The sequence below is a fragment of the Pleurodeles waltl genome, chromosome 2_2, assembly GCF_031143425.1.
Source record: "Pleurodeles waltl isolate 20211129_DDA chromosome 2_2, aPleWal1.hap1.20221129, whole genome shotgun sequence".
NCBI lineage: Eukaryota > Metazoa > Chordata > Amphibia > Caudata > Salamandridae > Pleurodeles > Pleurodeles waltl.
The window spans coordinates 1,137,019,871-1,137,164,049 of record NC_090439.1 but is presented as its reverse complement, the minus strand read 5'-3'; the positions used below and the strand labels follow the sequence as shown (position 1 = coordinate 1,137,164,049).

The 144,179-nt window shown below is 48.8% G+C and overlaps 1 protein-coding gene across 1 annotated transcript; it reads left to right on the top strand.

Annotated features, from left to right (window-relative positions):
• The first annotated feature begins 103,122 nt into the window (after positions 1-103,122).
• LOC138282956 (zinc finger protein 271-like) lies at positions 103,123-143,532 on the top strand. The gene is made up of 2 exons (XM_069221025.1): positions 103,123-103,165; positions 137,276-143,532. Exon 2 carries the CDS (start codon positions 137,559-137,561, stop codon positions 139,110-139,112), a length of 1,554 nt encoding a protein of 517 aa, XP_069077126.1. The 5' UTR covers positions 103,123-103,165; positions 137,276-137,558; the 3' UTR covers positions 139,113-143,532.
• Positions 143,533-144,179: the final 647 nt, after the last annotated feature.

Sequence of the window (144,179 nt, the reverse complement as noted above, 5' to 3'; positions counted from 1 at the left end):
ACGGCGGTGCCCAGCGGAGCGGTGCTTGAGATGAAGGGCCCAGCGGAGCGGTGCTTGACAGGAAGGGCCCAGCGGAGCGGTGCTTGAGATGAAGGGCCCAGCGGAGCGGTGCTTGACAGGAAGGGCCCAGCGGAGCGGTGCTTGACAGGAAGGGCCCTGTTCAGCGGTGCTTGAGACGGCGGTGCCCTGTTCAGCGGTGCTTGTCTTGAAGGGCCCTGTTCAGCGGTGCTTGAGACGGCGGGGCCCTGTTCAGCGGTGCTTGTGATGTGTTCCCAGGGCACCAGATCCAGCCAATAATTACCGCTCACTCGCCATCCGACCTTTCGCTTGCGGGCCCTCCTGTGCTGGAGTCCTGGGCCCGTGGGTGTCCTCCAACACACCCGGAATGGGGCTGGTGGGGCCCTCCTGGCCAGCTCGCCTGCTGCCTGACTTCTCCGCTGTGCTGCCCTTGCCCTCCTTTGCCGAGTCTCTGGGGCCCTTGCCTCCCTTTGTGGATGTGCCAGGTGACGGTGCCAGGGGAATGCCTTTGGGGGCTGCCGTCTCTGGCCTCTCGCGCCGGCCCTTTCCTTTTTTCGTTTTTTTCCCAGGGGGTGGGCTGGCTGTCCCCTTGCTGCTGGCCGATGTTGCTGCCCTAGAAGGTGGTGGACTCCAATAGCCCTGGACTATGGTCCTTGGAGGTCCAGGGCTTGTGGTGGCTGAGGTGCTGGTTGGACTCTTACGAGTGGGAGGGGGTGGGTCAGGTGGTGCAAAGAGGTTAATTTTGGAGAGGAAAACATTTTTAGGAGCAGTGGGAAGGGTAGGTGCAGTGGGTATGGGAGTGGAAGGAGAGGATGTGGTTGTAGGAGAGTCAAGTGTGCTGTCTTTGGGTGCAGGTGCTTGTGACGGAGGCTGTCGTGAGGTGGATGGCTGTTGGGTGGGTGGCTGCCTGCGTTTGTGTGTTTTGGAAGTGGGGGTGACAGACACACTGGGAGAGGACACAGGGGACGTGTAAATGGCAGTGGGGGTGGTGACTGCACGTGTGCGGAGTGTTCTGGTGGGTGTGGTGGTGATGGACGTACTGGCTGATGGTGGTGTGCATGCAGGTGTGAGTGGAGACGTCACAGGGAGGGAGGAGGAGGAGTGGGACACAGAGGAGGCAGTGGCTGTTGGCATGTCTGCATGTGGATGTTGCTTGTGTGAATGCTTGTGTGATCTGTGGTGCTTATGTCTGGATGAGCTGCCCTTGGGTGTTGAGGTGTGTGCAGGCTGGTCTGTAGGTGTGGATGGGATAGGCAGAGGAACAGGGGAGTGGGACTGGGATGAGGAAATTGGAGGGGGGAGGCAGGAGACGGGGACAATGGCTGCCGTCAGTGCTGAGGCCAGAGCGTTGAACGATCGCTGATGGGCAGCCTGACCCGAATGAATGCCCTCCAGGTATGCATTGCTCCGGTGCACCTCCCTTTCTACACCCTGGATGGCATTCAAAAGGGTAGACTGCCCAACAATGAGCGTCTGGAGGAGGTCAATGATCTCCTCACTGAGGGCAGTAGGGGTAAATGGGGCAGGGCCTGAGGTGCCTGGGGCGAAGGAGATGCCCGGCTTCCTGGCCGAGCGGGCACGGGGCAAACGCTGAGGGGCTGCTGGGAGGGCGGAGCTGGTGCGCTGGGTGGCGACTGTACCTGTTGTAGCGGTGGGCGCGGATGTTGCCGCCACCGCAAGGGAGCTCCCTTCCGCGGACGTGTCGGTGTCGCTGACGTCTGCACAGGTCCCCGTTGTGGAGCTCCCCTCGCCCTCCATCTCACTGGTGAACTCGGAGTCGGTTGCATGGCCCTCCGGGGCCATGTGAGATGCAGCTCCCACGTGCTCCGATGCCACTTCACCTCCGCCTGATGATGCTAATGCACACATGTACAGGAAGAGCAAAAAAAAAGGGGGGGGGGAATAAAGACATGTTGAATGCATGCATTGGTGACACCGTTGGCGGAGAGGACAGACACAGAAGCCCCCTGCACTACGCCGCGCACTCGGTGTACACTAGTCAATTATTGGGACTTGGCCTACAGGCCTATGGAGGACAAATGCACACATAGGTGACCCAGGGCCATGGATAGCTGTACTTAGCACCCTACAGAGGTGGGGGGCGGGGGCACAGGGCCATGCCTTACGGAGGGGCCTAGCCTACAGAAATCACCCTGGCCTAGAGATACCTACAGCCCTCCTCCCCCACCCAGACACCTCCACTCTGCGCTAATATAGTAGATTGTGCTTGTACTCACCCCCTTGTGTCTGCTGTGATGTCCTCACGCGCCCATCCAAATCGGGGTAGGCCACCGCCAGGATCCGGGACATCAGGGGGGTCAATTGCCGTGTGGCACCCCTCCTAGGTTGGGAGGCCATCCCCAGCAGATCCTCCACGGTCTGTCTGCTCCCGCGGCGGATGTCCTCCCACCTCTTGCGGCAGTGGGTGCCCCGTCTGTTGTGGACCCCCAGGGCCCGGACGTCCTTGGCGATGGCACGCCAAATGTCGATCTTCTGATGGGCGCTGACCTATGTGACATGTAGAGGGGGGGAAAAAAATATCATCATTTTCTGCATGCTCGATGTGAGTGGCCCCCCCTCCCCACCCTTGCCATGTGGCACATGCTCTCATCTGTCGTCTGATGCATGCCTCAATCGCTCCCCTCCCCACCATCTTTCATCCACCCCACTCAACACAGGCATTGCCCACAAAGCATGCTCCCAGTGGCCTTCCTGTTGGTCTGGAGGACCGTAGAGTAGCGCATACTGGGGGAGGACCCCATCCACGAGTTTGTCCAATTCTTCTGAAGTGAAGGCAGGGGCCCTTTCCCCAGTCGCTTGAGCCATTGTCTCTTCCAGACCGAGTTCACAGCAGCACTTGCAGTATAGGTCCTCTCCTGTGGATGATCAGGTATCGAGTGATTAAGCAGATAGGAAATGGCGGTCACGCCCGCGGCGGTGCGTACCGCGACCGCCGGCGCACTTCGTCATTGGCTCCTGAAACCCATAGGGTTCAATGTTAACCAATGGGGCTTTGCGCCGCGGTCTTCGACCGCCTACCGCCACGGTGTGCCACGCCAGCGCATTGACCTCACATCCCACTGTCGCACTTCACAGGTCAGGCAGCCGCCATTTCAAGGGCCCACATGGCTTAATTCCTACTGCGTCACACATGCCTAGGCCTTGCATCGACACTCATACAAGCCATTCACTGCATAGAGATTCGTGTACTGTGCATGCTGTGGGAACGTACCTGTGGGTTGATTGACTCTGTGCTCGCTGTTGTCCTTCCTAGGCACCGTCCGCTGGGACTTGCGAGGAGACGGAGGAATGTTCCTGTGTACAGACCGCTGGTGGACCTGTCGACAATGGAAGAAAGACATTGCATACAGACATACAGGCTTCACAGAGCCACTATACGGGAACTGTGTGCCCAGTTGGAGCCAGACCTGATGTCACCCATCCGCCAACCCACAGGGATCCTCCCTCTAGTGCAGGTTCTGTCAGTACTCCATTTTTTGGCAAGTGGGTCATTTCAAACTACGGTGGCCATTTCTTCTGGGATGTCTCAGCCTATGTTTTCCAAGGTGTTGTCCAGAGTGTTGTCTGCCCTGATGAAATACATGCGGAGCTACATCATTTTCCCTGGGGTGGGGGATTTGCCTACAGTGAAGGGTGATTTATATGCCCTTGGACATATTCCCAACATCATTGGTGCCATTGATGGGACCCATGTGGCTTTGGTCCCCCCCAGAGAAAGTGAACAGGTGTACAGGAACAGAAAAAGTTATCATTCGATGAATGTTCAGGTGGTCTGTTTGGCTGACCAGTACATCTCCCATGTAAATGCCAAGTTCCCTTGGTCAGTGCATGACGCGTACGTCATGCAAAATAGCAGCATCCCTTACGTGATGGAACTACTTCAGAGACACCGTGTGTGGCTAATTGGTGACTCTGGTTACCCCAACCTGCCCTGGCTACTGACCCCAGTGAGGAATCCCAGGACAAGGGCAGAGGAACGGTACAATGAGGCCCATGGGCGTACTAGGAGGGTGATCGAGCGGACCTTCGGCCTCCTGAAGGCCAGGTTTAGGTGCCTGCATATGACAGGTGGATCCCTAATGTACTCACCAAAGAAGGTGTGCCATATCATCGTGGCCTGCTGTATGCTTCACAACCTGGCTTTGCGACGCCAGGTGCCTTTCCTGCAGGAGGACGGTCCAGATGTTGGTGTTGTGGCAGCTGTGGAGCCTGCGGAGAGTGAAGAGGAGGAAGACGAAGAGGACGACACAGACAACAGGGACACAGTGATACAGCAGTATTTTCAGTAACACACAGGTAAGAATCAACACTGGCATTTTAAATTTACTTAAAGACTACTGGCTCTCTACTGTCTGACCTTTCCCCCCAGTGTATGGTAACTGAGTTGTGACCTTCCCTTCCAATTTCAGAGATGTGGGCCCCACGGCGTGACCTCTGCTTTGTTTCCCCATGGACTACAGCTGTGTGACAGTGGTATGTTGTCATCACAATGTAACTGGACAATTTTGAACGGTTATGTCAAATACATTTGTTTAAAAAACAGGCAGACTCCAGATTAATTTTGTGCAATAAGTGTGTTTATTAAAGTGCTAAAATTGGGGAATTGGTAGGAAACGGTGATGGGTGATGGTGGAGGACTGTCCATGGCAGAGTCCAGACTCTCAGTTGCACAGGTGCATTGTCCATATGCCTGTGGAAGGTGGAGCAGGGGCAGTTTAAGGTTGGACAGGGTGAACAAGTGGGACAGTGGGATGACATCAGGGGGTATCCTTTCCTGGCGGGGGTCTTGACATCCTACTCTGTCTTCTTACGTGATCTCAGGCCCCTCTTGCGGGGTGGTTCTTCTTCTGCAGGGGGTGGGGTTCGGGTGGCCTGTTGCTGTTGTGTAGCGGCCTCCTGTCCACTAGCGCCGGCGGAGGTGGTCGGCTGTTCTTCCTCCATGCTAGTGACAGGGGCCCTTTGGGGTGCCACATGGTCCCGCAATGTGGTGACAATCAGGTTGAGTGCCACGACGATGGTACCCATTGCGGAACTTATGTTGCAGAGTTCTTCCCGGAACCCCATGTACTGTTCCTCCTGCAGGGCCTGGATCTCCTGGAACCTGGCCAGGACCGTCGCCATCGTCTCCTGGGAGTGGTGGTACGCTCCCATGATGGAGGTGAGGGCCTCGTGGAGAGTGGGTTCCCTGGGCCTGTCCTCCCTCTGTCGCACAGCAGCCCTCCCAGTTCCCCTGTGTTCCTGGGCCTCTGTCCCCTGGACCGTGTGCCCACTACCACTGCCCCCAGGTCCCTGTTGTTGTTGGGGTGGTGGGTTAACCTGGGTGCCCTGTAGTGGTAGACACACCGCTGATTGACCTGTCCTGGAAACAGAGGCATGGGCCCGCTGGGTGGGTGCTGTGCTGGTGTTCCCAAAGGGGGGTAGGTCTACTGTGGCCTGTCTGAGGGGAACCGACTGTCCAGAGGTCCCCGATGGTCCGGGCTGGTCATCTGGTTCCAGGTCGACAGAGCTGCTGTCATCACTGGGGGCCTGTTCTGGGGGTGGGATGGACATTTCTGGACCCTCCTGGGCGGTGTGGTGGCGTTCGGGTCCTGCAGGGGTATAAGAGTATGGTTATTGCTTCTGTGTGTGCCATAGCGTGCAATGTGTGGGTGCCATTGTACCCCAGTGCTGGCATTCCCTTGGGGGAGGTGTTGTGAGGGTGGTTTGTGGGGGGGATGGGTATGTGCAGTGGTCATGCTTAGGTGATGGGTGTCCATGGTTTGTGGTGGCATGCAGGGCTTGGTGTTGGGATGGGTGGGTTGTGCTGGTGAGACATTATCAAGGAGGATGTGTGATGGGGGGTTGGGGGTGAGGGTGGGGGTGTGGGTTGGCATGCTGGTGGGTGGGGGGGATGAAGTAGTTGAGATTAGACTTACCAGAGTCCATTCCTCCGCCTACTCCTGCGAGGCCCTCAGGATGCAGGATGTTCAAAACTTGTTCCTCCCATGCTGTGAATTCTGGGGGTTGTGGTGGGGGTCCGCCGCCAGTCTTCTGTACCGCGATGTTGTGTCGCGACACCATCGACCGCACCTTCCCCCGTAGGTCATTCCACCGCTTTTGGATGTCCTCCCTATTTCGTGGATGCTGTCCCACAGCGTTGACCCTGTTGACTATCATTTGCCATAGCTCCATCTTCCTGGCAATGGTGGTGTGCTGCACCTGTGTCCCGAAGAGCTGGGGCTCTACCCGCAGTATTTCCTCCACCATGACCCTGAGTTCTGCGTCCGAGAACCTGGGGTGTCTTTGGGGTGCCATGGGGTGGTGTGGATGAGGTGTGGGGTGGTGTTTGCGGTGATGAGTGTGGTGTGTGTGGTGGTGTGTGGTGTTTTGTGCGTGGATGTAGTGTGGGTGATGATGTTGTGTTCCTCTTTGTGTTGGGGTTTTCGTAAGCTGTGCTCTCTCTCTCTCTCTCGCCTTCTCTCCGAATTTCTAGTAGTGGGGGTTTGTGGGTGATGTGGGTGTGTGTTTTATAGTTGATTGGATGTGTGGGAGTGGTGTTTGTATGTGTATCAGGTGTGTGTATTTCAAATTGTCCAATGTGGCTGTGTTTTGGAGCTGGGTGTGTATTTTGACCGCGGCGGTGTGTACCGCCAATGGAATACCGCGGTTGAATGACCGCCGCGTGGATTCGTGGGTCGGAATGGCATGGGCGTATTTCTGTTGGCGTGACGGTGGAGGTTTGGTCATCGCCAGTTTTTCGCTGGCCGTTGGTGTGGCGGCCTTCTGTGGATGTCAGGTTTTTGGCGGTTTGGCTGTTGTGGGTCAGAATGACCGTGGCGGTTTACCGCGACCGCGGCGGTGTTATGGCGGTCTTCTGACCGGCGGTAAGCGCCTTTTACCGCCGAGGTCAGAATGACCACCTACGTCAACTACAACACAAGGGTTTGTCCTATGGAGGTGCTGGGATGCCTTTATAGTCAGCATTGAAGCTAAGAGCAATGCATACCCACCTTGAACCCCGCTATATGTTCTGTGACATTACATCTATTACATTATCCCGCCCATCGCTCTTGCTAATGACACAACAGTCACGTTATGCTTCTTGCCTACCTTGTACGGCTTGTTTCGAACACATTTATTGCCCTGCCATTATGTCATATTTGTCGTATTACATGGGTGACCGGTGGTCCTGCTCTGGGCGGCCCCGTTCTTCATGTAACACAGGGCCCAATATGTCAACATATTTGTAAGTATTTATAAGCATGGGTACCCGATGTCTATCTAGTCTTCCCCTCATTTATTATTGAATGCAACTTATTGTTTTTTTTGTGTTTTTTTTTTATCATATCCACAAGCAATTTGATCCATCTTAAAACTCCTATACTATCTATATTTGTTTTATTTTGATGCAGTTTTATAGTTTTTATGTTTTTGAAGTGTTTCACAATACATGGGCAAAGGAAATGCAAGACAATCTACTAAGTAATATATGATGTTGACTGTAATTCTTGTTTGTTTCTATTTACTTAATCATAATGTAAATGTATTGTGATTTTTTTTTTGCTTTTCTCAATAAATAGATTAAAAAACAAAACCAGCATCCAGCCCATGCACCTGCACCCAAACACAGCAGACTGACACCTCCTACAACCACTCTCTCTTCCTCCACTCCCAGACCTTCACCCTCTTCCTGCCCCAGTGTCTCTAAGAAGCTTTTCCTCTCTGCCGTTGACCTATTCCTTCCCCTCCCCCCCCCCGTCCTTCACGTCGGGCCAGGGTGGTCAGAACCCAGGCTAGCACCTTAGCCACCCAGTCCACGGCCACAGTAGTGTCAGCAGCTACTGCAGGTGGGAGAGGCTTCAGGGAACCAGCCATCAGCACTGACAGTGTGTCTGCACCAGCTGCCAAGGTGAAGGGTAAGGAGGCACCACCAGCTGGCAAGGAGGCACCACCAGCTGCCAAGGGCAAGGGGCCTGGCCCTGCAGGCAGGACGGACAGGAGGCCTGGTGCTAGGACTGATTCTGAGCCCCCACCACCAACCATGGCGGTGCAGCCATCCGAGGCTGCAGGGGACGGGCTGGAGCCTCCCCCCACCACTGGCATTCCTGACAACAGCACCACCACAAGCACGGCCACTAGCACTGCCACCGGCAGCAGCAGCCCCAGTGAGCAGCCATCCAAGGCTGCAGGGGACGGGCAAGAGCCTCCTCCTACCACTGCCAGACCCGCCAGCAGCCCCAGTGGGCAGCCATCCAAGGCTGCAGGGGACGGGTAGAAACCTCTCCCCACCACTGCCAGCACCACCAGCAGCCCCAGTGGGGAGCCATCCGAGGCTGCAGGGGACGAGCAGGAGCCTCCCCCACCACTGCCAGCACCGCCAGCAACCCCGCTACTGCCACCACTGAGAAGCCGTCAACGCCGGTGGAAAGTGGGTTGTCCTGCCTCCATGGACTGTAGTGCGGCCTGGACCATGCAAATCCTGTGGGTGTGACTCCCAGGTGAGAGACTGTGACCTTGCACTCCCCAAGATCAGCATCACTGGGCACAAAGCCCCCTCCAGAACCAGTGGAAGAAGCCATCCACTCAATCCCTCCTTGCCAGAATTAAGCACACTGGGCACAAGGCCCCCTCCAGAACCAGTGGAAGAAGCCATCCACTTACCCCCCCCCCCCCCCTTTGCCAGAATGAAGCACACTGGGCACAAGGCCCCCTCCAGAACCAGTGGGAGAAGCCATCCACTCACCCCCTCCTTGCCAGGATGAAGCACACTGGGCACAAGGCCCCTTCCAGAACAAGTGGAAGAAGCCATCCACTCACCCCCTCCTTACCAGGATGAAGCACACTGGCCACAAGGCCCCCTCCAGAACCAGTGGAAGAAGCCATCCACTCATCCCCTCCTTGCCAGGATGAAGCACACTGGGCACAAGGCCCACTCCAGCACCAGTGGGCAAACCGCCACTTGAGAGACTGTGGCTTTGCACTCCCCAGGACCAAGCAGTGGACAGACCACCCACTTGAGAGACTGTGGCTTTGCACTCCCCAAGACAGAGTGATGGGATTGTAGCGCCCTCCAGGACCAGTGGTGTTGTACCATCTTCCGGCTGAGGTGCCCCCCCCATTCCCCGTCCCCCTGAGGTGCCTGTGTATTTTTGACTTGATGCCCCTGCAGTGTTCTCTCCGTGTTGTTACAGGAGTCAAGTGGGGCCTCGGCCTATGTGATGTGGCCCTGTGGCCCAAGGACATTGTGGACTGGGCTGTGTCCCTACATTTGTATATATGTATATACTGTTTTGATTTTGATGCGCAAATGTCTAGATTTCTATCTTATTACACTCACTTTAATCATTTCCTTTTGTCCTTGCATTATTCCTGTGGGGTACGGGGTACATATGTTTTCTTACGGCATCTGCTTGTCTCTGGGGTCGGGGGTGGGGGTGTTGCGTGTGTGTGTCACTCTCTTTTTACTCCCTCCCTCCCTTATGTGCTAGGCAGCTGTACTCACCGTGATCGTCTTCGCTGGTGTTGATGTCCATAGTCAAGAAGAAGACAGACGAGCATGGGGAACACCTGCAACTCGGGCTCCATGGTGGCGTGGTTCTTCCCTGTGTCTCCAGAGGTGAATCCTTTGCCTTCTGTGTTCTGTTTCCGCCGTGCTTTTGATGTCGTTGGTACCGCCCCGGAAAAGGTGGCGGATAGGCCTGTTGCAATAGTGTGGGTGGTACATTGTATTCCGCCTGGCTGTTGGCGGTTACCGCCGCGGTGCTTGGTGCTACCGCCGCAGCGGTCGGTGTGTTAAAGACGCTGTCTGTGTGGGCAGTTTCCACCGTGGTCATATTTCCATTTTTGTTAATGCTGGCCTGTTGGCGGTATTACCGCCGCTTTATCACTGACTGACAGGGTTGTAATGAGGGCCTTTGTGTTCCTTCATCATTATGATTGTTGGTACTGTGAGGTAACCTGGCTAGGCAATCTGCTGCTTTATTCTTCACTCAAGGAATGTATTCAACTGTGAAAGTATATTCTTGCAGATTGATTATCCATTTTTTGATACGGCTGGATACAAAGCCTTTCTTTTCAAAGATCTCTCACGGTAATTTGTTGTCTGTCCTGACTTTAAATTTGCCACCCCAAACAAAGTTCTTAAACTTCTGTACAGCCAACAATACTGCCAGGGCCTCCTTTTCTAATACAGGGCAGTTTGCCTCTGCTCCCTGTAAAGATCTTGATGCAAAGGCAACAGTAACTTCTCCATCTTCTGTTACTTATGAAAGCACAGCTCCTAATCCTTTCATGCTAGCAGCTGTAGTGATGATCACTGTCCTACCAGGTTCAAAGGAGGCATTGTTTCCAAACTTTGCTATACATCCTAGAACTCCTTTTCACACGTGTCATCTCATATGAATTCAGTTTTACATTTAATTAAGGATCTCATGTGAAAAGTCCTGGTTGCAAAGTTCTTTATGAATTGTAAAATTTCACCATACCCAAAGAGGAGAGGTTAGATGTAGGCTGAAGTTCACCGGGTCTTCTTTTGGTTCAATGCTTTTGCTTGTGATCTTGTGTCCCAGGTAGGTTATTTATTCACATGAAAACCTGCATTTATCTGCTTTTACCATTAGACTAAAAGGAAAGTGGCATTATTAGCACATTGGCTAGGGGCAGAGGGGCAGGAAATACTGGAACACCTAACAGATTTACCTGAGGTTGAGGCAAGAGGTTTTGTGAGTCAGGATGTAATCTTATTTGGTAGTATGCTGAGGCTGGGTCAAGGGTTGAAAAAGCTGTGGTTCCTTTTAAAGCTGTGAACATTTCAGAGATGGTAGGTAGGGGAAATCTGTCAACTACTTCTTCCTTGTTGAGGGCACACAGGTCAACACATAACCTCACCTTTTTCTCAGCCTTGCATGCCACCACAATGGGAGCCAACCACTCCGTAGCTTCAACTGGCTTGATGACATTTTGTTTACACAACCTCTCCAATTCTGATTTGACTGCTTCCTGTACATTCACTGGTAGCCTCGAGACCCGAGATACTACCGGGGTTGCATCAGATTTTAATTTTATTTTGTTGATGTATGACTTGAGACATCCTAACTCACTATTGAAGAATTCAGGAAATTTGCTTACAAAAATGTTCTCTTGGATCACCTGCACCTGGATTTGTGGTATGGTATTAGGAATAAGAACTACTCCTAAGATTTTTTGGGACTGGTCATCCTAAGATGTTGTCTCTCCTTTCAGATACACTTCATTTGGATGGGTTGATCCCCATAACCTCCTGGATGTATGTCCATATTATTTGAGTGGATTTTGTGTTCAAAGTTGTCTTTAACTACCTGGTCAGAAATGGTAGCCTAGAGTACGGATCACACATTGTATCTACATTAACTTCATCTATTTTTATGGTATCCTTACGATTACCCTTACTTGAATCATTGATTTGCAAAACAATTTTGTCATATATTTCAGACACTTTTGAAATTCTTTTCATATCTCTTATTCCTACAGCAGACTAGAAAGTGCTAATTTTTCCCACAACCTTTGGACACCGCTTTCCATGCTGGACATTCCTTCCATTTGTCCATGTGGCCCACCAGGCCACATGGGTAACACTGACCTTTGAAACTCTGATCATTAGATTTACTTGGTCCCTTCTTTAAATTGACAACCCTTTAATCTGATTAGGAGTATTTTTTGTTATTTTGTTGTCTACCTTCAGTTCGTTCACACAAGACAGCATGTGTTCTACTTGTTTTGAAACAATTAGTAGCTCGATTAGGGGAGGGTCATCCTTGAGCCACAATTCTTCACGTATCCTATCTACAGTATGTTACACATTAATAGGAAATGTCACTAATGTGTTCATCTACTAATACACCAGACTTACACATTGAGGCCAATCTTCATATATCAGATATAACATTCTCAATACTCTCCCCCTCTTTCTGACTTCTCCTGCCAAAATGGCATATTTCTAAGATGGTACTTATTCTTGGTAACAAAATGTTTATCTAATGTCTTTACACATACTTCATAAGCATTCAAACCTCTTGCCTCAACATCAGGTAAATCTGGTAGGTGTTCCAGTATTTCCTGCCCCTAAACAATGTGCTAATAATGACACTTTCCTTTCTACATTTACATTGGGGCCACACACAAAGAGATCATTTTGGAAAACCTTCTTCAATTTGTTCCATAACATTGGACGCTCACCTGGTGTACTCATAAAAATGGGGATGGTGTGATGTTCTGCATAATGAGGAACTCTGCTGAGTGCAATCACTCACCCCAAAATGTTATGCTAATAATATACAAATGTATACTTTAACAAGAGCTATATGCAGTCGCCTACAACAATGTATACAATGTTATATGCTCAAAAACAGTTATGATATGATATGCACACTATAACCTTATTATTTTGATATCACAGTCATGCCAGGTCATCCACCGAATACACTTCTGGCAGTAGATGTAGGTGGAGTAATTAACAGTGATGGGAAGGTTTTCCGACACTGATGATTTAAAAGTGTGCAGATCACTGATGTCTTTATGTGTTATCAGCTGCGTACAAGCTACTTAGTGTGTGGATCACTGTAACAGAAGCAGTTGAAAGCAGATCAAATGTATTGTACAGATCACTGAAGTTGCATTGTGTGATCCACTATGTCACAAAAATCAAGTGTGTGGATCACTGAATTGGAACAAGCATTGGCAAAGGCAGTGGGTTTCGGCAATCTGAGAGCTACAGGCGTTGTCAATGTTGATGTCTTTAGTCACTGGCAATGTGTTGTCAATATTAATGGCACATCAGCGCCCCTATGCACACTTGGTGCCAGGTGAGGCCTGCCCTCCTCGCAGCATCACCAGCAGAGCGTGTAATGTGCTGTTGTTCTCCCCAGCCCCATTTTCCTCACTTTTATACAGAACACTTGAGTTGATTAACAAAATGTGCTCTACTTAGTGATTATACTTCATGTAGGAGAGAGACTGAGAGAAAGATAGATGGGTGTGGAAGAAATACAGAAATACTGGAAGATGAGCAGAAAGAGACTACAAGACAGAAAATAAATATATCCAGACTGTCGTCGCTGTGTCATGGTACATCACTATGCGCGCAGGCCAGTGTAAATTAGGGACTGCTCCATTTTCTTGTTTGTTTTGGCATACACAAATCCATTCTCGAAAGTGCTGATCGTGATGCCTGTTTTTTATGTCTTATGTGCAGTGCTTAATTTGTGCTTGTTGTTTCCGGTGCAGAGCACCGGCACTTATTTCTGAGGGCCGGCGCTTAGTTTTGTGTCTCAATCATTTACTGTGAGCAAAAGACACGTGGGAAAGACGAAGGAAGAGAAAAAAGAAGAAGCGTCTGAAAGGAGAAAAGCAGTAAGCTGCAAGAGTGAGCTGAAGGGGCGGGGAGTGGCTGTAAATGGATCGAAGAGGCCCAAAATGGCTTCAGGATTACGCTGCCTCTGTATTATGTGCTCGCACTTTTAATTGAAGCAACTGCGTGATTAAGAGGAGAGCTTTTAGCACCGGCACCTTTTTATTTAGAAATTAAGCACTGCTTATGTGTGACTGCATATGTGCAGTGTACCCTTTCAAAATGACACCTGCTTATAAGTGGTTCCAGCCGTGATTCAAAACAGCATTGGCAATGTTTCTCAGTTTGCTTTGTGTAGAGAAATGACTATGTTAACAGTGACTCTCCCTCACATACCTAAACAGAAGGAGAAACCCTTTAAATGCATCGGAATATACACTTGGGCAAGGGTTACCACTCCACGTCACCAAGGAGACGGAGCTCCAGGCCTGGGCTTATTTATTTAGCAATTTGATATAGCAAGAAGTTATAGGAGTGTTTTGCATAAGCATCAGTTACATTACACAAGGTAACCTTTATGTTTTTAAGGCACGGGGAGATCAGGTGATTTGCTTAGTGTTATAGGATGATAAGTAGCCAAGGCTCGAACAAGGTTCACTAGTTCCAAGATCGGAAACTCCGGCAGTAAGACCACATTTTCTCCCCGCTGCTTTCTCGAGCATGAAATCCGTTTTATTAACTGAAATCAGCCAGAACTGCAACTCCCAAGAGGCATTAGATCGCTGAACAAAAACGCAAGGCATGAGCGTTGTGTCCTTATCGATCTGAAATAAAATGGTAACATTTCACAGAAGTGTCCGATCTGTGAAACCGATCTTGTGTAACTTTCCAGAACAACAACATTTTTCTGCTGAGTCCCTCCAGTGACAAATTGTGATGGAAATTGGCACATGATCCACACTTGGAAATGATGCTGCCGCGACCACAATTTAGAACCCGCGCCACAAACATGCCTGAAAATGTTACAAATGTTGCGAGAACAAAGAGACCACGTGACAGTCAGATCAGGCCAGAGCCTCGGTGCACGGGAGATGCTTGTGCGAATGAAGCGTCTGGGCGTGGTACCTTCCCAATCCCTGGTGAGAGGAAGAGCGCTGCCCGAGCTCCAAGACACCGCTCCCACATTACTGCTGCGACGAGTAGGAAGTCTAGAAAATATCAGATGCAAACTACAGGGTAAAACGTTTCAACCATTATAAAAAAGAAAATATGTATTCTGTTTGACTCGTGTGGAGGACGAAGGCAATTTAGGCACTATGGGCCAGATGTAGCAAAGGGTTTGCGCCTCGCAAACAGTGAAAAACGCCGTTTGCGAGGCGCAAAAGCCTCTTTGCTATGCAGAAATGCATTTTGCGAGTCGGATCCGACTCGCAAAATGCATTTCCGACTCGCAACTAGGAAGGGGTGTTCCCTTCCTATTTGCGACTCGCAACGCTATGCAATTCCATTGCGGTCGCAAATGGAATCGCAGTTACCATCCACTTGAAGTGGATGGTAACCCAGTCGCAAACAGGAAGGGGTCCCCATGGGACCCCTTCCCCTTTGTGTCTGGAAAAAAAAATCGTTTTTCAGAGCAGGCAGTGGTCCAATGGACCACTACCTGCCCTGAAAAAATCCGAAACTAAAGGTTTCGGTTTATTTTTCACAGTGCAGCTGCACTTTGAAAAAAAAAAACTGCTTTATTAACAAGCAGTCACGGACATGGTGGTCTGCTGTCTCCAGCAGGCCACCATCCCCGTGAGTGTCCAGACTCGCAATGGGCTCGCAAACTGCGACCCACCTCATGTATATTAATGAGGTGGGTCTTTGCGACCCCATTGCGAGTTGCAGAAGGTGTCTGAGACACCTTTCTGCATACCAAATTGCGACTTGCAATTTGCGAGTTGCAGGGACTCGCCAATTGCAAGTCGCAATTTGTTTTTTTGCTACATCTGGCCCTATATGCGCACTAAACCCTTGAGATTTAAAAATTGAGGCGGAAGGTACTGTGCATTTAGAATTACCACATGCGTTATCCTGGAAAGATCAGGCTTTCAAAAAATGATTAAGCCTTATCCGCCGATTATCCTTCGCAGGTCGATAACATCGGAATAGGTAAGTGGGGTAATAGAAACAACGATCATTTACAACAATTTGAAGGGGCAGAAGAGTTGTCCGCGCTATATAAAAAAGTAAAGGCCAGATGTACGGCCTTTTGTTTTGCAACTCGCAATTTGTGATCCGTTTGGGAATAGCAAATTGCGAGTCTTAAAACAAAATGTGCAACATTGTTAAGTACACTGTTTGCGATTCCCAATGGGGTCGCAAATGACCTATCTCATCAATATTCATGAGGTAGGTAGCATTTTGCAACCCCATTGGGAATGGTCGCACTCATAGGGATGGTGGCCTGCAGAGGACAGCAGACCACCATGTCTGTGATTGCATTTTAAAAAAAGCAGTTTTTTTTAATGCATCCCGTTTTCCTTAAAGAAAACGGGATGCATTTGAAATAAAAAAATGAAAAGTTTTCTTTTCATTTTTTCAGAGTAGGTCCATGGGTCCATTGCCTGCTCTGAAAACATATTTCCGCTTCCATTCACAAAGGGGAAGGTGTCCCATGGGAATCGCAAAATTTGGTATGTACACTGGGAAATGCGAATCGGGTCATTTGCGACAAGTAAAAAGCTTTGTACATCTGGCCCTAACTTACTATATTTAATAATAAAAGCTTTGGAAAACAGTGGGGACGCTTAAATGCAATGGTGTGCTCTTAGAAACGCTTCACAGTCTTGATGCCCAGAAGCTTGCTTTTAGAGTTTATATAAAAATGACGCCCGTGTGTAGGAAAGTAGCCTCTTCCTTGCATGGTTACCCCCACTTTTGGCCTGTTTGTGAGTGTGTGTGTCAGTGTGTTTTACTGTGTAACTGGGATCCTGCTAACCATGACCCCAGTTCTCATAGATAAAAACCTATATGTCAGTGTGTTTTGCCTGTCTCACTGGGATCCTGTGGCCAGGGCCCCAATGCTCATAGGTTGTGGCCTAATGTGTATGCCTGTGTAGTGCCTAACTGTGTCACTGAGGCTCTGCTAATCAGAACCTCAGTGCTTATGTTCTCTCTGTGTTTAACTTTGTCACTGTAGGCCAGTGACTTCATTTACCAATTTCAGTTGGTATACTGGACCCCCCTCATAAGTCTCTAGTATATGGTACCTAGGTACCCAGGGCATTGGGGTTCCAGGAGATCCATATGGGCTGCAACATTTCTTTTGCCACCCATAGGAAGCTCAGACAAACCCTTACACAGGACTGCCATTACAACCTGAGTGAAATAACGCACATGTTAATTCACAGCCATTTTCACTGCACTTAAGTAACTTATAAGTCACCTATATGTCTAACTTTCAGTTGCTGAAGGTTAGTTGCCAAGTTACTAAGTGTGAGGGCACCCTTGCACTGGCAAAGGTGCCTCCACATAGTTCAGGGCCATTTCCCCAGACTTTGTGAGTGCGGGGGCGCCATTACATGCGTGCACTACATATAGGTCAATACCTATATGTAACTTCACAATGATAACTCTGAATATGGCCATGTAACATGTCTAAGATCACGGATTCTTCCCCCAATTCCAAATCTAGTATTGGGGAGCCAATTCCATGCATCCTGGGGGCTCCAGCATGGACCCCCAGTACTGCCAACCCAGTTCTCTGAGGCTTGCACTGCAGCTACAGCTGCTGCCACCTCACAGACAGGGCTCTGTCTTCCTGGGGTCTGGGCAGCCCAGTCCCAGGAAGGCAGAACAAAGCATTTCCTCTGAGAGCAAGGTGTTACACCCTTTCCTTTTGGAAATATGTGTTACAGGCTGGGGAGGGGTAGCCTCCCCCAGCCTCTAGAAATGTTTTGAAGGGCACAGATGGTGCCCTCCTTGCATAAACTAGTCTACACTGGTTCAGGGACCCCTTCTCCCCTACTCTGGCAGGAAACTGGACAAAGGAAAGGGGAGTGATCACTCCCCTGTCCATCACCACCCCAGGGGTGGTGCCCAGAGCTCCTCCAGTGTGTCCCAGACTTCATCCATCTTGCTTTGTAAGGTGTGGGGGCACTCTGGAGGGCTCTGAGTGGCCAGTGCCAGCAGGTGACGTCAGAGACCCCTCCTGATAGGTCCATACCTGATAAGGTAGCCAATCCCCCTCTCAGGGCTATTTAGGGTCTCTCCTGTGGGTTCTCTTCAGATTCTGCTAACAAGTTTCCTTCAGGAATCCTCTGCAACAACTTAAGACTCTACTGACCTCGGTTCAACCGCAGCCTGCTCCAAGAAACGCTGTAACTGCAAGAACGTGTCTACAAGAGACACTTTTCTTCAGACACCTCAGCTCCAAGTCAGCAACTGCAACAGTTTCCAATGTGTGCACGCTCTGTGTCTTCATCCTGCACCAGGACGACTGAAGAAATCTCCAGTGGAGTGACGGAGTCACTCCCCTGCTCCAAGCAGGCACCTTCCATGACAACAACCGGTACCCTGGGACTCCTCTCACAGCGACGAGTGTGCTCCTAAGGACACAGAGGGTGGACATCATCGACATAGACTGGCCTGAGGTCCTGCTGACGCAATTTGGAGGAGGTAAGACCTTGCCTTCCCCGAGAACGACGGTACCCCTATGTACTGTGTCTTCTTCACCTACCTCCTGAGGCCTCTGTGAACTCTTTGCAAAATTCCTTCCTGCACAGCCTGGCCCAGGTGTCCAGCACTCCACCCTGTGATGCTCAACTCACTGAGTTGTTCTCCGGCGGCACAGGACCTTCTTTTGTTGTGCTGCATCAACCGCGTTTTGCACCTCCTTTGAACCCGGATCCTACAGCTTCTGGGGCTGCTGGCAGGCATCCTGAGGGCTCTCTAAAGTGCTGAGAGCCCCCTCTTCCTCCTCACACAGAGTTGAGGCCCCCAGGTCCCTCCTTGGTCCATCCAGCGCCATTTTGATGAAAAACGCACTTTTGTCGTAGCCAAGGCTTGTTGGCGCCTTCCAACATGAAATCTCATCTGCGACAATCTTCACACCGTGGGACATCTTTTGTATCATGCAGGAACCCGCTGGAATCTTCCTAGGGTGCATTTCTGCAGTCTTCGACTAACCAGGGACTCTTCTTTTGCACCCTCGTCTGGGTTGGCAGGGGCTCCTGTCCTTCCTGGAATTTCTTTCGACTTCTGGACTTGGTCTCCTTCCTTTGCAGGTCTTCAGGTCCAATAATCCAGCGGTTGTTCTTTGCAGACTTGGTTGGCTGCTGCAAAATCCCCAAAACGGGGATTTCCTAAGGAAACTTGCAGTACTCCTCTTTTCTGGGCTCTGGGGTGGGGTAATTTACTTACTTTTACTGTAGTGTTACTCTAACAGTGATTCTGCACGCACTACACTTGTCTAGGGGGGAATTCGTGATTCACATTCCACTTTTTTAGTATATGGTTTGTGTTGCCCCTAGACCTATTTTCTCCCATTGCATTCTATAGGATTTCCTACTGTTTTCATTTTTCTATGACTATTTACTTGTCCAGTTTTGGTGTCTAGTGTATATATTGTGTATAATACTTACCTCCAGAAGTAGTATTGTCTCTAAGCTATTATTGGTACTGTGTCACCCAAATAAATATCTTTATTTTTGGTAACACTGAGTATTGTCTTTACTTGTGTATAAGTACCTTGTAAACTATAAGAGGTATTGCATGAGCTTTGCATGTCTCCTAGTTCAGCCTAAGCTGCTCTGCTATAGCTACCTCTATCAGCCTAAGCTGCTAGAACACTACTACTTCACTAATAGGGGATAACTGGACCTGGCACAAGGTGTAAGTACCCAAGGTACCCACTACAAACCAGGCCAGCCTCCTACACAGCGGGTTGAAACACTAGTAGGACGCATGGGATTATGTTGTGCTGGAATGAAGGGAGCTGTTGCGAATAATCAACACTGACTGAAGTCTGGGTTAAAACGCCAGTCCGCAGGCCCCTTTCAAAAGGTTATACATCCTCGCGTGGACAGATGGTGTCCCCCCAACGCAGCACTCAGCAGCTCCAGGAAGGGGCTGATTGAGCTGCCTTGCAGCCCGCATCCTGCTTTTGCTCCAGGGCACACATTTCTACAGAAGTGCGGCTAATTTCCCCTTGGGGTTCACGAGGGCTTGAAAAAATAAGCAACACTTACTCCCATTTTCCAAAGTTGAGGATTTTCAGTGCAACCCATTAAAGTGTCGTTCACTAAGCTAACATTCTACTTATTTTGGACAGTAAAGTATTAAAAAATATATTTTACGTTTGCTTAAACTCTTCTTCCACATGGTCATTTGTGACTGTCACTGCCTCAGTGAATATAGTACAGTAGTCCCGAATCCTAAAAAACAAGAGGCACACAGTGTAAACTTCCTGAGTCAGACGGACAGGGAGTTGCTGGAAGGTGACATTGTTTCTCACGTGGGGTGGTCTGCCTACACATTCGTACCAAGCATCCCGCAGACCGAACAACACTGCAAAACAAGCACATACATGCAGCGGCCACTGCCACATATGTCAAAGGGGGGTGGGACATCTTGGGGAAGATGGGGGAAACATTTAAAAAAAAAGAAAGCACCTTGCGCTGCCTGTCTCCCACGCCGTCTCCTGCGTCCTCGCTCCTCTTGTGGTGTCCCAGCAGACTCTCTAGCAATCCTGGCAATGCTTACATGCTAAACATAGCATGTATGCAGCGTCAGGATTTCTCTGAGTGGCTGTCACTGCCACTCAGACACAAGCCCGGGGTCTGTGCTGTTGCTCCAGCCGTGCTGTGTATACAATCAGGTTGGAGAAACCTAAGTGTGCATGTGTGTTTGGCCAGCATCAGAAGGCTGGCCAAACACATAGGCGCACTTAGTGCACTCTCCCCTTCTACCCCCTCCCAAATCCCCGTGGCCCAGCCCCGTCCCTCCCTGCACCTGCTGCCTCAGCCAGAAGATGAGAAATGAAAAATAAAATGATAGCAAGCTATCATTTTTTTTATTTTTTATTTAATTTATTCATTTTATAAAGATAAACATACAACAAAGAAAGCCCGCTGAACGAAGGAGCAAAAGCAGTACATCACATAGTCCCATGCAGTATTCAAATACCAAGTAGATAGTTCAACACAGCCAATAACAATTGCAAGGGGTGTTCAGTCCCATGCCCAACTAAACACGTCAAGATGAGGCACCATCAACGGGAGTGTTAAAACATTCATCAGCGCAAAACCAGGGACAAATTCAGAAAAAACAGACCTTCGTAGGGCTAGAGAACATATCCACAACAAACAAAGAGAAAAGGAATAGGGACGGGCAAAGATGAGAAGCAAAAAAGCAGTGTAACCATCCATTTCCACACAACAGCCATGATACATGACAGTAGCAACAGGAATCAGAACTACTGTGGGCATGGCAAGGTATAGTTCGCATCAAAAGCCTCACGGGTTAGACTCCAAGAAGGAGCGCAGCGAAGCCCATATATCCCTAGGCCGAGAACCCTCAGGAACCAACTCCCAAAAGATCGTTAATTGTTCTTGACACAATGAGGCATCCCGCAGCCATTCAGATCCGCAAGGAGCCTGGCCGCGACCCCAGCACATCGCAACCCTGCGCTTAGCCAATAGCAGCAGCAGGCCCACCAGTCTCCGGTGAGCCGACGGTATCTCATCAACATATGCAAAAAGCGCTAGTTTAGGGGTAAAGGGCAGAACCAGGCCAGTCATCTCCTCAATCGTATGCATTAGCTCAATCCAAAAAGTACAAACGCCCACACAGCGCCATGCAAGATGCAGAAAATCTGCGTCTGGGGCACGACACCTCTCAGAACTCGCAGACGCGCGCAGACCATAGCATGGAAACCTCGTGGGGTATAGTACAAGCAATGCAGGAATTTTAAATGGATAAGACGCAACCTACAATTAGGTAATAAAACCCTCATATGCGTGCAGCATTTCCTCCACGCTTCCTCAGATATAGCCTCTCCAACATCAACCTCCCATCTAGCCTTAGTAGTCATTACGGTTCCCCTCTGCTGACTTTGTAAACAATTATATAACTTGGTAATGAGCTTTCGCGGAGACTGCGCACGATACATCACCTCCAGAGCCTGACATACCGACGGGGTCTCGGGGAGGCCAGGGAAACACACGCAAAGCATTGCGCAAATGCACAATACATACATCTGATGCAACGCAGTGTCACGTCCCTCCTTCAGCGCCATCTCCAACCGCTCCTCCACAAACCAGTCACCTAATTCGGTTAAATTCGATTCACGAAGGAAGTCGCACAACCTCACATCTCGAAACAGATGCTCATCTGCGACATCAAGTACTGACATCGACGGAGCATAGGGCTCGCACACACCAACTCGGCGCAATAAAGCGGTCCAAGCTCTAGCAGTACATGGCACGGTGTTCGCTCAGCTTGACCTGGGCCGGGAGGGGTTCCCGATTACTCGCAATAGCCGTCCAGCCACACTGCATCGCTTTCAGGTGTGAGATGCGGTAAATATTGCACAGGGTGTATCCAATAATATGCAAAATGGGCCTGCGCACAGTAATAATAAAGCTCCACGTCAGGAGCAGCCAGGCCACCTAATTCGAATGGTAATGTCAACTTCTCCCAGGAAATTCTGGGCCGCCCGCCCGCCCAGCTAACCATATCAGAGCAGAGCGGAGTCGCCGCAAAAAGCTCACGGTAAGTATAAGAGGGAGAGTCACAAACAAGTATAGGAATTTAGGCAGCACCACCATTTTAACAATAACAATACATCCGATAAGCGAAAGTGGCAGCGAGCACCACAACTCCACCCTTTCTTCCAGCCACGAGATAGCCTTACCATAATTTGCTGACCAGAGTGTCTCCACGTCTCCACTCAGCCAAACTCCTAAATAACGTACTGGGCCGTCAGCCCAACCAATCGGATACTGGGAAGGAAAGCGCGTCGTTCCCACAGAACGGGGCATCACCACTGATTTGGACCAGTTAATTGTAATGCCAGAGAAAGCGCCGAATCGCACTATCTCATCCAGCAGTGCATCAAGAGTTTTCCGCGGCTCGCGAACATACAGCGAGATATCATCTGCGTACATGGATATTAGTGTAGGGCATTGTCGGAACGCCAGCCCTCTGTTATTATGATGTTGTCTCAGGCATGCCGCAAGAGGCTCCATTGCAATTGCGAAAAACAGCGGAGATAAAGGGCACCCCTGGCGAGTCCCCCGCGCCCAAAAAATCCATAAACAAATTGGTAAAGACCTGCATGACTCAGTTCGTCCCCACCACACGCTCGCCTACCGCACTATTTATTTCAGTAATGTAATTACTGGCCCATGGCTTGCGCAGCATGCACGCCAATGTGCGCCCAGCCCTGTCTCCCTCCCCATATCTCCTTGGCCTGGCATAGTTTCCCAAAAAACAAATCTCCCACAAAGAGGCCTCCTTGTGTAGAGACACAGCATTTTGCAGAGCTGCAAGCGTGTCTCCAGACCAGTCAGCCACCAGGCGTTGTTCCAAGTCCGCTATCTGTGCCTCCAAGTCAGCCAACTCCTGCGGCAACATCCTTAGTACGCCATGTTGTTTCGAGAGGCACATCCCACGAATTACTACCTTAAAAGCCTCCCATAGTGTACCGGCAGAACTCACTGACCGCTGTTCTCAGCAAGATAATGAGTAGTGGCCTCACGAACCTCCTTTCGAAATGCCCCATCCTGAAGCGCCACATGAGGCATGCGCCACATATATGCGCGCCCAGGCCCACCAGCACTAGCTTGACCGGCGAGTGGTCCCATAAGGTACGCGCCATGTGTTCCACCGACTGCTTCCAGAGCTCCACATCCCTCGTACCCAGCCAATGATCAATGCGGGTCCAGCTGTTGTGAGCATAATTAACACACGTACCCTCTCTACTAGCCCTATGTTTTGCCCTCCATAGATCCCCCAAGGCACCCTCAGCCATCACAGATGACAGAGCTCTAGCAGCAGCAACGTGCTGCACCCTGGCCAGTCTTTCGTGATCCACCCCGGATCCAAAATCACATTGAATTCCCCACCCCAGATCACGGCGCCGCTGCCCAGCGACTCAATCAGACGCCACACTTCGCGAAATAATTCAGGGTCATCAGTATTAGGACTGTAAACCGAGACAAGCCTGCAAGCTCTATCCAGCAGCGTGCCACTCAACACGACATATCGGCCATTAGGATCCACTATTACTTTGAGTGTGCCAAGGCAGTCCCTTTCACAGCAGAATCGCCACTCCTCTTGCATAGCGCGAGAACACCGTCCCGTGGTATTCTCCAATCCAGCCAGCCTTCAGCCGATTCTGCGTAGCCGCCACTAAATGAGTCTCCTGCAACATGCATATATCAATTTCTTGGCGCTTTACATAAGTAGCCATAAGTCGCACCTTATGCCCATCATTCAAGCCGTGCACGTTCCAAGTGAGGCAACGAACCGATGTCACATCCCCATGCACCATCGCATCGTCTTAGCAAGTACACTGTACAGCCACAACATCCCACCCTGCTGGCCAGCCACATCCAAGCGAAAGGAAAAGAGGAAAAGGAAAGGAAAAGGAAGAAGAAACCGTAACCTGAACATCCCCATCCCCCACACACACAGACCCCACCAATTGGGTCAGAGCAAAGACCCCACCCCCCTTAACAACTATAACCCTAACATTAGCGAACAGCATAAGAATAGGACTCATCTAAGGGGCGAGTGCCATGCCATCCATCCCACCACCCCAAGCGGGACAGTGGAAGGAGGGCAAAGGGCCAATGAGTGAACTAGACATCAGAGCGGCCAATAGAACAGATACCACAATAACAGTGCACCCCTACCGCAACGGAGAGTCATCCCCAACCATCACCACCCACTCCGATTTAGTCATTGTCACTTAAAGCAGCTCGCTCAGCTCCGGTGGCATCCAGGTCATCCACCCCAGACCTCTTAGGCACCATTTTGGCAAATTTAGCCGCCAGTTTCGGGTCCGTGAAAAAATGCAGTTTGCCCCTAAGCTGTACCCTCAGTTTCGCAGGGTAAATAGGAGAGAATCTAGCGTCTGTCTGGCTCAGAGTGCGTTTAATCGGCAGAAAGGCTCTACGTGCAGCCTGTACACTGGGGGTGTAATCTGGAAATATGCTCAATTCAGAATTCTTGTAGATCACCGGTCGCCACTCCCTGGCCAGCCTGAGGACAGTGTCCCTATCACGGTAATTCAGCAATCGGACAATGATGGGCTGTGGCGGAGTACCAGGCGGGGCCGAGGCCCCAACGATCTATGAGCTCTCTCCACCACCAACAGCCGGGAGAGCTCACCCGGGAAGAGGTCAGAGAGCATGGCCTCCACAAAGTCCTCCATCCTACCCATGTCTGTGGGCTCCGGAAGGCCAACTATTCGGATGTTATTGCGGCGCAACTGTGCCTCCAAATCTTCATTTTTATTACGAATAACTTCCAGCACGTGCTCCATACGCAGCAATTGTTCCCGTTCACCCTGACGTTGATCCTCCAGCTCAGATGTACGCGTCTCCAGTTGGTCAAACCGGGAGTCATGATCATCCACCCTAGCCTTAATTCGGTCCAGCTGCTCGGTCAGGTGGTCAAGCTTAGCGTCAATGCCCACAAGGCTATTCTTAAGATCCAGGAACATAGCTTTGACCGAAGTATCTGGGGCCCCCTCCTCCACAGGTGCCTCACCCAGCTGAGAGGCAGAAATGCCACCCCTCTTCTTTCCCCCATCGAAGGTGAGCTTCGCTTGTTTCTGCTCCGCCTTGCCCATTCTCTGCGACTGCCAGGGCACAACAGGCAGGGAACCCCCCCACCGCCAGAGCAAAAAGGCAGCAGGACTCGAAAGATCCTCACACTAAAGAACAGCACTGAGTGCTCAGAGAAGTAGCGTGGTACAACCCCACCAAGGTGAAGATGGGCATCCGGGCCCCCACTGCAGCCACTCCGTCCACCAAGGTTGGACCGAGCCGAGCCCCAGACCGCAGACTGCAGCCAGTAGTCTCTCAGATATCACAGCACTCAGGGCACCTACTGGGAACGACCGGGCATCCAGAAGCCAGGGGTCCAACTCCTGTCGCGACCCCTGCACAACCGCACCGCGCAGCCTGCAACGGAGCAGCCAGAGAGGAGGGGAACCAGGGGCTGAAGCCAACCCCCACTGCCTCCTCAGCACCGCAAATAGTCCCACGGTCTGAACCGACCGGCGAAGGGACCCTCCAGCAGATGAGGTCCGGGGAGCACCCACACACAGCAGCGATCACATCAGGTCTCCAATCCAGGTAACAAGATCCGCACTAGGAGCCCCTCAACCCTTCCAGCATTACAAGCAGCAGCCGGCCAACAGCCCACCACAGCACGACCAGGTCAGTATTAGGGGCAAAGAGAGCTCCAAGCTCCGCTCAGAGCTACACTCGCGGGGAGGAACAACTCCAGCATGCCAGCCTGAGACCTCCTCCTATAGCCTGCCCCAGCCAGGTCCACCGGTGCCAAAATACAAGGTAGGCCCCACGTCTCGTGAGGACGCGGTCCGATCTGACCGCCGAACAGGCCTCGAGAGGGAGACCTCACCGCTCCCCTCTATCGTCGGGTGCCACAAAGGAACCAGAGCCGCTACACCAGCGGGACTCGCCGGGGAAAGAGAACGGCCCCCCGGCGAGGCGCGCCCCATAGAGCCGCAGGGCCCACCTCACCTCCAAGCCCCAGAGAGGCTCCCGAGCCGCAGGGCCCGCCTCACCTCCAAGCCCCAGAGAGGCTCCCGAGCCGCAGGGCCCGCCTCACCTCCAAGCCCCAGAGAGGCTCCCGAGCCGCAGGGCCCGCCTCACCTGCAAGCCCCAGAGAGGCTCCCGAGCCGCAGGGCCCGCCTCACCTCCAAGCCCCAGAGAGGCTCCCGAGCCGCAGGGCCCGCCTCACCTGCAAGCCCCAGAGAGGCTCCCGAGCCGCAGGGCCCGCCTCACCTCCAAGCCCCAGAGAGGCTCCCGAGCCGCAGGGCCCGCCTCACCTCCAAGCCCCAGAGAGGCTCCCGAGCCGCAGGGCCCGCCTCACCTGCAAGCCCCAGAGAGGCTCCCGAGCCGCAGGGCCCGCCTCACCTCCAAGCCCCAGAGAGGCTCCCGAGCCGCAGGGCCCGCCTCACCTGCAAGCCCCAGAGAGGCTCCCGAGCCGCAGGGCCCGCCTCACCTCCAAGCCCCAGAGAGGCTCCCGAGCCGCAGGGCCCGCCTCACCTGCAAGCCCCAGAGAGGCTCCCGAGCCGCAGGGCCCGCCTCACCTCCAAGCCCCAGAGAGGCTCCCGAGCCGCAGGGCCCGCCTCACCTCCAAGCCCCAGAGAGGCTCCCGAGCCGCAGGGCCCGCCTCACCTCCAAGCCCCAGAGAGGCTCCCGAGCCGCAGGGCCCGCCTCACCTGCAAGCCCCAGAGAGGCTCCCGAGCCGCAGGGCCCGCCTCACCTCCAAGCCCCAGAGAGGCTCCCGAGCCGCAGGGCCCGCCTCACCTGCAAGCCCCAGAGAGGCTCCCGAGCCGCAGGGCCCACCTCCAAGCCCCAGAGAGGCTCCCGAGCCGCAGGGCCCGCCTCACCTCCAAGCCCCAGAGAGGCTCCCGAGCCGCAGGGCCCGCCTCACCTCCAAGCCCCAGAGAGGCTCCCGAGCCGCAGGGCCCGCCTCACCTGCAAGCCCCAGAGAGGCTCCCGAGCCGCAGGGCCCGCCTCACCTCCAAGCCCCAGAGAGGCTCCCGAGCCGCAGGGCCCGCCTCACCTCCAAGCCCCAGAGAGGCTCCCGAGCCGCAGGGCCCGCCTCACCTGCAAGCCCCAGAGAGGCTCCCGAGCCGCAGGGCCCTCTTCCCACAGACAGGGAATAGCAGGAAAAACACAGCGCGGGGACCTACCAGCAGCAATCGGAGTTCCGAGGGGCCTCCCGGTAAAAATGTGCCGGAGGCGGTCGCTCTGGAAGGATAAATTTGCGGATTAGGCCCTCAGCCCAGCAGAGCCTCACGAAGTGACGGGCATCTTGCTGGCAGGCCTAGCCGCGCCCCCCCAAGCTATCATTTTATTTTTGTTCTGCTGGCTCAGCCTGGGGCGATGCCCCTCTGCCCCTGCGGAAAAGCTGCCCTGGCATACATGACATCAGTCTGCACTGCAGTACAGGGAAGAACCTCTGTGTATTTTTTCTGGTGACTATTTGCAGCCTAAACAGGGGACAAATAGCAGTTAGGAGATGCTCACATCCTATATAGAAGCAGCGTCTATTAGAACAGTTATGTTGTTAAACCAGGCACAGAGCACAGCAGACAAACACAGATGCAAAAGAATGAACTATAGCAACATGGCCGATGGCCGTTCCACAGCATGGCCCGTGATTGGGTCTGAGGATGGACACAAGTGATAGGCTGAACGCCATAGCCTAATTTGCATATTGGGAGTCCCGATGTATTATCGGTTTTGATGGTAAAACTCAGCAATTTTAGAATTGGTAGGGTGTATTTTATATGATCGTTTCTTTGATACATTGCTGCTGAATTGTAAAAATATATATTTTTAAATAATTATATAATTCCCCATCAGTTAGTAAGTACCTGAAATCGAGGCACATATAAAGCAGCAGAGGGTTAGCAGGTCGCAGAGCGAAAGTTCAGCAAAGAGTGCTTCTGTAACTGGGGATGTGAGCTGGTGAAAGCACAAGCACTGTGGTAGAGTGCTGAAAAACTAAGTAAAGACCTAAAACAGGTCTTAAAATGGGAGTGGTGGAGGGATATTAGTAATCTCTGGGAGGGATAAACACTTTGGGCAAATGATGAGAAACAATATGAGTGATGGAGCCAATATCTAAAAAAGCAGAAAACTAGTCAAAATTTCGCTAAAACAGCATGTGGCACTTTTGCGATAGGTATCAGATTGCCAACATTTCATACATTCACTATGAGGTCTCAGAAGTACAGGAAAAGAATTTGAAAAGCAGAAACAATTGAGGCACAATCAGACATTCAAGTCCTCACCTCTCCGAGGCACCACAGTGTAGTAAGACTATGCAGCTGGGATGAGAGAGCAGTTGTATGCACAATGTGATGAAGTATTATCACCTCATGCTCAGGTGAGAGTGGAAATGGTTGTTGATGCCGTGATTTAGCATGCGCTCACAAGCATTCTAATCTGTCAGGTTCTCACAGCGCTGTCCGGGAGAGCGCGGTTTCAGTCAGCACTGACTGGAGTTCAATGCACGCGCACAAATGTTCTATGTGCACCCCCGGCCTCAGAGCTGGCAGCACAAGCAGTGGGGTAACGCTGGGTTGTACACACCTGAACAGGTATACAGAGCTGGCAGCACAAGCAGTGCTGGGTAACGCTGGGTTGTACACACCTGAACAGGTATACAGAGCTGGCAGCACAAGCAGTGCTGGGTAACGCTGGGTTGTACACACCTGAACAGGTATACAGAGCTGGCAGCACAAGCAGTGCGGGTAACGCTGGGTTGTACACACCTGAACAGGTATACAGAGCTGGCAGCACAAGCAGTGCTGGGTAACGCTGGGTTGTACACACCTGAACAGGTATACAGAGCTGGCAGCACAAGCAGTGCGGGTAACGCTGGGTTGTACACACCTGAACAGGTATACAGAGCTGGCAGCACAAGCAGTGCTGGGTAACGCTGGGTTGTACACACCTGAACAGGTATACAGAGCTGGCAGCACAAGCAGTGCTGGGTAACGCTGGGTTGTACACACCTGAACAGGTATACAGAGCTGGCAGCACAAGCAGTGCTGGGTAACGCTGGGTTGTACACACCTGAACAGGTATTACTGTGTTCATAGCTGCCAAGTTTCCCAGCTCCATCTGTGATGCGCTGCTCCACTCCAAGTTTTTTCTTTGCATTTTGGGAGTCGTAGTCCTGTTTTAGTGAGGAAAAACAAGACTACAAATCCCAGAATTCAAAGAAAAAAACCTGGAATGGAATTAGTAAAGGAATAATTTCCTTTGCTAAAGCTAGGAAAATCTTTATTTTATTACACGGCCAGAGACTCCTACTATGCTTGTTTAAAGCATGTTAATAACAGAGGTAGCAACATTCGAAATTGGCTTACAATAAAAGGTTTTGAAAGTGGAAACATTAGACCAGTCTGCTGATCCGAGAGTGTCCTCCAATCGCACACCCGCCCAGAAGGCTCTAGAAGCCATAGCCCCCCTAGCAGAGCGGGCTCCAAAAGAAGTGATGTCAATACCCGCTAGGGACATAATCCATCTAACCCAACGGGCATGGGTAGAGGAAGACACAGGTTTAAATGGTTTCAAGAGGGAAATTAAGTTTTGGAGATAGGAAGACATTCTCAAATCTGCAGTTTTTGCAATATATGTTTTTACACAATTTCCTACACAAAGTATAGGATGGAAAGGAAAATAGGGGTAGTGCACCACAGACAAATTTATTTTTGTTCTTCTATTAATTCTGAAAGACAACCCAGAAGGAGACAATTGTACTGAAGATACATCTAAAGCTCTAACATCAGATACTCGCTTTAATGAAACTAAACACAACAACATTGTTAATTTTGCAGAAAGGTATGTAAGAGTAAGAAACTCATTACCCTGCCAAGAAATTAAAAAATTCAGAATTAAATTAATATCCCACATTTGATTGTACTGTGGAGTAGGAGGATTAGAAAATCTTACTCCCTTCAAGAGACGACAAAGCAAAGGATGTTCACCGACATGTTCCCATCCACTCGAACATGTTCCACAGAAATGGCAGATCTATAAGTATTTACTGTTCTGTATGCCTTCCCTTGAGAAGCTAAGGAGGCAAAAAAATTAATAATTAAAGTCACATCGGCTTTAAAGGGATCTGAATTTCTGTCCGTATACCAGCTGCACAAGACCGGCCAGACGGACTTATAAAATGTTGTCGTTCCTGGGGTCCAAGAGTGACGGATGTATTGAGCAGCTTCTTCCCAAATTCCAGGGGTTCTCCAGGCTAACCTGAATTTTCCATGCCACTAGAGTTGGGGAATGATTGAGAATCATGTCATGAGGAAGACCTTCCATGTTAAGAAGAAGACTGGGAAAGGTTGGAATGAGCATTGGGAAATTCCAGAACAGAGGAGAACGAAGGCTGAGTTTGCCAAAAAGGTCTTATTAGAACCAGCAATGCTTGCTGGCGGTGAACTTCAGCCAAAACCCTGGCTATCATCATGAACAGAGGAAAGGCATAGTTGAGTTGAAGAGACCAGTCTTGTAGAAAAGCGTCCGTTTCTAGAGCTTGAGGATCTGGTCTCCAGCTGTAAAATTTGGGAAGGTGCGAATTCAAACGAAAGGCGAACAAGTCTACTGACATGGTGCAGAATTTCAAAGAAAGGCTTTTGAACACTGAAGAATGAAAACGCCAATTGCTGGAATCTTTGAGGCGTCTGGAGCACCAACCTGCAATGGTGTTCTGTTTCCGCAGAAGATATTGAGCTTGGACCAGCAGTTTCTGTTGTAGACAGAATTCTCAAAACCTTTTGGCTAGATCTGCTAATGGTTTTGATTTCGTTCCTCCAAGATGACAGTATTTTACTGCAGAACGATTGTCCATTCTCAGAAGAATTGAACAACTTACCTCATCTTTCACAAATGTCAGAGGCGCAAAGCAGCCTGCAAGTATCTCTAAACAATTTATGTGCAGTAAGGACTCCTTCTCTGACCATACGCCCCCAGTGGAGATGTTGCCACATCTTGCCCCCCAACCTATCTGACTTGCATCAGATTCTAATACTAGATCTGGGGCCGTAGAGAAAATAACTCTCCCATTCCAAGTGTCCAAGTCACCATTGGAGTTCTGCTTGTGATACCTGGTCTAAATGGATCACGTCTGAATAAGAAGTCCTTTGCAAAGATGTCACATTTTTTCATCTTTGTAGGGCTATGTAACATAAATGACCCAGAAAGATAGCTTAGATAGAAGAGGCTAAAAGGCCCACAATCCTTGTGGGGGACCGGAGGGATAATATTGAAAGAATGAGTACTTGCTGAATTTCATGTTTTATTTGATTGACTTTTTGTTGAGGGATAAACAAAGAGAAATATTTGTCCCAATGAAGAAACCCAGGAATTTGGTCTGAGTTGAGGGAACAAGAGAAGATTTTTCCATGTTGACTAGGAAACCTAGTGAATTCAAAAGATGAAGACATGATTCCAAATGACGCAGAAGGAGATCTTTGTACTCAGCCATAATGAGGAAGTTGTCTAAATAAATTATCAATCTTATTTGAGCTCTTAGATGAACCACTATCAGTTTCATTATCTTCGAGAAGCACTGGTGCCAAAGACAGTCCAAACGGAAGAGCTGTGAATTGGAAGAATGAACCTTCCCATTGAAACTCTAGGAATTTCCTGTAAAATGGATGAACAGGAATAGTGAAATAAGCATCTTGGAAATCTAAGCGGACCAACCAATCGCCTTCTAGTACGGTGTCCCTGAGATGAAGAATGGTCTCTATCTTGAAATGATTGTAGACTACATAATTGTTGAATATTCTTAGGTTTATCACAGGACAAAACTTTTTGTTCTTCTTTTGCACAAGAAAAATTGTACTCAGAAATCCCATTGAGTGAGGACTTGTTTTCTCTATCACATTCTTTGACAAGAATTTACATTTTGGTTAAATGGGTTTGTTCTTGTGAGTATTTTAAAGGGGGAGGAAAAAGAGTTTGACCAGGGGTTTGTTAAAGGTCTATGCAATAACCCTGAACCGTTTGTAGAACCTATGGATCTGTGGTAATCTTGTACCAATTTGGAAAAAAGAATGGCAAACGACCTCCTACAGGAAGAGGGCCAGAACTGAAATTTCTTACCTGAGATTTGGCCTCCTCTTTTACGGAAACCTCTGCTCCTGAATCCTCCTCCTCTTTCAGGGTAGAACTGGGGTTTGTATTCCTAAGTGAATACAGAGGAGCCTCTGTAAAAATTGCCACAGCGGGAGGCACAGCGGACGGTAAAGAGGCTTCACCTTTTACCGGCCCTGCCAAAAAATCAAGGGCTGAAGATCTTTTCAAGAGAAAACTGAGCCTTATCCATATTGGCAAAAGAAGTCACATACTTGCTCATTTCTTTTATAAAAGAGTCTCCGAAAAGCAATCCATTGGCCTGTTGGCCTTCTTCTCTGATGGCCAAGTTGCCCAGCTTTGGATCCATCTTCAATAACAATCTTTTGTGTCTCTCTTAGGAAATGGCAGAATTTGCATTGCACAGAATGCAAGTTGCCCTCTGAACCCAATTTGATAAAACTTCTGGATCAATTTGTGAGCCTTCCAGCCTAGCTTCCTCAGCCAAATCTAAGATTCGGGTTAGAGGAGCCGTTAAATCAAGAAGCCTGTCCATTTCTTAAGTGTAACTTAACCGGTGAAATAGAGAAAATGGTAGATTCCCTAACTGAACACAGAAAATGGCATACGTTGAGGCTGCCTGCACTCCTCTGATTAACCAGCAACTAATCTAAGGACCTATTCTGATTTATTGAAAGAATGGCAAATCAATTCCCAAGAAGAACCTTATTTCTGCAACCTCTTAGGCAAGTCTTGAGCCAATCAGAACTGGGCTCCTGATCAGTGTAGCTGTGGCCTGGATGGACTACATTGCATGCTTTTGCTGGCAATATGCCTCCCCAGAGAAGCATGTATTCCTGAGCTGCAGAGCCAGTGACAGTCACACTGACACTGTCCTAGGAAGTGCAAACAGCCAAAGAGATCCTTCTCTCATGGTGACTTGTGAAACAGCCCCTGCCTAATATGTATGAATGAGATCACGGTTGCGGCCCAGCTTGCCCTGCTCTGCAGCTGCCCGCGGCGCACACAGTATGCCCTTCGAAGAGGGTGGCCCTCTTAATGGCGCATTTGGCACACTCACCCTCTGTACACTCATGGTGCCCCCTGGGGAGGCCCACGTCTGGCGCTCTCCTCCTGCATCATTTCCGGTGCCTACTGGGGGTGGGGGCCAGGTACATATACCTACCCCTTACAGGTGCGGGCCTCTTTGTTCCCCGTTGACCACGCTGCCACCCCATCCCGTACCCAGCATGTCAGCAGTTGGTTTTTGCTTCTGGCTGTTGAGAATTTTTATTGCTTATTTGTGTTGCAGGCGGAGTTACAGAGCGATCCCGAGGCAGTTTGGTAAATAATTGAACCAGCACAGGGAGCATAGCAGGGGTGCTCTATGCCAAACCCCTGGAGTCTTTATGGCAGGACACTGGGATGCAAGCAACAGCGCCTCGTTAGTCCCTTGGGCAGTTGCAAGCCTGAGCAACTTGGGGCTTGCCTTGTGATGCTCCTCCCTCAAAAGGCTTGCGTTCTACTCCTGGACTATTCCTGGGCTGGTGCTCCACAGTCTTTAAGGGAGAAAACTCCCCAACAAAAAATTGTAGCACGAAATAGGTTGGCCAATGGTGCTGTTTCTAGCTCATCAGGTGGGCGGGCAGCTTAGGTTAGTCATCGCTGCCTGCCCTTGGATCGCCCGTAAGTTAACCCACCACGTTGGCATATTTTAATTCTGAAATAAACCTGCAGCAATCTGTTTTCCACCAAACCTTGTGCTGTCTGAATTATTTAATTCCTTGTGGGCCAAATAGTCATTTCACAATGTTTGCTGGGGGGAGGGTTGCCAATATCGGCACTATGGGTGCTGCTCAGGTCAGACAAAATGTATTGCCTCAGATTGCAAAGAGGGGTGTGTTTAGGGGGTGGAGGAGGAAAGTTCAGTGCATCATTTATGAGCAAAACTGTGGAAAGACACATTGGCCTTCATTACAACCCTGGCGGTCGGTGGTAAAGCGGCGGTAAAACCGCCAACAGGCCGGCGGTAAAAAAAATGGAATGATGACCATGGCGGAAACCGCCAACATAGACAGCTACTTTAACACTCCTACCGCGACGGTGGTACAAACAAACAGCGCGGCGGTCACCGCCAACAGACAGGCGGAAGACAATGTACCGCCCACAGTATCAGGAGAGGCCAATCCGCCACCTTTTCCGGGGCGGATTCACCGCAAACAAAAACACAGCGGAAACAGGACTTGGAAGGGAAAACGCTCACCTCTACACACCCCACGAGGAACCAGGACACCATGGAGCCGGAACTCCACATTCTACCTGCCATTGTCTTCCTGCTCCTCTACCAGGAGCACGAACGCCGGCGGCGACAACCACGGTGAGTACTGCATCTACGACACAGGGGAGAGGAGAGGGAAAAGAGAGTGACACACACACGCAACACGCAAAACCCCCACCCTCACCCTCACCCACTACAACACACACACAAATACATGTTGATACATTACATTTACACCCCTCAACCCCCCCTGGAAGAACGCAAGGACAAAAGGAAATGAGTTGAACGATTGTAATCAATAAAAATCCATTACTCAAAAATATATATACACTATTAACAAATATATACACCAAGAATTCAAGTCCATATACTGCACCTACATAGTCCGTGGACCACTGGGCCCAAAATGCATGGGCGAGGCCCACACAAGATACCTGATCAAAACAGAGAGAACACTGCAGGGGCATCAGATCGAAATAAAACAAGCACCTCAAAGGGAAGGGAAGGGGGGGCACCTCAGCCGGATGAGTGCCCAAGGCCAGCTCCACTAGGGGGCACCATGCCCATTGATGTATCCTGGGGAGTGCAAAGCCACAGTCTCACAAGTCTCTCCAGTGGGTGGTTTGCCCACTGCTTTATCCTGGGGAGTGCAAAGCCACAGTCTCACAAGTCTCTCCAGTGGGTGGTTTGCCCACTGCTTTATCCTGGGGAGTGCAAAGCCACAGTCTCACAAGTTTCTCCAGTGGGTGGTTTGCCCACTGCTGCATCATGGGGAGTGCAAAGCCACAGTCCCACAAGTCTCTCCAGTGGGTGGTTTGCCCACTGCTGCGTCCTGGGGAGTGCAAAGCCACAGTCTCACAAGTCTCTCCAGTGGGTGGTTTGCTCACTGCTTTATCCTGGGGAGTGCAAAGCCACAGTCTCTCAAGTCTTTACAGTGGGTGGTTTGCCAACTGCTTTATCCTGGGGAGTGCAAAGCCACAGTCTTTCAAGTGGATAACAGTTCTCCACTGGTTCTGGAGGGGGCTTTGTGCCAGAGTGCTTCATCCTGCCAAGGACAGAGGGAGTGGATGTGATACTCCACTGGTTCTGGAGGGGGCTTTGTGCCCAGAGTGCTTCATCCTGCCAAGGACTGAGGTAGTGGATGTGATACTCCACTGGTTCTGGAGGGGGCTTTGTGCCCAGAGTGCTTCATCCTGCCAAGGACTGAGGTAGTGGATGCCTTTCTCCACTGATTCTGGAGGGGGCTTTGTGCCCAGAGTGCTTCATCCTGCCAAGGACTGAGATAGTGGATGTGACACTCCACTGACGGTGGGCCTACATAGAAGATGTCCAGGCCCCTGGAAAGGACCACCAGCTTCGTACAACTGACCACTGGGGATGGCAGCCATGTCTGCGGTGGTGCCACTGGCACATGATGTGTCGTGGCCACTGGCGGTGCATGCGGCGGCCTCAGTAGCGGCGGTGCTTGCGGCGCTCATTGGCCAGCGGTGCTGGTGAGTGGCTCAGTGAGCGTGCTGGTGGCGGCGGTGTCCTGGGAAGCGGTGCTGGTGGCGGCGGTGTCCTGGGAAGCGGTGCTGGTGGCGACGGTGTCCTGGGTGGCGGTGTCCTGGGCAGTGGTGCTGGTGGCGGCGGTGTCCTGGGCAGTGGTGCTGGTGGTGGCGGTGTCCTGGGCAGCGGTGCTGGTGGCGGCGGTGTCCTGGGAAGCGGTGCTGGTGGCAGCAGTGCATGTGGCGGTGCCGGTGGCGGTCTTGTCCGCCGTGCTGGTTGGCGGTGACTTCCCTTCCTTTCTCTGCCCCTTCCCCACCTTGGATGGTGGCGCAGCTGTCTTGCCACTCCCAACTGTAGTCCTGGGAGAGCCCTTGGTGGCACGTGTTTTGCCCTTCTCCCTCCGGGCTGTGGCCAACTTCTTATGTTTCTGAGGTGGGGGACTGTCCTTGGCCTGGCTCCTTGGCACACTGGCTGCCCCGCTGCTTGGCGCACTCCAGAAGCCGGTTACTGCTGGCACCACTGTTCCCGGTGAAGTGGTGGCTGAGGTGCTGGGTTGGGACCTGGAAAGGCGTGCCCTAGGGGATGGAAGGAGTGGGGGAGGTGTAGGGAAGAGGTCAACATTTAAGAGGAATTTTTTTTTGACACACTGGGACTGGTAGATGGAGGGGGTTTGAGAGTGGAGGAAGAGGTAGTGGTTGTAGGAGCGTTTGTTTGCTGACTTTGGCTGTAGGCTGTTGTGAGGTGGATGGCTGTTGGGTGGGTGTGTGACTGCTTTGTGTAGTTTGGGAGGTGGGCTCACAGACACACTGGTAGAGGACACAGGGGATGTGTGAATGGTAGTGGGGGTGGTGAGTGCATGTGAGCGGTGTGTGGTGATGGGCGTGCTGGTGATGGACGTAGTGGCTGAAGATGTAGTGCATGCAGGTGTGAATGGAGACGTGACAGGGAGGGAGGAGGGAGACGAGGAGGAGGGGGACACAGTGGAGGCAGTGGATGTTGGTATGTGTGCATGGGTATGATGCTTGTGTGAATGCCTGTGGGATGTGTGGTGCTTATGTTTGCCAGAGCTACCCTTGTGTGTTGAGGTATGTGCATGCTGGTCTGAAGGTGTGCTTGGGATAGGCTGGGGTTGAGGGGATTGAGTCTGGGTGGAGGAAGTTGGAGGGTGGAGGCTGGACACAGGGACAATGGTTGCCATCAGTGCTGAGGCCAGAGTCTGAAAAGCTTGCTGTTGGGCTGCCTGACCAGAATGAATGCCCTCCAGGTATGCATTTGTCTGTTTCAACTGCCTCTCGACACCCTGGATGGCATTCAGAATGGTAGACTGCCCAACAGTGAGGATTCTGAGGAGGTCAATGGCCTCCTCACTGAGGGCAGCAGGGCTGGCAGGGGCTGAGGTGCCAGGTGCAAAGGAGATGCCCATCCTCCTGGGTGAGCGGCCACGGGGCACACGCTGAGGGGCTGTTGGGAGGGCGGTGCTGGTAGAGGGGTGGCGGCTGTACCTGTAGATGCAGTGGGCACAGAGGTGCCTGCCCCCGCAAGGGAGCTCCCATCAGAGGAGGAGTCGGTGTCGTTGGTCTCAGCTCCTGTCCCTGCCGTGGTGCTCCCCTCGCCCTCCGTCCCACTGGTGAATTCGGAGTCCTTAGTCTCGCCCTCCAGGGCCATGTGGGATGCAGCTCCCTCCTGCTCCGGTGGCACTGCTCCTCCGTGTGATGATGCTAATGCACACAAGAACAGGGAGACCACAAAAAGGGGGGGAAAGAAAGTAGAAAGATAGGTTCAGTGCATGCAATACCGCTACAGTTGGCGGGCACTACAGACACAGCAGCCCTCTGCACTACGCCATGCACTTCGAGTTCCCTAATTAATCACAGGGCCATGGGGTACAAGGCCTATGCCCGATTGCTTCACACATGGAAGTCACAGGAGCCTGACTAGGGGTAGATGGCTCTGAACACTGGTGGGGTGGGGTGCCACATGGCCTGCCTTACGAAGGGACCTTGCCTACAAAACTCGCCCTGGCCTAGGGGTACCCACAGCCCCCCTCCCCCACCCAGACACCTCTCATGCGCGCTGAATCAGATGAATGTGACTGTACTCACCCCCTTGTGGCTGCTGTGATGCCCTCAAGCGCCCATCCAACTCCGGATACGCCACCGCCAGGATCCGGAACATCAGGGGGGTCATGGTGCAAAGGGCACCCATCCCACGTTGGGAGGCTATCCCCAACTGGGCCTCCGCCATCTTCTTGCTCTAGCAGCGAAGGTCCTCCCATCTTTTACGGCAGTGGGTGTTCCGTCTGTGGTGGACCCCCAGGGTCCGGACTTCCTTGGCGATGGCACGCCAAATATCCTTTTTCTGGTGGGAGCTGACCTACAGGAATAGTACAGGGGAAAAGGAGATGATATAACCGTCCTGATCATCACAGTCATTGGCCCACGTTCCTACCCTTGCCATGATGCACAAACACTCACCGTTGTTTCATGCACGCCTCATTCCCCCCTCCCAATCTCCCATCCACACCACTCCAAACAGGCATTGCCCATACAGCATGCTCACAGTGTACTCACCTGTTTGTCTGGAGGACCGTAGAGTAGCGTGTACTGGGGGAGGACCCCATCCACTAGTTTGTCCAACTCCTCCGATGTGAAGGCAGGGGCCCTTTCCCCAGAGACTTGAGCCATTGTCGCTTCCAGACTGAGGTCACAGCAGCACTTGCAGTGTAGGTCTTCTCCTGTCGAAGATCAGGTATCAAGTGAGTAAACAGAGAGAAAATGGCGGTCACGTCAGTGGTGGTGTGTACCGTCACCGCCGGCATACATCGTCATTGGCTCCTCGGATCCAAAGGCTCCAATGTTGACCAATGCAGGATTGCGCTGCGGTCTTCGACCGCCTACCGCAACGGTGTACAATGCCAGTGCTGTTACCTCATATTCCCTTGTCCCACCTTACAGGTCAGGCAGCTGCCATTTCAGGGGGCCACATGGCATTGATAATAACTGCGTCACACATATCTAGGCCTTGCATACACACTAAGACAGGCACATAACGGATTGACAAATGTGTGGAATAAAGTTGCTTATTCCGTACCTCAGTGTTGGCTGACTCTCTGGTCACTGTTCTCATCCATAGAGCACGTCCGCTGGGGCAGGTGATGAGATGGCAGCATCCTCCGGTGTACAGACCGCTGGTGGACCTGTCGACAATGAAAGAGCGACATGTAATTGTCACCTATAGAATTGACCGTGCCACAATCCATGAACTGTGTACCCAGTTGGAGCCAGACCTGATGTCAGCCATCCTCTATCCCACAGGTATCCCCCCTCTAGTGCAGGTCCTGTCAGTACTCCATTTCCTGGCAAGTGGGTCTTTTCAAACTACAGTGGCCATAGCATCAGGGATGTCCCAGCCTATGTTCTCCAATGTGTTGTCCAGAGTGTTGTCTGCCCTGCTGAAACACATGCGCAGCTACATCGTGTTACCTCAGGTAGAGGATTTGCCTACAGTGAAAGGTGACTTCTATGCTTTGGGACATATCCCCAACATCATAGGTGCCATTGATGGGACACATGTGGCCTTGGTCCCCCCCCACAGGAGTGAACGGGTGTACAGAAACCAGAAGAGTTACCATTCGATGAATGTGCAGATGGTGTGTTTGGCTGACCAGTACATGTGAATGCCAAGTTTCCTGGCTCAGTGCATGACGCTTACATTCTGAGGAATAGCAGCATCCCTTATGTGATGGGGCAACTCCAGAGGCACCGTGTGTGGCTATTAGGCGAGAACATGGACCCTATACAGTGTGAATATTTGTCTGGGGTTGTCCCTCAGGATTAGTGTGTGTCTAACAGTTGTCCCTCGACATTTGCAGGTGACTCTGGCTACCCCGAATGTAGGAAAGTACCATCTTGCCTGGCATGTTACCCCCATATTTCACTGTATATATGTTGTTTTAGTGTATGTGTCACTGGGACCCTGCCAGCCAGGGCCCCAGTGCTCATAAGTCTGCCCTGTATGTGTTCCCTTTGTGATGACTAACTGTCTCACTGAGGCTCTGCTAACCAGAACCTCAGTGGTTATGCTCTCTCTGTTTTCCAAATTGTCACTAACAGGCTAGTGACCAATTTCACCAATTCACATTGGCATACGGGAACACCCTTATAATTCCTTAGTATATGGTACTGAGGTGCCCAGGGTATTGGGGTTCCAGGAGATCCCTATGGGCTGCAGCATTTCTTTTGCCACCCATAGGGAGCTCTGACAATTCTTACACAGCCCTGCCACTGCAGCCTGAGTGAAATAACGCCCACGTTATTTCACAGCCATTTACCACTGCACTTAAGTAACTTATAAGTCACCTATATGTCTAACCTTTACCTGGTAAAGGTTGAGTGCTAAGTTACTTAGTGTGTGGGCACCCTGGCACTAGCCAAGGTGCCCCCACATGGTTCAGGGAAAATTCCCCAGCCTTTGTGAGTGCGGGGACACCATTACACGCGTGCACTGGACATAGGTCCAATGGTAACTCCGAACATGGCCATGTAACATGTCTAAGATCATGGAATTGTCACCCCAATGTCATTCTGGCATTGGGGAGACAATTCCATGATCCCCCGAGTCTCTAGCTCAGACCCGGGTACTGCCAAACTACCTTTCCCGGGGTTTCACTGCAGCTGCTGCCAACCCCTCAGACAGGTTTCTGCCCTCCTGGGGTCCAGCCAGGCCTGGCCCAGGAGGCAGGACAAAGGACTTCCTCAGAGAGAGGGTGTTACACCCTCTCCCTTTGGAAAAAGGTGTCAGGGCTGGGGAGGACTAGCCTCCCCCAGCCTCTGGAAATGCTTTGATGGGCACAGATGGCGCCCATCTCTGCATAAGCCAGTCTACACCGGTTCAGGGATCCCCCAGCCCTGCTCTGGCGCGAAACTGGACAAAGGAAAGGGGACTGACCACTCCCCTGACCTGCACCTACCAGGGGAGGTGCCCAGAGCTCCTCCAGTGTGCTCCAGACCTCTGCCATCTTGGAAACAGAGGTGCTGCTGGCACACTGGACTGCTCTGAGTGGCCAGTGCCAGAAGGTGACGTCAGAGACTCCTCCTGATAGGCTCTTACCTGTGTTGCTAGCCTATCCTCCTTCCTAGGTAGCCAAACCTCCTTTTCTGGCTATTTAGGGTCTCTGCTTTGGGGAATTCTTTAGATAACGAATGCAAGAGCTCATCAGAGTTCCTCTGCATCTCTCTCTTCACCTTCTGCCAAAGGATCGACCGTTGACTGCTCAGGACGCCTGCAAAACCGCAACAAAGTAGCAAAGACGACTACTGCAACCTTGTATCGTTGATCCTGCAGCCTTCTCGACTGTTTTCCTGGTGGTGCATGCTGTGGGGGTAGTCTGCCTCCTCTCTGCACTAGGAGCTCTGAAGAAATCTCCCGTGGGACGACGGAATCCTCCCCCTGCAACCACAGGCACCAAAAGAACTGCATCACCGGTCCTCTGGGTCCCCTCTCAGCACGACGAGCATGGTCCCTGGAACTCAGCAACTCTGTCCAAGTGACTCCCACAGTCCAGTGACTCTTCAGTCCAAGTTTGGTGGAGGTAAGTCCTTGCCTCCCCACGCTAGACTGCATTGCTGGGTACCGCGTGATTTGCAGCTGCTCCGGCTCCTGTGCACTCTTCCAGGATTTCCTTTGTGCACAGCCAAGCCTGGGTCCCCGACACTCTAACCTGCAGTGCACAACCTCCTGAGTTGTCCTCCGGCGTCGTGGGATCTCCTTTTGTGACTTCGGGCGAGCTCTGGTTGACTCTTCTTTGTAGTGCCTGTTCCGGCACTTCTGCGGGTGCTGCCTGCTTCTGTGAGGGCTCCCTAGCTTCCTGGGCGCCCCCTCTGTCTCCTCACGCAATTGGCAACATCCTGGTCCCTCCTGGGCCACAGCAGCATCCAAAAACCATAACCAAAACCCTTGCAGCTAGCAAGGCTTGTTTGCGGTCTTTCTGCGTGAGAACACCTCTGCAAGCTTCTTCACGACGTGGGACATCCATCCTCCAAAGGGGAAGTTTCTAGCCCTCTTCGTTCTTGCAGAATCCACAGCTTCTACCATCCGGTGGCAGCTTCTTTGCACCCTCAGCTGGCATTTCCTGGGCATCTGCCCACTCTCGACTTTGTCGTGACTCTTGGACTTGGTCCCTTTGTTCCACAGGTACTCTCGGCCGGAAATCCACTTTGGTTGCATTGCTGGTGTTGGTCTTCCTTGCAGAATTCCCCTATCACGACTTCTGTGCTCTCTGGGGAATATAGGTGCACTTTACACCTACTTTTCAGGGTCTTGGGGTGGGCTATTTTTCTAACCCTCACTGTTTTCTTACAGTCCCAGCGACCCTCTACGAGCTCACATAGGTTTGTGGTCCATATGTTATTCGCATTCCACTTTTGGAGTATATGGTTTGTGTTGCCCCTATACCTATGTGCTCCCATTGCAATCTATTGTAACTATACACTGCTTGCATTACTTCCTTTTGCTATTACTGCATATTTTTGGTATTGTGTACATATATCTTGTGTATATTTGGCATCCTCATACTGAGTGTACTCACTGAGATACTTTTGGCATATTGTCATAAAAATAAAGTACCTTTATTTTTAGTATATCTGTGTATTGTGTTTTCTTATGATATTGTGCATATGACACCAGTGGTATAGTAGGAGCTTTGCATGTCTCCTAGTTCAGCCTAAGCTGCTCTGCTATAGCTACCTTCTATCAGCCTAAGCTGCTAGAAACACCTCTTCTACACTAATAAGGGATAACTGGACCTGGTACAGAGTGCAAGTACCCCTTGGTACCCACTACAAGCCAGGCCAGCCTCCTACATTGGTCGTGCAGCAGTGGGATAGGTACTTGCAACTACTTACCACTTTGTCATTTTGTACTTTTCATAAGAGAATAATATACAAAACAAGTTCAGTGTATGTACACCTAACCAAAAAGTGTTGCTTTTCTTCTCTTACTCTATTTGCTAAGTGCTGAAAAGTACCTCTAAAACTTTCTAAAAGTTTCTAAAAAGTTGAAAAAGTTTTTTTCTGTTTCCTTAAAAAGTCCTGAAACTTTTTCTTTCCTTTTTCTGTCCCTAAACCCTTTTCTATCATGTCTGGTACAGGTCCTACTCTTGATCTGGCTAGCACTGTCTATGATAACCTTAGCTGGAAAGGGTTGAGGAGTCTCTGCATTGATAGAGGTTTAGGGGTAGGGAAGAATCCCTCTAGAGAACTGTTGATTAACATGCTCATTGAAAATGATAAGTCCTTAGCTGGCACATCTGTTGAGAAGTTAGGAGATGGTTCACACTCTGATTCTGGGGCACCCCCAATAAGAATGTTAGATGGTATTCTTCCCAACATAGCCCTTATCAGACCACCTAGCATAACTGGTACTAATGTGAGTTCTCATCACAGTAGGGATGTTCTTCCTGCAGGCCAGGTTGTTAGAGTGCCAACTGTTAGGGACATTTCACCCTCTGTTCATTCACATCATTCTTCTGTGTCAAAGCATGCCTAACCCACCTACCCTGATGACAGAATGTTAGAAAGGGAGCTCAATAGATTGAGAGTGGAAGAGCCCAGGCTGAAGCTTAAACAGCAACAGCTGGCTCTAGACAGGGAATCTTTAGACTTAGAAAGAGAAAGACAGAGGTTGGGGTTAGGACCCCATGGTGGCAGCAGCAGTATTCCAGATAGTAATCCTGTGAAAGAGCATGATTCTAGGAATCTGCATAAGATAGTTCCCCCTTACAAGGAGGGGGATGACATTGACAAGTGGTTTGCTGCACTTGAGAGGGCCTGTGTTGTACAGGGGGTCCCTCAAAGGCAGTGGGCTGCTATCCTATGGCTATCTTTCAGTGGAAAGGGTTGGGATAGGCTCCTTACTGTTAAGGAAAGTGATGCCAATAATTTTACAGTTTTGAAGAATGCACTCTTGGATGGATTTGGCTTAACCACTGAACAATACAGGATTAAGTTCAGAGAAACCAGAAAAGAGTCCTCACAAGACTGGGTAGACTTTGTTGACTATTCAGTGAAGGCCTTGGAGGGGTGGTTACATCGCAGTAACGTTTCTGGCTATGAAAGCCTGTACAATCTAATCTTGAGAGAGCATATTCTGAATAACTGTGTATCTGATTTGTTACACCAATATCTAGTGGGCTCAGGTCTGACCTCTCCCCAAGAATTGGGAAAGAAGGCAGACAAATGGGTCAGAACAAGAGTGAACAGAAAAGTTCATACAGGGGGTGACAAGGATGGCAAGAAGAAGGATGGTTAGTCTTCTGACAAGGGTGGGGACAAATCTAAACATGAGTCTTCATCAGGCCCATAAAACACTCTGGTGGGGGGTCCAAATCCTCTTCTAATCAAGTAAAGAAACCATGGTGCTATTTATGTAAAGTAAAAGGCCATTGGACAACTGATGCCAGTTGTCCAAAGAAAAGCACCAAGCCTCCCACTACCACAACCCCTACTGCTACACCTAGTGCCCCTAGTAATAGCAGTGGTGGTAGGAGCAAACCTACTAATAGCCAATCCAAGGGAGTAGCTGGGCTCACTTTTGGTAATTTAGTTGGGGTTGGTCTTGTTAGGGAGACCACAGAGGCTGTGCTAGTCTCTGAAGGTGCCATTGATTTGGCTACCTTGGTTGCTTGTCCCCTTAATATGGATAAGTACAAGTACTGCCCCTAATAAATGGTGTTGAGGTTCAGGCCTACAGGGACACAGGTGCCAGTGTTAGCATGGTAATAGAGAAACTGGTACACCCTGAACAACACCTACTTGGTCACCAGTACCAAGTGACTGATGCTCATAACAACACTCTTAGCCACCCCATGGCTGTTATAAATCTCAACTGGGGGGGTTACTGGTCCAAAGAAAGTGGTGGTTGCCTCAGATTTACCTGCAAACTGTCTACTAGGGAACGATTTAGAGACATCAGCTTGGGCAGAAGTGGAGTTGGAGGCTCATGCAGCAATGCTGGGCATTCCTGGGCATATTTTTGCTTTAACCAGGGCTCAGGCCAAAAAGCAAAAAGGACAGGGTGACTTCGATCCTGGAACAATGGACCAAGTGCTCCCTAAAGCTAGGGTTAGTAAGGGTAAATCCCTACCCACTATCCCTCCCTCTACAGATGATTCTACTTCTGAGGGAGAAGAATTTCCCCCCTGTGCAGAACCTTCACCAGAGAAGCTGGAAGCAGACACTGCTGAGCTTTTGGGTGGAGGGGGGCCTGCCAGGGAGGAGCTGAGTGTGGCACAGAAGACCTGTCCCACACTAGAGGGTCTAAGACAGCAAGCTGTCAAACAGCAAAATGGGGATGTCAGTGACTCACATAGAGTTTATTGGGAGGACAACCTCTTGTATACAGAGGCAAGGGACCCAAAACCTGGAGCAGCCAGGAGATTGGTCATTCCCCTGCAATACAGAGAGTTCCTCCTAACTCTAGCCCACGACATTCCCTTGGCTGGACATCTTGGGCAAATTAAAACATGGGAAAGGCTTGTCCCACTGTTTCATTGGCCTAGGATGTCAGAGGACACAAAAGATTTTTTGTAAGTCCTGTGTCACCTGTCAAGCCAGTGGCAAGACTGGAGACACCCCAAAGGCTCCCCTTATTCCACTGCCTGTGGTTGGGGTTCCCTTTGAAAGGGTAGGGGTTGACATAGTTGGCCCCCTTGACCCTCCTACTGCTTCAGGCAATAGGTTTATCTTGGTGGTAGTGGACCATGCCACAAGATATCCTGAAGCAATACCTCTTAGAACCACTACAGCACCTGCAGTGGTTCTGCAGGCCCTCCTGGGAATCTTTTCCAGGGTGGGTTTCCCAAAAGAGGTGGTATCAGACAGGGGTAGCAACTTTATGTCTGCATACTTGAAGGCCATGTGGAAGGAATGTGGTGTAACATACAAATTCACCACACCTTATCATCCACAAACAAATGGACTGGTAGAGAGGTTTAATAAAACTCTCAAAGGAATGATAATGGGACTCCGTGAAAAACTCAGGAGGGGATGGGATGTCCTGTTACCTTGCCTCCTTTTTGCTTACTGGGAGGTACCCCAGAAAGGAGTGGGCTTCAGCCCCTTTGAACTCTTATTTGGGCACCCTTTAAGAGGTCCTCTAACACTTGTAAAGGAGGGTTGGGAACAACCTTTAAAAGCTCCTAAGCAAGATATAGTGGACTATGTACTCAGCCTAAGATCCAGAATGGCTTAGTACATGAAAAAGGCCAGTAAAAACCTTCAGGCCAGCCAAGAGCTCCAAAATCAATGGCATGACCAGAAGGCTGTTCTGATTCAGTACCAACCAGGACAGAAGGTGTGGGTCTTGGAGCCTGTGGCCCCAAGAGCACTCCATGACAAATGGAGTGGACCCCACATAATTGTTGAAAAGAAGGGAGAAGTGACCTACTTGGTTGACTTGGGCAATGCCAGGAGTCCCCTTAGGGTGCTCCATGTCAATCGCCTAAAACCCTACTCTGACAGGGCTGATCTCACCCTGCTCATGGCAACAGATGAAGGGCAGGAAGAAGAGAGTGACCCTCTCCCTGATCTCTTCTCTTCCACAGAACAAGATGCTCTAGTGGATGGTGTAGTTTTGGCAGATTGTCTTACTGCTGAGCAGAAAGACCACTGCATAAATTTCCTGGGTCAGTTTTCTGAACTCTTTTCTACTGTGCCAGGCACCACTTCTTGGTGTGAGCACACTATAGATACTGGAGACAGCCTGCCGGTCAAACGTAAGATCTATAGGCAGCCTGACCATGTCAGGGACTGCAAAAAACAAGAGGTTCAGAAAATGCTTGAACTGGGAGTGGTTGAGCACTCTGAAAGCCCATGGGCCTCTCCTGTGGTGCTTGTACCAAAGCCTCACTCTAAAGATGGGAAAAGAGAAATTAGGTTTTGTGTAGATTACAGAGGTCTCAACCAGGTAACTAAAACTGATGCTCACCCTATACCCAGGGCAGATGAGCTCATAGATACACTGGCATCTGCCAAGTATCTAAGCACCTTTGATTTGACTGCAGGGTATTGGCAGATCAAGTTATCAAAGGATGCTAAAGCAAAAACTGCATTTTCGACTACTGGAGGGCACTACCAATTCACAGTAATGCCCTTTGGTTTGAAAAATGCACCTGACACTTTTCAGAGGCTGGTGAATACAGTCCTGCAAGGGTTGGAGGCTTTTAGGGCCAGATGTAGCAAAGGGTTTGCGCCTCGCAAACAGCGAAAATCGCCGTTTGCGAGGCGCAAAAGCCTCTTTGCTATTCAGAAATGCATATTGCGAGTCGGGACCGTCTCGCAATATGCATTACAGAATCGCAAATAGGAAGGGGTGTTCCCTTCCTATTTGCGATTCGGAGTGGAATGCAATTCCATTTGCGACCGCATATGCGGTCACAAATGGAGTCGCAGTTACCATCCACTTGAAGTGGATGGTAACCCACTCGCAAATTGGAAGGGGTCCCCATGGGACCCCTTCCACTTTGTGAATGGACCCACAAATATTTTTTCAGGGCAGGGAGTGGTCCATGGGACCACTCCCTGCCCTGAAAAAATACCGAAACTAAAGGTTTCGTTTTTGTTTTTAAGTGCAGCTCGTTTTCCTTTAAGGAAAACGGGCTACACTTAAAAAAAAAAAACTGCTTTATTTAAAGCAGTCACGAACATGGAGGTCTGCTGACGACAGCAGGCCTCCATGTTTGCGAGTGCCTAGACTCGCTATGGGGCCGCAATAAGCGACCCACCTCATGAATATTAATGAGGTGGGTCATTGCGACCCCACTGCGAGTCACAGTCGGTGTCTGAGACACCGTACTGCATACCAATTTGCGAGTTGCAAATTGCGAGTCGCAGGGACTCGCAATTTGCAAGTCGCAAATTGGCGTTTTGCTACATCTGGCCCTTAGTGCAGCATATCTAGATGATATAGCTGTCTTTAGCTCCACCTGGGATGATCACCTGGTCCACCTGTGGAAAGTTTTGGAGGTTCTGCAAAAGGCAGGCCTCACTAACAAGGCTTCAAAGTGCCAGATAGGGCAGGGGAAAGTGGTTTATCTGGGACACCTGGTAGGCGGAGACCAGATTGCACCACTTCAGGGGAAAATCCAAACTATTATAGATTGGGTTCCCCCTACAACTCAGACCCAGGTGAGAGCCTTCCTAGGCCTCACTGGGTATTACAGGAGGTTCATACAGAACTATGGCTCCATAACAGCCCCGCTTAATGACCTCACTTCTAAGAAAATGCCTAAAAAGGTATTATGGACAGCTAGCTGTCAGAAAGCTTTTGAGGAGCTGAAACAGGCCATGTGCACTGCACCTGTCCTAAAAAGCCCATGTTACTCCAAGAAATTCATTGTTCAAACTGATGCATCTGAATTAGGGGTAGGGGCAGTCTTATCACAACTCAATTCTGAGGGCCAGGATCAACCTGTTGCTTTTATCAGCAGGAGGTTGATCCCTAGAGAAAAGCGTTGGTCTGACATAGAGAGGGAGGCCTTTGCTGTGGTCTGGGCACTGAAGAAGTTGAGGCCATACCTGTTTGGCACTCACTTCATTGTCCAGACAGACCACAAACCTCTACTTTGGCTAAAACAAATGAAAGGTGAAAACCCTCAATTGTTGAGGTGGTCCATATCTCTACAGGGAATGGACTATACAGTGGAACATAGACCTGGGAGTACCCACTCCAATGCAGATGGACTCTCCAGATATTTCCAGTTAGACAATGAAGACTCATCAGGTCATGGCTAGTCTTATTGTCCTTCGTTTGGGGGGGGGGTTGTGTAGGAAAGTACCATCTTGCCTGGCATGTTACCCCCATATTTCACTGTATATATGTTGTTTTAGTGTATGTGTCACTGGGACCCTGCCAGCCAGGGCCCCAGTGCTCATAAGTGTGCCCTGTATGTGTTCCCTGTGTGATGACTAACTGTCTCACTGAGGCTCTGCTAACCAGAACCTCAGTGGTTATGCTCTCTCTGCTTTCCTAATTGTCACTAACAGGCTAGTGACCAATTTCACCAATTCACATTGGCATACGGGAACACCCTTATAATTCCCTAGTATATGGTACTGAGGTACCAAGGGTATTGGGGTTCCAGGAGATCCCTATGGGCTGCAGCATTTCTTTTGCCACCCATAGGGAGCTCTGACAATTCTTACACAGGCCTGCCACTGCAGCCTGAGTGAAATAACGTCCATGTTATTTCACAGCCATTTACCACTGCACTTAAGTAACTTATAAGTCACCTATATGTCTAACCTTTACCTGGTAAAGGTTGAGTGCTAAGTTACTTAGTGTGTGGGCACCCTGGCACTAGCCAAGGTGCCCCCACATTGTTCAGGGCAAATTCCCCGGACTTTGTGAGTGCAGGGACACCATTACACACGTGCACTGGACATAGGTCACTACCTATGTACAGCGTCACAATGGTAACTCCGAACATGGCCATGTAACATGTCTAAGATCATGGAATTGTCACCCCAATGCCATTCTGGAATTGGGGAGACAATTCCATGATCCCCCGAGTCTCTAGCACAGACCCGGGTACTGCCAAACTACCTTTCCCGGGGTTTCACTGCAGCTGCTGCTGCTGCTGCTGCCAACCCTTCAGACAGGTTTCTGCCCTACTGGGGTCCAGCCAGGCCTGGCCCAGGAAGGCAGAACAAAGGACTTCCTCAGAGAGAAGGTGTTACACCCTCTCCCTTTGGAAAAAGGTGACAGGGCTGGGGAGGAGTAGCCTCCCCCAGCCTCTGGAAATGCTTTGATGGGCACAGATGGTGCCCATCTCTGCATAAGCCAGTCTACACCGGTTCAGGGATCCCCCAGCCCTGCTCTGGCACGAAACTGGACAAAGGAAAGGGGAGTGACCACTCCCCTGACCTGCACCTCCCAGGGGAGGTGCCCAGAGCTCCTCCAGTGTGCTCCAGACCTCTGCCATCTTGGAAACAGAGGTGCTGCTGGCACACTGGACTGCTCTGAGTGGCCCGTGCCAGCAGGTGACATAAGAGACTCCTCCTGATAGGCTTTTACCTGTGTTGCTAGCCTATCCTCCTTCCTAGCTAGCCAAACCTCCTTTTTGTGTCTATTTAGGGTCTCTGCTTTGGGGAATTCTTTCGATAAAGAATGCAAGAGCTCATCAGAGTTCCTCTGCATCTCTCTCTTCACCTTCTGCTAAAGGATCGACCGCTGACTGCTCAGGATGCCTGCAAAACTGCAACAAAGTAGCAAAGACGACTACTGCAACCTTGTATCGCTGATCCTGCCGCCTTCTCGACTGTTTTCCTGGTGGTGCATGCTGTGGGGGTAGTCTGCCTCCTCTCTGCACTAGAATCTCTGAAGAAATCTCCCGTGGGACGACGGAATCCTCCCCCTGCAACCGCAGGCACCAAAAGAACTGCATCACCGATCCTCTGGGTCCCCTCTCAGCATGACGAGCGTGGTCCCTGGAACTCAGCAACTCTGTCCAAGTGACTCCCACAGTCCAGTGACTCTTCAGTCCAAGTTTGGTGGAGGTAAGTCCTTGCCTCCCCACGCTAGACTGCATTGCTGGGTACCGCGTGATTTGCAGCTGCTCCGGCTCCTGTGCACTCTTCCAGGATTTCCTTTGTGCACAGCCAAGCCTGGGTCCCGACACTCTAACCTGCAGTGCACAACCTCCTGAGTTGTCCTCCGGCATCGTGGGATCTCCTTTTGTGACTTCGGGTGAGCTCCAGTTCACTCTTCTTTGTAGTGCCTGTTCCGGCACTTCTGCGGGTGCTGCCTTCTTCTGTGAGGGCTCCCTAGCTTGCTGGGCGCCCCCTCTGTCTCCTCACGCAATTGGTGACATCCTGGTCCCTCCTGGGCCACAGCAGCATCCAAAAACCCTAACTGCGACCCTTGCAGCTAGCAAGGCTTGTTTGCTGTCTTTCTGCGTGGGAACACCTCTGCAAGCTTCTTCACGACGTGGGACATCCGTCCTCCAAAGGGGAAGTTTCTAGCCCTCTTCGTTCTTGCAGAATCCACAGCTTCTACCATCCGGTGGCAGCTTCTTTGCACCCTCAGCTGGCATTTCCTGGGCATCTGCCCACTCTCGACTTTGTCGTAACTCTTGGACTTGGTACCCTTGTTCCACAGGTACTCTCGTCCGGAAATCCACTTTGGTTGCAATGCTGGTGTTGGTCTTCCTTGCAGAATTCCCCTATCATAACTTCTGTGCTCTCTGGGGAATATAGGTGCACTTTACACCTACTTTTCAGGGTCTTGGGTTGGGCTATTTTTCTAACCCTCACTGTTTTCTTACAGTCCCAGCGACCCTCTACGAGCTCACATAGGTTTGGGGTCCATACGTTATTCGCATTCCACTTTTGGAGTATATGGTTTGTGTTGCCCCTATACCTATGTGCTCCCATTGCAATCTATTGTAACTTTACACTGCTTGCATTACTTCCTTTTGCTATTACTGCATATTTATGGTATTGTGTACATATATCTTGTGTATATTTGGCATCCTCATACTGAGGGTACTCACTGAGATACTTTTGGCATATTGTCATAAAAATAAAGTACCTTTATTTTTTGTATATCTGTGTATTGTTTTTTCTTATGATATTGTGCATATGACACCAGTGGTATAGTAGGAGCTTTACACGCCTCCTAGTTCAGCCTAAGCTGCTCTGCTATAGCTACCTTCTATCAGCCTAAGCTGCTAGAAACACCTCTTCTACACTAATAAGGGATAACTGGACCTGGTACAGAGTGCAAGTACCCCTCGGTACCCACTACAAGCCAGGCCAGCCTCCTACACCGACCTGTCATGGCTACTGACCCCAGTGAGGAATCCCAGGACAAGGGCAGAAGAACGCTACAAGTAGGCACATGGGCGAACTAGGAGGGTTATAGAGAGAACCTTCGGCCTCCTGAAGGCCAGGTTCAGGTGGTTCCCTATTCTACTCACCAAAGAAGGTGTGCCAGAACATCGTGGCCTGCTGTATGGTGCACAACTTGGCTTTGCAACGACAGGTGCCTTTTCTGCAGGAGGATGGTCCTGAAGGAGGTGTTGTGGCTGCTGTGCAGCCTGTGGACAGTGAAGAAGAGGAGGCAGAAGAAGAGGATATTGACAACAGAAACACTGTGATTCATCAGTACTTCCAGTGAGACACAGGTAAGAAGACGTCACTGCCTTCTAAATCTGATACACTTGTTCTACCTCTCATCTGTCTGTCACTTTCACCCAGTGTATGGACCCTGATTTGTCACTTTCCCTTTGGATTTCACAGATGTGGGTCCCACTGTGTGACCTCTGCTATGTTACCTCATGGACTAGAGCTGTGTGACATAGGTATGTTGACAATACAATGGTCATTGCTATTTCCCTCAGTTATTGCAAATACACATTTGTGAAAGCACAGACTGACTCCAGATAGTTTTGTGATTTAAGGGTGTTTTTTTAAGTGCTAAATAGTGGAGGGGGTTGTAAAATGGTCAGGGGTGATGGTGGAGGAATGTCCCTGGCAGAGTCCAGTCTATTAGTCTCACAGGTGCATTGTCCAAAGGGGCATAGGAAGTGGAGATGGGGCAGTTTGAGGATGGAAAGGGTGACAAAGTGGGACAGAAGGATGACAATCAGGGTGGTCTCATTTCTTGGCAGGGGTCTTGGTATTGTTCTCTGTCTTTGTCCTGGATCTCAGGGACCACTTGTGGGGTGGTTCTCCATCTGCAGGGGGTGGGGTGCTGGTGTCGTGGTCCTGTGACGGTGCCTCTTGTCCACTAGCGCCGGCGGAGGTGGTGGGCAGTTCATGGTCCAGGCTAGTGTCAGGGGCCCCTTGTGCCACAGTGTCCCTCTTGGTGTTCACGAGTTCCTTCAGCACCCCTACAATGGTGCCCAGGGTGGTATTGATGGATTTGAGTTCCTCCCTGAACCACAAATACTGTTCCTCCTGCAGCCGCTGGGTCTCCTGAAACTTGGCCAGTACCGTTGCCATCGTCTCCTGGGAATGGTGGTAGGCTCCCATGATGTTGGAGAGGGCCTCATGGAGAGTGGGTTCCCTGGGCCTGTCCTCCCCCTGTCGCACAGCAGCCCTCCCAGTTCCCCTGTGTTCCTGGGACTCTGTCCCCTGAACCGTGTGCCCACTACCACTGCCCCCAGGTCCCTGCTGTTCTTGGGGTGCTGGGTTAGCCTGTGTTCCCTGTAGTGGTAGACACACTGCTGCTTGACGTGTCCTGGGGACAGAGGTATGGGCCCACTGGGTGGGTGCTGTGCTGGTGTTTCCAGAGGAGGGAGGTTCTGTTGTGGCTTGTGCCAGTGTGAGGGGAACTGACTGTCCCGAGGTCCCAGATGGGCTGGGCTGGTCATCTAGATCCACTTGGACAGAGGTGCTGTCATCACTGTGGGCCTCTCCTGTGGGTGGAGTGGACATGTCTGGAACCTCCTGTCCGGTGACGTTGGGTAGGGGTCCTGCAGGGGTATAAAGGCATGATTATTGCATCTGTGTGTGCCATGGTGTGCAATGGGTGGGTGACCCTGTACCCCAGTGCTTCCATTCATGTGTAGGACCTTGTTTGCTAATTGTTTAGGGGTCTGTGTGGGTTGTGTAGTGGCCATGCATTGGTGATGGGTGTCCATGCTTTGTTGTTGCATGCATGGCTTGGTGTGGGGATGTGTGGTTTGTGCTAGTGGGACATATGTGAGGAGTAGGAATGATGGGGGTGAGGGCAAGGGTGGGGGTATGTGATAGCATGCAGGTAGGGTGGGGGATGTTATAGTTAAGATTTGACTTACCAGAGTTCATTCCTCCAGCTACTCCTGCGAGACCCTCAGGATGCAGTATAGCCAAGACCTGCTCCTCCCATTATTAGTTGTGGGGGAGGAGGTGGGGGTCCGCCGCCAGTCCTCTGAACCGCAATGTGGTGTCTGGAGACCACGGAACGCACCTTCCCCCGTAGGTCGTTCCACCTCTTTCTAATGTCATCCCGTGTTCTGGGGTGCTGTCCCACTGCGTTGACCCTGTCCACGATTCTGCGCCATAGCTCCATCTTCCTAGCTATGGTGGTGTGCTGCACCTGTGATCCGAATAGCTGTGGCTCTACCCGGATGATTTCCTCCACAATGAGCCTGAGCTCCTCCTCAGAAAACCTGGGGTGTCTTTGCAGTGCCATGGGGTGGTGTGGGTGATGTGTGAGGTGGTGTGTGTTGTGATGCGTGGGGTGATGTTTAGGGGTGTGTGGTGTTTTGTGCGTGGATGTGTGATGGTGTTGTGTGCCTCTGTATGCTGGTGTTGTCTTTGCTGTGCTGTCTCTCTGGCCTTCGTCTAAATTTTTGGTAGTAAGGGTTTGTGGGTGATGTGGGCGGGTGTTTTATATTGTATTGGGTGTGTGGGAGTGGTGTGTGTATGTGTATCAGGTGTGTGTATTTCGAATTGTCCAATGTGGTAGTGTTTTGTAAGCGTGCGTGTATTTTGAGCGTGGCGGTGTGTACCGTCAATGGTTTACCATGGTTGAAAGACTGGCGTGTGGATTCATGTGTAGTGATAGTGTGGGCGTATTCCTGTTGGCGTGACGGTGGAGGTTTTGTTATCGCCAGTTTATCACTGACCTTTGGTGTGGCGGACTTGTGTGGGTGTCTGGATTTTAGCGGATTCCGAGCTGTGGGTCGTAATAGCTGTGGCGGAATTCCACGGCCACGGCGGTGTGTTGGCGGTCTTTTGCACGGCGGTAAGTGGCATTTACCGCCAATGTTGTAATGACCCCCGTTATGTCAATGTGTCATATCATTGATTCTTTATTGTGGTGCACAGCTGCAGCACTCATGAACCAGAATGGAGGGGGTGCTGCATATGATATGAGCAAATCTGTACACTCCTTTATCTCAAGGCTAACATTAAGGAAGTTCACTTTTTTAGACAACAATTAAAACATCCTGGAGCTTATCATTTCTCTTTTTCCATTCACAGTTATAGCAAGGCAGTTCTAGGGGGCATGTAGGTCGCATCGAGGGAAAGGCAGCTAAAGGAACCAGAGGGAATATTGTATCACAATTGATGCAGAGAATGCTGCAGGAAACTGAAGGGGGAGGACTGTGGTTCAGGAGCCTGTAGGGTTGAACATGTGCAGAGGAGCAAGAACCCCAGGCGAACTACAAAGTCTTTAAGCAGGGAGAGCTGCAGGAGCCTACAGAAGAAGAAAAGCCTGGCCGGGCGCTGAAAGGAGGGAGAGAGTGCTCCAAGACCCGCTACTGAGGGGGAGAGTTTGAAAGTAGTGTTGAAGACAGCATTGCTGCCGCATGAGCCTCAAGGCACGCAGTAGGCAGGAATGGAGAAATGTAGGAGTCTGAATGGTGCAGAAGGAGCTTGGAGGGAGGGAATTGTGCATCAAAAGATTGCTGTTACAGGACTCCCGAGGGATTGCTGTAGAGCTACAGACACCCCTTTGGGACTGAAAGTCAGATGGTGCGAGAACTGAAGGATCTCAAATAGCGTGATAACTACTGGAACCTGACGCAGGAGATTTAGAGCTACGCGAGTACATAGAAGGGTGAGCACTGTAAAGTCTGAAATAGGATGGAAAAGAGGTTCATGCAGTAGCACGGAAGGGAGGAAAGCTCGCAGATGGTCCAGGCTACTGTATTTGTGGTCCAGGTGCCAACTAGAAGAGGCTGGACCATGGCCAGTAATTGCTTGAACAGCTCTAAAGAACAGCTTTCAAATGCCTTTACTCCCTTTGTGAGTAGCTTATACAATCATTTTAATATGCATTCTGTTACTGTAGTCCTCCCCTCAAGGAGAAAAATCCTGGACTACATAAACTACTCACTCCTGCACATGGGAAACTTGTCAGCTCTGCAGCAGCCAGCTGACCCACATGTCAGTTTGCTACTTGGATGTGTTTTAATACACTTCGGAGAGCACTGCTAGATGTGTCAAGGGGCTATTCCGCTTCCATTAACCCCTTCGCTGCCAGGCCTTTCCCCCCTCAGGTGCCAGGCTTTTTTGGCTATTTGGGGCAGTACAGGCTTAAGCCCTAATAACTTTCTGTCTACATAAGCTACCCACGCCAAATTTGCGTCCTTTTTTTCCAACATCCTAGGGATTCTAGAAGTACCCAGAGTTTGTGGGTTCCCCTGAAGGAGACCAATAAATCAGCCAAAATATAGCAAAAAGTTTGTTTTTATAATGGGGAAAAAGGGCTGCAGAAGAAGGCTTGTGTTTTTTTTCCCTGAAAATGGCATCAACAAAGAGTTTGCAGTGTTAAAATCACCTTATTCCCAGCTCTCAGTAGCAGGCAGACTTGAATCAGAAAACCCAATTTTTCAACACAATTTTGGCATTTCACTGGGACATACCCCATTTTTTCAATTTTTTGTGCTTTTAGCATCCTTCCAGTTAGTGACCAAAATGAGTGTGAAACCAATACTGGATCCCGGAAAGCTAAACATTTCTGAAAGGTAGACAGAATTCTGGATTCACCAAGGGGTCATTTGTGTAGATCCTACAAGGTTTTCCTACAGAAAATAACAGCTGAAATAAAAAGATATTGAAATTGAGGTGAGAAAAAGCTATTTTTCTCAACTTTTTACTATGTAACTTTTTCCTGTGATGTCAGTTTTTCAAAAGTAATATACTGTTACATATACTGGACTCTTCTGGTTGTGGGGATATATTGGGCTTGTAGGTTCATCAAGAACCCTAGGTTTCCAGAGCCAATAAAGGAGCTGCACCTTGTAATGGGTTTTCATTCTATACCGGGTATAATGAAATTCATTTGGTGAAATATAAAGAGTGAAAAATAGCTATCAAGGAAACCTTTGTATTTCCAAAATGGGCACAAGATAAGGTGTTGCAGTGGTTATTTGCACATCTCTGAATTCTGGGGTGCCCATACTAGCATGTGAATTACAGGGCATTTCTCAAAGAAGTCTTTTTTTACACGCTGTCTTACATTTGGCAGGAAAAAATGTAGAGAAAGACAAGGCGCAATAACACTTGTTCTGTGTTCCCCCAAGTCTCCTGATAAAAATGGTACCTCACTTGCATGAGTAGGCCTAATGCCCGCGACAGGAAACGCAACATGGACACATCACATTTTTACATTGAAAACTGCTGTGTTTTTTGGAAAGTGCCTAGCTGTGGATTTTGATCTCTAACTTAGTCAGCACCTAGGGAAACCTACTAAACCTGTGTATTTTTTAAAACTGGACACCTACGGGAATCCAAGATGGGGTAACTTGTGGGGCTCTCACCAGGTTCTGTTACCCAGATTCCTTTGCAAACCTCAACATTTGGTCAAAAAACTGTTTTTCCTCACATTTCAGTGACAGAAAGTTCTGGAGCCACAAATTTCCTTACACCCGGCATTCCCCCAAGTCTCCCGATAAAAATGTTACCTCACTTGTGTGGATAGGCCTAGTGCCTGCAACAGGAAATGCCCCAAAACACAACGTGGACACATCACATTTTCCCAAAGAAAACAAAGCAGTTTTTTGCAAAGTGCCTAGTTGTGGATTTTGGCCTCTAGCTCAGCCATCACCTAGGAAAATCTACCAAACCTAGACATTTCTAAAAACTAGACACCTTGGGGAATCCAGAATGGGGTGATTTGTGGGGCTTTCACCAGACCAGGTTCTGTTACCCAGAAACCTCTGCAAACCTCAAAATGTGGCCAAAAAACACTTTTTCCTCACATTTCGGTGACAGAAAGTTCTGGAATCTGAGTGGAGCCACACATTTCCTTCCACCCAGCGTACCCCCAAGTCTCCCGATAAAAATGGTACCACACTTGTGTGGGTAGGCCTAGTGCCCCGACAGGAAATGCCCCAAAACACAACATGGACACATCACATTTTCCCAAAGAAAACAGAGCTGTTTTTTGCAAAGTGCCTAGCTGTGGATTTTGGCCTCTAGCTCAGGCGGCACCTAGGGAAACCTACCAAACCTGTGCATTTTGTAAAACTAGACACCAAGAGGAATCCAAGATGGGGTGACTTGTGGGAATCTCACCAGGTTCTGTTACCCAGAATCCTTTGCAAACCTCAAAATTTGCCCACAAAACACTTTTTCTTCAAATTTGAGTGACAAAAAGTTCTGGAATCTGAGAGAAGCCACAAATGTCCTTCCACCCAGCATTCCCCCAAGTCACCCAATAGAAATGGTACCTCACTTGTGTGGGTAGGCCTAGTGCCTGCAACAGGAAATTCCCCAAAACACAGTGTGGACACATCACAATTATCAAATACAAAACTACCTGTTTTTGCGAGGCGGCACCTGCGTTTTTGGCCCTGGGCTCAGCAGCCATATAGGGGAACCCTACCAAACCCAAACATTTCTGAAAACTAGACACCCAAGGGAGTCCAGGGAAGTGTGACTTGCTTGGAGCCCTTAGTGTTTTCTTACCCAGGATCCTCAGCAAACCTCAAATGTAGCTAAAAAATCAAATTTTTCCCACATTTCTGTGTGGGACCATCGCACCGGGGCAAAGTTCCTACCACCCAACATTTCCCTCTGTCTCCCGGTAAAAGTGGTACCTCACTTGTGTAGGTGGGCTAAGTGCCTGTAACAGGGAAGAGCCAAAAACATGTTGAAATTGCGTGGGAACCAAAGCGGGTCTAAAAGGGCAGTTTGAAAAAAAACATTTTAGGCTGACAAGTGGGGCATAATTGTTATCAGTATGGATGCAACAATGCTGGGTGGTAGGAATTGTGTGGATTCCTGCTGTCGTGAATCCTAGTTCGTTTTAATAGGATAACAGAAGTTAGCTTAGCCTCTGGCTTGCAGATTCATGGCCCCGTCACCTAGTGACTTTTAACCTACTTAGCCTGCACTGTCTTAGCCCATTTAATTATTTAATTCTTCTAAGATGGCTGCCTTGTTTATAGTTAGGCCACTTGTTATGCCTTGCATTATCAGTGTCACCGCGCTAAAGCATCAAGATCAAGCAACAAAGACAAACAAACAGTAGGTGTTTACACTTAGGGAGTTTCCCTCTCTATACTTTTGAGGGATTGTTTATATTAATTGCCGTCCCAAGCATGTCTGTTATCTATTGTTTGGGAACACACCTACGTCAGGGGTCCTTGTAGATCTGTATAAATACATCACACTTTAGACAGATAATCAGAGGGATTCCGACCAGAGGGCATCGCCACCATCGCTGATATCGATGCTGCACGTCTTCTTGACGCTGACCTAGTCTTCGTGTCCCTGCGGAGTCTGAGATAGAGACCTCATTCCAAGGTAACGAGGGTTAGGGGCTCCTCTCATGGACATGGCATTGGCAGATTAGGTTTAGCAAACCCAGCTCTCCTTTAGATAGATTAGGCCTCTCACACTAGGGTATTAGGGCATATTACATCTCGTATGTCCTTCTTATGCATTGCAAGATGGTGGGGGTCTTCGTAATAATGACTCTCGTCTTCACAATTCTGTTTCTTGCATTATTTGTTATCCTAATCATTGCAGCCCATGCAACTTACCGCAAATTGCAGTTATGTTAAATAAAAACTATTGAAATTTTACTGCATCTTTGTCATTGCCTGTGTTTGTATGAGACATGATAAATCTGTGAGAAAGGGGTAATTTCCGTTTAACCACGACATTCGCTGAGATGTCTTATTCTCGAGTCCAGAAGTCTGCGTAAAGTCTGCCACAAATCACCTTTTACTATTGTGTTTCTGGTGAGGTGCTGCTAGTGAGCCGGTCAGGTTGGGACAACAGTTGCAATTTGTTGTAGGATAGGCATAGTCGCCTACAGACAAAAGTACTGTCATCCTTTAACCAGCAGTCTTGCCCAGAGCAAGAGTCCAAACTACGACATGGCGCCACCAACGATGGTGTTTAGGCACTAATTTACGGATACCCTGACTATCACTGTCTCACAGACAACAGGTACCCTAAGTACCATTATACGGAGACGTCCGTGGTCTTTGGGAAAATCCTCCTCAGCTGAACAGGTAACACCTGATTAAGCTGTAGGTTGTTCGAGCTCGAACTCATAAAAGGACTTATACTCCCCATTTTTTGTGTTCCGTTTCTCTAAACAAAAATGACTGCAGCCATAGACATTCCTGAAAATGCTAGACATGCACTAACACAACATTTATTAATGCATGGCCTTACAGATGAGGGCGGGGATGTTACTCTTATAATAGAAGCTAATGAGGCATACCAAACAGAAACATTTTACTGTTGGGTCAGCTTTCCTAAGGTAGACCAAAGAACACATACATTCCACACATATGAAATTGCAAACGTACCTTTACTGTACCAAGCATACCATTATCATGAAATATCGCTCACATACCAAGAGCATCAGAACTGGTTTGAAGGCGCCCTACCACATGTATTACAAAGAGTGAGGCTAGGTCCTTAAAGTAATGACGGACCTACATGGCCTAAGTTTGCCACATACACACCTCATCGAGGCATACAGAATATGCCAACAGCAGATCTGCGAGATTTATATAATGAATTGGTGACATTATATAGACGATTAGTTCAGTTCGTAATGCGAACATTGAACACAACACCTGCGCGTCCAGCACCGCCAGGACCTAGTGGTTATCAATTGGCTACTGGAATTAATCCACAAACAGTGCATACTATTATGGGTAAAGTGCCTGTGGAACGGGAAAAAATAGCGTTCTGGATTGCCCAGAAAACAAATCAGCTGGAAGCTGTGTTTCCCCATACGGAACCACAGGAAAAACATAGACTGCTCACTATGTGCTTGCCTTTTGGAATGGTTCCCTCAGTGGATGACTGTGCCACATGGGGTACAGTCTTCGCTGCCATATATACTACCACACATGGTACCCCGACACTAGCCAATTTACCGGAAGTGTTAAAACAAATACAAAATGAGCACGGGGCTGCACCAGCCTTGGATTTGGGGATGAAATTAATGCGTATAATACTCAGTAACATTAAAAAGGAAGCAGTAGCTCTGGCAATACGCCAGCGTCTCTGGGAAACTCCACACCAGGATCAAGAGAGACAGCTACCGAAAATTATTTCCGATACCTATACTAGTATAGGGTGGGATAGTTTGGGAGCCAAACCAAAGAAATTGGAGTTACAAGGTCCCGCCCATATGGAGGGTACAAAACAGGCACAAGAGGGCCCTAAGAAGCGATGGGACAAACAAAAAGATTTCAAAGATAGGAGAAATAAGAAAGCTGATTCTCCACACCCGGAGAACTCCGAAAGGATATACAATCTTAGAAATAGGGATAACATTAGAACTCCAGACAGATATACTGATTCACGTCCCTCTCGTTCCTTTCAGGACGCACCGGATAGACGTAGCGAGAGAGAGGGCCGTCCAGATCGACGTCCTGATTACAAGAGACAAAAGAATGCCCAGTCTACCATTAAAAAAGAAGAAAAGACTCCTCAGCAAAAGCCACAGTTTAAAAAGAAGGTGGCAGCACTGACAGCTAAAAATGCCAGTATACTTGAGAACACTGTTGAGGAACAAGACGTGGGCAGTGACTCTGTTAGACAGCGCAGCAGAGGTCACGATATGTCGTCAGAGTCTGAAAGATCATCTGGATGCGACAGCAACTAGCGATTTCATCGCAGTTGAAACAGCGGATGGCTGCGTTCTCCCTCCCGATAGGGTTTATGATTTATGATAGAGGGAGACGTGGAGCTTGATATTTTGGGATTAACTTACTAGTGATATCTTATTGGCCAAAAGTGACTGGCCACCTGAGCACGTCCGTAACCTCCTGCATGGGGAAGATGTAATTTTGCCTTCTTTCTCCGATCTTGTTCCGGAAGCAGACAAAGAAGCCTATGCTGCTGAATGGGCTCTAGCGCAGGCACCTGCGTTATATTGCAATCATGTAGGTTGGGACAAAGAGTCTCCTTGTCATGTTATTCCCGTTAGGTCTACACCCAAACTGCAGCCACAATATCCTGTCAAACATGAAGCGAAAGCTCCGGTGAAGGAAATACTCACCCAGCTTAAGTACAAGGGAATAATTGAGCCCTGTACATCTGCAATGAATAATCTGTTATTCCCCGTTGCAAAGCCGGACCATTCATATAGAATAGTCATTGACTATGGACATTTAAATAGTCATACACGCACATATGCTATACAAAATTCACACAGCACAGCACCAATAAAAAATATAGTGCGTAAAAAATATAAAACAACACTAGACATATCTAATGGCTTTTTCTGCCAGAATTTAGCACATGAAAGTCGGGACCTGAGTGCATTCTCATTTGGCTCACAGAAACGCTTTTGTCGTTTACCTCAAGGCTATTAGAATAGCCCGGGGCTATTTTCAGCCCATGTAACATCAATATTACATGATATTGATTCTGAGACGTTATCCTACGTGGATGACATATATCTCACAGACGACGTCCTCGACATTCATCTTGCAAGGGTCGATCGGATCATTTTGGGATTTGCAGACCTCAGTTACAAATTCAATTTTAAGAAAAGCAAGATCGCCTTTCTCAGCGTATTATTCCTGGGATATGAGCTATCAAACGAGGGAAAGAGCCTGGCCCGCACTTTCTAGAAAAATGTGCTCAACTGCACCCTCCTAACACACTTCAGAAACTACAGTCAATACTAGGTTTCTTTAGTTTTGGCAGAACATACATTCCAGATTATGCACAACGTATCAAGCCACTTTATGACTTGGTTCAGCCCCATTTTTCTGGCAGACACTGGACGGTTGAAGACAGCCGCATCCTTAGGGAAATGCAACAGGACCTGCTAGAGGCTAAATACTTGCACACACGTGACAATAAAACAAACTTCGTCATTAGAATAATTGCTGGTGCCATTGGATTTACTTATGTCACCTTCAACAAGGGTGACACAGTACCCATAGCATATAAATCACATTTATACTCCAATGCAGAACAACGTTTTGCACCTACAGAAAAAATTCTGATGGCAGTTCAGATGGCCGTCATAAAAGAGAGGCCACTTGCCCTTGGGAAACGTATTATTGTTGTCTCCCCGGTGCCGGCCTTAGAAGCTGTCACTAAAGCAAGCGTTCCCAACGCTAAAGCATTACATCCACGTTGGATTCAATGGGCAACGTCTCTGACCGCCACTGATGTCGATTATCTATTCGATCCAAAACTTCAGACACGAGTTTCTCCAGTACGAACAAGAGTACCCCACTCCTCTAAATATCTTGCCACTAGACAGATACCATACTGTCATATACACTGACGGTTCAGCACAACCGGCTGTAGGTACTAAACATCAATACTCCGCAGCTTGCGCTGCCGTGAGCGCAGTGACGGAAGATGGAGTCCTCCACCCTCACAATACCTACACGCAGACCCGAGGGGACTGCACAGCCCAGTTGGCTGAACTTAAAGCTCTTATTCTAGCGCTCGAACATACAGAGCCAGGATGCTGGACTTTAATAGTCTGTGACTCATACTACTGCATTCAGTCCTACAATGACTATCTCAATCATTGGAAACTGAACAGGTTTAGAGATTCTAAAGGGAACACCATTAAACACAAAATATTGTGGGGGAGGGTGGCTGATCTTAAGGATAAGCTACCGTGTGTCCATGTAGTACATACATTGGGCCACCAACGTGTAGGAGTACACGTTACTGGTAATACATTGGCTGATGAAGCGGCCAAGGCAGCAGTAGCTACGGCTTCTGTGGCTGCAGTGACTCGTTCACAGACGAGATTGGATAATGAAATATTGACTGCCGTTAAAGCCTCGGTTGCAGGCAAGCCCCTTCCGAAAGGATACCCTACAAACTATACTTACCATATCAGTGCACAGAATGTTGCCTACACAACAATTCCTGGGGTTGGAGATCGAGTGATCCCCAACGAAGACCAGAGATTATATCTAATTAAAGCAGCGCATGAGGGTGTCGCATCTGCACATGCTGGTATATCGGCCACTATAACACTCCTACAGAAATGCTTCTGATGGCCTGGTCTATGTAGACGAACAAAACAGTATGGGGGTCATTCTGACCCCGGCCGGCGGCGGACGCCGCAGGCCTGGCTGGGACCGCCAGAATACCGCTGCGCGGTCAAAAGAGCGCCGCGGGTATTCTGGGTTTCCCGCTGGGCTGGCGGGCGACCGCCAGAAGGCCGCCCGCCAGCCCAGCGGGAAACACCCTTCCATGAGGATGCCGGCTCCGAATGGAGCCGGCGGAGTGGAAGGGGTGCGACGGGTGCAGTTGCACCCGTCACGATTTTCAGTGTCTGCATGGCAGACACTGAAAATCATGGTGGGGCCCTGTTACGGGGGCCCCTGCAGTGCCCATGCCATTGGCATGGGCACTGCAGGGGCCCCCAGGGGCCCCACGACACCCCAAACCGCCATCCTGTTCCTGGCGGCCAAAACCGCCAGGAACAGGATGGCGGTATGGGGGTCGGAATCCCCATGGCGGCGCAGCAAGCTGCGCCGCCATGGAGGATTCCCCAGGGCAGCGGAAAACCGGCGGTACACTGCCGGTTTTCCGTTTCTGACCGCGGCTGTACCGCCGCGGTCAGAATGCCCAAGGGAGCACCGCCAGCCTGTTGCCGGTGCTCCCGCGGTCATTGGCCCTGGCGGTTTTTACCGCCAGGGTCAGAATGACCACCTATGTCCTTTGCTGTGACATTTGCCAGCAGAGAAAGGGCTCTAATATCAAACACCCACCGCAGACATCCCTCTTAGTGTCCAACAGGCCACTACAGTGTGTGTACCTGGACCACTGTGGTCACTTACAGCCCGATGGTGCATACAAATACATTCTAGTCGCTGTAGATTATTGTCTAGGTTCCTGTGGGTATGGCCACAGTGGTCGGCTGACGCTCGGACTGTTATAAAAGACTTGCTGATCTTTATCGGTACATATGCGGTTGCAGCATTCCATTCAGACCAGGGCCCTGCATTTGCCTCTAAGGCATTCAAGGACACCATGGAGACGATGGGTGTTGAATTCCATTACTCCTCACCATACCATCCAGAGGGAAATTTGGTTGTGGAGAGGCGGAATCGTGATCTAAAGCAGTCCTTAACAGCTCGAGTATTAGGTTCAGGCCTCAGTTGGTTACATCACCTATATGGGGTCCAGAGAGCACAGAATAATCTGCCAAGACGGTCCTTGGGGGGACGCACTCCATATGAGATTCTCTTTCGGATACCTATGTATGCCCCAGATCTTGATGCCCCTGGTATGGTGGCAGCAGAAACACCAAACTTTGACTGACTGGATTCCTAAAATTGGGGATCTGGTTTGTGAGAAGATCGCAGTGAAGAAGAAGTTTGTTCCATCATACAGAGCACCTGTACTGGTCTTGGGAATTCAAGGCACCAGGACTGTCATATTACCACCGCTGTCTGGCTCTAGAACTAACAGATTCATCTCCATCGATGACATCAAATTACACCATGTGGCTGATCCTTCACAGTAGACCAAGAGGTCCCTTGGGTGGTTCCCGATCCCCTCTCACTACCCAACAGGACATACATCTGCATAGTAGGATGAACAACACCACTACAGACTAAGCAACGATGTCCAACACTGTTCCAGATACCTCCTCGACCATGGGGAGGGCAGAAAATGAACTCTTGCTAGTTCCTGTCACCACTTCAGTGACCACTCCTGTCCAAGATTTAGCTGTTTTTAACACAAACACATCACAGACTAATGACACCATCTACCAAGAGCCTCCACGTGAAGTGGACCAAAGTAGGGATAGTGCACCGGCTCCCGTATTTGCAGAGACTGCCTCTGGCTATTTCATTGACATTGATGACTTTTCTTCAGACTCATTCACTACTGTGATTGACAATGTTTTAAGAAGGAGTAAGCTGTATCAATGGCTTAAAAAGAACTATTTGATATACCCATGGAACTATTTATGGTTCTGTTTGACATTTTTTGCATTATTTTTATGGATTGGTTTTGTGACTGTTTTCTTTTTGCTTATAAATGGTCACTATATTGCTGATCGTTCCTCTGTGGAGCCTGTTGATGAAGTTTTAACTCCATATTACTCCTCACATAAGGTCCAAAGAGACATGTCCCCTGTAAATGTTACAGCAATACCGATTTCTGATGGGATTGTGTGGGACAAAGTTCCATTTGATATATACGCGCTTACAGAAATTATTCAAATACCATACGTGTTCAAAATTTCTATGACAGATGTGATTACACCTGATGTTGTCTCTGATGACTGGGATGTCCAAACAGTTGATTCCATGCTAACTGAAATGAAGGACTATTCCGCTTTTTAAAGTGATGATGTATATGAACATACAATGAATTATGGGGAAATGTTCTGCTATAACAATTGGGGACATTACTACCTACACCGTCCCACTAGATACAGGCCAGTATTAAACTACACAACACTGTTCTACACCACCAGTGGGGAGCCCAAAATACTATAGTGATAAATGTACATATTTTACTGGGCATGACACAAAAGAAGCAGAGTCGTATTATTTTAAAATACCTCCAGCACAAATTTGAAAAATGTTGCTAACTGATACAAAACTGATTTATTCAGATCCCTTTGTTTCCCGGCTCGCAGTTGAAGGTTACGAATACTGGAAGAGCACTATTGATTTGAAAAGTGTATGGGGAACACAAGATTGTCAGATACAGGGTAGGGAGGCTTTATTTCAAGCATGCCTGATTCCTGTGCAAATTATTTTTTTTAGATGACACTATTCAGCAGACATCCTGTCTGGGGTTAGCAAAAATTAAGGACTTGACTACGCCCAATATCCCCACTCTGCCAAGATTTAAAGATTGGCAATACTTCCTTAATATCACTGAGGACAGGCTAGATGCAATGGTTAAGCCTGGTACCTATAATTCTTCACTTTCCAGTCCCGGCGGGTGGTTGGTATGGCCCACTGACACAAATGGGTGTCAAGCGCGTTTTTTTAACTCTTCAGGTTTTTTTTTTCAATTAACAGGCCAGACCCTTGCTTTGTATCGGGTCAACATACAGGTATACTTACAACATATAGTGCGGGTAAGCTATGCCAGCAATGGGTACAGACCAACACGTTAGCCACAGTTAAGCAACACCTGAACACTCTTTCCAAAGATATAGACTTGCAGGATTTTCTGCTGGGTCCTAGAAAAAAAGCATTCGAAAAGGTTTCTATATGCCAGGTACAATGAAATTTGGAAACTTTCACAGATTGAGGCTTCTGCGTGGTTAAGGCAATTAGATAAGGAAAATTTAGAAAAGACTTTAGCGGTTGTCAACAACGACATGAACACTCTGTCCAACAGGATTTATTCACTATCAAATATAGTGTTGTCTGCTATTGATATTACTCAAACAGACTTGTCCTGGTTATATCATGGGCAAACACAGCTACGTTCTATCATGCAGCTGGGTTGGACTTTACAGACACTGAAAAATGGCCGCATTCCATGGAAGTATATTAACGGGAGTGAATTCTTCACTGCTTTTAATTTTTCCAGAGAACAACAGACAATGGCTAAAAGGGAGACTAGTTTCACCATGCTTCATGTAGAAAAGTTAGATAAGTTGCCCTTCACGGTAGCAGAGAGTCCTTCAACTATCTGGCTCTTACATGGCATAATTAATTTACCTATTTCGACCTTTCGTTTCTCGAGCTGCCTGAAACATCTTGCAGTGGGAAGATTCGAGCAACTAGGCAATAGCTATATTAAGGAAGAATGGGAGTTGCCCTTTGATTACAAATGTCTGAATGGCGAAACAGAGGTCTTTCTTAGCGGAAGCGAATGTGAGACTGCTGTTAGTCATTCCATGATATGCAAGCAAGTGTCCCTTCACGGTCTTTGCAATGCGGGGTCGCGAATTTGGCCTGTTTGCTGAAGGGTACTCCCGTCCCTTCGATTCGCCCAGAATTTCATGTACTTTCCAATGGAAGTTATGTGGTACTGAATGGTCAAAGCTGTTGCGGCATGCGACCAGGAATTGCCTACGCAATCTCGGTCTCGAAGGTCGTTACGTGCTGTGGACATGTTTTGTTCCCCCCCCACACGAGAGATAAAAGTATCTGACATGTGGCCCCACATAGATACTATTAATGTGAACTATGACAAGCTGAGCAGGCTAAATGTGCTATTGTTTCAAAAACAGGTCGCCTTGATATCCGCAAAAGAGACGTATGCTCTCCAGATTGCGAGATCATCAGCCGAGATACAATCCCTATTAAATACCAACTTCCCCAAGCACTTTGGAGAACTGTATTCAATGCTTTGGGCACCACTGGGATTGTTCATTTCTTTGAGGCTGTGGGGTCTGGTTTCGTGTCCATCTTCCAGACTGTCTTCGGAGTCATCCCGTCAGCCATCCATTTGTTCTTTTCAAGTGTGTTTGGTGGCTTCCCAATTATTTTGGCTTTGATTGGCGGACTGCTACTGCTATTTCTTCTGATTTGCAGTGTTTCTTTCTTTCCAGCTACGCAGAGCAATGGAGCCGCTCCCACCAACTTCACTGTGCCGTGAACGCATGGTTCGGATCTTCGGTGCACCCTTGCTGGTGGAATTGGAGCATGACTGGTCGTTGTCATTTCGGCCCCTTCTCTGGTGCGTACAACCAGTCTTCCGCTGCATATGGTGCCTCTTTGAACATCTGCCTATGGTTTGTCTTGCTATTGCACCGACATCTCCTGTGGATCACGAACTGCTGATGTCCCCACTGAGGGTTCATACACCGTCATGCCCCTTGAGACTGAGGTTGCTCCGTGAAGCCACCTATGAGCCTTCCGTTTTGAAATCTACCATGGACGAGGGCACTGCAACGAATGACGTTACACCATAAAATACTGCTCACTACTGCTCTGTGGATCCGTTTGTCCGCCCTGCACTCAATTTAACATCAGATGATGACTCGTTTTTAGGTCATTGGTTGGTGACTTCGATGACACTTTTCTAGATCATGCCGTCAGCAAATAATTTGATGAATTGAGTTGCCATTCCCGATTCAAAATTATGCATTTAAATTAACTTGCTTTGGCACGCTGTGCTTGTCATGGTTGACATTAACATCTCTGTATGTGTTTTAGAGGAAATATTTTTATTACTTTTTTAACACATTTTAAAGATTTTTTAGCTGGTTTTTATGCTTTTAGCTTTTTAGTTCAGAGCAATTTTAGCGCTTGGGTTCCTGTACCTTCATCATACCTGTTATGGCAATGGGGAGGGTGTAGTGAATCCTACTTCATTTTAATGGGATAACAGGAGTTAGCTTAGCCTCTGGCTTGCAGACTCGTGCCCCCGTCACCTAGTGACTTTTAACCTACTTAGCTTGCTCTGTTTTAGCCCATTTAATTATTTATTTCTTCTAAGATGGCTGCCTTGTTTATAGTTAGGCCACTTGTTATGGGTTACATTATCAGTGTCACCGCGCCAAGGCATCAAGATCAAGCACCAAAGACAAACAAACAGTAGGTGTTCACACTTAGGGATTTTCCCTCTCTATATTTTCGAGGGATTGTTTATATTAATTGCCGTCCCAAGCATGTCTGTTATCTATTGTTTAGGAACACACCTACGTCAGGGGTCCTTGTAGATCTGTATAAATACATCACACTTTAGACAGATAATCAGAGGGATTCCGACCAGAGGGCATCGCCACCATCGCTGATATCGATGCTGCAGTCGTCTTGATGCTGACCCAGTCTTCGTGTCCCTGCGGAGTCTGAGATAGAGACCTCATTCCAAGCTAACGAGGGTTGGGGGCTCCTCTCATGGACATGGCATTGGCAGATTAGGTTTAGCAAACCCAGCTCTCCTTTAGGTAGGTTAGGCCTCTCACACTAGGGTATTAGGGCATATTACATCTTGTATGTCTTTCTTATGCATTGCAAGATGGTGGGGGTCTTCGTAATAATGACTCTCGTCTTCACAATTCTGTTTATTGCATTATTCATTATCCTAATCATTGCAGCCCATGCAACTTACCCCAAATTGCAGTTCTGTTAAATAAAAACTATTGAAACTTTACTGCATCTTTGTCATTGCCTGTGTTTGTATGAGACATGATATATCTGTGAGAAAGGGGTAATTTCCGTTTAACTATGACATTCCCTGAGATGTCTTATTCTCGAGTCCATGCGTAAAGGCTGCCACAAATCACCTTTTACTATTGTGTTTCTGGTGAGGTGTTGCTAGTGAGCCGGTCAGGTTGGGACAACAGTTGCGATTTGTTGTAGGATAGGCATAGTCGACTACAGATAAAAGTACTGTCATCCTTTAACCAGCAGTTTGCCCAGAGCAAGAGTCCAAACTACGACACTGCAGATTCTGGAAGGTTCCATCACAAAAATGTGGAAAAAAATTGTGATTTCCAGCAAAGTTGGAGGTTTGCAGGGCATTGTGTGTAAGATAATGGTGTGGGTGCATGTGAAGCACAACACCCTGGACTCACCCAGATGTTTAGTTTTCAGATGTGTCTAGGTCTTATGGATTTTTCTAAATGGCAGCGTCCCAAAGTCCAAAAAGTGCAGCCCTCACAATTCCAAGTGGGACGATTTTGAGAGTTAGCCAAGCTCTCATGGTCCAAATGTAAAACTAAAACTAAAAAAAATCAAATGTCCTCTTGCTTGCCGTGGGATAAGATGTTTAGTGCGTGGGGGAGAACTGAAAAACTGTTACTCCCTTCAGTTAGGGTGGGGGGCATAACCATGCCCATACTGATTGGTAGCCACTACCCCACAATTTTTTTCTTTTTTTTTTTTAATTCCCTGGCACATAGTAGGCTTTCTGCCCCCCGGGAGTGGATTGGGGGTAATTGCCCCACTGCCCACTGGTGGGCAGGACAACTTTGGTCCCATTTATTTGGGGTGGGGGTATGGCCATACCCTTACCCTCTTTTTTTTTTTTTAAATCCCTGGTCTCTGGTGGGCTTTCTGCCCCCCTTGGGAGCAGATGGGCCTTCCAAAAATAGGCCGACAGTAATGTGCCCCCATGGGTCGCTCCCCTTGTGTGAAATTGGTGCAAAAAAGATCCCTGGTGCCTAGTTGTTTCTGCCCTCCTTGGCGGCAGATTGGCCTAATAAAAATAGACCGATCTGCTCCCAAGGGGGGCAGAAAAGGCCTAAAATAAATTCGCCCCCCCCCCCAGGGGAACGACCCTTGCCTAAGGGGTCGCTCCCCTTGCGTGAAATTGATGCAAAAAAATAAAAATCCCTGGTGTCTAGTGGTTTCTGCCCTCCCTGGGGGCAGACTGGCCTAATAAAAATAGGCCGATATGCCCCCAAGGGGGGTGGAAGTGGCCTAAAATAAAATTGCCCCCCAGGAGAGCGACCCTTGCCTAAGGGGTTGCTCCCCATCTGTAAAAAAAAAAATCCCTTGTGCCTAGTGGTTTCTGCCCCCCTTGGGGGCAGATTGGCCTAATAAAAATAGGCTGATCTGCCCCAAGGGGGGCAGAAATGGCCTAAAATAAAATTGTCCCCCAGGGGAGCGACCCTGGCCTAAGGGGTCGCTTCCCATCTGAAAAAAAAATCCCTGGTGCCTAGTGGTTTCTGCTTCCCTTGGGGTCAGATTGGCCTAATAAAAATAGGCCGATCTGCCCCCGGATGGGGGGGCAGAAAAGGCCTAAAATAAATTCACCCCCCAGGGGAACGACCCTTGCGTAAGGGGTTGCTCCCCTTGCGTGAAATTGATGCAAAAAAAAAAAAATCCCTGCCGTCTAGTGGTTTCTTGGCCTAATAAAAATAGGCCGATCTGCCCCAAGGGCGGCAGAAATGGCCTAAAATAAAATTGTCCCCCAGGGGAGTGACCCTTGCCTAAGGGGTCGCTTCCCATCTGAAAAAAAAATCCCCGGTGCCTAATGGTTTCTGCCCCCCTTAGGGGCAGATCGGCCTAATTAAAATAGGCCTATCTGCCCGCAAGGGGGGCAGAAATGGCCTAAAATAAATTTGCCCCTGCAGTGGAGCGACCTTTGCCTAAGGGGTTGCTCCCCTTACGTGAAAATGACCTAAAAAAATCCCTGGTGTTCAGTGGTTTCTGCCCCTTTTAGGGGCAGATTGGCCTAATAAAAATAGCCCAATCTGCCACGAAGGGGGGCAGAAATGGCCTAAAGATAATGTTTTCCCCCAGGGGAGCGACTCTTGCCTAAGGGGTCGCTCCCCACGTGTAAAACAATAAAACAAAACAAAAAAATAAATGATCCCTGGTGTCTAGAGGTTTCTGCCTGCATTTCCCAAACCAGTAGAGCTTTCTGTAGAGGCCTGTATAAAGAGAGAAACATTTAGTTAAATAAAATGAAATGTTGTACAGCCTTGAATTCACTGGAAACAGATACACAGTTGCATTTCCTCTCCTCTGTCTTCACTCAGCACATACAATGAGAAGGCTGTTTTTCAGTGAAACAGAACTCAGCCCTCTTTCTTAACTCTGGTTAGCTGTTGCCAACCAATCAGTGTGAAGGTGTGTTTCACAAAACTGAAAATGTGTTGGTATGACTGAGGGATGAGGAATGAGGAATGAGGAGTAGGGATGATGGATGAGGAGTAGGGATGAGGGATGAGGTATGAGAAGTAGGAATGATGGAAGATGGATGAGAAGTATAGGTGAGAAGCAGGGATGAGGGATAAGAAGGGGGAATTATGGAAGAAAATTAGGGATGATGGAAGAAGAGTAGGGATGAGAAGCAGGGATGATGGAAGAGAAGTAGGGATGAGACGTAGAGATGATGGATGAAAAGCAGGGATGATGTATGATGGATGAGAAGTATGGATGATGGATGAGAAGTAGGGATGATGTATGATGGATGAGAAGTGGGGATGATGGATGAGAAGTAAGGATGATGGATGAGAAGTAGGGATGATGGATGAGAAGTAGGGATAATGGAAGAGAAGCAGGGATGATGGATGAGAAGTAGGGATGATGTATGATGGATGAGAAGTAGGAATGGATGATAAGCAGGGATGAGAACCAGGGATGAGAAGTAGGGATGAGGAGTGAGGAATGAGTTGTCCTAAAATGGATGCTTTAGACCTGATCACACATCAAACCCCGGCTTCTAACAATAGCACGCTTACAGCCTGCCACTTGGCTGCACTTCTGCAGTGTGTGTTTCTGTCTGTCTCACTGCTACGCGCCCCTTTTTGGCCAGGTTTCCTTCGGTGTCTTGTCTCCCCTGTCTGGATAGACACAAGACACCTAGTCACAGGTGACACTGAGATCCTGCAAGAGAAGGGGTGCCGGCCATGGCCCCAATGTAAATAGTTAAAGAACACCCAGCCTGGTGCGCCGTGAGTACTGGTGTCACTGTATCTGCTGTTCCTCTGGTAGCTCCACCCCTGACATAAATACGGTAAATGTTCCTATTTCCGGGACATCTGTGCACCACCTGCACTTCGAGGAGCTGTCTTTTTTTGGCCTCTCTCTGTTACCTGTCTGTCCAGAGCCAGGACAGGAGCAGAGCTGACAGGGACTCTATGTTATCACAGCTATTGTTCTCTGGTGAAGGGGGGAGCTGCAAAGCACAAACAGGGCCCACACTGCAAAGAAAGTCTCACAGTACCCGGACAGGGTCTGTGTGGATCCTCTCTCCCGCTCTAGCAGATGTTAATACTGCCTTTATTATTCTCACTCATCTCTAGTTTCCAGATAGGCTCCTTTTGTCTTTTATGTGGAAAGTATTTTAAAGCCTAAAACAACAAGAAGGTTTTGCGGTTTTCGATGTGAGAGAGACGGTGAGTCCTTGTCTTTTGTGATAGCAAAAGTCCAAAGTAGCTGGTCTGCAAGATGTTACTATCTATATGTGTGCTCAGAGGTGGGCGTTTAGGATACAAGCTGGCTCTGCACCTTATCTTCAGGGCGCACTCACAACACTTCTGAGCCATTCTACTAGTTCTTTAATAAACTTGCATGCGCCTCTTATGCTTCCCAGGTCCATCCCTGACAAACTCATAAAGTTTATGGTTTTCTTTGCACTCTGGGACTTGTAACCCTAACTTCATAACAATATAGTATACATGCCAACCCTCTTGATTCAGGCGGGAGACTACCCATTTCAAAGCTCTCCTGCCTCCCAATTCTTGCATGTAAAAACCTGATTCCGCTGCCGGCTTCAGCAGGAAGGGATTGGTCTTGGGTACCTCAGCGTATGCACTGCCAGTAACCTATTCCTGAAGGCCAGTGCACAGCACTTGCATCATGCTTCTCTCTGCCTACAAAGTGCTTTCTCTGTGCTCCTGACAGGTAAGGGGAAAAAAACATACATTTGCATATCTAATATCCGATCCAGCAGTAGTAGAGTTGCAAATCCTATACATAACAGTAACCCGATTTAGACCTCAATTGAAGTCAATGGAGGAAATACATTTTCCAATTTTTTTTCTAGAAATCTGCCGCTTTTCTCTTCTAAAATGTTGGCATGTGTGATATAGCCAAGACTAAAAGTCTTAAAAGACAAAGGGGGTCATTACAACATTGGCGGTAAAAGCTGCTTACCGCCGTGCAGAAGACCGCCAAAACACCACTGCGGCCGCGGAAATCCGCCACAGCTATTATGACCCACATCTCGGAATCCGCCGAAATTCAGACACCCACACAAGTCCGCCACACCAAAGGTCAGTGATAAACTGGCGAAAAAAATCCTTCACCATCACGCCAACAGAAACACGCCCATGCTATCACGACCTACGAATCCACACGGCGGTCTTTCAACCGCGGTATTCCATTAGCGGTACACACCGCCACGCTCAAAATACACACACATCTCCAAAACACCGTCACATTGGACAATTCGAAATACACACACCTGATACACATACAAACACCACTCCCACACACCCAACACAATATAAAACACACACCCACATCACCCACAAACCCCTACGACCAAAATTATTGACGAAGGCCAGAGAGACTGCACAGCATAGACAACCCCACCACACAGAGGCACACAACACCATCACCCACACAACATCCACCCACAAAACACCACACACCACTACACATCACCACACTCATCACCACATACACCACCCCACACATCACCTACACCACCCCATGGCACGGCAAAGACACCCCAGGTTCTCCGAGGACGACCTCAGGGTCATGGTGGAGGAAATCGTCTGGGTAGAGCCACAGCTATTTGGATCACAGGTGCAGCACACCTCCATAGCTAGGAAGATGGAGCTATGGCGAAGAATAGTGGACAGGGTCAACGCAGTGGGACAGCACCCAAGAAATCGGGAGGACATCAGGAAGAGGTGGAACGACCTACGGGAGAATGTGCGTTCCGTGGTCTCAAGACACAACATCGCGGTACAGCGGACTGGCGGCGGACCCCCACCTCCTCCCCCACAACTAACAACATGGGAGGAGCAGGTCTTGACCATTATGCATCCTGAGGGCCTCGGAGGAGTCGGTGGAGGAATGGACTCTGGTAAGTCAAATCTTAACTATCATATCCCCCACCCTACCTGCATGCTATCACAGAGCCCCACCCTCACCCCCTCCCCTATCACTCCAACTCCTCACTAATGTACTAATACCACAAACCACACATCCCAACACCAAACCCTGCATGACACAACAAAGCATGGACACCCCTCACTAAAGCATGCCCACTGCACATACCCATAACACCCCCCCAACCATCATCACACAAGCCCCCACACAGGAATGCTAGCACTGGGGTATACGGTCACCCACCCATTGCACACCATGACACACACAGATGCAATAATCATGCTTTTACACCCCTGCAGGACCACTATCCAACGTCACCAGACAGGAGGGTCCAGACATCTCTACCCCACCCACAGAAGAGACCCACAGTGATGACAGCAGCTCAGGCCAACTGGATACAGATGACTAGCCCGGACCATCGTGGGCCTCGGGACAGTCGGTTCCCCTCGCACAGGCACAGCCCACCACAGACCTTCCACCCTCTGGTAACACCAGCACAGCACCCACCCAGCGGGCCCATACCTCCGTCCCCAGGACACGTCAATCAGCTGTGTGTCCACCACTACAGGGAACCCAGGATAACCCACCACCCAACAACAACAGGGACCTGGGGGCAGTGGCAGTGGGCACACGGTCCAGGGGACGGAGGCCCAGGAACACAGGGGAACTGGGAGGGCTGCTGTGCGACAGGGGGCGGACAGGCCAAGGGAACCCACTCTCCACGAGGCCCTCTCCTCCATCATGGGAGCATACCACCACTCCCAGGAGACGATGTTTCAGGAGACACTAGCATGGACGATGAACTGCCCACCACCTCCGCCGGCGCTAGTGGACAGGACGCCCCGCCACAGGACCACCACACCAGCACCCCACCCCCAGCAGACGGAGAACCACCCCGCAAGCGGTCCCTGAGATCCAGGAACAGGACAGAGCACGATGGCAAGACCCCCGCCAAGAAATGAGACCACCCTGATTGTCATCCCACTGTCCCACTTTGTAACCCTGTCCATATTGGAACTGCCCCAGCTCCACTTCCTATGCCCATATGGGCAGTGCACCTGTGAGACTAATAGACTGGACTCTGCCATGGACATTCCTCCACCATCACCCCTCACCATTTTACCACCCACTCCAATATTTAGCACTTCAATAAACACCCTTGAAGCACAAAACAATCTGGAGTCAGTCTGTGATTTTGAAAATGTGTACTAGCTATGACAGTGACAAAATCTGTTCTCAAATGTAATGTCAACATACCTAAGTCACACATCACAAGTCCATGAAGAATGTAAGCAGATGACACACGTTGGTAACCACACCTGTGAAACCGTAATGGAAATGTACAACTCAGTTACCAAATACTGCTTGAAATTGACAGACAGGATAGAGGTAGAAGTGTGAAAGTACTTAGTAGTAGTAGGCAAGAATATGTTCTCACCTGTGTGTCACTGGAAATATTGCTGGATGAATGAGTCCCTGTTGTCAATGTCTTCTTCCTCTGCTTCCTCCTCATCACTGTCCACAGGCTCCGCAGCTGCCACAACACCGTCATCTGGACCCTTTTCCTGCAGAAAATGCACCTGGCGTCGCAAAGCAAGATTGTGAAGCATACAGCAGGCGATGATGATCTGGCACACCTTCCTTGGTGAGTAGAATAGGGAACCACCTGTCATATGGAGGCACCTGAACCTGGCCTTCAGGAGGCCGAAGGTGCGTTCGATCACCCTCCTAGTCTGCCCATGGGCCTCATTGTAGCGTTCCTCTGCCCTGGTCCTGGGATTCCTCACTGGGGTCAGTAGCCATGAGAGGTTGGGGTAACCAGAGTCACCTAATAGCCACACACGGTGCCTCTGGAGTTGACCCATCACATAAGGGATGCTGCTATTCCTCAGGATGTAGACGTCATGCACTGAGCCAGGGAACATAGCATTTACCTGGGAGATGTACTGGTCTGCCAAACATACCATCTGTACATTCATGGAATGATAACTCTTCTGGTTCCTGTACACCTGTTCACTCCTGTGGGGGGGGACCAAAGCCACATGGATCCCATCAATGGCACCTATGATGTTGGGGATATGTCCAAGGGCATAGATGTCACCTTTAAAAGTAGCCAAATCTTCCACCTGAGGGAAAACGATGTAGCTCCTCATGTGTTTCAGCAGGGCAGACAACACTCTGAACAACACGTTGGAAAACATAGGCTGGGACATCCCTAATGCCATGGCCACTGTTGTTTGAAAAGACCCACTTGCAAGGAAATGGAGCACTGATAGCACCTGCACTTGAGGGGGGATCCCTGTGGGATGGCGGATAGCTGACATCAAGTCAGGCTCCAACTGGGTACACAGTTCCTGGATTGTGGCACGGTCAAACCTGTAGGTGATGATTAAATGTCGCTCCTGCATTGTCAACAGGTCCACCAGCTGTCGGTACACCGGAGGATTCCGCCATCTCCTCACATGTCCCAGCTGATGGTGCCTAGGAAGGACAACAGCGACCACAGAGTCAAGCAACTCAGAGGTATGTACCCACAGTCTACACAGAACACGAAACATAATCCAAAAAGTTGTCTGTATGTGTGTTGAGTCCAGGCCTAAGTATGTGTGACGCAGTTGAAAATGAAGCCATGTGGGCCCCTGAAATGGCGGCTGCCTGACCTCTAAACTGGGACAATGGGATGTGAGGTAACTGCGCTGGCGTTGTACACCGTCGCGGTAGGCGGTCGAAGACCGCTGTGCAATGCTGCATTGGTTGACATTGGACCCTATGGGTCCCAGGAGCCAATGACGAAGTGCGCCGGCGGTGATGATACGCACCGCCACGGACGTCACCGCCGCGGACGTCACCGCCATTTTCTATCTGTTCAATCACTCGATACCTGATCTTCGACAGGAGAGGACCTACACTGCAAGTGCTGCTGTGACCTCGGTCTGGAAGAAACAATGCCTTGTGCGTCTGGGGAAAGGGCCCCTGCCTTCACTGCACAGGAGTTGGAGAAGCTCGTGGACGGGATCCTCCCCCAGTACACGCTACTCTACGGTCCTCCAGACCAACAGGTGAGTACACAGGGAGCAAGTTGAATGGGCTATGCCTGGGTGGAGAGGGCTGGTTGTAAGAAGGAAGGGGGCAGAGTACTGCGAGCATGAAGGACTGTGAATGCATGTGCCACATGGCAAGGGTAGGGATGTGGGCCGCTCACTTTGAGGGTGCAGTTGGTAATGACTTCTCTTCTTCCCCTGTACATGTCATGTAGGTCAGCACCCACCAGAAGAAGGCTGTTTGGCGTGGCATCGCAAAGGACGTCCGGACCCTGGGGGTCCACCAGAGACGGAGCACCCACTGCCGTAAAACCATGGGAGGACATTTGCCGCTGGAGCAAGAAGACGGCGGAGGCTCAGCTGGGGATAGCCTCCCAACCTGGGAGGGGTGCCCGTTGTACCATGACCCCCCTGATTTTCCGGATCCTCGTGGTGGCCTACCCTGAGTTGGATGGGTGCTTGAGGGCATCACAGCAGACACAAGGGGGTGAGTACACTCTCATTCAGCGGACTTTGCGCGCAGTGAAGGTGTCTGGGTGGGGGAGGAGGGCTGTGGGTTTCCCTAGGCCAGGGCGAGTTCCGTAGGCTAGGCCCCTCCGTAATGCAGGCCATGTGGCACTCCACCCCACCTCTGTAGAGTGCCAAGTACAGGTATACATGCCCCTGTGTCATCTATGTGTGCAGATGTCCACCATAGCCATGTAGGCCATATCCCAGGAACGGCATCAGTAGAGCCCAACAGCGCTGCGTAGTGCAGGAGGCTGCTGTGTCTGTATTGTCCGCCAACGGTAGCGGTAAGCCATGCACTCAACCTGTCTTTCTTCTGTTGCCCCCCCCCCCCCCTTTTGTGCTCTCCGTGTTCTTATGTGCATCAGCATCATCAGGCGGAGGTACAGTGGCACCGGAGCACGAGGGAGCTGCATCCCACATGGCCATGGAGGGCCACACCACGGACTCTGAATACACCAGTGGGACGGAGGGCGAGGGGAGCTTCACGGCGGTCACAGGATCAGCAACCAGCGACACGGACTCGTCCTCCGATGGGAACTCCCTTGTGGCGGTGGCAAAATCTGTGCCCCCCACTTCTACAGGTACAGCCGCCAGCCCCCTACCAGCACCGCCCTCCCAGCAGCCCCTCAGCCTTCGCCCCATGCCCGCTCACCCAGGAGGGTGGGCATCACCTTCGCCCCAGGCACCTCAGCCCCTGCCCCTGTCACCTCTGCTGCCCTCAGTGAGGAGGCCATTGACCTCCTCAGGTCACTCACTGTTGGGCAGTCTACCATTTTGAATGCCATCCAGGGTGTAAAAAAGGGAGTTGCAACACACTAATGCATTCCTGGAGGTCATTCATTCTGGTCAGGCTGCCCTTCATCGAACCCTGCAATCTCTGGCCTCAGCACTGATGGCAGCCATTGTCCCTGTCTCTAGCCTCCCCCCTCCAAATTCCTCCACCCAGACCCAATCCCCTGTACCCCAGCCTATCCCAAGCACACCATCAGACCAGCCTGCACACACGTCAACACACAAGGGAAGCTCAGGCAAACATAAGCACCACACATCCCACAGGCACTCACGCAAGCATCACACACATACAGACACAGCAACATCCACTGCCTACACTGTGTCCCCCTCCTCGTCGTCTCCCTCCCAGTGTCGTCTACACTCTCACCTGCATGCACTACCACTACAGCCACTAGGTCCCGCACCAGCACACCCACTACCACACCCCGCTCACCTGCACTCACCACCCCCACTACCATTTACACGTCCCCTGTGTCCTCTCCAAGTGTGTCTGTGATGCCCCCTCCCAAAGTACACAAACGCGGGCACACACCCACCCAACATCCATCCACCTCACGACAGCCTCCAGCGCATGCACCTGCACCCAAATCAACAAAAGTTACACCTCCTACAACCACCTCCTCTTCCTCCACTCCCAGACCCCCTCCAGCTACCCGTCCCAGTGTTCGTAAGAAACTTTTCCTGAGCAACCTTGACCTCTTTCCCACCACCCCCCCCCCTTCAATTCATAGGTCCCGTACTAGCACCTCAGCCAAAAAATCGCAGGTACCAGTGGTGCCTGTTAGAGGTATGTGGAGTGCACCGAGCACCAGGGCAGCCAGTGTGACACGGAGCCACAGCACAGCCAGTCCCCCCCTGTGAAGCACCAGAAGTTGGACAGTGCCCGACGGGAGAGGGGGAAGACTCCAGCCGGCAAAGCCGCTCACAAGGGTCCCGGGGGGACTGTCTACTCAGCTGTGACTCCTCCCAAGGTGGGGAAGGGGCAGAAGAAAGCGCCAAAGTCTGGGAAGAGCAGCACGGCGGAGAAGCCCGCCATCATCCCTGCTGCCCAGTAGGCCACCACCAGCCCCATCGTCACTGGCCAGGAGGCCACTGCCAGAGTCAGTGCCCAGGAGGGCAGCCCCATCGTCACTGGCCAGGAGGCCACCGCCAGAGTCCGTGCCCAGGACGGCAGTCCCATCGTCAGTGGCCAGGAGGCCACCGCCAGAGTCAGTGCCCAGGAGGGCCCCGGCAGCCACAGCCCCGCTGGGCAATGAGGGACCGCCATGGCGAACAACGCTGCACAGGTCAGAGACAGCAAAGTCAAGCACCGCTGAACAGGTCAGAGACAGCAAAGTCAAGCACCGCTGAACGGGGCAAGCACCGCTGAACAGGGCAAGCACCGCCAACTCAAGCACTGGTAGCCCATGTGCGGCAGAGGCAGTGACGGAACTGGGACCGTCACGGTGAGAGTGATGCACTCTGGGCACCAGTCCCCCTCCAGAACCAGCGGAGACCTGCATCCACTACCTCAGTCCTTGGCAGGATGAAGCATTCTGTGCACCAGTCCCTCTCCAGAACCAGTGGAGACTGTTATCGACTTGAGAGACTGTGGCTTTGCACTACCCAGGATGGAACAGTGGGCAATCCACCCACTGTATCGACTTGAGAGACTGTGGCTTTGCACTCCCTAGGATTGAACAGTGGGCACCCCACCCACTGTAGAGACTTGAGAGACTGTGGCTTTGCACTCCCCAGGACTGAACAGTGGGCAACCCACCCACTGTATCGACTTGAGAGACTGTGGCTTTGCACTCCCCAGGATTGAACAATGGTGCAACCCACCCACTGTATCGACTTGAGATACTGTGGCTTTGCACTCCCCAGGATTGAACAGTGGGCAACCCACCCACTGTAGAGACTTGAGAGACTGTGGCTTTGCACTCCCAAGGATACATCAATGGGCATGGAGCCCGTCGTGGATCGGGCGTGGTGCAGTCATCCGGCTGAGGTGCCCCCCCATTCCCTTCCCCCTGAGGTGCCTGTTGTATTTCTATCTGATGCCCCAGAAGTGTTCTCTCTGTTTTGCTCAGGTATTGTGTGTGGGCCTCGCCCATGCATTTTGGGCCCAGTGGTCCACAGACATTGAATGGTGCATTACCTGCACTACTAATCGTGATGTATATTTTGTTGAATGTGAAATTATATCTGTATTTATTTGCTTACTGTATTTTGATATATTACAATGGTTGCACTCATTTCCTTTTGTCTTTGCATTCTTCCGGGGGGTTTGGGGGTTGTTACTGTAATGTTTGGATATGCATTGGTGTGTGTGTTGTAGTGGGTGAGGGTCGGGGTGGGGGTGGGGGTGTTGCGTGTGTGTGTCCCTGACTTTTGCCTCCCCCTTCCCCTATGTCGTAGGTGCAGTACTCACCGTTGTCTTCGGCGCCAGCGTTGATGATGATCGTACAGGAGCAGGAAGACTATCGCAGGGAGTATTTGGAGTTCCGGTTCCATGGTGTCCTCCTTCCTCGTGGAGTGTGTAGAGGTGAGCGTTTTCCCATTGAAATGGCTGTTTCCGCCGTGTTTTTATCCACAGTGAATCCGCCCCGGAAAAGGTGGCGGATTGGTAGGTTGTGATACTGTGGGCAGTACTTTGTCTCCCGCCTGTCTGATGGCGGTGACCGCCGCGCTGTTTGTCTGTACCGCCATGGCGGTCGGAGTGTTAAAGTGGCTGTCTTTGTTGGCGGTTTCCGCCACAGTCATAATTCCCTTTTTTTTTTCACCAGCCTGTTTGCGGTCTTACCGCCGCTTTAACACCGTCCGCCAGGGTTGTAATGACCCCCAAAATGTATGAACTGGATTAGCTACCCAAGAATAAAACAATAAGGAGACTTATAGCTCCAAATACACTATACCTTTAAACAAAAAAAAGACTAGGCTTAATTTAAACAAATATATTAGTGAGTCATAGTGGGAATGGGTCAGTGAAAAAGTGCCTCTCTCTGTGCTACGCTCTCCATTCACATCAATTATCTAATAAGCGTATGAATCCCGCAAAAGCAAAACCAGCCTCCTAGTCTTTCTGTGAATTTCAGGTCATTGGTTTGAGTAAGAGCAATAGCAATTCTATGTCAGGACCGGAGGCTCAGATTACGCTTCTCTTTCTATGCTCTTTATTAATCAGCAGTCAATCAAAACTATTAAAACTAAAAAACTACATATCCTAAGAGTGGATATGTCATGTGACAACCATAGAGGAGGATGTCTATATAGTGTTGCCTCACACCAAGCAATTCCTCTTTCTTTCTCTGGAGCAACCGATCGGCTCGCTTACATATCCTGTGGAGTGGGAGCAGGGGAGCGAGGACGCGCGTGCCTCCGCGCAGTCCTCTTTTTGAGGCCGGTTGCAGTTTCAGTTTTCCCCAGGATTAGAGCCTCGCTTCTCCGAGCGTTCGGCTGACTGTCCCAGGGGATGTGTGAAGCTGTTTATAGCACGCTGTTGCCGGAGCTTATTTTCAGCACCCGGGGGCCTAATTATACACTCGTAAATCGGAGCGTTTCTTGTTTTCAGGCCGCATTTCTTCACGCTCGTAGCTCAGAGCGTTATTTCTCAGAACTCTACGAGTTCAAAGAAGAGTTTGACACTCTTTCATCAAGGCGTGTACTGATTTGAACTCGACGAGTTCACAGCGTTACACGCTTATAAATAGGAGCGTTGTGGAGTAATATATTTACATCTGTTAGAGACGGTAATTTTTTACGTCTCCTGACTGGCCCAAGCTCCCCATTTACACCCCAGTGCATGTACACTGGGGTTGCAAAAAAATTCTATTCAGGCTGGGCCTGAATTTACTGTGTCTGCTTCCAGGGCAGCTCCCTCCACTTTCTAAAAAATGATTTTTTTTGCCCTGCGTTCTATATTTACTACTGCTCCTTTGGAGCCCCTCTGCTGTGTCACAGCATGGCTGGCTATGAAGACCAAGCCGATGATGGTTATTATCTTGATGAACCGGCTGGTTCTTTTGAACAGGACTTGGTATACGCCCTGGACGCAGGGGTGCGTCACACAGTTAATCAAGCCTTGGTGCAGGCTATCAAACCCATTAAGCACCACCTTTTGGGTTTTGCGGAACAACAGGGCTGGGTAGCCCCGTCTGGCATTCAGTCCATTATGGAACCTTCACTATCTGCGGGCACCCAAGCCACTAAGCAGAGTAATAATCTGCATTCTGCGGACTTTGAAAGCCTCAGGAATATGGCCAGAGAACATGATTACAATTCAGGGTCGCAAAAGATAGCTACTAGTGACCCAGCTTCTTCTGCTTCCTCTGATCACTATTCGGAGCAGGTAGATTACCCCCCTTGGAAACGCAAGAAGAAGGCTCATCACCAGGAAGCTCCTACTCCTAGTGTCCTGACCTTTGAGACGGAAGACATTGTCCATCCCAGGTCTTCTCTGTGGCTGCCACCTCCTGAAGTAGCTGATTATGTGGAATCCCACATCAGGCATAGCTTTGATAAGGAGGTTCGCTCCAGGCTGCAGTCTGAATGCCCCAGAACGGATTTCCCCTCTAAGGTGACAGAGACCCCCGAATTAGATCCTACCTTGGTCACTTTTCTAAAAAAATCTGCCAAGAACCCAAAGAAGGGTATAGATCGAGCCTGGCGTGGGTGTCAGGATAAACTACTAGGGTGGTCATTACAACCCTGGCGGACGGTGTTAAAGCGGCGGTAAAACCGTCAACAGGCCGGCGGTAAAATAATTGCAATTACGACCGTGGCGGAAACCGCTAACAAAGACAGCCACGTTACGACTCCGACCACCACGGCGGTACAAACAAACAGAGTGGCGGTCACCGCCAACAGTCAGGCGGAAGACAATGTTCCGCCCACAATATTATGACAGGCCAATCCGCCACCTTTTCCGGGGCGGATTCACCGTGGATAAAAACACGGTGGAAACAGGAATTTCGAAGGGAAAACGCTCACCTCTACACACCCCACGAGGAACGAGGACACCATGGACCCGGAACTCCAAATTCTCCCTGCGATAGTCTTCCTGCTCCTCTACCAGGAGCACGAACGCTGGCGGCGAAGACCACAGTGAGTACTGCACCTATGACACAGGGGATGGGGGAGGGAAAAAACAGGGACACACACAAGCAACACCCCCACCCTCACCCACTACAACACACACAAATGCAAATCTATGCATCACAGTAACACCCCCCAAACCCCCCGGAAGAATGCAAAGACAATAGAAAATTAGTGTAACCATTGTAATATATTAAAAACAAGTAGCCAGAAATATATATGTACACCATGTACAAAATATATACCAAGCATAGTAGTCCAGGTAGTGCACTAAGATAGTCTGTGGAACACTGGGACCACACGGTATGGGCGAGGCCCACACAAGATCCCCGACCATGACGGAGAGAACACTGCAGGGGCATCAGAGAGCAAGAAAACAGGCTCAGGGGGAGGGAAAGGGGGGGAACCTCAGCCGCTTGAGTGCACAACGCCAAATCCACGAGGGGGCCACATGGGGAGTGCAAAGCCACAGTCTCTCAAGTCTCTATAGTGGGTGGGTTGCCCATTGTTCAATCCTGAGGAGTGCAAAGCCACAGTCTCTCAAGTGTATACAGTGGGTGGGTTGCCCACTGTTCCATCCTGGGGAGTACAAAGCCACAGTCTCTCAAGTCTCTACAGTGGGTGGGTTTCCCACTGTTCAATCCTGGGGAGTGCAAAGCCACAGTCTCTCAAGTCTATACAGTGGGTGGGTTGCCCATTGTTCCATCCTAGGGAGTGCAAAGCCACAGTCTCTCAAGTCTCTACAGTGGGTGGGTTGCCCACTGTTCAATCCTGGGGAGTACAAAGCCACAGTCTCACAAGTGGATGACAGTCTCCACTGGTTCTGGAGGGGGCTTTGTGTCCAGAGTGCTTCATCCTGTTAAGGACAGAGGTAGTGGATGTCAGTCTCCACTGGTTCTGGAGGGGGCATGGTGCCCATAGTGTTTCATCCTGCCAAGGACTGAGGTAGGGGATGCCTTTCTCCACTGGTTCTGGAGGGGGCTTTTTGCCCAGAGTGCTTCATCCTGTTAAGGACAGAGGTAGTGGATGTCAGTCTCCACTGGTTCTGGAGGGGGCATGGTGCCCAGAGTGCATCATACACCCGTGACGGACTCAGTTGCGTCAGTGCCCCTGCTGCTCATGGGCTAGCGGTGCTTGAGATGGCGGTGCCCTGTTCAGCGGTGCTTGAGATGGCGGTGCCCTGTGCAGCGGTGCTTCAGATGGCGGTGCCCTGTTCAGCGGTGCTTCAGATGGCGGTGCCCTGTTCAGCGGTGCTTCAGATGGCGGTGCCCTGTTCAGCGGTGCCTGAGATGGCGGTCTCCATTGCAGGGTCTCAGCTTCTGGCGGTCCTTCGTGGCCCAATGGGCCTTTTGCTGGCGGTCCTTCATGGCGCAGCTGGGCTTGTGCTGGCGTTGGCCTCCTGGGCAGCTGGGCTTGTGCTGGCGGTGGCCTCCTGGCCAGCTGTGCTGGTGCTGGCGGTGGCCTCCTGGGCAGCTGTGCTGGTGCTGGCGGTGGCCTCCTGGGCAGCTGTGCTGGTGCTGACGGTGGCCTCCTGGGCAGCTGGCTTGTGCTGGCCTCCTGGGCAGCTGTGCTGGTGCTGGCGGTGGCCTCCTGGGCAGCTGGGCTGGTGCTGGCAGTGGCCTCCTGGGCAGCTGGGCTGGTGCTGGCCTCCTGGGCAGCGGGGATGATGGCAATCTTCTCCGCTGTGCAGCTCTTCCCAGACTTGCCGGGTTTCTTGTGGCCCTTCCCCACCTTGGAAGGTGTCACAGCTGACTCCACACTCCCAACCGGACCCCTGGGAGTGGCTTTGGTGGCTGGAGTCTTCTCCCTATCCCGCCGGGCACTGGCCAACTTCTGATGCTTCACAGGTGGGGGACTGTCTGTGCTGTGGCTCCGTGCCACACTGGCTGCCCTGGTGGCCGGTGCACTCCACATTCCAGTGACTACAGGCACCACTGGTCCCGGAGATGTTGTGGCTGAGGTTCTAGTTCGGGACCTATGAGACGGACGGGGTGGGGGAGGTGTGGGAAAGAGGTCAAGGGTGGACAGGAAATGTTTTTTGGAGACACTGGGACGGGTAGCTGGAGGGGGTTTGGGAGTGGAGGAAGAGGTGGTGGTTGTAGGAGGTGTACGTTTGGTGACTTTGGGTGAAGGTGCATGCGCTGGAGGCTGTGGTGAGGTTGATGGCTGTTGGGTGGGTGTGTGTCTGCGTTTGTGTATCTTGGGAGGGGGCGTCACAGACACACTGGGAGAGGACAGAGGGGACGTGTGAATGGTAGTGGGGTGGTGACTGCACGTGAGCGGGGTGTGGTGGTGGATGTGCTGGAGAGGGACGTAGTGGCTGTAGAGGTACTGCATGCAGGTGTTAGTGTAGACGAGACTGGGAGGGAGGAGGGAGACGAGAAGGAGGGGGACACAGTGGAGGCAGTGGATGTTAGTGTGTCTGCATGTGTGTGATGCTTGCGTGAGTGCCTGTGGGATGTGTGGTGCTTATGTTTGCCTGAGCTTCCCTTGTGTGTTGACGTGTGTGCATGTTGGTCTGTAGGTGTGCTTGGGATAGGCTGAGGTACAGGGGATTGGGTCGGGGTTGAGGAAGTTGGAGGGGTTAGGGGGGAGGCTAGAGACGGGGACAATGACTGCCATCAGTGCTGAGGCCAGAGTCTGAAAAGATCGGTGAAGGGCTGCCTGACCAGAATGAATGCCTTCCAGGAATGCATTGGTTTGTTGCAACTGCCTCTCTACACCCTGGATGGCATTCAAAATGGTAGACTGCCCGACAGTGAGGGACCTGAGGAGGTCAATGGCCTCCTCACTGAGGGCAGCAGAGGTGACTGGGGCAGGGCCTGAGGTGCCTGGGGCGAAGGTGATGCCCACCCTCCTGCGTGAGCGGGCACGGGGCGAAGGCTGAGGGGCTGCTGGGAGGGCGGTGCTGGTGGGGGGGTGGCGGCTGTACCTGTAGATGCGGGGGCACAGATGTTGCCGCCACCACAAGGGAGCTCCCATCAGAGGACGAGTCTGTGTCGCTGGTGTCAGCTCCTGTCCTCGCCGTGGAGCTCCCCTCGCCCTCCGTCCCACTGGTGAATTCCGACTCCGTAGTGTCGCCCTCCATGGCCATGTGGGATGCAGCTCCCTCGTGCTCCGTTGCCACTGCTCCTCCACCTGATGATGCTAATGCACACAAGAACAGGGAGACCACAAAAAAGGGGGGAAGGCTGTAGAAAGACATGTTGAGTGCATGCATTACCGCTACCGTTGGCGGACACGACAGACACAGAAGCCCCCTGCACTACGCCGCGCTCTTGGGCTCCACTGTTCAATTTCTGGGAAATGGCCTACAAGGCTATGGATGACCTCTGCACACATAGATGACACAGGGGCATGACTACCTGTACTTGGCACTCTACAGAGGTGGGCTGGGGTGCCACATGCCCTGACATACGGAGGGGCCTTGCCTACGGAACTCGCCCTGGCCTAGGGAAACCCAGAGCCCTCCTCCCCCACCCGGATACCTCCACTGCGCGCAAAGTCAGCAGAATGAGAGTGCACTCACCCCCTTGTGTCTGCTGTGATGCCCTCAAGCGCCCATCCAACTCCTAGTAGGCGACCGCCAGGATCCTGAACATCAGGGGTGTCATGGTGCGACGGCCCCCCTCCCACGTTGGGAGGCCATCCCCAGCTGAGCCTCCACCGTCTTCTTGCTCCAGCGGCGAATGTCCTCCCATCTTTTCCGGCAGTGGGTGCTCCGTCTGTGGTAGACCCCCAGGGTCTGGACGTCCTTGCCGATGGCACGCCAAATATTATTCTTCTGGTGGGCGCTGACCTACATGAAATGTACAGGGGAAAAAGAGAAGTTATTACCAACTGCACCGTCAAACTGATTGGCCCCCATCCCTACCCTTGCCATGTGGCACATGCATTCACCGTCTTTCGTGCACGCAGCACTCTCCCCCCTTCCTTCTTACATCCAGCCCTCTCCACACAGGCATAGCCCATACACCATGCTCCCAGTGTACTTACCTGTTTGTCTGGAGGACCGTAGAGTAGCGTGTACTGGGGGAGGACCCCATCCACGAGTTTCTCCAACTCCTCCGATGTGAAGGCAGGGGCCCTTTCCCCAAACACTCGAGCCATTGTCTCTTCCAGACCGAGGTCACAGGAGCACTTGCAGTGTAGGTCCTCTCCTGTCGAAGATCAGGTATCGAGTGATTGAAGTGATGGAAAATGGCGGTGACGTCCGCGGCGGTGCATACCGTCACCGGCGGCGTACATCGCCATTGTCTCCTGGGACCCATAGGGTCCAATGTTAACCAATGCAGCATTGCGCTGCGGTCTTCGACCGCCTACCGCAACGGTGTACAACGCCAGCACAGTTACCTCACATCCCATTGTCCCACTTTACAGGTCAGGAGGCCGCCATTTCAGGGGCCCACATGACTTCATTTCCAACTGCGTCACTCATACCTAGGCCTAGACTCAACACACATACAGGCCACCTTTTGTGTATGATAGGTGTTCTGTGTAAACTGTGGGTACGTACCTCTGAGTTGTTTGACTCTGTGATCGCTGTTGTCCTTCATAGGCACCGTCCGCTGGGACATGTGAGGAGATGGCGGCATCGTCCGGTGTACCGACCGTTGGTGGACCTGTCGACATTGGAGGAGCGACATTTGATTATCACTTACAGGCTTGACCGTGCCACAATCCAGGAACTGTGTACCCAGTTGGAGCCAGACCTGATGTCAGCAATCCGCCATCCCACAGGAATCCCCCCTCAAATGCAGGTGCTGTCAGTGCTCCATTTCCTTGCAAGTGGTTCCTTTCAGACAACAGTGGCCATGGCATCAGGGATGTCCCAGCCTATGTTTTCCAACGTGTTGTCCAGAGTGTTGTCTGCCCTGTTGAAACACATGCGGAGCTACATTGTTTTCCCTCAGGTGGAGGATTTGCCTACAGTGAAAGGTGATTTTATGCCCTGGGACACATTTCCAACATCATAGGTGCCATTGATGGGACCCATGTGGCTTTGGTCACCCCCCCCACAGGAGTGAACAGGTGTACAGAAACCGGAAGAGTTATCATTCGATGAATGTACAGATGGTATGTTTGGCAGACCAGTACATCACCCATGTGAATGCCAAGTTCCCTCGCTCAGTGCATGACGCCTACATCCTGCGGAATAGCAGCATCCCTTATGTGATGGGTCAACTCCAGAGGCACCGTGTGTGGCTATTAGGTGAGCACCTGGAAGCAAGTCAGTGGGAATGGTTGTCTGGGTCTGGGGATATCCCTCCAGGTTAGTGCGTGTCTAACAGTTGTCCCTCACCATTTGCAGGTGACTCTGGTTACCCCAACCTGTCATGGCTACTGACCCCAGTGAGGAATCCCAGGACAAGGGCAGAGGAACGCTACAATGAGGCCCATGGGCGAACTAGGAGGGTGATCGAGCGGACCTTCGGCCTCCATATGACAGGTGGATCCCTATTCTACTCACCAAAGAAGGTGTGCCAGATCATCGTGGCCTGCTGTATGCTTCATAACTTAGCTTTGCGACTACAGGTGCCTTTTCTGCAGGAGGATGGTCCAGAGGGCAGTGTTGTTGCAGCTGTGGAGCCTGTGGACAGTGAAGACGAGGAAGCAGGGGAAGAAGACATGCACAACAGGGACTCAGTGATCCAGCAATATTTCCAGCGAGACACAGGTAAGAATACAGAGCTGCCTACTACATGTACTTTGACACTACTACCTCTCTACTGTGTGTCGTTTTCACCCAGTGTATGGTCACTGAGTTGTCACTTTCCCTTACGATTTCACAGATGTGGGTCCCACTGTGTGACATCTGCTTAGATTCCTCAAGGACTAGAGCTGTGTGACATAGGTATGTTGACATTACAATTGAAAGAGCATTTTGTTTACTGTAATTGCTAATACACTATTTCGAAACCACAGACAGACTCCAGATTGTTTTGTGTTTTAAGTGTGTTTATTTAAGTGCTCAATATTGGAGGGGGTAGTGAAATGGTGAGGGGTGATGGCGGAGGAATGTCCATGGCAGAGTCCAGTCTATTAGTCTCACAGGTGCATTGCCCATATGGGCATAGGAAGTGGAGCTGGGGCAGTTTCAGTATGGACAGGGTGACCAAGTGGGACAGTAGGATGACAATCAGGGTGGTCTCATTTCTTGGCGGGGGTCTTGGCATCGTGCTCTGTCTTTGTCCTGGATCTCAGGGACAGTTTTCGGGGTGGTTCTCCGTCTGCAGGGGGTGGGGTGCTGGTGTGGTGGTCCTGTGGCGGGGTGTCCTGTCCACTAGCACCGGCGGAGGTGGTGGGCAGTTCATCATCCATGCTATTGTCAGGGGCCCCTTGTAGTGCCACAGTGTCCCTCCTGGTGTTCACAAGTTCCTTCAGCACCCCTACGACGGTGCCCAGGGTGGAGCTCATGGTTCTGAGTTCCTCCCTGAAGCCCATATACTGTTCCTCCTGCAGGCGCTGGGTCTCCTGAAACTTGGCCAGTACCGTTGCCATCGTCTCCTGGGGGTGGTGGTAGGCTCCCATGATGGAGGAGAGGGCCTCGTGGAGAGTGGGTTCCCTTGGCCTGTCCGCCCCCTGTCGCACAGCAGCCCTCCCAGTTCCCCTGTGTTCCTGGGCCTCCGTCCCCTGGACCGTGTGCCCACTGCCACCGCCCCCAGGTCCCTGTTGTTGTTGGGGTGGTGGGTTATCCTGGCTTCCCTGTAGTGGTGGACACACAGCTGATTGACGTGTCCTGGGGACGGAGGTATGGGCCCGCTGGGAGGGTGCTGTGCTGGTGTTTCCAGAGGGTGGAAGGTCTGTAGTGGCCTGTGACTGTGTGATGGGAACCGACTGTCCCGAGGTCCCCGATGGTCCGGGCTGGTCATCTAGAGCCAGTTGGACAGAGGTGCTTTCATCACTGTGGGCCTCTTCTGTTGGTGATGTGGACATGTGTGGACCCTCCTGTCCGGTGACGTTGGGTAGGGGTCCTGCAAGGGTATGAAAGGATGGTTATTACATCTGTTTGTGTCATGGTGTGCAATGGGTGGGTGACCGTGTACCCCAGTGCTTGCATTCCTATGTGAGACCTTGTGTGAGGATGGTTTAGGGGGTTGTATGGGTATGTGCAGTGGGCATGCTTTAGTGATGGTTGTCCATGCTTTGTTGTTGCATGCAGGGCTTGGTGTTGGGATGAGTGGTTTGTGATATTGGGACATATGTGAGGAGTTGGGGTGCTGGGGGTGAGGGTGGGGGTATTTGATAGCATGCAGGTAGGGTGGGGGTTGTAATAGTTAAGATTTGACTTACCGGAGTCCATTCCCCCAGCTACTCCTGCGAGGCTCTCAGGATGCAGAATCTCCAAGACCTGCTCCTCCCATGTTGTTAGTTGTGGGGGAGGAGGTGGGGGTCCGCCGCCAGTCCGCTGAACCGCCAGGTGGTGTCTTGAGACCACGAAACGCACCTTCCCCCGTAGGTCGTAACACCTCTTCCTGATGTCCTCCCGATTTCTTGGGTGCTGTCCCACTGCGTTGACCCTGTCCACTATTCTTCGCCATAGCTCCATCTTCCTTGCAATGGAGGTGTGCTGCACCTGTGATCCGAATAGCTGTGGCTCTACCCGGACGATTTCCTCCACCATGACCCTGAGCTCCTCCTCCGAGAACCTGGGGTGTCTTTGCCGTGCTATGGGGTAGTGTAGGTGATGTGTGGGGTGGAGTGTGTGGTGATATGTGTGCTGATATGTAGTGGTGTGTAGTGTGAGGTGCGTGGAAGTTCTGTGGGTGATGATGTTGTGTGCCTGTGGATGCTGTTGTTCTTGCTGGTGCTCTCTCTCTGGCCTTCTCTCCGTAATTGTGGTCGTAGGGGTTTGTGGGTGATGTGGGTGTGTGTTTTATATTGTAATGGGTGTGTGGGAGTGATGTGTGTATGTGTATCAGGTGTGTGTATTTTGAATTGTCCAATGTGGCTGTGTTTTGTAGATGTGTGTGTATTTTGAGCGCTGCGGTGTGTACCGCCAATGGAATACCGTGGTTGAAAGACCGCCGCGTGGATTCGTGTGTCGTGATAGTGTTGGCGTATTTCTGTTGGCGTGACGGTGGAGGTTTTGTTTTCGCCAGTTTATCACTGACCTTTGGTGTGGGTGACTTGTGTGGGTGACTGAATTTTGGCAGATTCCGAAATGTGGGTCATAATAGCTGTGGCGGAGTTCCGCGGCCGCGGCGGTGTGTTGGCGGTCTTCTGCACGGCGGTAAGTGGCTTTTACCGCCAATGTTGTAATGACCGCCTAGATGTTTCCGGCCCGCTAACAAAGATTTTGGAGTTGGCTTTTCAAGCCAAGGAATCAGGAGAGGCTATTACCCCTGATATTCTGGTAGGATGGGCTCAAAGAGCGCTCTGCTTCCTGGGCATTGCCAAAAGCGCCATATCTTTGGTGCGCCGTCGCTCCATTCTGATGAAGTTGGACCCCAAGTTGGCTTACTTGGCTTCCTCTGAATCAGGCCCTATGGCTCAGGGTTTGCTGTTTGGTTCTCCCTTTATAAAAGAGCTTTTGAAATTTGTTGCAACCTATGCGAGTTTGGACAAGGCCCAAGGTTCAGTCAGATGTGTACTGCATCCACTTTTTCGAGGGGCCGGACGCTACAGAGGGCGTGCCTTTGGCCGCTTCAACCAGCAAGGCCCTCAACGTGGTTACTACCATCAAGGAAGAGGTGGTTTTCAGGAATATGACTCCTCCTCTTCAACCTTCTACCCATCACGACCAAGATCTGGCTGTTCCAGGTTCTGCAGAGGGAGATCCAAAGGCCACCAATCTTTCTCCCAGGAGTCAGGAACCATAGGTGAGATTGATTGCAAGTTCAAATGTAATGTTGGGGGGCAGAACTCAGAATTTTCTACAGGCATGGGGTCTAATTACTTCAGATGCTTGGGTCTTAGAGACTGTGCAGGGGTTCAAACTAGAATTTTACGAGTTCCCGTTTCAACAGTGCCCACCTCGCCCAGCATATTTTTCCTTTCAAGCATGCAGTTTCATTTCCGCAGAGGTTTCTGCGCTGATAGCAAAAGGCGCCATTGTCAAGGTTCCCAAACACCCTTCCGGTTTTATCAGTCCTGTGTTTCTAGTGGACAAAAAAGGGGGTGGTTCACGCCTGGTCCTGAACTTAAAAGACTTCACCGGTTTCTTAATGTAGCGTCATTTCAAGATGGAGGGCATTCACTTGTTGAGAGACATTCTCCAAGAGGGAGACTGGATGGTATGTTTAGACTTAAAGGATGCTTACCTGACCATTCCTATTTTTCCTCCGCATCAGAGATTTCTTCAATTCCTTTGGGAAGACACAGGTTCTTCCTTTTGGCCTGTCTTCTGCCCCCTGGTGCTTCACGAAGGTGATGCGACCGGTGGTAGAGTCTCAGCCCTCTCAGGCGGTTTGTCTAATAATATACCTAGACGACATTTTAATTATAGCCTAGAACCAAGACCTTCTTCTTTCCCATCTGGTGTGGACTGTGTCTTTGCTTCAGAGTTTGGGTTTTATAATCAATGCCCAGAAATCCATTCTAACCCCGTCACAACAGATGGATTTTCTGGGTTTCCAGATAGACTCCATTCGGTCTCAATTGGTACTTCCTTCGGGGAAGATTCATTCAATCAAGAGAGAGTTGAGATCTCTACTATCCAAACAGACTGTATCATTGAGGGCGATTGCTCGCATGGTGGGCCTGCTCTCTTCTTCGATCCAATCGATATTCCCGGCTCCTCTTCATTACAGAGCCCTTCAACGATTGAAAATCTCCCATATTCAAAAAGGCCTCAGTTATGCGGACCACGTTCTCCTCTCCGAGGAAGCTCGTTCAGCGATGACTTGGTGGTTGGAGCACATGGAGGCATGGAACCGCAGAGCTATATTCAGCTCATCCCCGGATGTAGTGATAGAGTCAGATGCCAGTCGTTGGGGTTGGGGAGCCCGTTGCGGATCAGTCTCCACGGGAGGCCGATGGTCCAACACAGAACTGAATCTTCACATCAATTGTTTGGAGCTTCTGGCAGGCTTGTTTGCGATCAAGACTCTCTCCCCCATAAAGGCGAACTGTTGTATCCTTCTACGCATGGACAATATCTCGGCTGTGAGATATGTCAACAAATTGGGGGGAACCCGCTCCCGCATTTTAGCAGAGATTGCCAAGGAATTTTGGCACTTCTGCCTTCAACACAGGATATCAGTCATTGCGGGGTATCTTCCAGGGACCAGCAACCTTGTTGCGGACTGTAACTCGCAGCATTTGAGAGATTACAGCGATTGGAGACTGCACTCCAGAGTTTTACGGACTCTCTTTGCCCGGTGGGGTCCTTTCTCGATAGATCTATTTGCGTCCCGCCTCAATTGGCGGATCAAACGCTTTGTCAGTTGGAAACTGGACCCGGAAGCATCGGCCACGGATTCCTTCCTTCAGAACTGGTCTCAGGAACAGGGGTACGTCTTTCCTCCTTTCCTGATGATTCCCAGAGTGTTGGCACAGATCAGACGTCAGCATGCGGATCTGGTTCTGCTGACCCCTCTTTGGGGTCTCAGGCCTGGTTTCCGCTAGCAATGGAGTTGAGTTGCGACCATCCGATCTTACTTCCTTTCAGGAAGAACCTTCTCCAGGACCCTCTGGGCTTTACACATCCATTGATTCTGTCAGAACAATTATCCCTGGTGGCGTGGCGTCTTTCAGGGAAAGATGGAGTGTCCCAGGACTTTTGCAGGAATCTTCCAAATTAATTTCGAGTTCCTGGTCCTCCAATACACACAAGAGATACACTTCTGCTTGGAAACGCTGGAGTGCTTGGTGTAGTGCTCGGGGTTCAAATTCTTCTTCAGCGGATTGCTGTCTGGTCCTAAATTTTTTATCTTCTTTAGCTGCATCAGGTCTAGTTTATCGATCAATTAATAATTATCGATCTGCTATTTTGGCGGGGCATTTGCCTATTGAGGGCAAACCTATTGGGGAACTTCCCATTGTTTGTAAATTAATGAGAGGTATTAGATTTTCTAATCCTCTTTGCCCTCGCTGCTCTTCCCTTTGGGATGTGAACATTATCCTATGTTTTTTAGAATCATGGCCCCCTAATAGACTTTTATCTAGAAAGCAGCTTTCGGCCAAGCTTACGATGTTGTTATGTTTAATTTCTTGTAAGAGAGTCTCAGATGTTAGAGCTCTGGATTTAACAGGAAGGGAGTTTTCTCCTGATGGAGTGACTTTTTCCATTTCGCTTAGCATTAAATGTAACTTGAAATCGGTATCTTATCCCAGTTTTGTGGACAATCCCAAACTTTGTGTGGTTCAGTGTCTCAGAGCTTATGAGGTGAGTACAGAAGAATTTTGTTCTGATATGGGAGGGGAATTGCTCATTTCCTTGGTTAAACCTTATCACCCTGTTTCATCAGCCACGCTGGCTAGATGGATGAGATGGTTACTGAATAAAGCAGGCAATGATATATAAAAATTTGGTGCTCATTCATCCAGAGGTGCTATGGCTTCGAAGTCTTTTGCTCTGAGCTCACGTTTAGAAGACATTCTAAGGGCAGCAGACTGGTCTTTCCTTTCTACGTTTAAAACATTCTACTGTAAACCTATTGTGGATATTGCATCGGTGGTGGTGAATCAGCTTTGAACAAGCATAATCTGAGCCTCCGGTCCTGAAATAGAATTTAAAAAAATTCTAGCATTTGCGTTAAGAATTTTTCAATTCTATTAAGGACACGGAGGAGAGGATTATCCCACCCGCACTGTTTTATATGTTATTTTGTTATACATCTTGATATTATACGTTTTTTATAGACAAGTGTTTTGTATTTCAGTGCTATCCCACCCTTTTTGATAGTATGTTTAAGGATCATTCCATGAGGTTCAGTTTTTATGGTATGATGTTTTCTCTTTTTCTAGGAAATGAAGAGAAGTAATTGTCAATTCGTTCTGTCATTGTTTCAAGTTTCCATGATGGATGAGGTCTCTTCTTCGGTTATCCAGGACTTCATCTTCGAAGGATTTGTTTCTGGCTTCATGTTTAAGACTATGACTTTCAATTCTATGTCAGGACCGGTGGCTCAAATTGTGCTTCTCTTTCTATGCTTTAATAAACACAGCAGCCAATCAGAGAAGATGTTATTGAACCAAAACATATCCCAGAGTTCAAAGGATAAACAATAACCATGGATAACACATAGTCTATATAAACTTCAGAAGCAATGGAACTTTCCCTTTCTTTGCTGCTTCCGCAGGCACTTAAGTACATTGCTCCGTTTAGTTTTTCCTTCAGTGCTGTTTATTGCCGGTTTTCTAATTAGCGCTTGTTTTTTCTTCGCGCTGTGTGTAAGTGGAGTGGGAGCGGGAGCATTTTTCAGGATATTTCCCATCTCTGAGGTTCTCCCTCCGTCGGTAGAGACTGATCGGCGCTAGTTTTTTTCCCTTGGCTTCACACGCGCGCACACTGGCATGCGCATGCTTGCTTGTTTTGTTCTGGCGCCCGTTTCAAAATTCCAACGGCGCGGCCAGAGAACGAGACAGCGCGGGTGCTCTGGACCTATTCCCCCTCCCGGCAGTGATAATTTCCAATGTTTTTCAGCCTTCTGAATGCGGTACACTTGCGCCAGGCTTATATTTAAGTGGAATTTTCCTGACCCCCTCTACCTCGCTCGCTGACGCCCTGAGTTCACGGTGGTGACCAGGGTTGGATAATGTTGATTAGGCGCTGCCTAGAGTAATGCAGGCTGCTCCCTCCACATTTTAAAATATTTTACAAATCTTCTTTTGGCCTGCTGGGGCTTGCACTCCCCTGATTGTAGTCTTGGATTACCCTGAATCCACGTTTTCAATGTGCCAGAGATATTATGGCCCAGTCATATTCCTATGAGGATGATGATGAATATTTTGGGAGTGAACCTCCCTCTCTTGAAGATAATTTGGTGGGCGCACTCGACAATACCGTGCAGCTGTCAGTAAATAAAGCGCTGGCGAAAGCTCTGGGCCCCCTCACCCATCATTTTGAGAGATTTGCGTGCCAAAAAGGTTGGCTTCCCCACATTACGCCATCTGATGAGGCTCACTCTGACCATCCCTCTACTTCCAAGGGTAAATCAAAAGCCAAGAACTGGGCACACTCCGATCTTTTTAAAAAACTGGCTTCCTCCATTCAAAAGGAGCACGGATATAGCTCCTCACAAGCGCAAGATGCTCACGATTCAGATTCAGACCAATCTTCCTCTAAATTTTCATCCGACACTGATTCAGAGGAGGACCTCGGGGACCGGTCGGGCCCGAGCAAGCGCAAAAAGACTGAGACGGCTAAAGCCCTACCTCCCAAAGCACCACGTGTCTTGACCTTCAGCCCGAAGGAGATCATTCACCCCCGCTCCTCAAGCTGGGCTCCACCTCCGGAGGTGGCAGAATACCTCCAGAACCATATTAGAGCGGGTTTCGACAAAGACGTGAGAGCCAGGCTTCGCGCTGAGTGCCCTCGTCCAGACTTAGAGGGTAAAGTCATCAACACCCCAGACATTGACCCTACTATGGTCACCTTCTTAAAGAAATGGGCTAAAGACCCCAAGAAGGGTCTTGACCTGGCTTGGCACTCATGCCAAGACAAACTTCTGGACCTTTCCGGCCCGTTGGCAAAGATCTTAGAGATGGCTTACGTAGCTAAGGAATCAAAGTCCCCTATCGACCCAGACATTCTGGTAGATTGGGCTCAGCGAGCCATTTGTCACCTGGGCAATGCCAACGTAGCCTTATCTACGGAAAGAAGACGCTCTATTTTAATGAGAATTGACCCTCAACTCACTGAACTCGCCCCCTCTGAAGCAGGCCCAGTAGCCCAAGGCCTCCTTTTTGGAGCCCCCTTCATTAAGGACCTAGCCAAATTTGCTGCGACTTTCAATAGTATGGATAAGGCCCAACTAACGCTTAAAAAAGTCTTCAGAGAGACTCTTTTTCGGAGAGCCGGACGTCTGCGGGGTCGCTCGTCTGGCCACTCCTATTATCAAGGCCCAAGACGAGATGCCCTTTCCAGGGGCCGTGGGTATTACAGAGATCAGCAGGCAAGCACCACCTTCTATCCATCACGACCCCGAGGAGGCAGGGGCCGTTACCGCATGAACTCCTATAAAAGGTCAACAAGGAGCCGCCCAAGAGTTTACCAATTCAGGGGAGAATGATCCACCCCTCGGAGGTGATTCTTGGGGGCAGGGTTCAGACTTGTTTGACAGAATGGAAAAAATTATCCAGGGACCCCTGGGTGTTACAAACTGTTCAAGGGTTCCGTTTGGAATTTTACCAGACCCCTTATCAGCAATCCCCCCCCTCCTCTTCCCCATTTTTCCCGTCACGATCAAGACATCATAGACCTGGAGGTTCAGGCCCTCCTCAAGAAAGGGGCTATTTGTCAGGCTGTCCCCCATCCCCAGGGCTTCCTAAGCCCCATTTTTCTGGTAGACAAGAAAGGCGGGGGTCGCGTTTGGTCCTAAATCTCAAGGAATTCAATGCCTGGCTAGTCTATCGACATTTCAAGATGGAGGGAATCCATCTCATCAGAGATATACTTCAAGAAGCAGATTGGTTGGTTCGACTAGACCTAAAGGACCCTTATCTAAGCATTCCTATCTTCCCGCCTCATCGACGTTTCCTTCAGTTTCTCTGGCGAGATCAATGTTTTGAGTTTCAGGTACTACCTTTCGGACTTTCCTCCGCTCCTTGGTGCTTTACCAAGGTAATGAGGCCTGTGGTGAAATCCCTTCGCGCCCGGGGCGTGCGCCTGATAGTTTACCTCGACGATCTGATCATTATGGCTCAGGACCCCCTTCTCCTTCAGGTCCAATTGGTTTGGACGATCCAACTCCTTCAGAATCTGGGTTTCATAATCAATCAGCCCAAGTCTTGTCTCCGACCATCTCAACAGATGGAGTTTCTGGGCTTCAGGATAGACTCTGTGAAAGCTCTATTGATCCTCCCTCCGCTGAAGGTGTGCAATATCAAGAAGGAATTGTGCTTGTTCTTATCCAGACAGAAAGTGTCCTTGAGGAGCTTAGCCAGGATGGTAGGTCTTTTATCATCCTTGATCCAGGTTATTTTCCCGGGCCCCCTACACTACAGAGCCCTCCAACGGCTCAAGATATCCCATCTCCAGAAGGGTTTGTCATATACGGACATGGTACCTCTGACTCCAGAGGTCCGCTCGGAGATAGCCTGGTGGTTAGGGCACATGGAGGCCTGGAATGGACAGGCGATTTTCGGCACGTCCCCGGATGTGATTTTGGAGTCAGATGCCAGCAGATGGGGCTGGGGAACCCGTTGCGGGGATCTGACCACGGGAGGCCGTTGGTCCACATCAACTGCCTGGAGCTGTTAGCCGGATCCTTTGCAATCCGGAGTGTCTCACCTCTGAAATCGGATTGTTGCATTCTCTTGAGAATGAACATCATTTCCGCGGTCAGATATGTAAACAAGCTGGGGGGCACGAGATCTCAGACCTTAGCTCGCATTGCCATGGATTTCTGGCAGTATTGCCTCCAGCATCGCATTTCGGTGATTGCAGAGTACCTTCCGGTAACTCACAACACAGTGGCAGATTGGAATTCCAGATTCCTTCGGGATGGCAGCGATTGGATGCTCCTCCCAGAAGTTTTTGCCACTCTGAATCAGAAATGGGGCCCTTTCGCGATAGACCGTTTTGCCTTGAGATTGAATCGCCAGCTCCCTTTCTTCTTCAGCTGGAGACCAGATCCGGAAGCGATTGCCACCGATGCCTTTCTCCAGGACTGGTCACCCCATCGGGGTTATGCGTTTCCCCCGTTCAGCATGATTCCTCGGGTCCTGTCCCAGGTCCGCCGTCTGAAAACGGAAATTGTGTTGATAACCCCACTTTGGAGGGCTCAAGCCTGGTTCCCATTGGCGCTAGAACTGCTGTGCAATTTTCCTCTCCTGATCCCTCCTCTACACAACCTACTGCTGGACCCTCTGGGGTCTCCACATCCCTTGATTGTACAGGGAAAATTACACTTGGTGGCCTGGAGAATTTCAGGCGTCAATGGTCCTTGCCAGGCCTTTCGGAACAGGCTTCCAGTCTCATCCAACAAGCCTGGTCTTCCAATACTCACAAACGATATACCTCCGCCTGGAAGCGATGGGTTCATTGGTGTGAGGAACGGGGTTCCGATCCCTTTAATGCTAATGTCAGTTTAGTAGTCAATTTTCTGGCTTCACTGGCCGCTGCGGGCCTAGCTTACAGATCGATCACTAATTATAGATCCTCCATCTCAGCAGGTCACATGCCAGTTTTAGGTAAACCTATTGGTGAACACCTTATCGTCTTCAAATTAATGAGGGGCATTCGTCTTTCGAACCCTCCTCGTCCTAGGTATTCTTCCCTTTGGGATGTGAACGTGGTTCTTTCATTCATGTCTTCTTTGCCAGACAATAGATTCCTGTCACGCAAACAACTCTCGGCCAAATTATCCCTGTTATTATGCCTCATTTCTTGCAAAAGAGTATCTGATGCCCGTTCCCTTGACGTGGCGGGCAGGATTTTTTCTCCTACAGGAGTTTCCTTTTCGATTTCCAAACGCACTAAAACAGGCACCAAGTCAGTGTCTTATCCTTCTTTTCCTCATAACCCCAAACTGTGTGTGGTACAATGTTTGAAGGCCTATGAAGCGGCCACAGAGGAATATCGTGCAGACCCTAGAGGTCAATTGTTGATTGCTCTGCAGAAGCCTTTCAAGCCAGTCTTGTCGGCTACCTTAGCCAGATGGATCAGATGGCTTCTTTCTGAAGCAGGAATGAATGTCTCCATGTTTGGGGCTCATTCAGTACGTGGAGCTATGGCTTCAAAATCCTTTAATTTAGGCATGAGATTAGAAGACATTATGAAGGCAGCAGACTGGTCTTCGGAATCTACCTTTATGCCCTTCTATTATAAACCCATTTTAGACATTGCATCAATTGTGGTTGCTCAGCTTTGAACTAGCATAATCTGAGCCTCCGGTCCTGACATAGAATAAAAAAAATTCAAGCTTTACGCGTTAAGAATTTTCAATTCTAGTAAGGACACGGACTTGAGGATTATCCCACCTAGTTGACAATAAGACCTCTGCTTACGAGTTAAGTATTCTGTTTTGCTATCATGTCTCATTGATCTTACCCACCCAGTGATTGTATCAGTGCATGTAATTTGTGGATGTCACTTTTTATGGCATATGCTATGATTAGTTCTCGTTTTTCCTTTTCTCACAGGTTTCGATCCGAGTTGAAGCTCTTCATTCCTTGGAATTTGGCCTTTCGATGTCTGAGACGTTGTTTTCTTCTTGGACTTTGGATGTTTCCGTGGCTGGGTTCGATTTTATTTGTCTTCACAGACTTTACTGACTGAAATTTGCAAAGAAAGAGGAAGTTCCATTGCCTCTGAAGTTTATATAGACTATGTGTTATCTATGGTTATTGTTTATCCTTTGAACTCTGGGATATGTTTTGGTTCAATAACGTCTTCTCTGATTGGCTGCTGTGTTTATTAAAGTATAGAAAGAGAAGCATAATCCTCGCCTCCGTGTCCTTAATAGAATTGAAAATTCTTAACGCGTAAGCTTGAAAAAATGTTATTTTGTTGCAAGTATTTGGAAAGAAAGAGGAGTTACTTGGGGTGAGGCAACACTTTATAGACGTCCTCCTCTGTGGTTGTCACGTGACATATCCACTCTTGGGATATGTAGTTTTTTAGGTGTTAATAGTTTTGATTGGCTGCTGATTAATAAAGAGCATAGAAAAAGAAGCGTAATCCTCGCCTCCGTATCCTTAATAGAATTGAAAAATTCTTAACGCGAATGCTAGAAAACTTTTAACTCTCAGAAATGTCAAAAGTGTGCTATATGAAGAGCTAGGTGAATACACATTATTACTCGAAAAAACAGAAATTAGTCTGTCAGCTATTTGCGCTGTGTACATTTTCTTTTATAAGTACACATGGTAAAGTGGCACTCATGGTGTCACAATACGGATGCAGATGCCTCTCATAGGCACGCCCGAAAATACAAATGACACACATACATACTGAAAACGTGGCAGCCATGATTAACGTCTGCAAAATAGTCTGTCGGGACTAAAAGAACCAAAGCTAAGGCTCTATTGGTCACTGGAATAAGAGTATGGTGGATCAGTTTGCTGTGTCGGTCTGTCTTCTCCGAGTGAACATGACCGTTCCAAGATGGCGCCGCCGAAGCGTAATCCGTGTCAGCCGAGCTCGCCGCCATCTTGGGTTAGTCACTTTCATGAGCCAACGAAGAGTCCCCTTTCTATGTCCATGACTCTGTTTGCCATCATCGCTTCAGACACACGAGCAAAAGTTGCCGGCGAACTTCGCGGCGGCCGGGTCTGGTCAGTATCTGGCTCGCCCTTCAGCCTTTGACCCCTCCCGCCCCCGTGTGCCGGTCTCTGCTTCCTCTCCGAGCCCGCTGCTCCTCCTGTATGAACAATCAGCACCAGTGTCCGACCTCCAGCGCCCCCCATGCTCTGTACCCCTTGGGCCTCCCCCAGACCCGGATCCAGGGCGCCCCTGCGGCCTCCGCTCTCCTCCTCCCAGGTTGGGTGGGCCCTCTGCCTCCTGCCCCAGAGCTGCTCTGACCCCCTGCAGTCAGTGACATTATGCGGCCCCCGGTTGCCTTTTGGGAAATGCTACATTTTGCGTCGGGTGCCTGTTGTGAACTCCTGTTGTCGCTTTGCACTGCTCCCTGCTCTTCTGTGCCAGTATATTTGATTTTGTGCTTGTTCGCTACTTCTGAATTTCTTTAAACATGTATTTGAGGGGTGCCTCTGATGGTGTTACTCTGCACATGCTGCTCTCTATCGTCCTACTCGTTACTCTGCCTAACACGGATCTCTACAACAAGTGGTATACTGGTCTTTCTCAGTGTGTTAAGCATACCACCGCACAATGTTAACTGCCCACTCTCCGTGTAGAAAAGTCACTCTTTTTAGCATGGTTACCCCCACTTTTTGCCTGATGTCCGTGTGCTTAGATTGTTTTCACTGAGATCCTGCTAACCAGGACCCCAGTGATTGTGCTCTCTCCTCTAAATCCGGTTGCTTTGGTACCCATTACACCCCACAATTGGCATACTGGTGTGCCCTTGTAAGTCCCTAGTATATGGTACTTTGGTACCCAGGGCATTGGTATACAAGGGGTCCCCCATGGGCTGTAGCATGTATTATGGCACCCATGAGAGCCCATGCAAACTGTCTGCAGGCCTGCCGTTTGCAGCCTGTCTGGAAAGGTGCAGCCACCCTTTCACTGCTGGTCACTACACCAGGTCCCTGTAAGTCACCCCTATGGTATGCCCTTTTAGCCGTAAGGGCAGGGTGCAGGTCCCTGTGTTTGTGGGCACCCCTGCAAGAGCAGAAGTGCTCCTACAAACTCCAGTTCCAATTCACTAGACTTCGTAAATGCGGGGAAGCCATTTAAGCTATATATTGGCCATAGGTACCTGTGGTCCAGCTACATACTGGTAACTCTGCACCTAAGCATGCTTGGTTCCAAACGTGCCGGAATCATATCCCAATACTAATGCCAGTATTGATGGCATCATTCCATACACTCTGGGGGCTCCTTAGAGGACCCCCCCCCCCAGTATTGCTTCTACCAGTCTTCTAGAAACTAAGAGCAGCCCACGCTACTGCTGCCGCCCCTCAGACAGGGTTCTGCCCCCCTGTTGCTTGACCAGCTCAAGTGGGGTAAGACAAAACAAAAGATTTCCTGCGGAAGAGGGGTGCAACCTCCTCTCCCTTGGAAATAGGTGTCAGAAGACTGGGTAAGGGGAGCCTCCCGCACCACAGTTTTGTTTTGAAGGGCTCATTTGGTGCCCTTCTTGCATAAACCAGTTTGCACCAGCCCTGGGACTCCCGGTCCCAGGGCAGGTGCAAAACTAGACAAAGGAATTGGGAGTGACCATTCTCCTGTCCAGCACCACCCAGGGGTGGTGGTCGGAGCTCTTTCAGGTGGGCGCTTGATTCTGCCCCTGGGAGCATCTGAGTGGCCAGGTCAGGCAGGTGATGTCAATGACCCCCTCTGATAGGTGATCATCTTGCAAAGTGACCAAGCCCTTTTTGGACTATTTAGGGACTCCCTTGTGGGTGGGTCCCCAGATTCGGCATGCAAGACTGCACCAGGGCTCCTCTGCATCAACCTCTTTTGGTCCTGGCAACCGGAACTGCAACTGGACGCTTAAGGAACCGAACAAGCCTGCAACTCCAGAGATGACCTCGCCTTGCAACATTGTTTTCCTGGCTTCTTCCAGCAGCTGCAACATTTCCATGGCTGTATGTCCTCTGGGGTTGGCAAGACTTCAGCTGCACCAAAGAAGCAAGGAGGAATCTTCCTTGGAGTGAAGGAGTCATTCCCCTACATCTGTAGGCACCTAAGGCAACGATGTCCGGCTGCTGAGATCTGCTCATCACTGGAACTACGTGGATCCTGAAGCACAGGTGGTGGTTCTGAGTGGTCCTCTTGGCCCTCACAGCCTTCTCTCCAGCTTGGGAGAGGGTGAGCCCTTGCCTCTCCTTGTAGGATGGAATCCCTGTATACTGCTATTCTTGCAGCAACCAAGGCTTGTTGACTCCTGCTGCGAGGGATCGTCAGGCTCCAAGTAGCCCCGGCCTCCAGCACCTCATCCCTGCAGGGACAGTCTCCTCCTTGCTACTCCAGCGACCTGGGATTTCTCTTCATGTGTGCTAACTGGGCCTCACTGCAACTTACTGTGCCTGCTGCCAGTGGGTTGCCGTTGGGTAGGGGAGTTATGACTGCTTCTGTTGGCTCTCCTGACTGCAGAGGGTTAACACAGACTCCCCTCAAAGAGTCTAATCCTTGCACCTTTCTGGTCCTCTTCAGCTCTGCAATTCCTCTCCTGCCCTGGTTTGCATTTGCCAAGGCTTGTTGGTGGTCTTCTTGACTGCTGACCCATCTGCACCCCGGCGACCGGCATGGGACATCTTCTGCCCAACTCCAGCGACTCCTCTGTAACTCCTGGACTCCACAGCTGATACTCCTCTTCCTTCATCGACCCAGATTTTCACCCACAGAAGGGTGTGGCAGTGACTCCTGCATGGACTGGACTCTGTCCCCTTCTTTTGCAGAACCTCTTCATCCAGAAGTTGAGTTCCTCTGGTCTGGTCCTGTTCTTGCAAACTTCTCTCCCAAGTCCCCTTGTTAGTCTATGGGAAGACGAGGTAACTTATCTCTGCTCTCCTGGTCGCTGGGGGTCATCTAGGTACTCATGTCTTGGGGTTATGAGGTCTCCTAGCTCCCTCCTAACTGCTCCACATCCTTGGGTGGGGGACCTAACTTCACATTCCACTATTTTAGAATATGGTTTGGCCACCCAATAGAGCCCTAGCTATTTTATGCTATTTTGTTTATACCAATGCTTGTTGTTTTTCTATTCTAAGTCCTAATACTTACCATGTCTGTATATAGTGTGTACTGAACTCTAGTTGTGAGGACTGACTATAATTAATCTAGTTCAATATTACTGTAATAAAGTACCTATATTTTTTTCAACACTGTGTGTCTTCTTTAATGTGTGATAAGTTACTGTGTGACTAGTGTGGTATTGCAAGTGCTTCACACTCCTCCTAGATACGTCTTGGCTGCTCACCACAGCTACCACTAGAGAGCCCTGGCTTCCTTGACCCTGTTCACTATCTAATAAGGGGTTACCTGGACCCAGTATAAGGTGTAAACACCTTATGTGTCCACCACACCCCAGACCAACTTCCTACACTCAGTATGTACTGTAATAACATTATCATTTTCACCTCAAATCCACTTGGTTAGAGTACAGCTTTGTCCCTTAGGAATGGGCACTACACATTCTTCCAGCTCCCATCCCTACTATCTTAAACTCCTCTGTTACCAGCTTTCTCATAGATGTCAAATCCTTCCATCCCCTAAATTAAACTGTAGCACCATCTCACTTAAAATCTACTGTCTCTTGCAAAATCTCTTGTAAATAAAAGAAAATAACAAAAAAGGCTTAGTTGCCCATTATTTACCATTAGTTGGCTTCAACGTCACTCTCATTTCCTTGCTTCTCATTGGTCTTTACTTCCTGCTTTCACTTTCTGTTGCTATATTTGTCTGCTCATGGAGCATAGACCAAGTATATATTCCTGTCTGCAGCCAGTGTTCTTATGCAGGCTGCATTTATGGAGACAGTTTAAAAAGAATTGTTGCACTCAATAAAAGTGCTTATGTTATCATGCTTTCTCCCCTGCTCTGGGTCCCTGCTAGCCACATACCCCACCCACCCCACTCCAGCTGACCCTGGAGTTTCTTGCTCCCAATCGGTGCTTGTACTGTCCCCCTTCCGCCATCCATACTGTTGCTTGCTTGGTCCCCCCCATCCCTCATGTTGCTTGCCCATCCTGTCGTCCTGCTGTCTGTTGTTTTCATGTCCCACCCTCACCAAAACATATAGGATCTACCTTTTGCACTACAAATTGACTACTGTCCTGATGATGACCCTTTGAATGTTCTCTGGGTCAAAAACCTATAGACACATGCGGGGGTGAGGGCATAAAGACATTGTACTAAGGAGTTGGCCGACCAGTAGCTAACAAGAGAATTGAAAGGCTTTTTTCTGCTTCGAAACTCAATCATTTGTCGTATTAGCTCTGCAGCTGACTTATTTTATTGTCTACTGCTGTTTATGATCATCTTTTGTGTGTTTTTTTAATTTTTTATTTTTTTAAACTATTGCACCAAGTTACACTGTGCGATTACTTTTCATGGAGCACCACTGGTATTTATTGTTGATCCTTGTTGTACAGTGTATGAATATAAATCCATCAACATCTTTTCTATATAAAGGACTAATTCACTGGATTCAGGTCTGTATTGAGATTCATTTTTCTGTGATTGTAGTAATTGACAATCTAAGAACTTTTTATTATTCTTGTTAAGTGAAACCTAGAAGGGAGCTGCTTGTTTTTTGGTTATCACAGAACCAGGCACTTCACTGCTGACTCTTCAAGCTGAAATGACTAGGTATACAGCAGTTTCAGGATTTCAGATCAAGGATAGCATTTTGAGGGCCAAGTAGTAGTGGACCCATGGCATAGTAATTGGATGAAGGTAACTGCAGCAGGCTTTGTCTGGTTGAAACCCCAATGAAATAGTGGACACATAATTTAGCACACAGTGCCAAGACCTTATACACTTGTAATGCCCCTCCCCCGACACTCTTCAAGGATCTATATCAGTGGTTCCCAACAGTTTAACTTCTGTGGACCCTCGCTGAATCATTATTGGAATTTGGGGACCCCTTCACTGAGTCATTACTGGACTGCGGGGACCCCGGCCTAAACATTGTTAATGATTTGAAACGCAAAACAATAGACAAAAATTACAGAGGCAAGCATTCAAACAAATACACAAGTGATAACTCATTTTGTTTAATTTGCAAACAAATATAAATATACAAAAAAAATGTTATTTTAATGGGAAGGTTAGAGTTTTTCCTAATTGTATTGAAGCCACACATCTTCCATGCAATATTTTGTTTGATGCACCTGAACTGCTCCCACGAATCAGTCTGAGTTTACTATGTAATTTTTAGCCTCCAATTTCAAATTCCTTGACATTTGCAATATGTTTTAAAATTTTCAATTGTACATTTAACCTCTTTATTTATATAGACGTTATTAATCTGTTAATATTATTTAATTTTTTAAGCCGTCACAGATCCCCTGAGGAGGCTTTGCGTACTGCTAGGGGGACCCAGACCACAAGTTGGGAATCACTGAGCTATATCGTTGGGGCAGGTTGGAGATCTCCTGGATGGAAAGAATAGTGAGCATAAAAATGAACCTACTCCCCAGCTTGCTATATGTTGCAAAGACTTTACCTTTACGTGTTTCTGCCTCGTTCCTAACCCAGATCTAGGCAAGTTGGTAAAATTTGTATGGAAAAGGAAGAAATCAAGGGTCCCCGAAACAACTCTAATTCATTGGTAGGCTGGGGCCTGCCAGACATAAGTTCATATGCCCAGGCAGCTCACATCCATCCATCGCTTGACTGGGATTATAACTAAGTCTGAAATGCCTGGATTCAAGTGGAGCAAATATACTCTGATATTCTACTCCAGCACTTGCTGTGGCTTACTTGTAGAGCTCAATAAGATACCTGAATTCCTCTTCAATGGAATGCCATCCTCTTAGCATATTGGCAACAGGTGGCTCGCTATAAAGAGTCCACGGTTTACCCATCTCAGCCGTCACCCTGCACTCACCACCCAGATTTCCAGCCAGGTGTATTAGACCATGCTTTTCGCACTTGGAACCCTGGCGATCCTTCAGCTTTAGGTGAACTATTCGAAGATGATGAAATGAGTCACCATTTTAGTTTACCCTGCACATAGGCCTTTCATCTAACTATTGGAGCACTGGGTATCAAACAGCGATCTAAATTGATAAATCGAACGCACCCCTTTAGAAACTGTTTTCTTCAACAGGATCAGGAAAAAGGGTATCATTTGGCTTTCCAAATCAAATCAAATCAAATCATTAACATTTATAAAGCGCGCTACTCACCCGTGCGGGTCTCAAGGCGCTAGGGGGGAAAGGGGGGGTTATCGCTGCTCGAACAGCCAAGTCTTTAGGAGTCTCCGGAAAGCGGAGTGGTCCTGGGTGGTCCTGAGGCTGGTGGGGAGGGAGTTCCAGGTCTTGGCCGCCAGGAAGGAGAAAGATCTCCCACCCGCCGTGGAGCGGCGGGTGCGAGGGACGGCAGCAAGTGCGAGGCCAGCGGAGCGGAGGGGGCGGGTGGGGACGTAGAAGCTGAGGCGTCTGTTGAGGTATTCCGGTCCCTTGTTGTGGAGGGCTTTGTGTGCGTGGGTGAGAAGACGGAAGGTGATCCTTTTGCTGACTGGGAGCCAATGCAGGTGTCTCAGGTGTGCGGAGATGTGGCTGTTGCGGGGTACGTCGAGGATGAGGCGGGCCGAGGCGTTTTGGATGCGTTGCAGGCGGTTTTGGAGTTTGGCGGTGGTCCCGGCGTAGAGGGTGTTGCCGTAGTCCAGGCGACTCGTGACAAGGGCGTGGGTCACGGTTTTTCTGGTGTCGGCGGGGATCCAGCGGAAGATCTTGCGGAGCATGCAGAGAGTGAGGAAGCAGGTGGAGGACACGGCGTTGACTTGCTTGGTCATGGTGAGAAGAGGGTCCAAGATGAAGCCGAGGTTGCGGGCGTGGTCTGCGGGGGTCGGTGCGGTGCCGAGGGCCGTGGGCCACCAGGAGTCGTCCCAGGCGGACGGGGTGTTGCCGAGGATGAGGACTTCCGTTTTACTACTCTTTCCAAACGCAAGCACATTCAGTATCCACCTCTCCTAGATTCCTGCTGTGGAGCGTATGCAGTCCTTGTTCTCTGTTTAGCTTCCACTTTTTCTTACTTTCCTGAGATTTTTTCTTAACGTAACCCTCAGATTTATTTTTAGATTTGAGTTGCAGTTTTGAATTGTGAGTACGCAAGATATAGTCACCTAGAGACGTATGAAATATTTGTAAGTAACTCACCTTCATGATCTTGCTCAGGAAGAACGGCCAAGCACTGGTACAGAGCCATTAATGCTGTTTCACCCCTAGATGTTACTAAGAACTACTAAAGCAACTGTGTCAAAATTACCAACTAACTTCATACTCAAATGAAGTCTTGTATTTATTGTTAATACCAATAAAATGATGTGTCACCTGTTGTAGTATATACGCAAGCAAATATTGTTGCTCATGTAGTATGATGGTGTCATGCCAAAAGGAACACACAATGTTCATGTCCTTTTCTTTATCTTGCGGTTATGAACTTGGAAAACCTTTTCAAATCAGTTAGTTTTGCGAGGGATCCAAAATGGAGTTTTGTTTTGTTTGGTAGTGCCTTGCCCAATACTGCATTATTAGTCTTTGGGCCCTTTGTTTGCACTGGAGCATGTACATGTGGGGCAACAGAATAAAGCAGCCTACCAGCCCTATTGTCTGTATTACGTATTGTCTAAGTCTCCTATAGTTGACCAATAATTAATTTCGAAAATGTCTTAATTCTAGACAGCAACTATGCCCTATGTTAGTATACAGGACATAACCAAATAGTATTGGCAGAGTAGCGTCTGGAAGAACTGGGGGGGGGGGGTAATTTTAGTGGGTTCCACTACTTTGGCAAGCTCCCCTTCAACCTCTTTTGATGGTCTTGGAAACCTATAATGATTTCCAGTGAGGCATAAGGGTCAAAGCTTGCTTTCTGGAATAGCAACAGCTGTGTGTACAGTGAAGTGTTTTGCTGGATCTGCTGCATGTACAGGATAACAATTTGGAGGAGAATGCTGCGTTTCCTTGGAATGCAAGATTAACTACCCCTCGCACCCCAGTCTAAAGGTACCCTCTTCTCTTGAGGCTCTTTGTCAAGTCTTCAAAAACATGCCCATATTTGTACATGCCATTTTACAACAGATTCATAAAGTGATTCAAAATGAGAAAGTCAAAATGGTGAAACTTTTTTTTAGTCAAGTATAACAATCTCTGCAGTTAAAGGGATCTCCAAAGGTGCAGGGATGGGGAAGAGGAACCAGAATTAGAATTTATTTTCTGCATTTAGTAGTAATTCATAAGGGTTTGTGTATGTCCACTGGGGTACTCCAAACTCAAGCCCATGAGTTGGATGCAATGATATGTTTTGCTGATTAAACAGCAAATTTGGCCAAGCGTTTAGAAATTCTAAACCTTAAGAAAGATACAGGCATCACCAACCCTTCAGCTGCAAGCCAGGAGATAAGGCAGATTGTGGCCCACACACCTCCGCCACCTACTTGAGGATAAAGAATATGGGGCAACGATCAGTCATGTGAGACTAGAGGATTGTTTTATTAATGAGTTCAAGAACAGCATTCCCTATGGTTGAACACACACGAGAAATCCATACTGAATGTTTGGAAGGCTTTAATGACAATTAATGCCCTACCCTACTGCTGAATGAATAAATGTTGGAAACAGAATAAACAGAGCAGTCATGATAAAACAGATATGAAACGTTTAAAAAAAAAAAAGAATGGCAGCATGTTAGGTGGTTTTTTATTTAATCAGTCGGTGCTTAAATCCAACCCTTTCTAGGCACTAGATGAACTGAACCAATTCAGCACGAAAAGCCCCTATGAGTTTCTCCGATGCCATCAGGCACACGTTCTTACAAGATGTTTTCCAGTCTGCTAGTGTGCTCAGCTTCCTAAAACAGGTCACATTGTGTGGGCATTATGGCATTCCATACTGCAAGAGTACAGATGAGAATAAAAGTTAATCTACCTCCGTCAGCATTGATTTTTCTACGTCTGCATATCGTGAGCCCATCATTCCCTGGAAATATGAAGATGTCCCTTTCACTGACATGCCTGAGCATTCATTATAAATAATGCTTTTAGAATAAAAAGGCAGATACTGTGATGTTCAATGCACAATTTTCTATTGATTTTTCTGGTGCTTTTCCTGCCAGTATGACGCCACCACCTTCCTCTGCACTCTGAACACCGGACTCCCAGGATACACTGCTGCGTCGCTACACCGCACTCTACTGTAGGACCTTTCTCCTGAGGCAGGTGCACCTTCTCCTGCACGAGCACACCCACCATCTCATTGCAGAGCACCACACCTACCTCTCACCATGCCACACAAGAAGCGACCCACCAGCTCCATTTCCTACTCAACGCGCGCTCTGTCTGCAAGCACTACACTAAGTTATGGGACCTCATCACCACCCTCGCACCCAACATCGTCTTCCTTACCAAGACCTGGCTCAACCCTTCGTCTGCCCCTGACATCACCACAGCAACTCCTGATAGATACAAAATCACACTACCAGTCCGCTCTAGCAAGCAGGGAGAAGGAATAGCCATCATCCAGAAAGAGACCAGACAGTGTACCACAACCACTGACATTACTACAACCACCCACATGGAATACCTCAACTTCAAGCTCCACATGGACGAAAGCAACCATCAGAGACACCCTTGCATACTGCCCCCCTTGGCCCAAGCCACAGCTCCTGCAACACCATTGCAGACTTCGTTGCATCCTTCGCCAAAGACTCCAAAAACTACATCTTCCTCTGTGACCTTAACTTCTACCTAGACAACCATAAAAAACAACAACTCCGCCCACCTCCTCGACTGAGCAGCTTCGGACTGACCCAAATTGTCTGCGACCCCATGCACACCGCAGGACACACACTGGACCCAATTGTCATCTCCAGCATTTGCATCAGATACAACCAAGTCACAAAACCAACCACTGCATCCTCAACTTCAGCATCTCCAGCCCCTGCACCACCTCCCTCAAGTTGGCCACCGTCCTCCACCGCAGCTGGAGCTAATTTTCAGAGACCTACTGGATGGACACCCTCAACACCTCTTACTCAGCTGCCGCCATCAACCCGGAAGAAGAAATTAGGAACTTCAACAACTGGATCCCCAACTGTGTCGACAGCGTCACCCCCATCAAGAAAAACAATCACAGAAGATCCTCCTAAAAGGCCAGCTGGTACACCCAAGAACTCAAGACAGCGAAACGCAACAGCAAACAGCTGGAGAGGAAATAGTGCGCCAGTAAGAACACCGCAGACAGGGCAGCCTTCAAGACCTCCCTCAACCTCTACCACTTCCTGCTGAGGACATCTAAGAAAACTGCTCTAGCTGCATGCATCGAAACCTGTGCCAACCACAGCAAGGAACTTTACAACACCATTAAGAAGTTTTCCAACGCAACCACCAGTGGCAAATATCAGACCCTCACAAGATCTCCACTTCACCCTTGCAGACTTTTTTCATGACAAAAACACCACCTTATACATGAACTTCAAACCTGAACCTTTTCCTACAGACATCCTCGACCCACATGCATTCACTGCAATCTGCACCAACCAATGACTGACTTCCTGGAACCAGCTCTCCAACCAGGACCACCTCAATAATGAAATCCATTCACTCGGGAGCTCTCACAGACCCATCTCCGCACCACATCTTCAACCTCGGAAACCAAAGGATCGGCCATGAACTCACCATCCTGCTCAACCCCTCGATCACTACCGCAAAGTTTTTTTCTGTCGCCTGGAACACACCAAAGTAAGAGTAGCTCTACTCAAAAACTCCTCCGCCCACCCAAAAAATACCGGCCAATCTCCTTACTCATTACCTGCCAAGGTACTGGAGAAATCAGGCAACAGTCAACATTCCTGGAGCATAACCAGCTTCTGGATGTCTCTCAATCTGGCTTCCTCAGCAACCACGGAACAGAGACCACTCTGATTGCAGCCACCAATGACATCTGAACCCATTAGGAAAGTGCCCCTTTTAGCATGGTCACCCTCCCACGTTTTGCCTAATGTTGATGCTAATGGACTGTATGCTGGGATCCTGCTAACCAGGCCCCAGCACCAGTGTTCTTTCCCTAAACTGTACCATTGTATCCACAATTGACACACCCCTGGCTAACTCCCTTGTAAAAGGTACCAGTGGTACCAAGGGCTCTGTGGACAGGGAGAGTCCGTAAGGGCTGCAACATGTGTTATGCCACCCTAAGGGTCTCCTCACCAAACACATGCACACTGCCATTGCAGCTTTTGTGTGTTGGTGGGCAGAAAAAGGTAAAGTCGACCTGGCATCCCTCTCTGGGTGCCATGCCTACAAACCACTGCTTGTTGCATAGCTAAGTCACCCCTCTATCAGGCCTCACTGCCCTACAGGCCTGTCTGCAGCGTCAAGATTCCTGCTATAAAAAGGGGACACATCCTGCAGGACCAGCAACCTCTACAAACCTCCATGGGCCTGCTATCCCACCAGAGGACCAAGAACTCCAGATCCCCCCCCCCCCAATCCGCGAGCCCTGCCCACTCTGCACCAGATGCCCATGGCCCGCATCCAGGTGACCCACCGGTCCAGAGCAGGCGCCCAGGCGATTCCGACTTCGAGTCCACCCTGAATTGACCCCTCCTGGCCAACACAACAAGGCCTGCAGCCTAAATCCAGGGGACCCCCCTGACTGCAATTGGATCCGAAGAAGATTCCGGATGCCAAAAATACCCCTGCACCCTCAGCTCCCTGGGTTTGGAGAAGTCAACCGACAGTCCAGCTGCGTCCAGCCGGAGCCTCTCCTACTTGTTCAGCCTTTGGTTTTCTGCAGTCGACTCCCTGGAACCAGCCTGCAGCATCTTTGTGACCCCCCCCATGGGTTCCCCCATTGAAAAGCTTTGGGCACCCGATGCTGTGTTTTCACCCTGCACCCGGCTGCCACTGCGCCGCTGAGGGTGTTGTGTTTGGTGCTGACCTGTGGCCCCCCTCTCCGTCCCAATGCTCATCTAAACCCTCCAGGTCTGTGCTCTGCAGAACTCGCGGGTACTTACCTGCAACCTGTTTCTTTCCGAGTGCCCCCAGTCTGCAAAGTATTCCATTAAAAACCTGATAACAACTTTGACCTCTGCACTCGGCCGGCCCTTTGTTGCTGGTGGTGCGCTTTTGGAGTCAACCTGAACTTTGACCTGTGGACATCCTAACCCCTGAAGACTGCGATCGTAAGTAGAGTACTTACCTGTAAATTGTGTTTCAATTTTCTTCACATAGGACTGTATGGTTTCCTATGAGAAATTGCACTAAGTGTCTACTTTTGAAATTGAAAAGTGTTTCTTATAAACTGTTTTATCTGCAAAACAAAGTACATTTGATATATAAGCTTGATGCAAACTTACAACTGTACTTACCTGCAACAAAGATCCTTTTGCGTCTAGAAATAAAGTAGCAAAATATATTTTTGCTATATGAAAATATTGGCCGGGAGTTAGTCAGTGAGTGTGCACCTCATTTCTTAACTGCGTGTATACAACAAATGCTTTACACTACCTTCTGATAACTGCTCGACCACACTACCACAAAAGAGAGCATTAGTATTATCTAATTTGGCCTCTGTTACGCCTCTGGAGATCCACTGAACTCTGTGCACACTATACCCCATTTTGGTATAGTGTACAGAGAGCCAGCTTCCTACAAACCCTCCTTAACTGAGGCGAAACTGCGGCTCTGATCCCCCCGATCATCACACCAAAGACCTGGAACAGCCTTCCCATGCACCTCTGATCCATTAACTCGCTTCCAGAATTCGGAAGGGACCTTAAGACCTGGCTGTTCCATTGAGCCTTCCGGCACCTGCAAGCACCTTATTACCATACCTGGTGATTAGTAGGACTATAGAAATCCTGATTGTTTGATTGCAACCCCATTTAACCCTAACATATGTATAAATCAAACCACGGATATGAAGTTTGTTGTGCTATCAAAATAATACATGATATATTTGCACATAATCAATAATAAAGGAAACTAACAATTAGAATACACAACATGGGGTGCACAGGAGTAGCTGGTGATTATCTGGGCCAATGGTGAGCACCTGCACTCTGTTGAGTATTTGACTATTGGAACTTAAGAAGACAATTCATGCGATCCTATCTAGACTGCCTCTTCTGATGGACACATGCATGAGTATGTCGGGAGATGTGCAGGACAATCTTAATTTGAATTTGTTAGTGCTGTAAAATATTTGAGCTAACAGATTGCTTTGAACTACACCTGTTAAAATAAATGTGTTTTGACTGGTGTAGACATGCAGTCCATCTGTTAAAATTGTATTCAAGCTCCTACCTGCTAAAAGAGCTGGTGAAGGTTGTCTGAGCCAACAGTATGCCCTTTGCTAAGTATTTGACCATAGGAAATTTAAAGCTGCAAGTCATGCAGCCCCCATAAGACTGCTGTCTTCTGACAAGTAACAAGTATAAAACATTTGTATTTTGTAAGGTGTCCATAACTAGCTGCACTTGAAATTGTCAACTAATATGATTCAAATGAGTTTAGAGTCTGCCTTGAACTACATCTACCTTGATGCATTTGAGTAGACTGGTGCATGCATGCTAACCTCTTTATATAGATTTGTACACTGGGAGACATGGAGGCTGACGTTTGGTGGGTGATGGCGATTGCTGTGGGTGGGGTTGGGCATGGCATTGTGAATGCTACGGTATTGGTGGGGGAATAGCTGTGGTGGCAGGATAGAGGTAAGTAGGGGAGCGATGTCAAAACTGTGTGAAGTGATCACAGGGGTTGGGTTGTCTACGCCGCAAACACTTTGGTATCGTGAGCACTCACAAGTTCGCTTTATTTGCAATAACAGGAATATTAAGTTTGGTACCTTCACCTTCGGGTTGGAGCATTGCCTCTTGAGATATAACCTTGGAGTGCCTGTCCCCCACAAGCAACATTAATGACATTTATTTTCCCCTTTTGTTGTATTGAAGGTAAAAGTGAGGGCGTTCTAAAGAGCTGCATGACTGGAGCTGTGCAGTTTTTCAGTCATTTAAACTGTTTGAAAGCAATAAAAACTTTGCCTTAGAGTGCACTGGTGGTCCATTTTTCAATAGACAAACTAAACACTGGTGATAATCAAAGTTCCCTCTCAGTATTTGTCTCATTGTCTGGCAACAGAATGGTAGCGTGTACTCGTTTATTGACTGAGTGTAGAATGAAGGAGTAAGTTACAATGAGCCGCTTCTTGGGCCATTATGCAAAGCAAGCTACAACATTGTGGCGGTGTTGGATGGGAGAGGAAAAGAGTAGGTTTTGGACACAGGAAGTTAAAGAGGACCAGGAAAGATTCATATGAAAAAAACAGCAAAACTGTAATAATTAGGTCCTGTGGGTCTTCTAAAAAAGCTTCAGGTGTACAATTTGAACCCTCGATTTGAGCAATTTGACCGCCCACTGAAAGCTGTGGTTTACTAGCATTGTGTGAAGTTCAATGATGTTCATATAAGCTGAACGTCCTGTATGTATAATAAGCCAGGGTCCTAAAGAATGAGTTTATAAGCCATAAATGGCACAGAACATATCTCTGTATTAAAAAAACATATTTATTCAATATTTTTCACACTGTTAAAAATAGCAATAAATATGGATGAGAAAAGAGGACTTAAAACTGTTTCGCAAAAGGATTTTCATAAGGTTTGTTTTTTAAGAGAGAGTTTAACAATGCATAAAGCACAATGCCCAATACAGGGTGTGGAATTGAATAGAATATCTACTTGTCCATGGGACAGGTTGCTTATTAAAGCTACTTGTCCTGAGAAAAAAATCTACTTGGCCCTTTTGTGCGATGTAGTGCAGTGACAAATTATGGCAACAATTACATTATGTAGGAGCTCTGATAATAGCCTCATAGCCTCTTTGATTAAGCCAGGGCTACTACAATAGTAGGGCTTGAATACTTGCAATTTCAATCCGTACCATAGCAATTTCCTAATTTTGCCTTCTTTCCGCAGATCTACATACTTGGGCTGGAGGAAGCAGTAGGCAATAGTTCCAGGGCAGGAATGGCTTTGTGTCTACAAACCTACTAACTTGCATGTTTTTAAGGATTTTCACCAGCTCTTATCTACTCTTTTGTAATAATGAGGCAGGTTGGAAATTTACTCCTGACAATGGCAGAAGTAGAAGTTCTTCCAGGGTTGGGAAAAAAGTGGTTCGAGAGAAAGTGAACTTGTAAACACTCAATAGATTTTCATATAAGCAAATCTACACATGCATATTTGCTCGTGCTAAAATAAAGTTCACAAATATTTTTCTACGACAGCGATTCCCTGGTCTACCTCTGTAAGTTCTTGTGAATTTGTGAAAGCCACTAATTCAAAGACATATGCCCCCTCCCCCCCCCAACTCAGGACAGGTGCTGTGCTGAGGTCCCCTGGAGTGGGACTGCTGGGCCTTTCTTACACCACTGGTGGCAATTTATGCTTTTTGGGACCAAAAACTTGTTTTTCTTTTTGCCAGTGTTTGTTACAATGGTGAGGACCTGGCAAGCTCCCACAACCATAAAGTGTTACAAAAGCCATGTCAAAACAAAACACGCACTGATGAAACCAAAAGACTCACAAAAAATGTCAGATCTGTTGGCTTTGCCACTGCTTGTTTATTTTCATGCTTCCCATGAGCTTGTTGAAAATGATTACACTGATTTTTTCATTAGGAATATTTTTTGGAAATACTAGCATCCATCAACACATTTTACTAAATGGCGCTTCAAAGAAATAGCACCTAAAATTTCATAGTAGCGAAATGTTTTTTTCCTACTTGGATTTTTTACTACACATTTTATTTTGAAAGCAAAGAATCATCACTCTTGCTTACAAGCTTCTGCAAACATTTGCATCTAATCAGAGAGCATTCTGGGAGTATTACAATAATATTGTTAAACTTTTCAAATGTGTGTACACTTTTTGTTTTAAATGGATCCACTGTCAATAGTGCAGTGTGAACTTAAAACGTTTATTTACAGAGCTCACCCAAATAATGATGGCTTTTCATTATTGAACGATGAATACAAGTTTGAACACCATTAACTTTTGGACACATAACCTCAACTGCAGTTTCCTTCTCTGTAAACTGGCAGCCAAAGGGTTTGTGCTGCAGGACCCCAGGATAAAACAAACATTAAAACTTATTGACCTTTACCCCAAACAATATGTCCCGGGCGTTGAGCGATAGGAATTCCACATCCCTGCCAATGCCTGTCTCATCCCTGTTGGGGACATAGTGATCTCAACAAGTCTTTTTTTCCACCCTCCTATGAAAATACAGTAATTGCCTGATTGGCAATGGGGAATAATATGTGGTAATGGTCTTTTGAGGCTGCTTTTACTCCATAACATTCCCCTAACCACATTGTTTTGTCCACACAAATTATGGTAGGTATTGCTTGAAAAGAACTGAGGGAACAAAGCAGTGGCTGAATCGGAATCAACTGCAAAATGGTGATTTCAAGCCTAATTCAAATTTATGCCAGCACTCAGTTTGAGGCTGCTAGGGTTTTATATAATTCCTGCTGTGGGCAAAACAAAAAAAGACTAATTTCCCACATATAATTCAATCCTACATGGCTGTCTAAACACTAAGGAATATCCTAAAACATCACTAAACACACTCTTGCTTTCAGGAGAGACATTTTTGGGACTCTAATAAAGAACCTAATGTTACATTTGTGCTTTTTATGTCATCTACTAAATAAAATGTCACCTTACTCCTTACGGATATTACTGTTAAAAAGGGTAAAACACAATGTATCAGAAGTAATAGTAAATGAGTAAAATCTCCTCTTTTAATACACCAATCTGTGAATTCATCTGAAATATTACCACCAAACATTTGGAATGCAGAGCATGGGAAATTACCAAATTAATAGAATTAATTTCATATTTCAATTTCTAGCACCACCTTAAACCTTACAGATGCTAACTCTTGAAAGAGTCTTGCCTTCATGAACTTTTAAGAAAGGTTGCTTTAAAGCAGCAGAACACCTGCCCTAAAGCCTTTGATGATGTCCCCTCCTTACCCTGGGAATTAATATGCTATGGTTAAAGGCCAGCCAATCATTGCAGGATGTAACCTTTACCATCTGTGATAGGGGTATCCTTTATGTGCAGTGTTATCCTCTCTGTGCGCGCCGTGCCGAGAGACTGTGCTAGAGCACCCAGGAGCACATCCTAGAGGGAACACAGGTCATAATAAATGCAAAGGTGGCATTTAGTTTATAGCCTTTGTATCCAATATTTAAATGAATAACTGTTATCACACAATCAGAAAAGGTACTTATTTACATGACCTTCCAATGATAAAAAGTTGATGCCTCTTTCTGGAATTTAGACCTGTAAATTTAACTAGATACCAGCAGCCAGCATTTCATTGCATTTTCGCACCTGTAGATGGTAAGGGAGCACAACCTCTATTTAAAAAACAAAAAAACAGGTAGGCCAGAACCCCTCTGCAATCAAGCGCCCTATAACACAACTGGAATCCCACAGTACCCCTTAATTTGATACCATTTATGCTTTTCTCTGCCTTGATTTCCCTTAATCAACACAAACTAAACTGCAATTCTGACATTCTGACATGAAACCCACAGTGACAATGCAATCCACAGCAAGCAGTGTGGTTCAGCAGAGAGCACAGTTATTAAAGAAAACCTGATTGAGAACCAACCTTATGTTCTAACTCGTTAGATAGTTGATTGGTATGGATACAGCAACTGAAGAGTGTCCGACAGGGTCTGGGCTGAGAATTCCGCTTCCACTGAATATTGTCAGTCATGTTCCTAGTTCTGGTTAACATCCCAGCCATCCCACACTAACTTTCTTGTGGGAGCTACATATTCGATGAACTTTACAATGACCTCTACTTACTAGTACTAATGATCTTACTTAAATTGCTTTATAAATTTTAAGTACTAATCCCACCTCATTTTGTGTGATCCAGCGGGCTGAATTGTTAGCGAGCAGCAAGGTGGTGCTATGAAGCCCAAAATCTATCAGATCGCAGATGTGTGCGAGGTTGTCAATCTTTCACAAGGATGCGCCATGAAAACCCTTCACTAGTCCAGCCTGGGGTTCAAGATTGATCACATTGTACCACTAGTAATTATTACTGTGGGTGAGCTGTAGAGAACACATGATTGTATTGGACTCCATTCTCAGAAAGCTCTATTGAGCACACTGTTGTGTTGGATACTCCATTCTGGGTGATTAGATGCTTATTAGCACGCAACTTTAACCTCGTAACAATAAAATGGCTAGTCATGCAAAGTTGTGCATGGCATGCCAGCCACCTTAAGAGGTCCATGATGTAGGATAGCCCTCTGTGCAAACCATCTAGGTAACGAAGGGGTGACAACCACCATGGGGAAATCACAACTTATATATGCAGCTCTTTTGACCCCCAAACTGGTCAAATAATTTGAAACTGCATCTGATTACAGTTAGCACTTAACACAGCAAAGAAGCAATACTAGCACCAACCCCTAAGCAGATAATATATACAAGATACTCAGTCAAATCTTAGCACACAAGCTACTACTCATTTTGCCTCCCTCCTTTAATACATGTAAAACAAAATAGCTTCATCATTTTATGACATCTCTGAATATTAGATGCCTTTAAAATATTGTATAAAAGGCCCTTGATTGGGATGAATGCAACAACTAAAGAAAGTCAAACAGGGCTGGCCTATGACTTCTATTCCTACTGTATATGTCATTCATATTCCTGGTTCTAATTAATATCCTGTCTATCCCACTCTAACTTTTTTTCAGAATCTACAGATTAGATGAACTTTACCATGACCTCTACTTACCAACACTAATCTCTAAAGCAGGTACTGAATACATTATCCTCAATAAAATCTTAGCACACAGGCTTCTATCAATGTAACTTTAATACAGGAGGACCAAAATGGCTTTATCCCTCTTACCACATGTCTGAATATTCAACACCTCTATTGTACTATAGAAAAGGCTCCTGGTCTTTGTCTGTACATGGCCTTTGTGGCCTTGGCCTTGGAGAAAGCTTTGGACATTTACAGTTAGCACTATATGTTGAAAGTACTGCCAAAATGTGTGATAGTCAGGCAAATGATCCAATTCACGATCCTCTCTGTTAGGCCAACAACCAGGGTTAAATCTGGGTGATCAGTATGGATATTGTATCAAGTGGGGAGAGGATGCCAGCAGGGGTACGTGTTCATGCCCCTGCCCATCTCGGGGGAGGAATGGGCAACTCATCTGGGAGATACTAATCATGTAATCTCATTTTACCACCTAACATACATTGTTAGGAATGTTGAGGTTGCTCTCTCAACTATTTTGAATACTCAGCTCCTTCAAAGAAGTACAGAGCCTGCGCATTAATTGAAGCAAATCCTGCATATTCCCAAAATCCCATACACTACCACAGATTTATTCTCGGGGCCATGAGATGCAATTGGAAGGAGTTATGTTTTGATAATTGGGGTTAAGGACCTATTATCTGGAGGGTGATTTATTAGTGGACATTGTGGGATCTGTGGTTCCTACAAGATCTCTGTTTGCATTCTCATGCACGTTCTTTTTGTTGACTGTAGGCTGTGTAGCTGAATCTATCCAAAATTATTGCTACCTCATCTTCTTTATAATTTCATGAATCGTCAAATAATATTTTTGGTAACTTGACTGTTTGTTGAGTGATCTGCTCTGGGGGCTCTAACAGAAGATAAGTAATATAGTATAATTCAAACTGACAACAGACAGGGCCCCCTCACGCGGTCTGCCAGAGCACCTCAGTTCTTGCAGCCAGTACACACTGCTGTTCCAGTACTGGGATCTTGGGTGCAGCTCCATCAGTGCACCTCAGTTGACACACTCCTGGGTTCTGGCACAGCAGGGGGCTTGGAGTGTGTCAGCTGAGGTGCACTGATGGAGCTGCACCTCAGTTGACACACTCCAAGCCCCCCGCCGTGCCAGAACCCCACACACGCCGTCTGCCAGAGCACCTCAGTTCTTACAGTCAGTACACTCTGCTGTTCCAGTACTGGGACCTCGAGCGCAGCTCCATCAGTACACCTTACTTCACACACTTCAAGCCCTCAGTCGTGCCCATGCCAGTACCCCACACACACCTTCTGCCAGAGCACCTCAGTTCTTACAGTCGGTGCACTCTGCTGTTCCAGTACTAGGACCTGGGGCGCATCTCCATCAATGCACCTCCGTTCTACCCTGGCGAGGTCACTTTCTTTCCTATACTGGGACCCTGCTCACATAGAGTTCCGTTACAGCAGCTCAATTCTAATATTCAGTCCTACCTCCAAGTCAACACTGGACCCAAAAGCGCAAAACACAGCTCAGCCAGTGCACCTCAAGTCTATAACATCAAACGCCACTGTTGATGGGAACCACCACAGCTCAGCCAGAATCCATCAGTTCTGACATCACTGCACATTTCTTCTCAGTACTAAGGCTCACACACACACACACACACACATGCCCTTCAGGACTCCTCGCTTCTGTGGTAGGGCGGCAATGCTACTCCCATACTGGGCCTCACTCGCAGCTTCACCAGGGCACCTCCAGGTTAACACTCTGCAGCAACACTGGCATGCCAATACTAGGTTCCACATGCAGCTCCATTAACATACCTCACTTCTGACCTTGTGTGCCTGTTACTATTCCAGTACTGCAGCCCACATACAACTCTGTAAGTGCACCTCAACGCTAACCTGCAGCTCCCCATTTTCCAATACCAGGAATTACACGGCGCTCCGTTTCTCATTTCTCACCTGCTGCCTTTCTGTTATTCCAGCACTGGGCAGGGAAACAGCTCTGTCTATACCCCCAATCCTGATCTGAAGCACTCTGACATTGCTGTATTGGGGTTCACATACAACTCTGCTCATGCACCTCCTGCTGTTCTGCAGTGCCCCCTGCTGTTCCACTCTGACTTCTGTTTGAGGATGTGGGGGAGCCAATTAAATCTATTCTTAGCCGCTGTCTTTATTTGGAAGGGTCTGTTTCACATCTCACTCCGTTCTTTCCTTTGTTTACTCTCAATGTTTTCTTTCTCCCCCACTTTTCTCTTTCCAGCTCTTAAAATCCGCACATTAACAGTTTTGCTCGTTGTTTCAACTGTTTATTTCTACTCCTCTCCCTTTTTTTTATTTCCCTCTTCCTCTTGCTACCTCCTCATTCAAACTTGCAGAAACCTGGTTATTTCTTTCTTTATTCTTTCTCTATTTTTTTTCTCTTCCCTTCATTCTTTCTTTGTCTTTTTTATTTGATCTTTCCTTTGGGTCTTTTCACTTTTTTTTAATGTTTTTTTTTTAGATCTTTCTTCTTTCCTTTCTCTAGTGTTTTTCTTATCTCTATCTGTCAGTTCCCGTTTCACTATAAATCCCTCATTTCCCCGTCTGTATGTGAAAGCCACAAGTTTCTTGATGGGACCTGAAGTGTTAAACTGTTTTTTCCATTCTGTGTCTGTGGGAAATGTCAGTACATACATACGTGGTTCTTTCGCTGCTTATTTCTCTCACCATCTCTCTTTTTTTCACTAATGTTCATTTTTCTCTTTCTTTTCACACTTTTTTGATTATTTTTTTCCTCTTTATCTTTCATTCGCTAGCTTCCTTCCATGTTTTCTTTTGTCTTACACGTTTGCTCTATTTCTTCTTAGTTGCGTTTTCATTTTCTTGTTCTTTCTTTTATTTCTTTGCAACCCCTTCTCTTTCTTCCTTTTGCCTGTTGTATTCCTTTCACTTCCCTTTTTGTGCCCCATCTGCTTTCTCTCCTAAGGTCTATTTATCAATGGAGCAACAGGTGCAGTGGCACCGGGGCCCAGAGACCTATGGGCCTCACTCAACTCTAATTACTGCTGTATGTTCCTACCGAAATTGCAGTCAACCATTTTCCTTTCTTCCTCTAAGGCCCATGACACCGTTACTACATCACGTGTCCTCTCCATCTTTACTCCCGACTCCCTCTTTCCTTTCATCCTCCAATACGTCCCAAATTATACTTTTGTTATGGTGTTTTGAGCATTACACTCTAATGCCAAAAGTTTATTTCTGATAAAGGTTTATATGATAATTGTATCTGTTTTAAGATAGAGGAAGAAGTTAAATGGAAGTGCTTTATTTAAATGCTGGGCCACTGGAATTATATGGCAGGAAAAGATGGAATTATGAGGCAGGGTTGACCAATTTATGTGGCAAGAAAAGTCCAGTTATGAATTTACAATGCTAGTTGTTCTAGCTCACGAACATGGGAGACCTTTTGCATTGCAAATGCTTGTTTTTAAGGTTATTATCTGGAAGCCCCTTTCCAATGGGTGGCTTACTGGTTAGTGGAGGTAGACTCAGATGAGAATGGGGATAACCCTGCACAATAACAAGATGGCCGCTTGCCGTTTTTATTCTTATAGGCCTCCCTATCCAAGCGTGCACCATGCTGTGCTGCTGTTTGAAGTGAAGTCTGAACAAAAGTTATGCAGTTAAGCTACATGTGCCTGTGCTTCCTTTTAAGTGGCTCATACATAAGCTGGCATCCGTCTTGCAAGGGACTTGCACAGCGGGAGATGGCAGGAATAACACAAATAGGTGATCCATATAGGGACTTGGTGTTACTGGACTCCCATCTATTAGAAGAGGAAAGTGTGATGTCCCGTGGCCAGTTCCTAGTGAGTGGGACAAGAACTAGTGCACTGAAAAGGTAATGACACCACACTGGAGGAGCCACAGACACATGCACTATACACTATGACCAGGGCCACTAGGATTGTATGGCAGTGGAGCACCAAATTATGCAACAGGGTTTACTAACATGTGGTAAGAAAAGGTAAATTATGCAGCACATTTTTTGATAGTGTCAATTAATTTTTTTTTTTTTTTTTTAAACACATGGTAATACTGTCTGGGCAACGATTTCATCTCATCAGTACCAGTTTAACAACCAAATATGGAAATAAGCAGCTGTAAGATGCCCAGTTCACCTTTGTGAGCAACCTCTTGCTGTAAGATGCACACAGGCTTCAGATTCTATGTCAGGACCGGAGTCTTCTGATTATGCTATCTCTTTCTTTACTGTAGGAACTTGGCTCTGTATATAGTATTTCAAAGTTAAGAAATAGCATGCACATAGTCCAAGGGTTCCCCTTAGAGGTTGATAGTGGCAAAAAGAGATAATTCTAATGCTCTATTTTTGTGGTAGTGTGGTCGAGCAGTAGGCTTATCAAAGGGTAGTGTTAAGCATTTGTTGTACAAACACAGGCAATAAATGAGGAACACAAAAAAAGACAATTCCAGGCCAATAGGTTTTTATATAGAAAAATATATTTTCTTAGTTTATTTTAAGAACCACAGGTTCCAGATTTACAAACAATACTTTAAATGAAAGGTATTTCACTAAGGTATCTTAGGAACTTTGAATCATCACAATAGCATGTACAGTTTTGGCACAAATGGCAATAAACTATTTTACAATTGGACATTGCAAAATTCAACAGTTCCTGGGGAAGGTAAGCATTTGTTAGTTTCACAGGTAAGTAAAGCACTCGCAGGGTTCAAAGTTGGGTCCAAGGTAGCCCACCGTTGGGGGTTCGGGGCAACCCCAAAGTTACCACACCAGCAGCTCAGGGCCGGTCAGGTGCAGAGGTCAAAGTGGTGCCCAAAGCGCACAGGCTTCAATGGAAATAGGGGTGCCCCGGTTCCAGTCTGCCAGCAGGTAAGTACCCGCGACTTCGGAGGGCAGACCAGGGGGGTTTTGTAGGGCACCGGGGGGGACACAAGCCAGCGCAGAAATTATACCCTCAGCGGCACAGGGGCGGCCGGGTGCAGAGTGCAAACAGGCGTCAGGTTCGCAATAGGTTTCAATGGGAGACCCAGGGGTCTCTTCAGCGATGCAGGCAAGGGGGGGCCGCTCCTGCACTGGAGGTCGGATCCTTCAGGTCCTGGGGGCTGCGGGTGCAGTGTGTTTACCAGGCGTCGGGTTCTTTGAAGCAGGCAGTCGCGGTCAGGGGGAGCCTCTGGATTCCCTCTGCAGGCGTTGCTGTGGGGGATCGGGGGGGGGGGGCGGGTCAACTCTGGCTACTCGGCGGCTCGCAGTCGCCGGGGAGTCCACTCTGTAGTGTTGGTTTTCCGTAGGTCGAGCCGGGGGCGTCGGGTGCAGAGTGGAAATTCTCAGGCTTCCGGCGGGAAACGTGTGGTCTTTAAAAGTTGCTTCTTTGTTGCAAAGTTGCAGTTTCTTTGAAACAGGGCCGCTGTCCTCTGGAGTTCTTGGTCCTTTTAGATGCAGGGTAGTCCTCTGAGGCTTCAGAGGTCGCTGGACCCTGGGGACGCGTCGCTGTTGCAGTTTTTCTTGAAGTGGGGAGACAGGCCGGTAGGGCTGGGGCCAAAGCAGTTGGTGTCTCCGTCTTCTCTGCAGGGCTTCAGGTCAGCAGTCCTTCTTCGTCTTCAGGTTTCAGGAATCTATCTTCCTCGGTTCTGGGGGCCGCTAAATACTCAATTTAGGGGTGTGTTTAGGTCTGGGAGGTTATTAGCCAATGGCTACTAGCCCTGAGGGTGGCTACACACTCTTTGTGCCTCCTCCCTGTGGGGAGGGGGTCACATCCCTAATCCTGTTGGGGGAATCCTCCATCTGCAAGATGGAAGATTTCTAATAGTCAGAGTCACCTCAGCTCAGGACACCTCCGGCCTTGCTGCCAAAAGTGGGGGCTGTGGCTGGAGGGGCGGGCATCTCCACTAGCTGGGATGCCCCGTGGCGCTGTAACAAAGTGGGTGAGCATTTGAGGCTCACCGCCAGGTGTTACAGTTCCTGCAGGGGGAGGTGAGAAGCACCTCCACCCAGTACATGCTTTGTTCCTGGCCAGAGTGACAAAGGCACTCCTCCCATGTGGCCAGCAGCATGTCTGGTGTGTGGCAGGCTGGTAAAACTAGTCAGCCCACACTGGAAGTCGGGTTTGTTTTCAGGGGGCATCTCTAAGATGCCCTCTGGGTGTATTTTACAATAAAATGTACACTGGCATCAGTGTGCATTTATTGTGCTGAGAAGTTTGATACCAAACTTCCCAGTTTTCAGTGTAGCCATTATGGTGCTGTGGAGTTCGTGTATGACAGACTCCCAGACCATATACTCTTATGGGTACCTTGAACTTACAATGTCTAAGGTTTTGCTTAGACATTGTAGGGGCATAGGGCTCATGCACCTATGCCCTCACCTGTGGTATAGTGCCCCCTGCCTTAGGGCTGTAAGGCCTGCTAGAGGGGTGACTTATCTATGCCATAGGCAGTGTGAGGTTGGTTTGGCACCCTGAGGAGAGTGCCATGTCGACTTAGTCATTTTCTCCTCACCAGCACACACAAACTGGCAAGCAGTGTGTCTGTGCTGAGTGAGGGGTCCCCAGGGTGGCATAAGACATGCTGCAGCCCTTAGAGACCTTCCCTGGCATCAGGGCCCTTGGTACCAGGGGTACCAGTTACAAGGGACTTACCTGGATGCTAGGGTGTGCCAATTGTGGAGACAAAGGTACAGGTTAGGGAAAGAACACTGGTGCTGGGGCCTGGTTAGCAGGCCTCAGCACACTTTCAAATCATAACTTGGCATCAGCAAAGGCAAAAAGTCAGGGGGTAACCATGCCAAGGAGGCATTTCCTTACATTTACTGTCAACACACAGCAGCCAATAAAAAGTCAAACTACATTTCCCATGAGGCCACAGCCTCGATATGACCACCAATCAGGGCCTACCATCCCATATATACATCATAATCCTCAAAGTCAGTCCTCTTTCTTTGCTGGTGCATCGCAGAGCTAAGTACTTTAATTTTCCTAACGACTTGTACTTGTATATGCAAATTCGGTCATAAAGTTCAGTGAGGCCTTGTGCCTTCATGCGCTTTAATAGGTTAGGATCTTAACAGTATTATTCTTAAATTGCAGTTCAATCGGGGAGTATTGACTTGTTGTATTGTAGAATGAAACTTAGTCGCGCGTGCGCTCTGTAATGAGTATTTGCCCCACCGGTGAGGAGAATTCTGAAGGCCGCGCAGCTTCCTTGTTTAGTCCACTTTCCCTCGCTGTAACCACACATGCGCACAGATGCGTTTTATCTGTGCGAGCGCGTTTCTCCCTCTTCTGATTAACACGCATTTCAATTTCCGCAGCCTGCCTTCAGATATATACGCGCGGAGGGGCAGCAAAAATACATCAGAGCCTGCTCTAGGGGAACATTTTCTGGTGCCTCCCTCCTCTTTGAATTTACCGGCAAATTCACTTTTTATGCTTGGCACTTGAAAACCTGCCCCCCCACTCCCAATACACCCCCCCCCCCCCCCAAGCTATATGGGTATTTGTGCATCTGGGACCTCTAATATTATATTATTTGTGCACAGAATATCATGGCCCTACAGTATATGGATGATGACCAGTATGGGGGATATGATGCTGGCCACTATGACAGGACATGAAAGAGTGCCTTGTGGAGGCTTTAGACTTCCACGTTCAGGACACAGTTAATAAAGCTTTAGTGAAAGCACTGCGTCCTTTTGCACAACCTATATTCAGTTTTGGTGTAAGACGCTTTGGCACAGGCTCGGGGAACCCCACCCCTGTAGAGGTCAATGTAAATGAGCCTGGCCGGTCATCTCATGACCCTTTAAATCAGACTGTTAACACGGACCTGAGTGATCACGAATATGGGGCTTTCAGAAATCGCAAAACTCCCTCCGTCCAAACTAGTAAGCATTCGTCTGACTCTTCTGATTCGGACGTGTCTCCTGTGTAAGATAAACCCCAGGGTAAGCGTAAACGTAAGGCTCATGGGAGGCGTGGCCAAGGGCGTCAAGATGGCAGTCGCACTCTAGGAGTGATCCGGACCCCTCTGTCGTCCGCCCTGCTAGGCCCGGCCGCCCGAAGACACGAGCCGACCCTGTTCGCCCCCTGATCCCTGGCAAAGGCGGTGGGGGCGGGCAGAGACCCGCGGCCCCGCTCGGGGGCCCTGAGGAGCCATTGGACCTCGGGTCCCGGGACTGATGACCGGGACCCGCAATAAAAGGTGACCAGCGGACTGACGTTGCACCCGCCTGGGAGGCGGCTGTTCTCCTGGGCCGCTGTGAGCCCAAGAACGTGCGCGTAATTACAAGCGATCAGCCCTTGAAGCAAATTTTGATGCGCTTAGAAGGCCAAGTAGCGGGACCCGAGGGCGCTGCGGTTACGCAGCAGTTAACCCTGCTCCGTGAAGAGATCAAACACGCAACACTCGAAACTGCGAAATACATGTGGCAGGCCTCTATGGCCCGAGTGTATGGGTGGGGAGATAAAAACGGCAAACTCCTGCACTGGATCGCCCGCGCCTGGCGTTTCGGTTCTGCCAGAGAGATATTTATGAAGGTGGTTTGGGGAGGTCTAACCTATACCTATACCACCTAGCGATGCACTTGCTGGTAATTAACGACTGGCTGGGGAGGTTGTTCGGACCCCGCTTATCAACTAGAGCTCCAGATTATGGGCTTCACCGATTTATTTGGATTGCTGTATGGCGAACCCATATCACGCGAGATCCCTGAAGTGACAAGGGTGGCGCTTATGGGATGGAGGGCGGCGCTTATGGGATGGAGGGCAGCACTGCGAACGACGGGATGGGGACGCCGACTGACCCAACAGACCCCCTTGTGGCAGCGTTCATGGCTGAAAGAGGTCTCTGCACTCAATGGGTTCCACAAATGGGATCTGGTGGGAATATCATCACTCGGAGACATCTGGGCGGGAACACATATGCGGTCCTTTCAAGAGCTGTAGCAGCACTTTTCACTTAACCAGACCGAGTTTTATAAGTACTTATAGCTCCGTCACACCCTGCAAGTACATCTCCGGGCGGGAACGGTTCTCCCAGAGTTCAGCCCCGTAGAGGCCAAAACACTTATGGGACACTAGGGTAAGGGGGGAGTATCACATATATACCGCACATTGATCACGAACACATCACGGTCCCTAGATGCAATCCGTACACGATGGGAGCAATGGGTGGGCCCTATAGAAGATGAGGACTGGAGGGACGCTTTGATGGCCCCAAGACAGTCTAAGACTCCCGTCTAAGACTGGTGCAGGCCTATTTTCTTCATGCAGTATACCTCTCCCCCAAAAGATTATACATGGCCGGCCTCAGACAACAAGCAGGATGCCCCAGATGTGCCACCCTAACAGCTGACTTTTTTCATATGGTATGGGCATGTCCCGACATTGCCACCTACTGGTGTGCGGTGTTGGCGGAGACGTACCGAGTCCTGCAGGCGGAAGTAGCACCCGCCCCCCTGCCAATCCTACTGGGAGTTCTCGAGGGTGTGGGCTCCAGTAGGGCAGACCGAGCCTTTATTGGAATAACCTGTTTAGTGGCTAAAAGGGATATAGCCTCAGGGTGGCTGGCAGAATCAACCCCCACGTGACGAAATGGCGCCGAGGAGTAGACTGGTGCGCCTCTCAAGAAAAACTTGTTTATGAAGCAAGGGGCTGCCCCATCAAGTACGAAAGGGTGTGGGGGAGATGGGTGGGATCCTGGGGAGTGAATGATGTACAGAGCCCCCTGGTGGGGTAAAGAGAGACTTGCCTGAGACTTTAATAAGGTTTAACCCCATGTATATGATGTACCTATACAATGTTCAATCAGAAGAGATGGTATGTGACCAGTGCCGTTACCACGTTATGTTGTCTTTCTGTTGTGCAAAAAACAATAAAGCCATTTTATTTAAAAAAAAAAAAAAAAAAAAACAGAAGGCTCATGGCACCGAAGACTCCTCAATGCCACCACCTAGTAAAAATTTGCAATTTGATCCTGACGCTATTGTACATCCTAGATCCACAGAATGGATTCCATGTCAGGAGGTGGTAGATAATGTACAGTCTAGACTGAGAAAGGGTTTCGAAAAAGATGTTTGCAACACCCTGCGGTCTGAGTGCCCTCGCCCAGCTCTGTCTGGTAAGGTTGCGGAGACCCAGGAACTTGATCCTCATATGGTAATGTTTCTGGAAAAATACACTAAAGACCCCAAGAAGGGTATTGACAGAGCCTGGAGAGGTTGCCAGGACAAATTGCTAGATATTTCTGGACCTCTTACTAAGATTCTAGACATAGCAGTGCAAGCTAAAGAGACTCAAGAAATAATAGATCCTGAGTTTCTGTTGGAATTGTCTTTTTGGGAATGCTAACTGTTCCATTTCCACGGAGCGTAGAAAATCCCTTCTACTTCGCATCGACCCGAAATTGGCGGAGTTAGCGCCATCGTATGCAGGTCCTTCCGCGAACAGGCTTCTGTTTGGCGATAGATTTGTCAAAGATTTGGCCACCTTCTCGGCCCTGGATAAAGCCCAAACTTCTATCAACAAGGTAATTAATAGTGGCCTTTTTCGTAGGGTCGGGCGCTTCGGAGGTCGGGCGTCAGGCCATTTCAGCCCCAGACTTCCAGACCATACTACAGAGGCAGAGGATCCTCCGGATTCCAATCTAACTCTAACTTCTACCCTTCAAGAGGATGAGGATACAGGGGCCGCAACACCAGAGAATCTCACAGAAGAGAACAATACAACCAAAACCCCGCCCTGTCAGGTAACACTTCTTCTTGCTGAGGAAATTATTTTGGGGGGCAGAGTGAGTTTGTTTGTACACAATTGGTCTCTAATCACACAAGATGTTTGGGTATTAGAAACAATACAGGGATATCCTCTGGAATTGTATTCAATCCCCGAACAGTCTTCCATTCCCCCTCTTCTCTCTTTTTCCCAACAAGAGAGTTCCTTTATAGATCAAGAGGTCGAAGCTCCGCTTCAAAAAGGAGCGATTTGTTCCTTCCCTTCCTCACCCCAGGGAGTTCATCAGCACAATATTTTTGGTCCAAAAGAAGGGAGGGGGTTCTCGGTTAGTGCTCAGTCTTCACCTCTTCAACTCATGGATTGTGTATCGACATTTCAAAATGGAGGGCATCCACCTCCTTCGCGATATTTTGTTGGAAGGAGATTGGATGGTTCGACTAGATCTCAGACGCCTACCTGACCATTCCCAGTGGCTCAGGGAAAAAGGTGTTCGTCTTATAGTTTATCTCGACGATATTCTTATCATGTCACAAGAGAAAAGTATGGTTCTCCTCCATCTTTCCTGGACAGTTCAGCTGCTCCAGGATCTGGGGTTGATCATAAATGCAGAGAAATCCCTGTTGGTTCCCTCCCAAAAGATAGATTTTTTGGGGTTCAAGATAGACTCAATTTCAACTCAGTTGAAGCTTCCCTTTACCAAGAAATTGGCCATCAAGAAGGAATTGAGGAGAGCGTTGTCTGGTCCTTCGATTTCCTTGAGGGTTCTTGCCTGATTGGTGGGCCTCCTTGCTTCATCTATTCAGGCCATCTTTCCGGGCCCCCTCCATTATCAGGCTCTTCAGAGAATGAAGATCTTGTACCTTCGCAGGGGTCTTTCCTATTCGGAACAGGTAATTCTGTCACAGGAAGCCTGGACAGAAATTCAATGGTAGCTGGCTCGTATGGATGCCTGGAATGGCAGAGCAACCTTGGACTCAGTTCCGGAAATTGTCATAGTGTCAGATGCCAGCAGATGGGGCTGCGGAGCCAGATGCTGACAGATGGAGACAGGTGGTCCCCGGAGGAACTTTGGATGCACATCAACTGTCTAGGACTTAGAGCAGGCTCTTTTTCAGTGAAGACACTGTCCCACTCAAGGCACAATGTTGTGTCCTCTTGAAAGTGGACAACATTTCGTCTGTCAGGTACATAAACAAACTGGGGGTAACACGATCCAGGATGCTAGCGGAAATTGCAAAGGATTTTTGGCACTTCTGTCTAGCTCACCAGATCTCTGTCACAGCGGAATATATTCCGGGCAAGGTGAATGTGATGATAGATTGGAATTCCCGATATCTTCAGGATGTCAGCGACTGGACGTTACAGCCAAGAGTTTTTCATTTTCTCAATCTTCTGTGGGGTCCTTGTTCGATGGCCCTGTTTGCGTCCCGTCTGAATGCGCAGCTTCCGCGCTTTTACAGCTGGAGACCAGATCCGCAAGCTCTCCGCTCAGACGGCTTCCTTCAGTCCTGGATGGAGGAATTGACATATGCGTTCCCCCCCTTTTCGATGATTCACAGAGTTCTCTCCCAGGTCCTTCGCCAGAAGGCAGAGATGGTCTTGGTGACGCCTTGTTGGAAAGCACAATCCTGGTTCCCAGTGGTTTTGGCCCTTTGTTGCGCAGCCCCAGTACGAATTTAGCTGTCAGAGGATCTCTTATTGGATCCGACGGGCCTTCCACATCCTCTCATTCTGGAGGGACAGTTATCATTCATGGCATGGAGGATCTCGGGAGATCGGAGCAAGTCTCTCAGGTTTCGGAAAGCACTAAATTCTTTCTCGCCCAATCCTTGGCCCTTAGCACACGTAAAAGATATGCTTCTGCATGAAAGCGATGGTTGGATTGGTGCAACCAGAGGGGTGTGGATCCCTTGGGGGCCTCTGTGCAAATAATTGTAGATTCTTTGTCACATTTGGCTACTCAAGGCTTAGCCTATAGAACTGTTAATAACTTTAGGTCAGCTATTTCAGCTAAACACTCTCGAACCTCGAATTCATGGTAAACCGGTTGGTGAACATCCACTGATATGTAAACTTCTACGCTGTATTTGCTTGGTGCGTTGCCCCCCCCCCACCTAAATATTCGGTTTGGTGGAATGTTAATATAATCTTAAAATTTTTGATAGCATGGCCAGCTAACAAGTTTATCCCGGAAGCAATTGTCAGCAAAGCTAGCTATGTTACTTTGTCTGATTTCATGCAGGAGAGTGTCCTACGTTAAAGCACTGGACATTGCAGGTAGAGTGTTTACTCCTACTGGAGTTTCTTTCCGAATTTCTAAACGTACAAAATCTAATTCTACATGTATTTCTTATCCAAGTTTTAGAGACAACTCTAAATTATGTGTGGTTAAATGTCTAAAGGTGTATGAGGATGTCACTTGTGAATTTCGTAGGAATTAGGCTGGGCAGATATTGATTTCCTTGCAGAAACCCCTTGGGCCTGTATCTTCAGCAACTTTGGCCAGGTGGATTAGATGGTTACTTCAGAAAGCAGGAATGGACATTTCAGTCTTTGTGGCTCATTCTTTTAGAGGGTCTATGGCCTCAAAAGCATTTAACTCAGGGTCCAGATTAGAAGATGTTATGTTGGCAGAAGATTGGTCTTCAAATTCCACCTTTAAATTATTCTATCATAAACCTATTGTGGATGTAGCTTCTGGGGTTGTGGATCAGCTTTAAACTAGCATAATCAGAAGCCTCCGGTCCTGACATAGAATCAAAACTTTTCTAGCTTACACAACAAGAATTTTCAATTCTATTATGGACACAGAGGCGATGATTATCCCGCCCGTGAAATGAATAACTTTGGAGTTAATGTATGACATGATGTATTATGGTATAAAGTGTCCCTCCCGATGTGTTATGAAGTATTATGCTGTTTTTTCTTCAACTGGAGATATTATGGAGCTATTTTCTTTTACAGATGAGAAAACTACCTGTGCGTCTTCCAGGGAGTTGTTCCTGATGTTCTTCTTGGACGTATGTTGCAGCGGTTGTGCTGTTCCCTCGATCAGAAGAGGACATGGTTGGAGTTTGATTTCGTTTGATGTTTTAGTTCTCTAGATGAGCAAAGAAAGAGGATGGACTTTCAGGATTATGATATGTATATATGGGATGGTAGGCCCTGATTGGGGGTCATATCGAGGCTGTGGCCTCATGGGAAATGTAGTTTGACTTTTTATTGCCTGCTGTGTTGACAGTAAAGAAAGGGATAGCATAATCCTCGCCTCTGTGTCCTTAATAGAATTGAAAATTCTCATTGCGTAAGCTAGACATTTTTTGACTCTTGCTACCCTTCTACAAGCGGAGGTTTATCTTCTTGGGTTATTCCAGAAACCTAAAAGGGGGAAAGTGGCTTTGAAATTTGATTTGACTTTCCTAATAGGTAAAAGAGAAATCATCTTACTTTGAAAGACACTCAAATCTGCCTGACTGCTAGGTGGAGGGCAAGTGTGATTAATTTGTTACATGCAGAGAGCCTTACACTACACAGAAAGAAAAGACTGGGATTGAGGAAGCGGCCTATGGCACAGCAATGGATTGAAGTGTTAGTTATTCAAGATAGTAGTAAAGATGATCCCATGAGATGGCCCTACTTTTCAAACACAAATGTCATAAATTAAAGCCTGATTTGTTTGTATAAGAAAACTATGTATGCTTTCTGGATGGGATACAGAGCAGAATAAATGTTAATTGGGTGTATATATACTGTGAATATGCATAAGCCATCCCCCTGAGATAGTTGATCGATTACGTTATGAAACAGTTTCTCATGCTAATCCTGATTAATCAATATGGGCCCACTCAGAGAGAAGATGGGGTTTGTAGGTTGTAATTCTTTTTAAAGCTGTGTACAGTTTCTAGTTTGATCTTTTAAAGATCAGATATAGCATATGGATTAATGCTGGATACAGTTTTAAATATGACTGTGAATTAAGCCCCTTTTTTGCAAGAAATTATGAGACTTAAATACACTGCTGCCCTTTAATTTATCTACGATGACGGTGTTTTGCTACAAATGAAATCAATTAAATATTTAAAAACTAAAAGGTGAAGCAAGCCGCGAGGATTCACAGCCCCATTATATTAAGGACACTCACAGACTTGCACTCCAGTGGGCTGTTTTCCCTTGGCCCAACCCATCCATCGTTTCCCATTCATGTTCATTAAAATGGTGACAAACAACTTTGACAAACTGAGCTGAATCAGTGACCTTGAATTCTCTAGGAATGCCTCCATCTGCATCCATATCTGACAAGGTACATCAACAGTTATACATGTCGTACTCGTATCTTCCCATACCAGGAGGTGAAAACTAAGGCAAGTCTCAGCACTCTTGAAGAATCCCGATATGTATACTTGTACACTCTTTTAAAGAAATTGCAGACATTAATATTTGTGGTGCATAAGTGAACACTAGATGCCTTTTAACCACTCATTTACAATTGCTTTTCTTTTCTTTCACAGCCTTAAAGGTTGGTGATGAAGAGACCTGCTGTACAACATGATGCGCTAACACTGCAGCACGCCATTAGCAGCACCAGTAGTAAAAAAAAGAATCATGCCACAGCAAGAAGTGTGAGGAAACACTTAAAGATCTCATCTGTATACACATCTGATCTGTTGTGGGGGAATCCCATGCCAGTGTACAGACCGCCAGATAACCTCTACCCCCAGCTTGGATAAGTTCCCACGTTAGAGAATTATCTCTAAATAGGTGTACCAGTGCGAGGGAAAACAATCACTGTTGATGGCTTTGTTATATAAAAAATTATATACTGGACAGAAAATACAAATGGACTGCATGGAGAGTGTCATTCAGAGTACAGATATATTAAAGCACCAAAAGGTTCAGGCCCCAAAGACACAGTACCAATGTACTGAATGTAAGACAAACTTCACTCGCAGGTCATCTTTATTAAATCATCAAAGAATCCATACTGGTGAGAAACCATACCTGTGTACGTACTGTGGGCAGAGCTTCACTCAAAAGTCAGATCTGGGTAAGCATCAAAGAATTCATACTGGAGAGAAACCGTATCAGTGTACGGACTGTGGGAAAAGCTTCACTAACAAGTCATCTTTATTAAATCATCAAAGAATCCATACTGGGGAGAAACCGCACCAGTGTACGGACTGTGGGAAAAGCTTCACTCAAAAGTCAGATCTGGGGAAGCATCAAAGAATCCATACTGGAGAGAAACCGTACCTGTGTATGGACTGCGGGAAAAGCTTCACTCACAAGTCAGATCTGGGGAAGCATCAAAGAATTCATACTGGGGAGAAACCATACCAGTGCACAGAGTGCCAGAAAACCTTCACTGAAAAGTCAGGTCTGGTGAAACATCAGAGAGTCCATACTGGGGAGAAACCGTACCAGTGTACAGACTGTGGGAAAAGCTTCTCTGAAAAGGCATCCCTGGGGAGGCATCAAAGAATCCATACTGGGGAGAAACCATACAAATGCACAGAGTGCCTGAAAAGCTTCACTAATCAAAATGTTTTGTTATATCATCAAAGGATCCATTCTGAGGAGAAACCATACAAATGTAAGATGTGTGAGAAGAGCTTCAAACAACCCTCTCATCTTTCCCGTCATCGTAGAATCCATACTGGAGAGAAACCATACAAATGTACAGAGTGTGAAAAAAGCTTCAGTCAAAGGGGTAATCTATACTCTCATCAGAGGATCCATACTGGGGAAAAACCATATCGATGTCCGGAGTGCCAGAAAAGCTTCTCTTTTCTGTCAAATATGGTTCTACATCACAGAATCCATACAGGGGAGAAACCGTACCAATGTACTGAGTGTGAGAAATGTTTCACTAATCAATCAAGTTTAATAAGTCATTGGAAAATTCATACTGGGGTGAAATCAAACAAGTGTACTCAGTGTGACAAACGCTTCAGTGTACTCTCTCATCTCCAGTCACATCAGAGGATTCATACTGGGGAGCAACCATACCAATGTACAGAGTGCCAGAAAGGCTTCAGTATAAACTCTGAACTCTACACACATCAAATGACCCCCACTAGGGACAAACCTTATCAGTGTTCAGAGTGTGAGAGAACTTTTGTTCGCAGGTCACATCTGGTTCATCATCAGAGAATCCATACTGGGGAGAAACCATACCAGTGTACTGAGTGCGCGAAAAGCTTCAGTCTACGCTCGAGTCTTTGTAGGCATCAGAGAATCCATACTGGGGAGAAACCATACCAGTGTACTGAGTGCACACAAAACTTCAGTCTACGCACAAGTCTTTATAGGCATCAGAGAATCCACACAGGGGAGAAACCACACTAGTGTAGTGAGAAAAAGTACACTCATCAGCTGTGGATTGTCATTAGAGGACCTATTCTTGGGAGAAGCCATACAAGTGCACTGAATGCAAAAAAAGGCTTTGGTCAGTCTTCACATCGGTAAAGGTATCCATTGATCCATACTGGAGAAAAACCACACTGGTGTACAGATTGCAAGATCAGCTTCACTAAAAAGACTGCTTTATTAAAACATCAATGCATCCATACTTCTGGTTGTTTCAAATTTAGGAAGGGCTTATGCAGTTGTAACACCTGAGATAAGATCAGAGGATGGATGGATTTCAGGCACAATTCACAGTTTTTTTTGTTGTTTTTTTTAAAAACAACTGCAACTTAAATTTCGCCTAAGAGAATAGTAAGGCAGAATATGAACACAACAGTGCCCTATTCAAACAATTCCCTCCTAACCATAAGGGAGATTTCTCTATCAATTTACAAGTTTGGAAGAAGTTGACAGAAAAATTATATTTCTGTGGAAGGGGAACCCCAAGGCCATATGTTACAGATGAGAATAAGACCACAGTCAGCAGTCTTTCATATTGCGCAGATTGCCTCCGGTGAGGGACAGCTAAAATACCGATATTCAAAAAATATTCACCAAATATTATACAAATTTATATGCTTCATGGTCTGAGGAGTTGGAAATAGCCACTTTGGCGTGGCTGGAGCTGGATGAGCTCAGAACATTGTCACACCAGAAGAAATTGAAAGTGTAAAGAAAAATGTGAGGAATGGTAGTGTGGGCTGTTGCCTAGAAAATCTGAACGGGTGGTGAGCCCGGGTTGGGGGGCCGGGAACTTGTTAACCTCAAAGTCTATGAGGTAATCTGTTCCAGAGACGAAAGACAAAACAGCATTTCAAAATACAGTCAATAAAAATGACTGACTGAAAAAGTAGATTTGAGATCAGAAATTTAAGAAAAAACATATGAGTTTATTACAATTTAAGGTACAATACCTAAATTAGAAAAATGCAGATGCAGCAGTAATTCTTATTGAAGTTACAGAAAATAATTTGCCTTTAAGTCAAACAGTTACAAGAATACAGCAAATCAGGGAAAATAGACTGTGTCAGCCCATCTTGGGTAGTATCCCTTGTGAGCTTGTAAAGCTGTCCCAAGATATGTAGATAATCCCCAAATTTGAGGGTTTGTATATCCTATTTCAGCATAGAAAATGATGGAACCGCCACAGTGAGCATGGTATGATGATTTTACAATGAATTATAATTTGTACATTTTACACCACATAACCCTATTAGCACTAACGCACTACATCAAAATTGCTTCACCTATGACCTAATGTCATCTGGAGGAGTCTGAGGAAACTAGGTACATAAGCAACAGAAAATAATTGTGAATGAATGCAACACAGTGTGCAAGCAGGAAGAGACTTGAAAAGAAATGAAAGGCTTCCTCCAGCGAGTTCTTCAAGAACAATGTCAGACAAAATAAACAGTGCAAATTTTGCTAGTATCAAACAAGAAATATAAACAGACTGAACATCATGATGCTGTAGCCATTTTAAACAAAGATTGCAACGGGGCCTAGTTTAGTTTTAGGCACAAAACACATAAAAACGCATCTTAGTGGCTTTGGTTCAATTGTAATAGAACCATGTTAAAGCACTTGTGTGAGTGCAACTGAGAAGTAATCAATATTAATGCACAAGGATTGTCAAATGCTGAAAAACCCATCAGTAGCACTCCAGGCAGTGACTGCATTCCTGTCAAATTTTATAAAGAGCACATAAAAGAGCTTACCTCGATACTACTAGGTGAATATGAGGAATACTGCAAGGAAGCTGCTGTACGCTGAGAGAGGCCTTCGTAATCACACTGCTAAAAACGAGCAAGTCACTAGAAAGTTGTGATACCAGCCCCTGTCTTTCATAAATGTGGATAACATGATCTTGACAAAAATACTGGCCAATGGATTACTACCCCACCCACCAACCCAGAACAGATGAATCTGGATACAGCAGTGGTAGTCACTGTAGGAAAGTACCCTCTTTCTTGGCATGGTTAACCCCATTTTCTGCCTGTTGTCAGTGTGTTTGACTGTCCTGGGATCCTACTAACCAGGACCCCAGTGACTATGCTCTCTCCCTTTAAACTTGGTTACTTGAACAACATACACCCCACATTTGGCATACTGGTGCCCCCATGTAAGTCCCTAGTATATGGTACCCAGGGCTTGGGGCACCAGGGGATGCTCATGAGCTGCAGCATGTATTATGGCACCCATGTGGAGCCTATGTAAAATGTAACTGCAGGCCTGCCATTGCAGCCTGCCTGAAAAGGTGCATGCACCTTTTCACTACAGGTCACTATAAGTCACCCTATGGTAGGCTCTCCTAGCGCAGAGGGCAAGTACCTGTGTGTGAGGGCATCCCTGCAAGAGCAGAGGTGCCCCCACAGACTCCAGCTCCATTTTCCAGGTCTTTGTGAGTGTGGGGATGCCATTTTACGTGCGTACTGGACATAGGTCACTGCCTATGTCCAGCTACATAATGGAAACTAGGCATGTTTGGTATCAAACATGTCGGAATCATACCCCAATTCTGTTGCAAGTATTGGAAGTATGATTCTGTGCACTCTGGGGGCTCCTTAGAGGACCCCCAAGATTGCTCCTACAGCCTTCTGGGGTTTTCAGAGCAGCCCAAGCTGCTGCCACCCCTACAAAGGTTTCTGCCCTCCTGCTACTTGAGCAGCTCACGCCAGGGAAGGCAGAGCAAAGGATTTCCTTTGGGCGAGGGGGGTAACACCCTCTCCCTTTGGAAATAGGTGTTACATGGCTTGGGAGGGATAGCCTCCCCAGGCCACTGGTATGCTTTGAAGGGCACATTTGGTGCCCTTCTTGCATGTGCCAGTCTGCATCAGTTCAGGAACTTCCGGCCCCTGCTCTGGTGCAAAACTAGACAATGGAAAAGGGAGTGGCCACTCCCCTGTCCATTACCATCCCACGGGTGGTGCTCAGAGCTCCTCCAGAAGGTCTCTTGATTCTACCATCTTGAATCCAAGGTGGGCAGAGGCCCTGGGAGCATCTGAGTGGCCAGGTCGGGCAGGTGACATCAGAGCCCCTTCCTCATAGGTGGGCACCTAGCTAGGTGACCAATCCCCCTCCAGGGCTATTTAGGGTCTCCTTCCAGCTTCTGCAACATATCCCAGCTGTGCATCCTCTGAGGACAGCAAGTCTTCAGTCTCCACAAGAAGGAAGAAGGAATCTTCCTTGGAGTGAAAGAGTAACTCCCCTGCTTCCGCAGGCACCAACCGCAACGACGACCGGCTGTGTGGATCTCCTCTCATTCTGAATTGTGTGGATCCTGCATCACGGGTGGTGGTCTGGAGTGGTCTCCATGGTCCTCTCTGCCAGTTGTCCAACTTTGGTGAAGGTAAGCCCTTGCCTTCCCATGGAGGACAGTACCCCTGTGCACTGCGTCTCTTGCAACTGCCAAGGCTTGTTGGCATCTCCTCCAAGGGATCTTCAGGCCCTGGGTAGCCCAAGCACTCCTTCCTGTGACACACAGCCACTGTGTGCTTCTCCTGCGGCATGGGAACCTTCGTCAGTTGTGCTGCGTGGGCTCCTCTGCGACTCCTGGTTCCTCGTCCAGTGGGTCTCCTGTGGGGGCTTCCTTTTCTTCTGTGGACTCTCTGCCTTGCTGAGGGCCCCTCTGGACTCGCCCCAGTACCCCTCCCCCCAATGGGCTGAGCCCTCTTGCACCTTGCTGGTCCTCTGCAGCTCCACTTCTGCTTCATCACGACTTCTGCCTTTGCCAAGGCTTGTTGGTGGCTTTTCCACACCACTGACCAACTGCAATCATCCTTCCGGCGTGGGACGTCGATTGCATCCTCCAGGAACTCTTCACTGACTCCAGGACTGCAGTGCTGACCTTCTTCGTCCTACCGTTAACCAAGTCCTGCATCTTCAGACTGGTGAGTAGTGAGTAGTGGCTCCTGCCACCACTGGACACTTCTGTGACTTCTGGACATGGTCCCCTTCTTCCACATGTCTTCCTCTTGAGGAATCCACCGCTGTTTTCTCGCAGTCTTGTCTGGGTGTTGTATTTTCTCAATTTTCCTTCCTTTGGGTGGTTTGGGGAAAATCCAGTAATTTACTCCTTTCTTCCTGGTCGCTGGGGGGCACTGTGGTACTTACCTTTGGGGTTTCCTAGTCCCCCTCCCCAGCTCCCCTCTACACTCTTTATCTACTTAGGTGGGGATCCCATATTCGCATTCCATATTCGCAGTCCCCCTAGGGTCACTGTTGTCTGTTGGTATTTGCACTGTTTTCTAACTTTTCTTATGCCTATTTCTGATTACTATAGTACATATTTAGTGTGTTACCTCCTATTGGAGTATTGCCTTTCTAGTGTTTTGGTGATTGTATTACTGTAATAAAGTACCTTTATTTTCGTAACGCTGAGTGTTTTCTTTTGTGTGTGTGTAAGTGCTGTGTTACTACAGTGGTATTGCATGAGCTTTGCGTGTCTCCTAGATAATCCTTGGCTGCTCATCCCCAGCTACCTTTAGAGAGCCTGGCATATACTGCCAACACTACACTAAGAGGGGATACCTGGTATAAGGTGTAAGTACCTCAGGTACCAACCACACACCAGGCCAGCTACCTACAGTCACCTTTCTAGATGCAGCTAAGACATTAGGTAGTTGAGTGCCATTCCTGTTTGCTGTGATGGAAAGATTGTGGATAGAAACAGATAAAGCAATGCTGAGTTGTCTTAAATTAATGTACACTGACCCTTAAGTCAGGATTAAAGTGAACAGAGGCATGGCATCATCCAAAGCAATTGTCAGGGGGACACTGTCCATTACTCCTAATATTGTTTGCTGTATTAGTAGAGTCATTGTTTAGTATACTCTGACTATCACCACGTGCATAGTGTTTCGGAGACACTAAAATGCTCCTATCTACAAACCTAAACCCTGTTATACATGCAATCATATGCTTTGGGGAATGGTCTGTATTAACTGGTCGAAATTAGTGATGATGCTTCTTACAAATACTACAAATCAGCCAGTGCTGGATTTTTCA

What these genes read in the sequence shown, in the direction of transcription:
- LOC138282956 (XM_069221025.1), top strand. Translation starts at nt 137,559, where the DNA reads ATGGCTTTGTTATATAAAAAATTATATACTGGACAGAAAATACAAATG.